This window comes from Suncus etruscus, chromosome 1, assembly GCF_024139225.1.
Source record: "Suncus etruscus isolate mSunEtr1 chromosome 1, mSunEtr1.pri.cur, whole genome shotgun sequence".
In the NCBI taxonomy this organism is placed as follows: Eukaryota; Metazoa; Chordata; class Mammalia; order Eulipotyphla; family Soricidae; genus Suncus; species Suncus etruscus.
The window spans coordinates 174,522,182-174,666,360 of record NC_064848.1 but is presented as its reverse complement, the minus strand read 5'-3'; the positions used below and the strand labels follow the sequence as shown (position 1 = coordinate 174,666,360).

The following is a 144,179-nucleotide window of genomic DNA, read 5'->3' as shown; positions in this document are numbered from 1 at the left end:
GATGGGAATGCTGTTTCTGAGTTGAGTGATCACAAATGGCTCATGGACTTAGCTTTTCTTGTTGACATCACACATAAGCCGAATGTACTAAACAAGATGTTACAAGGCCTGGGACAGCTTATCAGTGCTGCCTATGACAACGTGAGAGCATTCTCCACAAAACTTGTGTTATGAAAATCCCAGCTCTCTCGGACAAACCTTTGCTATTTCCCAGCATGCAAGGAACTTGTGGATGCAGGCATACCATTCAGTGGTCAGAAATATGTTGATGCTTTTTTAAGCTAGAGAAGGAATTTGATCACAGATTTGCAGACTTCAAAAAGCACAGAGCCACTTTCAAATTTTTCTGGACCTCCTGTGCTTCAAATGGAGCTCATTGACCTGCAATGCAACTCTGATCTTAAAGCCAAGTTCAGGGAGATTAGTGGAAAACCAGACATGCATGGGCGATTTTTGAGAGAATTGCCCTCTAGCTTTCCTGAGCTTTCCCGAATGTTCAAGCACACCATGTGCCTTTTTGGGAGTACATATTTGTGTGAAAAGTTATTCTCCACATTGAACTTCAATAAGTCAAAGTACAGGTCTAGACTTAATGATGATCATCTTCAAGCCATACTGAGGGCCTCAACTGCTTCCTCTCTAAAGCCAAATGTGGTTCAGATTTGTGAGAAGAAGCACTGTCAAGTCTCTGGCAGCAAGGAATAGGCAAAAGATGCCATGTTCAGAAGAACTGTTCATGATCTTCACTCAATGTTCTATTCATGTTCAGAAGAAATAATTAAAACTGTTAATAATGACGTTTGAAGCCTTTTTTTTTGGTGAAATCCCTTATGTGGCCCTGCCTCACCCTGACTTTGCCTCCTGCAGCCCCCAGGTAAATTGAATTTGAGACCCCTGCTTTAAATAAAAATACAGGGGACAAGAGTGGTGGTACAGCAGTAAGGCATTTACCTTGCATGCGTCTGACCTAGGACAGACCACACGGTTCAATCCCCCATCGTCCCATGTGGTCCCCAAAGCCAGGAACAATTTCTGAGCATATAGCCAGGAATAACTGCTGAGCGTCACAGGGTATGGCTCCCAAAATCAAAAACAAACAAACAAACAAAAATATAGTTTATCACTGGATTACAATACTATAAAATGTGAATTACTGTTTTATCTCGTATGTGTATGTCTGATCACACCTAACTCAAAGTTCCAGTGATATCCTACTACTATATGGCACAGTTTACGCCTGATGCTTCCCTTTTCCCTTTTGTAACCATGATGGATCTCAAAGAGCTTAAGAGTTGTTTTTCAAATAGGACTATATTAAACTGAGAAGCTTCTGCACCTCAAAGGAAATAGTGACTAAGATACAAAGGTCACCCACAGAACGGAAGAAACTATTCACCCAATATCCATCAGATAAGGGACTAATATCTAAGATGTACAGGGTACTGACAGAACTTAACAAGAAAAAGACATCTAACCCCATCAAAAAAAATGAGAAGAAATGAACAGACACTTCCTCAAAGAAGAAATACAAATGGCCAAAAGGCACATGAAAAGTTCCATATCACTAATCATCAGGGAAATGCAAATCGAAACAAGGATGAGTTACCATCTCACGCCACAGAGACAGGCACATAAAGAACAAGAACAATCAGTGTTGATGGGGATGTGGAAAGAAAGGAATTCTTATTCACTGTTGGTGGGAATGCTGTCTAGTCCACCTTTATGGAAAACAATATGGAGATTCCTCAAAAAACTGGAAATTGAGCTCCTATATGATCCAGCTATACCACTCCTAGGGACATACCATAGGAACAAAAGACACAATACAAAAATGCCTTCCTCCCACCTATATTCATTGCAGTGCTATTTACAATAGTCAGAATCTGGAAACAACCCAGATGCCTGACAACAGATGAGTGACTAAAGAAACTGTGGTACAGATACACAGTGGAATACTATGTAGCCATTAGAAAGAATGAAGTCATGAAACTTTCCTATACATGGATGGACATGGAAACCATTATGCTGAGTGAAATAAGTCAGAGGTAGAGAGACACACATAGAATTGTCTCACTCTATTGGATTTAAGAAAGACATTATTGTAATAATGCCCAGAGACAATAGAGATGAGGGCTAGAAGGACCGGCCCACAGTATGAAGCTTACCACAAAGAGTGGTAAGTGCAGTTAGAGAAATAACTATACTAACAACTATATGACAATGGTAGTGAGTGAGCGAAATAGAATGTCTTGAATACAGGCAGGGAGTGGGGGAGGAGGGAGATGGGGGCATTGGTGGTGGGAAGGTGGCACTGGTGAAGGGGCTGTTCTTTATTATAACTGAAACCCAACTGCAAACATGTTTGTAATTATGGTACTTATAAAGATATTATTGTTTTAAAAAATAGAGTAGTTGTTAAGTGTCAGAGCAATAGTATTGGGGACAGACATAGCCTTGCATGGGGCCAATCTGGGTATGATTCCTGATACCATATAGTCCCCTGAGTTCTGGTAGAAGTGATCCCTGACAACAAAGTAAGGAACAAGCCATAAGCACCTTCAGATGTAGCCCCTAGTCCCCCTCCAGTTATATTTATTGTGTTTTTGATCTGTCTGTGTAGGTTATTTATATTTTTCATATGAATAAAATATAGCCATTTAAATAATTTAAAACAACTTCCTGGGGACAGAGGGATAGGATGGTATAGGAGGTGAGGCACTTTTGCTTTACATGCAGTTGCTGCCACTGTGATCATAGTTCAAATCTCCAGCACCACGTATAATAATCTCCTGAGCAAGGTCCAGGATGCCGCTGAGCACTCCTGGGTATAGACTCTCCTCAAATAAACAAATAAATAATAAAATCACTGCCTTGCTTTTTTATTTTTTAAACTTAGCACAGTCACCTCTCATTTCAGCCATAATGAAAAAGTACAATTTCATCTTTTTAAATATTTTTTTTGGGGGGGGGCATATTCAGTGGTGCTCAGGGGTTACTCCTGGTGGTGCTTGGGGGATCATATGGGATGCCGGGGATAGAACCTGGGTCAGCTATGTGCAAGACAAATGTCCTACCTGCTGTGCTATCACTCTGGCCCCTCATCTTTTTTTTAAACACTTTTTTAATGTTCCCTATTGGAATATGTATATCACAACTTTTTTATCCAGTAATCCATCGATGGGTCTTGCATTGATTTCATGTTTTGGTTACTGTAAATAATGCTTCTTTGAATATTAAAGTGAAAATATACTTTCACATATTAGTCTTTTAATATCCTTTGGGCAAATACTACCTCGGACTGATATTGCTGGATCATATGGACTTTGTGATTTTAGTTTTGTATGGAAATTTCCTGCTGTTTTGAATAGACTACTAATGTACTAATGTGCATTTCTATCACCAGTGTACCTTGTTCTCTACTCCCTGCCAACTCTTGCTTCCAGTCTCTTTTATATAGAACTTGGGGGGAATCATATGGGGTACTGGGGATTCAAGCACCCTACCAGCTGTATTATCCCTCTGGACCCCTTGATTTGCCTTTTTTGGTTTTGATTTTGGGCCACACCTGGTGGCACTCAGGGCTCTGCACTACTTCTGGCTCTACACTCAGAAATTGCTCCTGGCAGCCTCGGGAAACCATTTGGGTTGCTGGGAATCAAACCGAGGTCTGTTGGGGTTGGCTGCGTGTAACGCAAATGCCCTACTGCTGTGCTATCACTCCGGTCCTTTGATTTGCATTTTTTTGTTTTTGTTTTTGGGTCACACCCAGCAGCACTCAGGAGTTCCTCCTGGCTCTACTCCCAGAAATCACTCCTGGCAGGCTCGGGGACCATATGGGATGCTGGCATTCAAACCACCTACCTTCTGCATGCAAAGCAAATGCCTTACCTCCATGCTATCTCTCCAGTCCCTGATTTGCATTTTTAATACAATGTTTTTCCTTTCTTAATTTTTTCCCCTCCTCTTCTTTCCTTCCCCTCCCCAGCATCATTTTTGCAGTGCAGGGATCGGGTCAAGGCTTGCCACATATCAGGCTTCCATTCCACCATTGCATACTGTACTTGGACGAGTTAAGTACGGTTCCACTGGACTTAAAAACTGGTGACTAATGATACATTACTCCCTTTTCCACTACTATCCAACATACAATAAGATGGAACCTTCCAGTTCCAAAAAGGAGAAAAACAAGAGGCACTTTAAGTTCTCCATAGCAATTATCATTTTATGCTTTCTCCCTGTGTGATTTATTCCATACCCACAATTTTATTTTATATGTTTTTTCATGCACACACTTTAAATACCTATCTAGATATTCATGATCATTAAATTTTCTAGCATATCTGAGCCTCTCCACTAGAAAATCTAATTAATCACATGATACCTCCAGTGGCATATTCGTATTTCCAGCTTACCTCATGCTTCCAACTTTTCAATTCAAGTGAGCAAAATAGAAATGCTCATTTGAACTTTTTTATTTTACCCCTTTTCTCCACAGACCTGTTTTTCTCCAACTTTCTTCACCTAATTGTTTGAACTAAAACCCAGAGGTAATTCTTTTTCTCTCTTTCACCTCTATATTCAGTTATCAGCAATTTTATTATTTTTTTTAACCATACTTGGTGATGTTTGGGGATTACTTCTGGTTCTGCACTTAGGAATTATTCCTGGCAGTGTCTGGGGACCATACGGGATCTTGGAGATCAGATTCAGTTACAAGGCAAATTCTCATACAAGGCAAACATCCTACCCACTGTCTTAGCTCTCTGGCCCAGCAACTTCTATATTTCCTTTCTCCAAAATATACATTTATTTTGGTTTGGGGGTTACCTCTGATGGTACTCAGAGTTTACGCCTAGGTCTCAGTAACCACTCCTGGAAGTGCTCCGGGGACCCAATGGGGTGTCAGGAATTGAATGTAGGTTGGCTGCATGCATGCAAGGAAAGTGTCTTATCCACTATACTATCTCTTGGCCCCCCAAAATACTTTAAAAAACTCACTAGGATTACAGTTCATAACCTTATTATATGCCATCCTCCAATCTTTGTTTTGGGATTTTTGTTTGTTTGTTTTATGCCACACTGGCGATACTCCTGCATCAGAGCTCAGGAATTATTCCTGGTGGTGCTTGGGGGGCCCTATGGGATGCTGGTGCTCAAAATCAGGTTGGCTGCATACAAGGCAAGCACCCTACCTCCTGTATTGTCTTTCTAGCCCCAGGTTAATAGTGGTAAATGTATTATTTCAGAATTCTTGCTGAAAATGGGCTTTTGGTTTTTCTCTTTCAGTAATTGCCCTTCCTTTTTGGCTGCTGCTTTAGCTAGAGCCACATCAGACGAAGTTCTTCAGAGTGATCTGTCTGCTCATTACATCTCAAAAGAAACAGATGGCACAGAAGGAACTGTGGGTGCGTACCTCTCTACGTTACTTGTTCAATATAAAAATCATCTTCTATAGGGACCCCCAGAAAATGCCTGAAAAACCATTAATTTTAATTACTATTTGCCCACTGGTCAATTGAATAGGGGATAACAAGACAACAGTGCAATAAAAACTTAAACCAATATAAGAAAAAAAGAGAGAAAAACTACATGTAAATTTAGGAAACATAAAAGGGTATGGAGTAGGATATGTCCTGATATGTCATAACAGGACATTAATATAAATAAGATCTAGCTAAATGAAAAGAGGAAAGTGAGGGGCTGGAGAGATAGCATGGAGGTAAGGCATTTGCCTTTCATACAGAAAGTCAGTGGTTCGAATCCTGGCATCCCATATGGTCCCCTGAGCCTGCCGGGGGCGATTTCTGAGCATAGAGCCAGGAGTAACCCCTGAGCGCTGCTGGGTGTACCCAAAAATCAAAAAAAGAATAAAAGAAAAAAAAAAGAAAAGAGGAAAGTGAGAAGTGAGAAGAAAGAAATGGTGAGTGAAGAAAGGGAGTATTTCAGCATGAAACTACTTAAAATTCTTAGCTAGGGGACTAAAGCAATAATTCAGCAGGTAAGACATTTGCCTTGCATATGGGCAACCCAAGTTCTACCCACAGAATTCCATATGATCCCCTGAGCACAGCCAGGAATGACAGAACTAGAAGTAACCCCCGAGCATGGCTGGGTATGGCTCAACCTCATCCTATCCCAATAAACAAAAAAAAAACCAAACAAATAAATCACTTCTTAGCTTGGCTCATTAGTAGAGCTCAGACTTTGTATGTGTGAAGCCCTGAGTTTGGTCTCTTAACACTGCAAAGAAAGAAAGAAAAAAAAACCTCTTTTAATTTAGCTTAAAAATTCAAGCAGGCTGGGGAATGGGCTTGAGCACTTAGAGTACGGGAGGCCAGAGTTGAAGACCTGTCACCCACGGTCCTATCTTTCCCTGATAGTCCAGCTGCTATCCCCGAGCACTGCTAAGTGTGACCTCCTAAACAAAACCAGAACATTCTGTCATTTGTAACAAAATGATCTCATTAATTATATGATATTTATGCCAGCCAAGAGTTAAAAACCTTTTAGAATTAATTGCATGGGTCACAATGCTTCTTATTTCTAGGCCAATTGTGAGACTTTTATTAATGAAGTAATATCCATTCCTGCACCAGGCTTTCCATATTTGACAATATTTAAAGAAATGCTGATTCTTGTAAAAAAAAAAAAAAAAAGCCGGGCATTGTTCCTCAAAATTAAGGAAGTTCAATATCTAGATTAAGCTTTTGCCTTTAAACTCGGTGCATAAGGAGCAAAAGCATCTCTTAATGAATCTGAGTAGCTAGGTTTCCCAGAATGTGTGACAGATACAAGCAAATAGCCTTGTTCTTCCATTATTTTGCTCGGCCATTTTGACAGAAAATTGGCAAGGAAGCAATTCCTCTGCTTGTTTTTAGCGAGAGTAATTGATTCCCTTGGAACAAAATTGTCCCAGAGTCCAGTTGGCTGAATCCTCCTCCAAATCACTTATCCTCCCTGTGGTGCTCCAGCCTGCTGGCAAAGCCCTGGGAGGAGAGCAGGAGGGCGGTGATGTGTGCTTCGTGCAGCCAGGGCAGCGTGGCGGTGGCTGAGTCAGCTTGCAGCTCACTACAGTGACATTAACGACTGATGAGTCACTTACAGCTGTGAGGGGGCGGACTGTTACCTTAGGACAATTTTCTTCTCCTCCTTTTTCAATTTTATTTTTCCTTTTCAAGCAGCAATTCTTGATGTGTTTGTGTTCTATCCCTCACCCTGCAGAAGACTACTTAACCAAGCAGAGTTGAAGTGTGGCCCAGCACATGGGCTTTGCAAGAATTTCTGACTTCCAATAAGCTAGTAGACATGAAACATAGGGTATCTCTTTTCTTTCTTGATATCTGGGGGCCATACGCAGCAATGCTGGAGCTGGAGTTGAAGCTCTCCCAGCCAGGGTATGCATGGGGTGAGGCATCAGTGAGGTGCCAGGAATGGGACTCAGGGACTTCAGATACTGGGCAAGTGCTCAGTCCTGATGGGTTCTTTTTCTGGTGGATGTTGTTGTTCATCTTGACTTTATATTTTTCTAAGTTTGCCTAAGAGTGTGTTTGACTCTTTGCCATTGCTGTGGATTAGAAAGATCTGTTATAACTATCAGCCATTTATAAGGCCCTAATCTGTTTTACTCAATCAATGTGAAATGCGCAAGGAATCTCAGGGCATGTTGTGTTAGCCAGAGTGGGCTGAGCACACTGAATAAAGCAGTTGTCACTGCTTAAAGGCACCCAAGTTGCCCCCAAAGTGGTTTTTATTTCTTCTCTTAATTGTTTCCTAAGTCAAACTTTAAAAAATTTCAGGGGCCAGAGCAATAGTACAGCAGGTAAGGCACTAGCCTTGCATGTGGCCAACCTGGATTTGATCCTTGGTATCCCATATGGTTTCCTGAGCAGTGTCAGGAGTGATTCCTGAGTATAGAGTTGGGAATAAGCCCTAAGCTTATTCCAGGAGTGCCCCACAAACTAGCAGAAATTCCAAACTTAGCATTCCTTTGATGTTTACAGCATCTCTAACACAATGTTTGCAAAATGACCTCATTTACTAGGACATATTTAATGTATCAGATATAACTCCTGTCCAGATGATTTGAAATCCAATTTGAAATATCCCAATATAAAATGAAAAACAAGGGGCTGGAGCAATAACACAGTGGTAAGGCATTTGCCTTGCATATGCCAACCATGGACAGACCACAGTTCGATTCCCAGCATCCCATATGGTTCCCTGCCAGAAACGATTTCTGAATGCCTCCAGGTGTGACCCAAAAACAAACAAATAAAATAAAAACCAAACAAAAATAAAAGGGGAAAATAATCACTAAAATAGTGAAAATAATTAGGAAAGTTTTGTGTAAATGAGTTAAAAAACCTGGATAACTTCCTTCCTTCCTTCCTTCCTTCCTTCCTTCCTTCCTTCCTTCCTTCCTTCCTTCCTTCCTTCCTTCTTCCCTCCCTCCCTCCCTCCTCCCTCCCTTCCTTCTTCCCTCCCTCCCTCCTCCCTCCCTCCCCCCTCCCTCCTTCCTTTCTTCCTTCCTTCCTTCCTTCCTTCCTTCCTTCCTTCCTTCCTTCCTTCCTTCCTTCCTTCCTTCCTTCCTTCCTTCCTTCCTTCCTTCCTTCCTTCCTTCCTTCCTTCCTTCCTTCCTTCCTTCCTTCCTTCCTTCCTTCCTTCCTTCCTTCCTTCCTTCCTTCCTTCCTTCCTTCCTTCCATCCAAGTTTTTGGGCCATACCTGGTGATGTTCAGGGGTTACTCCTTGCTCTGCACTCAGTTCATTCATGGCAGTGCTCAGGGGACCATATGGGATGTCAGAGATTGAACTTGGGTCACCCACATGCAAGTCAAACACACTAGCCTTTGTGCTATCGTTCCAACCCTGAAAACCTGGATATTTTCTAGAAAAATATAAATTAAAAAACTTTACCTGAGAAGAAGAAAGAGATTGAGGAAATTGTCAAGGAGCCATCTTCTCAAAAAGAAAAGGAGAGATAATTCCACAAGTGAACAATCAAAAATTGAACGTTCCAGTGCCTTTTAAGATGAATTTCTTCTTGTAGCCAGAGAAATAGTACAATGAGCTGGGCACTTGCCTTGCATATGGGTGACCTGGTTTCAATCCCAGCAATTCATATGCCCTTTTTCCCACCCAGTACCATCAGCAGTGATCTACGAACACAAACCTCAAAGTTAGCCCTGTGCACTTCCAGGAATGCTCCCACCCCCCAAATAAAATGAATCACCAAGTTATATAGAAAGAAGGGAATTCTGCATTGTATTATTACTAAAACACTACTAAAAATTGAAGTGAATATTAAATGTAGAAACATCTTTTTGTGTGTTTGTGCGGGAGGTGAGTGATTGAGAGAGGAGAGAGAAGGGAGACACCCACACCCGCACGCGCACACACACACACACACACACACACACACACACACACACACACACACAAAAGAGATTATCCCTGGCAATTCTCAGCCAATTAGATGTGCAGTTCAGTACTAAGGCCCAAGATAAGATTCTGTGGATGTGCTCAGGAGCCAAGAGATGCTGGAGATCAAATCAGGGTTGATCCTAGACTTTCTCCCTGGCTACTATATAAAAATCTTTTGTGAAATAATTGTAAATCAAATGAAATGGTCAGTTTATTTTATTCGATGAGTATTTTTTTAGGACCTGCCATATCCTTAGGCCTGTGACAAGGAAACACAATAGAAAAATAATTATTGGAAAGTTTATCAGCATAATTTGTGTAAGATCAAAGACCAAAAGAGAGCAAAATTTTCCAAAAAAAATGCATTTGGTAACTATAGTTCCCACCTCTAGTTTTAAAACTATAGGGGTTGGAGCGAGAGCACAGCAGGTAGGACACTTACCTTACATGCAGCAGACCCAGGGTTCGATCACTGGCATCCATTATGGTCCCCTGAGCATGTCAGGGGTGATTCCTGAGTACAGAGCTAGGAGTATCCCCTGAGCATCATCGGGTGTGGCTCAAAGACACCTCCCCCCAAAAAGTATATTTTAAAAAGTAGAACTAGCTGGATCTTTCCTAGTCTTTGAAGGACGTTTGTCTCAAACCAAAATCTTGCATTTATACTTAAATGTATGTATGCTCAGGATTTCTAGCTGTAAGTGAGCACAAACACAACTCAGTGGCTTCAGCAAAAGAGAATTTATTGACTGCTTTTTAAGGTAAGGGCTTCTTCCTGTGATGTCATGTGACTCTTGACTCTGTATGCCATTAAGAGTATGGCATTTCTCCCATCTCTCATTTATACTCTCATTCTGATTTATTTTCAGGCTCCATGTGTTGGCAAGATGACTTCTAGGAGCACCAGGTCTTCAGCTGCCCAGGTTCAAATCAAGCAGGAAAACGAGCAACTTTACTCAGTTGCTCTTATGCAAGTCACAGGAGTCAGTTGAATCAGCTCAGCTCGTTTTATCCCATTCCTGAACCAATTGCTGTGACCAGAGGAATGTGATTCTCTAATTGCTTAGACACGAATCACATGTTTTACACCTACCTAGATGTATAAAGACTAAGTATAAAGAAGGGAATATTCTTTGCTAGATAAGGAGTTATTTGGTAGATGGCAAACAACAGGTTAAGACAAAGTTCTGACTCAAATAGGAAAAAAAGAAAAGACAAAATATGGGGCCGGAGGATAGGGCATTTGCCTTGCACTCAGCAGACCTGGGATGGGCCTAGGTTCATCCCCAGCATCCCATATGATCCCCCAAGCCTGCCAGGAATGATTTCTGAGCACAGAGCCAGGAGTAACCAACCCCTGAGTGCCATCAGGTGTGGCCCAAAAACTTAAAAAAAAAAAAAGATAAAATAATTAGGAGTAAATAAAGAGAAAGGAAAGACCCAGGTTAAAAATGTTGAACATATAAACATATATAAAGTATTTATATATATATAAAGTATATAAACATATAAAGTATTTAAATTAATGAAAAAATTTAAATTGTTCCTGGATAAGCCTCCTTAGGGAAAAAACTGTATCCCCCCAAAAAATAATCTATAAATTAATAGTCTTCACAACATAATGACAACAAACTCTCACCTTCCACTCAGTTAGGCAAGGTAACTGTACAGGTTCATCTGGAACCACAACAACAATCAAAAAACACTTGTCAAAGAATCTACCTTCCCTTTCTTTTCCTTTCCTTTTTCTTTTCCTTTACTTTCATTTTTGGGCCACATTTGGTCATGGTCAGGGCTTATTCCTGGCTGTATGCTAAGAAATCACTCCTTTCAATGCTTGGGGGATTATATGGGATGTCAAGGATTGAACCTGAGTTGGCAATCAACATGCAAAGCAAGAGAAAATACCCCGTAGCGTTTTCATTTTTGCCAGGGGCTCACACATGCTAGATATGTGTTCTTCCAGTGAGCCACATCTCTGGCTCCTAATGTTTTAGAACTAGATAGGAAAACTAGTTGCCCTGCATGTTACAAATTATAATAATTATAATAATTTAACAAGAACTGTAGCATTATTATAAAAATATATTAGCAAACAGACTAAACAACCAAGCTTATAAACATTTTAATAATTTTGTGGATATTTAATTCATCTAATAGCTTTCATATTCATTGATTTTTAAACATCAGTTAAGTCCCCTCTGTCTTCCAGAAGCTGTAGTATGACTAAACAAAACATTTAAGAGACAGTATTACAGTCTAAAACATGAAAAACATGGATCGTTGTATCAGACCTGGGATTCAGATGTTTTGCTTTCTTTCTGGAACATTTTAAAGACAGAATATTGTAACTATCCAGTATGCTTTATTTATTGAAGGGTTAGGGATAGTTGTAATATTTTTAAAAGTTCTTCATTGTTGAGCCTCATAGCTCTGCAGGCTGCCTGATCTCATCTCTGGCCTCTCAGGGTTCCCCAGATCTCATGAGCCATCCTCCAAAAAGAAAAGTTATTATTACAAAATGTGAAGTGGTATAAGAATAGATGACAGAGTATAGTGGGAGCAGAAGTGCAGGAACAGAGGCCTGGGGGAAAGTAAGTACAGCAGGTAGGGTATTCACTTTGCATGTGGCTGTTTTGGTAGGTTCGATCCCCAGCATCTTTTATGGATGCTTAAGTACTGCCAGGAGTAAGCCTGGAGTATCACCGGATATAGCCCAGAACCAAAAGAAAATAGAAAGGAGTAGGAACAACTGGGAGGAATTTAGTTGTTGCTGCCACCAGTCCATTTCATATGTTCTCTCCCTATGTTATCAAATCTAGTAGCCACTAGCCACATATAGTTAATGAGCTCTGAAATTGCTAATCTGACCAAAAAGCAGAATTGTATATTAATTTCAATTAAATTTAAATAGCTACATGTATCTGGTAAGCAACTTTACTGGTCAATATCAGTCTATATAAGACTAATATTAAAAAAAAAGACTAATATTCAAATCAAAGAATGATTTTTGGTGGTTTGCATAATTATCTGGGACTATCCTGATAATTTTTGTTTGTTTCTGGCATCCAACATGGGATGCCGGGGTTTGAAACTGGCCAAGACAAACATCCAACTCACTCTACTGTATCTTTGCTCCCTCTTTTTTTTTTTTTTTTTTTTTTGCCACACCTAGCAGTAAGTTCAGGGCTTACTCCTATCTTGATCATTATTATTTATTTGTTTCATTCTACCCTACTGTTCTTCAAACTTTCTTTTGAATGCACTTAATGGTCTCTTAAGCCTTTGTTAGATAAAGTTAAAAGTAAACCCCAAATCAGAAACCAGATGGTTGGGAAAGGTACAGATAGGTAACTGCTGGCTGAAAGAGCCTTGGCAAACTCTAATTTCGAAAAGATGAGGTGGCTGCATGCCAGAGCCACAGCTCAACAGTGGAGCACTTGCCCTACATGTATGAGGCTCTGTTTTGATTCTCAGTACCGGTGGGAGGGGGTGGTGGGGAGGGGGGAGTTATTCAGCACACTCAAACTGTTCGATTTTCTGTTGACCTCAGCTCCCCTCTTTATACTCCTCCTCCTGTTGTATTGGCTCAATTTTTCTCTTTCAAATATACCCTTGGTTTTTCAATTACAGAAAAATATTAAGGGAACGAAGTTCCAAATCGGGGTTTATTACTTTGTATTAATAATAAAAAAAAGTACAAAAAGTACAAACCATGAGCTAGCTAATAAATGAAAAGGGTTTTTTTTTTCCCCTCCAGAGTTTTGAGTAAGAAAATAGATATGTGTAATCTCAGACTATAAAGACAGACAGAGCTAGAAATTCAAAAAAGGAAAATCTAAATTCCAGGCTGTTCCTGAACATCAAGTCTCTCTGAACTGGAATTTGTGTTCTCGGTTACAGGAGGCATGCATAGCCATGGCCCGTCTGGCACACGCTTTCTCATGCTGCTACAAACTGTATCTGAGTTAGTAATGGAAAAAAAAAAAAGATTTTAATGTAGGAGGAATCCCTAAAATACTAACCTTAGGAAGTCTAACTGCCCAGATTATCTCAATAGTTGCTTCTCAAAAGGGAACTACTTAAAATAATGTGAAGGACCAGAGAGAGCACCTAAGAGGCTGAGCTCTTGCACTGCATACAGGAAGCATGCATTTGATCCCTGAATGTGGCCCCAAACAAAAAGATAAGTGAACAGATGAACATAAATCTGTAATTCCATTCAGTTCAATTAACAGATTAACTATCCGTCCCATGGGGGATGTAAATTAGGTTCAGAAGTCAAATAGTCTTACTTCACTTGTTTAGTTATGTAGCAGATAGTAAAGAATCCTCTCTTGTTTTTGTTCCTCATGTGGTGGTCTCTGTGTGAGTTCTCCTGTTTGAGATCCTACAAGGTGCCAGGGATCAAACCTGGACTTCTACATGCAAAGCATGAGCTCAAGCCCTTTGAGACATCTTTCCAACATTCTTTTTCTGGTTTTTGGGTCGCACCTGGCAGTGTTTAGAGGCTACCTCTGCTCAGCTCCTGGAGGTTTCAGGGCTTGGAGGTCACTTCTGACAGTGTTCAGGGAACTATGCATGCAGTAGCAATGCTGGAGGTTAAACCCAGACCTCCTGCATGTAAAGCATGCACTCCAACCTCTTCAGCTGTCTCTCCTTGCCTTTTATTCTTTATAGGGTCAAACAAAGGGGCAAAATTTCAGTTCTTTTTTCCTTAAAGGTATATAAAATTTGATTCAACATTTGATAACCTAGTAATGAAATTCTTTAAATGATTGGCTAATTGTTTAATTAAAGATACATTGGGAACACAGAGATAGTACAATGGGTAGTACACTTGCCTTGCATGGTACCAACCAAAGTTTAATCCCTGGCATCCCATATGGTCTTTTAAGCTCTCGAAGAGTGATTTCCTTTTGTTTGTTTGTTTTTGGGCCACACCTGGTGACACTCATGGGTTACTCCTGGCTCTGCACTCAGAAATTGCTCCTGGCTCGGGGACCACATAGGACACTAAGGGATCAAACCGAAATCCGTCCTAGGTCAGCTTCATGAGGCAAACGCCTTACTGCTGCACTATACCGCTTCAGCCCCACGAGGAGTGATTTCTGAGTGCAGAGCCAGGAATAACCCCTGAGCTATGCTGGGCATGCCCCCCCCCCCAAAAAAAAAAAAAAAAACAAGAAAAAGAAAAATAACAGATCCAGAGGTAATCCTTGAGCACCATGAAGTGTGGTACCCAAATAAAAACAAAACATAAACATACTGGGCCAGAAAGATCATACAGCAAATAGGATGCTTGCTTTGCATGCAGCTGATCCAACATGTTGATCCCCCAACATCCCATATGCACCCCCTGAGCAGCACCAGGAGTAAATTCCTGAGCTCAGAATTAGGAGCTCAGACCCTGAGCTCAAACTAAAGACAAACAAGTGGCCCCCAAACTGAAAAACAACAAGAACAACAACAACAACTACTACATATATAATATATATAATAAAATATATCATTTAGTCTGAATTAGGATCAAATACAGGAGAGAAAAGTTAGGGAATCTAGTTGGGTGGTAACTAAAGAAAGAGGTCAGAAAAGAGCATACAGACAAATGGTAATCAAGGTAAATTCTTAATCTTGTAGTCTGTAAATATATCATGTTTTCATAGTTCTTTCATATTCTAATTAGCTCAGCTGCTATTCCTTTTTCAGTCATTCTGCTGTAGGTATTTGGGGGCTTCTCTCCAGGTGGTACCACAGCAGCCAGCTCAAAGGGAACCCGGGCTCTCAACCAGGTAGCATCTCACAGCCTGGAAGAAATCCTGCTTAGAACCAGATCCAGCCCTGGCCAGAGGTTTTTCTTCCCTGACAAGGAGATCTCAGTGGCAGCTGCTATCTGATGAGTTTCTTCAGAGAACTTGTCATTTTCTCTCTTGAGCAGCAATGTTTCATTTCTCTTAAGGAGGGACTTCATCTATTAAGAGGAGTTTGACTAAGGTGACCCACTTCTGTCTTTCCCAAACAGGCAAGTGAAAAGCAGTTTTGTCAGACACTTCATGGGGGGTTTCTGTGTTTCTTTCACAGAGATTGAGACAGTGAAATTGGCCCGCTCTGTCTTCAGCAAACTGCATGAGATTTGCTGCAGCTGGGTGAAAGACTTCCCTCTCCGCAGGAGACCCCAGCTTTATTATGAGACATCAATCCATGCCATCAAAAACATGCGCAGGAAAATGGAGGACAAACATGTCTGCATTCCTGATTTTAATATGCTCTTCAACCTAGAGGTAAAGGGCACTTTGAGTTAATGAGATTTAAAAAACAAAGCAGTTGCCTTCATGGTTCTGTTTGAAAAGGAAACTTCTAAATATATCTCAAATAATAGTATATCCAAGAAGCTGGAGGGAGAACTAAAGGCAAAGGGCATACATTTAATTAACAGGAAAGCAACTCTTAGCATATAAATAATATCTTTTAAAAATAAACATATAATATAAAATGTATTTCAAAATAATAGGAAAAACCTATTATTTTGAATAGATAGATAATGTAGCCACATGGTTCAAGACTGGAAAATAGAGTTCCTCTTTTCCTGGTCTTACAGGTGCTCAGTTCCCCGTTCCCCTCCATTATAGGGAAGTGAAGGAATAAGTGTCTTGTGTAACTTTACAGAGCTTTTTTTTTTATAAACATCTAATTAAAAAAACATGCCCAAAGGAAGCCGACCTTGGCATAGCTTAATAAACTGGGTTGTTTTTGTTGTTTTGGGGACACACCCAGTGGTCCAACCCACTATGTTATCACTCCAACTCCAATCAAACTGTTTTCTAAAGGCAACTCTCTATATAAGCAAATGGTATTTATTTAGTTCCCATATTACTATGTTGCTAAGGCAACACAGTACACAAACAAAAGAATCGAAAACATGAAAAAGAGTTTTAATTTCATGTCATTTTCATTTTTTAAAACTTGATTTTTGAGACAGGAAACTAACTGGATTATATTTCATGCATCTCTAGGAAAGACAAATTATATCATAGGAGCCTTGTCAACTTTTATTGTTTTGTTTTGGAACCATACCCAGCTACGCATGGGTCTGACTTGTGGCTCTGTGCTCAGGAATCAATCCTAGTGGAACTTGAAGGGACCATATGGGGTGCCAGAAATTGAGCCCAAATACTAGCTTTCTGGCCCCTTAAGCCTTACTGACTTGTAATCATTTTCTTTTTTTTTTTTTTTTTTTTTTTGGTTTTTGGGCCACACCCGGTAACGCTCAGGGGTTACTCCTGGCTATGCGCTCAGAAGTCGCTCCTGGCTTGGGGGACCATATGGGACGCCGGGGGATCGAACCGCGGTCCGTCTCCTAGGCTAGCGCAGATAAGGCAGGCACCTTACCTCCAGCGCCACCGCCCGGCCCCTGTAATCATTTTCTTGTTCTTTTCTCTTTTCTGTTTAATACAGGCAGGGGTAGGTTTGTTTTCTTTGCCTGTCACTGGCCTCTTTTCTTTGCTTACGTCCATAGTTAAAAGTTACAATGCATAAGTAACTATGTAGAAAACCCCATATTTCCTTTTCTTTTAGCAACTCTATTTAAATTTTAGCTACAAAGTCAGGTGGGCAGTGAGGATGGATTGGGACCTGGTAGCTCTTTTATTTGAGGGAGAATTACTGATGGCTTTGCATTCACTTGCTATCAGGCCTATACAAGGCAACCAAAAATGTGGCTATTGTGTGATATGCAATTCTGATGATAAAACTCTGACATGAGGACATTATTACTGTTTGTTGACTTGATTTGCTTTTCATTTTGCCTCAAAAACAAACTAATAGCCTCAGGAAACAAATGTATGTTTTATACATTTTTTTTTTTTGTGGTGCTGGGTATCCACGTCTCATGCATGTCCTTTCCCAATGACCTACACGTTTAGTGCTTAATTACATTTTGACTAAAGTAAACATTTTACATATTATCATTCTATAATAAAGTATTGGAAATAATCCAAGTTTCATGAATTCAGCTTTCCGCTTTTTTTTTTAATTATTTTTTTTGGGGGGGGGCACACCCAGCAATGCTCAGAGGTTACTCCTGGCTGTCTGCTCAGAAATAGCTCCTGGCAGGCACGGGGGACCATATTGAACACCGGGATTCAAACCAACCACCTTAGGTCCTGGATCGGCTGCTTGCAAGGCAAACGCCGCTGTGCTATCTCTCCGGGCCCAGCTTTCCGCTTGTTATGTGTATAACCCACACCATACCCACCAAAGTTCTAGTGCTATTCACTACTATCAGACTGACCACCGATCTTCTCTCACCTCTCCACACCCTGCTACTTCCTGCATGGCAACTTTTTTTTTCTATTCCCAGCAGATAGTGATTAGTGTGAATCAAACACAGGGCCTTGCATGTATATGCAGAACTTGTAGTCTGTCACTTAAGCTTGGCCCCTTGCAACCACCGTTTTTTAGGTTTTAGGGCCATGCTTGGTAGCTTTTTTGTTCTGGCTCTTTGTTCAGTGATCACTCCTGGTAGAGCTGGGGGCACCATATGTAGTTCCAGGGATTGAACTTGGTTCTGACACACACACAAAGCAAGGGCCCTAGGTGCTTTGTTATCTTTCTGTCTTGCTACCTCTGGCCTCGCTACCATTTCTGTTTGGGTTGTTTGCATGATATCCAACTGTACTCAAAGTACCTTACCTATTGTACTATCTCTCCATCCCTTCAACCCCATAAAAAAGGAAAGATCCAATGGATTATTTTCTCTTTTGATGCTATTATTGTTTAATAATCTTCCTATTGATCTGTTTTTACCAGTTGTTTAAAGTTAAAATCTTCATCTACCCAGAGAGTGATTATTGCCTCCTCTCTCTCTCTTTTTGTAATGAATATGACCTAACTTATTTATAAACTGCTTGGATATGCTGATTTAAAATTTTATCTTTATCCTGAAAATAGTTTAGAAACAAATTCTATATAGTCGTACTCATTGTACCTGTTAGGAAGGAATTCTACATCAGAATGTTTTTCTAGGTAATTGTGATTAATCAGTTAATCCAAAGGCATTAAAGATGGTTTTGGTGAAACTGCTAAATTAGCTAAACTGCCTATTTTACATATAATCCATATTATAAATATATATCTGTATAAATAGATGTATTTCAGAATTGTGGATGTAAGATTCCATATATGAGATTTGGGTTCAATCCCCAATTAACACCCTCCCCCAAAATACATATTTTTACTAACTGAATACAATCATCATTCTATAGAAATTTAGATCGGATACTTTTGTAACTGTATTACATTCTTTAAAATAACTTTTAGGGGGCTGGAGTTATAGTGGGTAAAGTGCATAAGGCTGACCCAGGTTTGATCCCTGGCACCAGCCAGATATAGTCCACTAAGCATTATTAGGAGCCCTGAAGAGAGTCAGGAGTGAGCCCTGAGCACTGCTACGTGTAGTTCAAACTCCACCCCTCACTCCACCCCCCGCACACCACCACCAATTTAAGCTCAGGAGATAAAAATCCAACCCTACCTAATAGATCAGAAAACGAGTACCAGTAAATTACATTATGTACTTGGGATTCAGTGACAAGTCCTGAACTTACCTTAGCGCTTAAAGACTAAAGAAGTCAGACTTGCCATGACAATGACAATCCTGACAATAGTAAAGGAAGCACAGGACCCTCAGAGATTGAGTAAATTATGGGTCTCCAAAAGGATAACATCTTCCCATACTAAGAAAGTCTGGGGAAGAACAAACTACTTAATAGCATAAGTGTAGCTTATGCTTCAAGAAGTCCATACACGTATCGACTAACCTCTGACCATTATTGCCCTAGTGCTTCAGACTATAAGTGGCCAAGTAAAAAGTGTGATGCTGAATCTTGGGTCATGGGACAAGGCAAAGTTGTCACTGAGCATTTCAACATCTAAAGTAGAGCAAATCTGGCTAATCAGTTTGGGCACTGTATTTATGGTGAGAATTCAGTATGATAGCAAATTATTTCAAGGAGATTTCATGGTTTAGAAGCATTGTATACTTTAAACTGTGACATAAGAGTCTTGTGTTGGAAGGCTGATTATTTACTGCTGTTCTGTTTCTAATTTTATTGCTAAAATACTTTCAGTTTGAGGAGGGAACCCTTAATCCTGAACAGGTTTTGCTTAATTCTTCCTCACACCTTGCTCTTCTCCCACCCCATGCTTGTTAACAGTTTGTAAGCAATATACGTAGGTGGTTTCCATGGTAGAGGACAACTTTCACAGAGCTGAACTAATTTAGTGTGGCATGTTGTAGTGTGCTGGCATGTTAGCACAGGTGCCACAAAGTTACAGATATTTCTGCAGTTGATCACACATGTTGGAAAGGGGAGGAGGAGGAAAAGGAGAGGCCACAGGTGCTTGGGCTGAGCTACTGTTCATGCTACATCTAATCCTCTGAATGGTTTCTGTGTTTCCGTTGACAGGACCAGGAAGAGCAAGCTTACTTTGCAGTGTTTGATGGCCATGGGGGAGTGGATGCCGCCATTTATGCGTCCATTCATCTGCATGTTAACTTGGTGCGCCAAGAAATGTTCCCCCATGACCCCGCCGAGGCACTGTGCCGAGCCTTCCGTGTCACTGATGAACGCTTTGTGCAGAAAGCTGCCAGGGAGGTAGGTTGTGAGTTTATCAGTCCCAGTCATGAATGCCCACAAACATACACAAGCTGAGTTTACCTTAGTCTGTGATTAAAAGGTTAATTTGGGAGTATTTGGCTGGGGACAGGGGAGGCTGATGGTGTTCTGTGGCCACTTGGTCAACCACTGGGCAGAATGAATCATTGGTCAGAACTAGTGATGTTGCTGACTGGCCTAGTGGAACCGGGACCCACCAGGTTACCTGGAAAGACTTAGGGGCCTCCAGGATCGTGCAAACAGGGTCTTGGAGTAACCACAGATTTAACTGGGACCTTGTAAATGCAAGGTCTGCTTGTACCCTTAAGTATGACTTATGCTCCATCCCCACTTTTTTTTTCAGTCCTGGAGACCAAATCCAGCATCTCATACCTAAGACAATGTACCCACTGAATCACTTCTTCCATCTAACTCGTGTTCTTTCTCTCTCTCTCCTCTCTCTCTCTCTCTCTCTCTCTCTCTCTCTCTCTCTCTCTCTCTCTCTCTCTCTCTCTCTCTAATTTTGTCCTTTCATTTGGGCCATACCCAGCTCTGATTAGGATTACATCTGGCTCTATCTTTTGGGATCACTCCGGTGGTCTTTGGCAGATCATGATCTGGTGCAAGGGATTGAACTCAAATCTGCTGCTTGCAAGGCAAGCTCTTTACCCCCTGCCACTCAAAAATTGTGTTCTCAATCAACAGTATTAAATAAATTCAGGAATCATTAGTAAGGATGTTATGATACACAGAATATTTGTGATAATATATAGAAACTCAAGCTATTATTTTTGTTAGTTTCATTTGGGGCCACATGCTCAAGGCTTACTCATCGCTCTGTGTTCAGGAATCACTCCTGGTGGTGCAGAAAATCAAACCCCAGTCAGCCACATGCCAGGCAAGTGCCCTGCCTGCTGTACTTTTTCTCTGGCTCCTTAAGCTCAGCAAGGTCTGTATTCAGGGTTCATTCCTGACTCTGTTCAGTGATCACTCTTGGAATTTCACTATATTAGTGGAGAGATTGGTGCTGGACCAATTTATGCTTAAAACTCAACTATAAATAACTTTGTAAATCATGGTGCTTTAATAAAAATTAAAAAATAGATTATCAGGGCCCTTACGAAAGATGACATGCAAATTTGTGCAGTGTTCATGAAAAGGGGAGTAATAGCCAATCCATTGATAGTGTTTTCTCTTTTTTTAATTCACCAATGTGTATCAGGTTCACCCAAAGACTGTTGCTCTGAGCAGACTTTGGCTGACAAGATCTGGGTATGGTGATTAAAACAATGATCTAAAAAAGAAACATAAGCTGGGAATACTTCCATACATTTGGTTCTAAGTGGGCTGGTAGTGTTTTGCTGTTTTTCTCTTGAAAGGAAATTTGCTTGGAGAGAGTGAATCCTTAGATGATCCTAGTACTGATTTTCTCTAAACAGACAGAAAAGTCAGAGCCTATACCCTATTTTGGTAAGGTTAATCTGACCTAAAGTTTTTCTTTGAATGACAGGGCCTCTGTATTAAGGGCAATAAGTTGTTGCATTTGAGTCACACCCAGAATCGCTCCTGGTAGTGCTCTGGGGATTGAACCAGGGTTGCCCATGTGCAAGGGTATAGCTCAGGCTCTTCTGTGAGTTTTTTTATTCTTTATTTATTTTTGTTATTGGGTCACACCCAGTGGACTCCTGGCTCTGTACTCAGAAATCACCCCTGGCAGTCTCAGGGGACCATACGGGATGCCGGGATTTGAGCGGCCTGTGTTGGTGTGTACAAGGCAAACTTCTTACTGCTGCGCTATAGCTCCGGCCCCATGTGGTTTTTTTTGGTTTTGTTTCTGTTTTTTTTTTGTTTGTTTGTTTGTTTTTGTTTCTGGGCCACATCTGGTGACGCTCAGGGGTTGCTCCTGGCTATGCTCTCAGAATCACCCCTGGCTTGGGGGACCATATGGGATGCCAGGGGATCTAATCATGGTCCATCCTAGGCTTGTGCACGCAAGGCAGACAGACGCCTTATACCCTGTGCCACCGCTCCATCCCCTGTGTTTTTTATTTTTAAAGAATAATTTTGTGGCATTAATTTATAGTCAGCAATAATAATTATATAGAACTATATAAGAGTTTCTAAAGCAGTAGTTTCTTTCTCTCTGTCTCCCTAAATTTGCAGACCATATCTACTATTCTCAGTATATATTCTGCTTGGTTCTTGGGGGATCATGCACTGTCAGGTATCCAAGTGGGGTCAGAGAGTTATTTTTTGGGGAGACTTGTCCAGCTGTGCTCAGAGTTTACTTCTGACTGTTCAGTGATCACTCTTATAAGTGCTTGGGGACCATAGGGGTACCGGAATCAAACCTGGGTTAGCTATGTGCATGGCAAGCACCTTGCCACCAGAACTGTCTCTTCAACCCTCAAATAATTTTTAAGTTTTTAGAGGCCGGAGCAATAGCACAGCAGTAAGGCATTTGCCTTGCATACGGCTGACCTGAAACGGACCCGGGTTTGAATCTCAGCATCCCACATGGATCCCCCAAGCCTGCCAGGAGTGATTTCTGAGCACAGAGCCAGGAGTAACCCCTGGGTGCTGCCAGGTGTGACCCAAAAACAAACAAAAAAAATTTTTTTTTAAGTTTTTATATCAAGGGTTTGACAGATGAGACAGTACAATGAGTAGGGCTCTTATCTTGCATGCAGTTGCACCTGGGTTCAACCCTCAGCACCTATTATGGTCTCTTGAGCTCTGGCTCAAGATAAGCGCAGTCAGGTGTAAGCCCTAAGCACAGCTGGTTGTGGCCCTAAAACAAACAACCCCCTGCAAAAATCAAATTAAAATGACTCCCAGCTCTAGGACTCTAACATTAATTCTCTGAAATGGACATGGAGCAAATAGGATAATCATTTAATCCATTTCTTTGATCTCATAACTATGGTACCTAGCAATATTGGGGCATGGAACTAATGAAGCAGGAAATGAGAATTGTGTGGTATTAAGCAGGGAAATGTTCTCCATCTCTTTAACCCAGGTTTGTATTAATATGCAAATACATCAAGGTCCACTATCAAAGCAGTTCTGAAAACCAAAATGCAGTTTTGTGTTTGTGTGTGTGTGTGTATGAGAGAGAGTGTGTGTGAGTGAGAGAGAGAGAGAGAAAGAGAGAGAGACAGAGACAGAGAGACAGAGACAGAGAGACAGAGAAAGAGAGACAGAGAGACAGAGCAAGAGAGAGAGAGAGAAGGGGAGAGGAGAGAGGAGAGAGGAGAGAGAAGAGAGGAGAGGAGAGAAGAAAGGAGAGAGAGAGAGAGGATGCACGAAACACAGTTAAGAGTTATTCCTGGTTCTGTGCTCAGGAGTTACCTCTGGGTGGTGCTTGGGGCACCATAGGTGGTGACAAAGATTCAACCAGGATAGGCCACTTGCAAGTCAAGCACCTTAATTCCTGTACTATCTCTCCCAAAATGCAATTCTTGACCTCAGAGACCTTCGGTTCTGGACCAGCACTGCCCATCTCGTCTTTGGCGTTGCTGGCTGTCTTCAGTCTGACGAAGGACAGAGTTGGCCCCTGAGAGATGACCTGCAATGACCTACATGAAACTAAGTCACTTGTGTTTTCCCCACTCTGTTCAATGCTACTTCCTGTGTCCTCAAAAAAGATTTTTATTTTCCCTAGCCAGGTTCACCCCACTTGCTTTGCCAAAGATCCTGGTGTCTTTTATTTCTGCCAATAGTTCTCCTCAATAATTTAGGTCTGTCTCAGCAGTTTCTTTCCCCCTTCTTGTGCTTCCATGTGTTGCTAACTGCTGGGAAGAAAGTAGCTATTCCTGTTGTGAAACAGCCCTGCCTCCTGTTCTCTCCGGGGCATAAGCACTGAAGTGTCATTATCATGTGTTCTAGGGGGCTGAGTTTTTGAACATTCTGTGTGGGAAGACATTTTATTGGTGGGTGAGGATTTATAACAAACTTTCCCTATATAGGGAAAATAAGAAGTTGTTTTTCTGATTGGATATAAGGGGCCTTTTAACACCCTTGACGCATTGGTTCTAATTTAGGCCAAGTCCTTAGTAACAGAAAGTCAGGCTCATTTGGTGGTGACTCATGTCAAATGAATGTCATTTTAGTATAGTAGTATCAAGAGCATGAGCTTTAAGTGCATTGGGACTGAACTATCACGGTGAAGCTCCAGGCTTTTTTTTTTTTTTTTTTTTTTTATTGCAAAGTTTCAAAAGCAAAGATTCCCTAACTATTGTAGAGAACATTTTGTGGGGATTAGGGAGAGAGGAAGGCCCCACACTTTGCAATGCTCAGAAACTATTACTGGCTTAGTGTTCAGGGGACTAGTAGTGGTGTTGAGGATCTTAGCCAAATATTCTTAGCCTATTAAGTTTTTCTCTATGGCCTGAAATATAATGTGTATTTTTTTTTTAATCTAAGCATTTTAACACTTGGTCCTTGTCTTTCTTTTTTTTTGGAGGGGGGGGGGTCCACACCTGGCAGCGCTCAGAAATCGCTCCTGGCAGGCTCGGGGACCATATGGGATGCTGGGATTCGAACCACTGACCTTCTGCATGCAAGACAAACACCCTACCTCCATGCTATCTCTCTGGCCCTGGCCCTTGTCTTAATATCAGGGTATGGGAGAATTTCTTAGGTAGCAAACAGATGCTTTGCATATTTTTTTGTTTTGTATTTTTGGCCATATCAGTGGTACTCAGGGATTACTCCTGACTCTGCACTCAGGAATCACTCCTGGCAGGCTTGGGCAACAACACCGAATGCCAGGGATCCAACCTGATTGGTTTCATGCAAGGCAAACACCTTATCTACCATACTATCTCTCCAGCCCCAGATGCTTTATAAACTGAACTCTTGAACACAGGATAGAAGATCACTGACAGGGCCCGGAGAGATAGCACAGCGGCGTTTGCCTTGCAAGCAGCCGATCCAGGACCAAAGGTGGTTGGTTCGAATCCCGGTGTCCCATATGGTCCCCCGTGCCTGCCAGGAGCTATTTCTAAGCAGCCAGCCAGGAGTAACCCCTGAGCACCGCCAGGTGTGGCCCAAAAAAAAACAAAAACAAAAACAAAAACAAACAAAAAAGATCACTGACAAAATTGAGACTAGGATATAGAAAGCAGAACCCTAAGGATTAATATAGCAGATTTGGCACTGGTCTAGAAGTACAAACATTTCAGATTTTTAAATTTTTATTATTTAATTTGGTCACACCTAGTGCTTTGGGTCTTATTCCTTACTCTGTGCTCATGGATAACTACTGGCAGGTTTTGGCCAGGTAGTTACATGGGGTGCCTGGGATCAAACCCAGATTGACGGCATGAAAAACATGCTCCTTGCCTCCTGTACTGTCTTTTTAGCTCCATATTTTATTTGAAAACTGATCAACTTGATTCCCTCTTGGAGGCCAGAGAATTGTATAACAGGTAAGGTCCTTGCCTTGCACATGGCCAAAACTGGGTTCAATTCCTGCCACTCAGTCTGATCCTTTGAGTCCTGCCAGGAATATCCCCTAAGCACTGCCAGGTGTAGTCCAAAATAACAAAAAAAAGGTGAAACAACTTGATTCCCTCTTGGTCGAGTTGCATAATTAGCTATAATTTAATTGCATATAAAATAGTATTAATAGTCAACCCTACCTTGAATATTACAGATCAAATTTATGTGTAATATAAATACATGATATAAGGGGCTGGAGAGATAGCATGGAGGTAAAAGTGTTTGCCTTGCATGCAGAAGAACAGTGGTTTGAATACCAGCATCCCATATGGTCCCCCAAGCCTGCCAGAAGCGATTTCTGAGCGTAGAGCCCAGGAGTAATCTCTGAGTGCTGCCGGGTGTGATCCAAAAACAAAAAACAACAACAAAAAATGATATAAAATACATTGAGAAAAACGGAGTTGTTAAAAATGCAATTAAGTTATTAATTAAACTCCCAATTGAGAAGTTTGTACTGACTATAAACTACCTACAATGAGAATATAAAGTCGGACAGGAGCGATAGCACAGCGGTAGGGCATTTACTTTGCAAGCAACCGACCTGGGACCAATCTGGGTTCAATTCCCGGTATTCCATATGGTTCTCTGAGCTTGCCAGGAGTGATTTCGGAGCACAGTGCCAGGCATAACTCATAACTCCTGAGCGCCACTAAGTGTGGCCCAAAAACCAACAGAGAAAGATGTCATTTACACAATGGAATACTATGCAGCTGTTAGGAAAAATGAAATAATGAAATATGCTTATTCATGGATGGATATAGACACTCTTATACTGAGTGAACTGAGTCAGAGAGAGAGAAAAACACAGAATAGTCTCACTCATCTCTGGGATTTAAGAAAAATAAGACAGGGGCCAGAGAGATAGCATGGAGGTAGGGCATTCACCTTGCATGCAAAAGGACAGTGGTTTGAATCCCTGCATCCTATATGGTCCCCAGAGCCTGCCAGGAGTAACCCCTGAGTGCTGCCAGATGTGACCCAAAAAAATTAAGAAAGAAAAATAAAAGACAGTATAGTAATAATACCCAGAGACAATAGAGGTTAGGGCCAGAAGGAACAGCCCATGATAAGAAGCTTACCACAGAGTGGTGAGCGAAGTTAAGGAAATAACTACACTAACAACTACCATGACAGTGATAGAGAAACAATGCTTGTCCCCAAGATAGGCTGGGGATGGGGAGGATGGAAATGGGGGACAATGGTGGTAGGAAAGTTGCACTGGTGAACAGGGGTGTACATTTTATGACCGAAACTCAACTACGAATGTGTTTGTAACCACAGTGCTTAAAGGAATTATTTATTAAAAAAAAAAAAGAGAGAGATAATATGTCAATTTCTTTTTACTGACCCATCTTGTTGAAATCATTTTCAGAGCTTAAGATGCGGGACCACAGGTGTGGTGACCTTCATCAGAGGCAACATGCTCCATGTGGCCTGGGTGGGCGATTCCCAGGTGATGCTTGTCAGAAAGGGCCAAGCTGTTGAACTGATGAAGCCACACAAACCGGACAGAGAGGTAAGTAAGCTCCTTCTCTTAAGATACATGCTGCAGGTGGGACCGGAGAGAGAGCATGGAGGTAGGGTGTTTGCTTTGCATGCAGAAGGATGGTGGTTCGAATCCCGGCATCCCATATAGTCCCCCGAGCCTGCCAGGAGCGATTTCTGAGCATAGAACCAGGAGTAACGGGGCCGGGCGGTGGCGCTGGAGGTAAGGTGCCTGCCTTGCCTGCGCTAGCCTAGGACGGACCGCGGTTCGATCCCCCGGCGTCCCATATGGTCCCCCAAGAAGCCAGGAGCAACTTCTGAGTGCATAGCCAGGAGTAACCCCTGAGCGTCACAGGGTGTGGCCTAAAAAACCAAAAAAAAAAAAAAAAAAAAGAACCAGGAGTAACCCGAGTGCTGCCGGGTGTGACCCAAAGAGAACCCCCCAAAATAAACAAACAAAAAGATACATGCTGCAGAGGGGCAGTTTTCTAGTTAATGAATCAAGATTCACTTAATTTATTATAACTATGGCCATGGCCACCATTAACAGAAAAGAGCCATACAGGGAAACTGATGAATAATAAATCTGTGGTCTTTGTCAAGTTTCTTTTTGTTGCATTGCTGTTTAGGATGAAAAGCAGCGGATTGAGGCCCTTGGAGGCTGTGTGGTCTGGTTTGGTGCCTGGAGAGTGAATGGAAGTCTGTCGGTCTCCAGAGCAATTGGTAGGAAAAAAATCAATTATTTTTATTTCTCCAGTCTTCTAGTCTACTGTGTTGTCTTACATTAACTCAGCTATGTGGGAACCAGAGATGTTTCATTTATATTATTATCCAGGTGCTTATTATTGTTTAAAATAATAACTGGATAATGCACCTTTTGATGATTTAGCATATTCATTTATATACTTAAATTCTGTTATTAAAAGGGATCTCTATTAAGACATACTCACTTTACAAGTTTTTTTTTCCTTAATGGAAACTTTTGGGGAGACTGAGATAGTATAGCAGGCAGGGCACTTGCCCTGCATATGGCTGACTGGAGTTCAATTTCTGGCACCCATATGACTCAGCTATGTGGTAACTAGAGATGATAGTTTATATTATTCCATATAGGAAACCTGTACAATTCCCCAAGAACGATCAGGAGCGATTCTGAAGTACAGAAGCAGGAATAAGCCCTGAGCATCGCAGGGCATGGTGCAAACCCCCAAATAGAAACACAACAACTGGTAGGGGGTTTACCAGTGATATGCTTTTCTAAAACTTGTGGGGTAACAATTAAGTTGAATGGGCTAAAATTAGTAAGGGTATAAACTCATAGAATTGCATTACAGTTCTCTGCAAATACCCTCCCACCCCAGGAACTTGGGTTTACTATTTTATTAGACTTCATGGTTTTAGGTTTATTTTTTATTTAGAAAAGAGTAAACCATTTGTCTCTTGAGGGTGATATAAGCATATAACGCAGTAAGTTACTGCCACCTAAAGCAATGAAGTACTCTGAGATAGGAATACAAATAACTGGAATACTCATGTACTCCCAAAATTTCGTGTATCATTCCCAAAACATTCCAGAAAAATTAAAATCTCAAAGTATTCCGGTTTACACTGATGTAAGCTCCTCCCACTCTTTGTGAAGGTGCTGGCCAGCTGTGAAATGGCCCAAATGTCAGCATCAAAAATTCTGCAAATCTCTTGGGGAAAATCTGAGGTGGTTTTGACTGAAGGAGTTATTTGCAGCTTTGGAATAAGACCCAAAGAGGGGACTTCTCATTTTTAACACAGACCCCTAAATATAGCTATTTTTGACAATTTTCACCCAAGACCTCTTCTTGATCATGCTCTTTGTCAGAGTAGTAGTTGTATCTTTAATGTGTTATAGAACAAACTTTGCTAAAGAAACTTGCTTTTTCTTCTAAAAATACACGAGGGGAAACGAAAGCAGGGCAAGAATGTACTTGAATAAGAACTGTCAGAGGTGAGGCTGATTAATGTTGGCCCTGACTTTCAAGTTGCATGCTGGAGGATACTTAGGAAGGAGATCCCATACAATTCAGGAAAGTTCAGGTTCCTGGCATCAGTCTGAAAGGGCATGCATGTCATGACTCACGAATAACAATAAGGACACTTACAAACTAGGGTAAAAAAAGGTGAAATTGGCACCAGTTTGTGCAAGAGTTTACAGCTACACATTTAGTGGGAGGGGGAAGCAAGTGAGAGAGCAGGGAAAGGTGGGGTGGGAAAGATGCTGGGGAAGAGAATCTGGAGTAAGGAAGGGACAATTGCTGCTGAAGTCAAGTAAGATGCAGGCAGGGGCAGGAGCGATAGCACAGTGGTAGGGTGTTTACCTTGCAGGTGGCTGGACCTTGGTTTGATCCCTGGTGTTCCATATGGTCCCCTGAGCCTGCCAGGAGCGATTTCTGAGCACATAGCCAGGAGTAACCGCTGAATGCCACTGTTGTGGCCCCAAAACAAAAACAAACAAAAAACCCCTCCCCCCCAAAAAACAAATAAGTCACGTAAGATGCAGGTTAAAACAAAACTACAGGGGCTGGAGAGATAGCATGGAGTTAAGGCCTTTCATGCAGAAGGTCAGTGGTTTGAATCCCAGCATCCCATATGGTCCCCCAAGCCTGCCAGGAGCGATTTCTGAGTGTGGAGCCAGGAGTAACTCCTGAGCGCTGCTGGTTGTGACCAAAAACAAAAACAAAACAAAACTAAAACTAAAAAAAAAAAAAAAAAAACCTACAAAAACCATGGGGCAAACCTAAAAGTTGAGAACGACAAGAAAAAACATGGAAGGCAGAGCTGTGACTCAGTAGTAGCACTCATTAGGGCCCTCAGTTTGATCCCCAGCACTGCAAAAAACAAAACAATACCCCCCACCCCCCAAATCACCAAAATCTGAAAACAGAAAATACTTGGTAACATCTGAAAGAAATTATTTTGGATTAGTAAGTGGAAAATCAGAAGACAACCAATTGAGGGAAAATGAGTAATAACAGAGGGAGCCTATAAATTTGACTGAGTGAAAATCTGGTTTGAGAAAGGGTTGATTTAATTTTTTGTTGTAAAGCTGAGATTTAGATCATATTATTTGTAGGATCAGAGAGCAACCAGGGGCCTGAAAGATATAGTACAGTGGGTAGGGCACTTGCTTTACACACAGCTAACTTTGGTTCAATCCCTGGCACCCTATATGTTCTTTGAGCCTTCCAAGAGTGATCCTTGAGTGCAGAACCAGGAATAAGCCCTGAACACCACCAACTGTGTCCCCAAACCCGCCACCTCATTCGTCACAACTGAATTTGGGAAGGAGATTAAATAGCAGGGCACTGAGGTTCTTATGGGGGAAGAGACCTAGGGTAGGTTGGTGGGGATCCTTTGTGAGGAATATGGGATTGGAATGGGAAACTATTACTAACTATAGTAAATCACAGAACCTCAGTTTAAAAAGAAGTGTCAAAAAATCCTCCTTCAAAAGAACAATTAGAAGCAAAACTGGAGTTCTAAGACAGTACTAATACAGCCTTCAGAAGGGGCCTCCCGCTCTGAGCAGGCAAAGGGAAATTTCCGTAGAATAAAAAGGGTAGGGAGGGGCTGGAGATAGCATTGTGGGTAGGACGCTTGCCTTGCACGCAGCTGACCTGGGTTCTATCCCCGAAATCCCATATGATCCTCTAGTATGCCAGGAGTAATCCGAGTGCCGCGGGATGTGCCCCCCCCAAAAAAAGGGGGTAGGGAGATATTGCATATTGAGTGTCTTCATGCCTTGTAAACATTATTAGTTTGCCTTTTTTGGGCCATACATATGGGTGCTTAGTGCTTGCTTCAAGTTCTGCATTCAGGGATCATGCCTGGTGGTGCTGTGGGGGATCATGTTGGGTACTGTGGATCAAACCCAATATCAGCTGCATGCCTGGCAAAAAGTCCCACTACTCACTGTATTATCTCTGGCCCGAATTCTGGCCTGAATTCAGGTAGATTTGATTTTCTTTGATGTAGGAAATTAGGTTAAACTTACGTAGTTGAAGTGGAAAATGAAGAACATGAGAATTTGGAAAAGTCATGAAGTGAAATGGGACTTAATAAGGATAAGAAAAAGGACTTTTTGAGTTTTTTGGGGCCACCTAATAAGTGTTCAGAGTTTACTGTTGTTGCTTAGGGGACCATCTGGGACCACAGGGGATCAAACCTGGATTGGCCCGTGTGCAAGGCAAAACCCTACAAGTGCTTTTTGTTGTTGTTTTTGTTTGTTTTTGGACCACACCTGGTGATATTCGGGTTACTCCTGGCTCTTTTTGCTTAGGAAATACATCCTAGCAGGCTGGAGGACCAGATGGAATGCCAGGAATTGAACCCAGGTCAGCTGCATGCAAAGCAAATGCACTATCCACTGTGCCTTTGCTCCAGCCACCGAAAAGGGCTCTTAAGCAGAGTTTAAGTTTACTTAGAAAACAGACGATACTTAAAGCTTTAACAATAAAAAGCTTTTCAACTGTTTCTCTCTATGAGCTCTTCAGATTTATGATCCCAATTGACACAGAAAGACATGTTTCCTAAAAGCATATGGAGAGAGGAGGATGAAGACAAAAGGATGTTGCCATTTCTACCATGGAATGGAAAATCATGCCCTCCTACCAAGTTTGGGGGCGAAATGTCATGAATTTGACATCCAACAGTAGAGCAGGTGAAAAGCCAGAATTTTGGCAGCATTTTCTCTGCAAATCTTTGTATGTTCTGTTCCAAACTAACAGTTGCAGTAGCCTTTTAATTGAAGCACTAAAACAAGATTTTTGGGAACAGTGTGACTCAGATCACATTTATTTTTAGCACTGGGATTCAGAAAATAATGATGATAATAGTATAGTCAGGTGGGACAAGATGGGGAAATTTAGTAAAATGGATTGGTGGAGGGTTCTGAATCCCATGATGGGAAGTTTTCACTAGTTTAACCGGGTATTGGGAAAATTCATGGTAAAGAAGTGAAGTTGAAATCAGAAGCATGCTGGTGGTGCTTAGTCTTTATTTCTGGCTCTGTGCTCAGAAATCACTCCTGGCAGGCTCGGGGAACCATATGGACGCCTGCTATTGTACCTAGGTTGGCCATGTGCAAGGCAAATGCCTGACCAGTACTATTACTCCGGTCCCTTAAATTTTTAATCTTCATCTCCTAACTGAAAAGTTGTTTCATATACAGTGAAAATAATTGACAAGGTCATGTATAACAAATGCTAGATTTTTTGAGCCTGTGCAGTCTGATACCCATGCTGGCATACCTGACCAGGAAACTAAATACTGCTACTTTACAATTGAAAAAGCACTTTATAAATTTTTAATAACTATTCTATGGGGCTTGAGCGATAGAACAGCAGGTAGGGTATTTGTCTTGCATGTAAGCAACCTGGGTTCAATCCTTGGTATCCCATACCCCTTGGTCCAACCAGGAGTAAGTCTTGAGTGCAGAGCCAGGAATAACCCTGAACACTGCCGGGTGTGACCCTAAAACAAAATAGAATTGTGATACCATAATCCTAGAATTATTACTCAGTATTGTTCTATGTAAAAGAAATAAGCTAATTAAATAAATCTGAAGAGGCCCAGAGACCCTTTCTGTGTGGCTTTCTCCATGCAGAAACAGTGAATGTGGACAATGAACATGCTCTGGATCTGGCAGTTTGAAAACATGACATTGATGATTATCTCAGGCTGATGATGGAAATACAGCTTAGTATGGACCTCAGCCCTCTCCAGTTTCTCTCCATAATATAAGTGCCTACATTCTGCTACACACGACTTCTTAGCAGTTCATCCTGTTAGATTTTGCTAATGCTGTTCCATCATATGAGGGCTTTTTCTGCTTGGGATAATTAACTTATCCTTTGAAGCCCAGTTCAAATGTCATTCTTTAAGTGAATGAGCTAATAAGGAGAGAAGCAAAATAAAGACCCTACAGTATATTCATTCCCAACAGTGGCTCATAAGTGGGGCGTAAACAGCAATGAAGAATGGCAATTACCCCGAAGATGGCGTAGTCATATATAAAAAGTTAGAAGTAAAGCAGCATTAAAAAATTGAAAGTGGGGCTGGGGAGATGACTCAAAAGTTTGGAGCACATACTTTGCATGCAAAAGCCCTGGCTTACCCCAGCAGCACATGGTCCCTGAACACTCCTGGGAGCACCGTCCAATGGAGCCAGGAATAGACACCAAGCACTGCTGAGCCCCAAATCAAAAATTTTTTGAAATAAAAAATAACTTGGGTGGGAATAGAGATTGACATCCTACTTTGAAACTTTGTGTGACTAGATGACTTTGCTTGAAGAATCAAAATTTGGCTTTATTTTTTAATAGTCTCATTGCTCAAAATGTGCTTGTAGCATGCTACAAATGAGTTTGTTTTTTTTTTAAAGTTTGTTTGGGGTTCATGCTCAACAGTGCTGGGGATTGAACTGTGGTCTGCTGTGTGCAAGGCAAATGCCATATCCAATAAACTATGACTTCAACCCCAAACAACTGAATTTTAAATTGACACAATGATATTGTTTATGAAGAATGGTCAGAATTTTATTTGGTTTTTGGGCTGCAGTGATGGTGCTCAGATCTTACTCCTGGTGATGTTTGGGAGAACCACATATGGTGCCAGGAACTGAACCCAAGTTGGTACATAAAACACAAGTACCCTATTAGCTACTCTATCTCTACTATACCAGAACTTTTTTTTTTATCAGTACAGACTTATTCTTGAAATTCAAACTTAGATCAAACCTAACTACAATTTAAAAGTTTTATTAAATCAAAGTTTTCTTCATAAAACTGACTTTTTTCATACAGCAATAAATTTAGATTTGACATTTGTTGTTTTGCTCAGTTAAGCATAAATCATAGCTAGAGGCACATGATTTATATAGTCTTAAGCTAGACTTAAAAAATTCCCAGTTCCCTGTCTCTCACCAACCCCTCAATTAATCCCAAAGAATGACAGTTCTTAAACGAGGACTACAGGAGTGAACACCATCTTATTATCAGAATACAAGTATTTTATCTAAACTGAGCTTGAGTGATTCAGATCACAGTAATAATTGTGATCACAGTAATAATGACACTGGACATATCCTTGCCTACAATAAAGCAAAAATCAGACCTGTTTTCTACTTCCCACAGGAGATGCTGAACATAAGCCATATATTTGTGGGGAGGCCGATTCTGCCTCTACTGTTTTGGATGGAACTGAAGACTACCTCATTCTGGCCTGTGATGGCTTCTATGACACCGTGAACCCCGATGAGGCAGTAAAAGTCGTATCTGACCACTTGAAGGAGAATAATGGAGACAGCAGCATGGTTGCCCACAAATTAGTGGCATCAGCTCGTGATGCTGGGTCAAGTGATAACATCACTGTTATTGTGGTATTCCTGAGGGACATGAACAAAGCTGTAAATGTTAGTGAGGAATCAGATTGGACAGAGAACTCTTTTCAAGGAGGGCAAGAAGATGGTGGGGATGATAAGGAAAATCATGGAGAGTGCAAACGCCCTTGGCCTCAGCACCAGTGCTCAGCCCCAGCCGATCTAGGCTATGATGGGCGCGTGGATTCGTTCACTGATAGAACTAGCCTGAGCCCAGGGTCCCAAATCAACGTGCTGGAACACCCGGGCTACCTAGATCTCACACAAATAGAAGCAAACCAATCTCACAGTGCCCAGTCTTGGCCACCAGTTGAAATGTTTGGTCCTGGTGCACCAAAGAAAGTCACTCTTATTAATGAGATAATAATGGAGGAAAACTCAGTTCAATCATCATTGCCTGAACGGAGTGGTGTTGGAGAATTCCCCTCTTCATTTAATGTGGGTTCCAAAGGGCAGCAGATATACAGAATGGAGACCTTCTCTCCTGTCTATTCTAAGCTGGAAAATGAACAGTTTATGTTGCTGGGAAAGAGGGCGTCTAGATTGTTTCATTTACGCTACCACTATTCCAAGAGGCGAAATGGATTCAGGTTTAACTCAAAATTGTATTCATTTCTCTCTGTTCAAGAGTCTTCTCATAAAACAGGCACCAGCCTGTCCTCACTTACTCAAGGTAGGAAGAGAAATAGGGTGTTAAGAAGTTCTATACCATGGAAACAAAATAGTTGGACAGGGTATAGTGAAAGCATGAAGAAATTTAGGAAGAGTGACATGCCATACCCAGATCTCCCCTGGAGCTACAAAATATAGTATTTTAAAAGTAGAAGTTAGTTAGCTCTTCCCCAATTAACAAATCACTATCAGTAGAAACACGGTAGACATTTTTGAAATATGTGCTTCATTATGAAACCATGGATGGCAATTCTTAAATGTACATAGATCTCTAGGAAACTCAAAATCACAGTGTTTTCAACCTAAAAAAAAGTATTGGCAGTTTCACTAGTGAAATTCTGCAGCTGGTCCCTGTGGTGTGTGTCCACACATACAATCCCCACCCTTTCAATGTCACTAGTAGAAGCTTATTAGTTTATCAAATCAGGATATAGTATTGAAATCTCAATCAGATGAAATCTGGTCTGATGTGCCTAATATTATCTACGGAAACAATGAAGAATTAGCTTCAGATGGGAATGCTCCTCTAAAAAATGGGACTATGAAGGAAATCTTTAATGCCCAATCGAGACAGGGAGAGTTTAGGTAAAAAGAGTAAAAAGCCATAAGAGTTTTAGCTGGTAATATTTAAAATAGGAAAAAAGAATGTCATATTCACAGACAAGTGAGGTGGTTTATGTATATATACACATACATACATATATATAAAATACATTTTCTTCTATATAACATAAGAAGGCTGAAATTTTCTTTTTAATTAAAAAGTATTTCCTGGGGATGTAGCTATTGAGTTTCAAAACCTGTTATGGTGCTTTTGGTGGAATTTTTATTCTTTGTCATTTTAGAAGACTGCTATCAACTGGTTTTAATCTATGATGCTTAATGTGTTTTTCACTGTACCTTCATCTCAGGAATAAAACTGGCTTAATGGAGATGATGTCAGGTACAAATCTATAATCAGGTGACCATTTCAAAACAGTATCAAGTAGTATTTCCACTTTCTCCATTCAAGTTATACAGAGCAAAAGGCATACTAGCATCAAGATGTTGTTGAAGACTACTACTAGTCTTGGGGCCTGAGCAAATATTACAGTCCGTTCAGGTGCTTGCTTTGCACGAGGCTGACCTAGGTTCAACCCCTGCACACCCTATGAGGGTTTCCTAAGTCACAAAAGGAGTAAGCCCTGAGCACTGCCAGGTATGGCCCCACATCAGAAAATAAAACAAAGATACTAGTCTTAATTTCTCTAAAATGGTTTCCTCTAAGGGAATGAGTAATTGGGACATTGGTATGCAAGAGATTAAAATGACTGCCTTAAGTGAACCAACCTAGTGGCCAAATACAAAGGAGAATCTAAATCCTGACATTGAGTTCTGTTTAGCTATAGGTGGAAGAACACATAGAGACCGTGCTACATGCCACTTCACACTGCAGATATATGACACGTTTTCCACTTCAGCATCTATATTTGATATTTAACTGTCTTTTTGCCATTTCTGCAGTTTCAAGCTAGAAGCTTACCCTTAACTAAAACAGCAAATAATCAGATTAATTCAGTGAAGCCTCAGATTCTTGAGATCACAAATGTCTCCACTTGACATACTACCTTCTTCCACCGTCAATCATGGACCAGTCTTGCCAATGGACAGGAGGCTGCCTGCTGTAGTGCACGTTCTCCCTCAAACTGGTAGCAGGCAACTAAATGCATCTTTTTGAAAAAGGTCCCATCTAACTATTTTTATATACTACAATTACTTTCTGTTCCTCAGGCCCATAACAGAGAAGTAAAGTTCCTAGATTTTAAAAACAGAACTGACTTAGCATATCTTGGGTGCCAGAATATCGGTATCAAATAAATATAAAAACAGCTTTACTTTATCAATGGTCAGATTGCTATTATACAGATTTTATTTTTTAAAATAGGATGTAAAGTAGAAATTTTCAGTATTTGTTTCCTCTTGATATTTGAAGTCTTTTATCAAGTCTTGTGACACATGGTTGAAAGAAAAGAGTAAATATGGGTCCAACTATAGTACCACAATCTCTTCATCACTCATCATACATGGACCTCACATTTGTCATTTTCTGAAGCCTAGATCTTGTTAACAACCCAGCAGGTGCAATTTGTCAGTTTCAAATCAAATTATCTAAAGAAACAAGAAAACAGAAGCAGAATTATAACAGACTATATAAACATTGTAAGTTCAAAGCACTTGATTTAAGAAAAAAAATTTTATTTTATGTAATCATTGGAACAATGATTCCAATTAGAGTGAAAGGGAAGGGGAAAAAGGTACAAAGGATCGGTCTATACAATAGGCGTAATTACTATGGGAAAGAATTGGAATGAAATGAAGACCACAAGTTTTAAAGGTAGATCTGACTACAAAACAGTGTTGAATCCATTTCTCATATCAGTAGCCCTCTAGAAAATAAAGCAAAGTAGTTCTAGTATGGTCAAGTTATAAACCAATATTGTAAAAAAAAATTAGCAACTATCCATTTGTTCAAGACATTTATAGAGTAGATAGGTGCCATTTGTTAAGTCCTTTAAAATCCTCTGATATTCAATTAGTGGTTATTGGTTTGACATATGCTGCTCTTGATTCTTTCTATAAACTAGATAAAAAGCAGTGCTTTGTGAAATGCAGTGTTATGTCTTAATGCCACTGGTGATAGAAAGTAGTTCCCTTCAGTTTAATTCCTGTACCCTATTTGCTGCTTGCTAAAGTAAGCAATAAGTATATCCCTCTAATGGTATCCACACATTTCTGTAACTTGTATTTAATGATGGTGTATCTGGTGATTGTAAAAACATTAGACAGATCTAAAAGTATATAATATATAAACTGTTAATGCTGAGGTATAGTCTGTGAATTATGTGTTTTGTACTTTTATTCATTGTGTAATTTAGTGGTGGTGAAAGTTTTACACTCAATCCTTAAGAGTGGCAATCTCCCTATTTCAATTTCATACAATCTATCTTTTTTTTGCCTGCTAAACAAGTTATGATTTATTTTAGAATAGGAAATAATAAAAATATAAACAAGAAAGTATAGTATTGATTAGGGAAACAGACTTCAAGTCATCAACTGAAGTCACATTACAAACTCTCTGTACATTCACTGTGAGTTTCAAAGGGAGTCAGTCCCTAATTTAAAAGTTTCCTTTGTCATTTTCTGGATGTGTACTTTAGGAGGAATATCTGAGATTAAGCAACATTGCAGCACCAAACACTGGGGCTATTAATCTCATGAGGAGGGTGTGTATGAGAGAAGGCAGTGGAAACACATGTGTATATACCTTTACCTAGAAGTGCCATCCATTGTCCTGGAATTAATATTCAAGTTTCTGTTGCACTTAGAAGACTCCTTGAAAGTAATAACTTTTCCAAGGACAATGTCCACAATGTCTGTCAATACTGAGTCTGACCACATTTACAGTGTAACGTCAACACTGCATCCTCATGACAACCACACTCCATCGTTGGAACACTGTGCCAGTAAAAAGTGCAATATCCAATGGGCAGATGAAAATGATACTTAAAAAAAAAAGTTAAGTGTTGCTATGGTTCAAGTACTTCCTTTGCCATCAAAGGCATGCTGAGATTTTGTGAGCGACCATAGCTATTATTTTGATATTGAAACATATGTGTTCACTCAGAAAACTTTCCCACCCTAGACACATAAAACGGGATACTATATAGTCTTGTTCACACCACCATAATCGGGAACATTATTTTTCCTGTGGATCAGGAATTAGCAAAAGAAACAATATACTTTTAAAATCAAGTGATGTTAAAAATGACATATCCATGCTTATCTGTTCTGACCTGTGGATAACATCTAATTTTTTAAAAAAAAATTATTTTTGTTTTTGGGTCACACCCCAGCAGCGCTCAGGGGTTACTCCTGGCTCTACTCAGAAATCCCTCCTGGCAGGCTCGGGGGACCATATGGGATGCCGGAATTCGAACCACCGACGTTCTGCATGCAAGGCAAAAGCCTTACCTCCATGCTATCTCTCCGGCCCAACATCTAATTTTTTTCTCCTGAAGTTAGATACCACAAGTTAAGACCTTACTATTTTCCAACTGTTCTGTATTGAAATATAATTAATTCCTCTAGCAACATTGTATCTTCTATTTTGAAGACTATTGTGCTAACTTAAAATAAAAAAAGAAACACGAAATGATAGGGAATTCCAGACTGTCGCAGAGTTGGTCTGGAACTGTTCTTATTAAAACTTTGATGTACTCTTAGTCCATCAATCCATAGATACATCATTGTTAACTCTAGGTGCTCTTTGGTGAGAGGCAGGCGTTGTTCTCCTGTTCCTGATATTTCTCTGCAAACTATTCTCTATGGAGTGAAACGAATGAAGTGAATCATTTCTTACCAAGTAAATTTATCAATTTACAAATCTGCTCTACAGCTCACTTTTGAGTTTAGTTGTAACCATGAGTGCTCCTTCATATCTTATTAAAACTGTTCATTCAGGTAAGAAGTATGTTGAAATTTTGCCAATATCTTAATAAAACCCAGCAATTTAAAACCATTAGTCATTTGCCTTTTCTTTTAAAGATAAAAATGTTCTTTACTGACATTCTCTAGTAGAGAGATTTTATACCTTTTAAAGTGAATTTTCTTAGTCACTAAAATGGTTTCATCATGTCTTCTGTTATGTGGTTTTTTTGTTTTTTTTTTTTGTTTTTGGGTCACACCCAACGTTGCTCAGGGGTTACTTCTGGCTGTCTGCTCAGAAATAGCTCCTGGCAGGCACGGGGGACCATATGGGACACCGGGATTCGAACCAACCACCTTTGGTCCTGGATCGGCTGCTTGCAAGGCAAACGCCGCTGTGCTATCTCTCCGGGCCCGTTATTTGTTTTTAAGTTACAACCAGCGGTGTTTTGGGACACTTCTGGGGTGCTCAGGGGTACTCAGAATTGGTCTGGGCCAGTGGTGTGCAAGGCAAGTTCCCCACCCATGGTATTATCTCTCCCTCTTCCCCCTATGGTATTATTTCTACAGCCTCATCATGTGTTTTTATTCAAAGGAAAGATAAGCTGTTTAGTACTAGCTCAGATTTAGGCTGATGCCCTTAGAATCTAAAATAAAATTCTGAGGTGGTAGCTTTCTTCAAATCTTGCTTTTTCAAGTCTATGGACTGGCTGGCTGTTTCTGTCTCTGTCTCTTCCTTCCTCTCCCTTCTTCCTCTCTCCCTCCCTTCTCCCCCCTCTATTTTTCCTCTTTCCACTCTGGAGAAGCCCATGCACTCTCCTGAACACTTATTTCCTCTTATTCTATCCCTATATCTTTTTTTTTTTTTTTTTTTTTTTTGATTTTTGGGTCACACCCGGCAACGCTCAGGGGTCACTCCTGGCTCTACGCTCAGAAATCGCCCCTGGCAGGCACGGGGGATCATAGGGGATGCCGGGATTCGAACCACTGTCTTTCTGCAAGTAAGGCAAATGCCTTACCTCCTATATCTTTAAAGTTAAACATAATAAAAATTTTAAATAGAAATACTTTCCCCCATGGGGCTGGAGCAGTGGTTCAGGCAGTAAGACATCTCTGCCTTAAACATAATAAAAATTTTAAATAGAAATACTTTCCCCCATGGGGCTGTAAGACATCTCTGCCTTGCGTGCACTAGCCTAGGACAGACTGTGGTTCTATCTCCGGCGTCCCATGTGGTCCCCAAAGCCAGGAGTGTTGTCTGAGCGCATAGCCAGGAGTAACCCCTGAGTGTCACCCAAAACCAAAACAAAACAAAAAAAAAACCCCAACCCCCCTCCATATTTTTGTTTGGGGCCACAAAGGGCTCAAGGTACCATCTGGGTTGCTGAGATCAAACCTGAAAGGTTAGTGCTTTACAACTGCTGTAGTATGTCTCAGGCCCCAGAAGTCAGAATTCTTTTTTTGTTTGTTTTGGGGCCAATCTGGTGATGATGATGCTTATGCATTACTCCTAGCTCTGCACTAATCTAGTCAACCAGGATGGCTGCAAGCTAGGCAAGCACCTTCTATCCAGCCCCAAAATACTACAGTTTTGTTAACCTCCTCTACCCATAATTAAATGCTAGAAAATTAATTTCATACAGTTATAGCAATCAAATTCCCAATTCCCTGAATTAATTTCGTTTTAGTATGATTTTATATGAAACTGAAGGAAATCAGGATTGTACCCATCTTGTACTGTAATGTCTCATAGAGGATGCATGTTTTACATGCAAAAAGCTCTGTCTCAGTTGTTGGCACTGCATTATCCCTGAGCACCATTAGGAATAAATGAACTAGGAGCAGCAAGCTCCTCCCTCTACCCGCCTCAGTTCCATCATAGCAAATCCCAGATACCACTCCTGGGTTGGGAAAATATTCCTTTTATAATTACAGGTCTTCCCACCTTATTTAATATTTGATTTTGAGCCATACCCAGCAATGCTCAGGCTTACCCCAAGCTCTGCATTCAGGAATCACTCCTGGTGGTGCTTGGTAGTGCTTGGGGGACCAGATAGGGTCAGAGTGTGGCAGATCAAACCTAGGTCAGCCACGTGCAAGGACTTTTTAAAATGTTCTTTTATTTAATTATTATTATTATTTTATTATTTTTGGCTTTGAGTTACTCCTGGCTCTCTGCTCAGCAATGGCCTCAGGACCATATAGCATGCTGGGGATTTTGAACCTGGGTCCACTGTGTGCAAAGCAAGCACCCTAACTATTGTACTCTCTGGCTCTAATCTCCCCTTTCATTTTAATAGTAACAAATAACAGCTTTATGGAGTCAGGAAGATAGTTTAAGACTAGCAACCTCCAAGATGCATGCCATTTTCCCAGCTAAGAGTCGTCTTCTGGCATCCTGAGCACTGCTACCAGTGATCCTTATTGAGAATATAAACATAGCACATGTGCTCCCTGGGTACATGATGCCTGAACCTATGTTGCCTGCATCTCCCCTCTTGAAATGCGGCTTTCATGATTGGTTGTCTCTCTCTACCTCTCATTACTCTCTCATTTTCTCCTCCCCCTTCCTCGGTGTTTCCAAAAAAAAAAAAAAAAAAAAAAAAAAATATATATATATATATATATATATATATATATATATATAATGTTTTTACTTCGACAAATATAATATATATAATATATAAATATAAAATAATCTTTTTTGAACTTTAGAAAAACTCCCTTTGAATTAGAGCAGATCATTCCTTGTTTATATTCCAAGCCTGTTTCTTTTCTTTTACCTGAAACTGTATGTGCTGACAACTAAGAAAACGCCATTGGCACATGTCAAAAAGTCTGGAAAAAGGCCAGTGTTGGTGGCGTTGTTTGGTTCAGCCTCTATGGAAAGCAATATGGTGATCTATCAAAAAATAAGTTACATACAACCCAGTGATACTACTTCTTGGCATCTATTCCTCAAAAAAATTAATACAAAAAAGGATATGGAAGTATATCTTATATCTATATAAGCATACTTATGTTCATTGTCACACAATAGTCAAAATATGGACCAAAATGCCCAATTATGGGTGAATGGATCAAGAAGCTGTGGTATACAATGTGGCATATATATAGTAGAATACTTACGTAGCTCTAATAATTTGCAGCAATATGTAACTAGAGTTTATGTTGTATGAAGTTAGAATAGTTAAAAATGCTCTTTTATGTGGGACTTAAAAGATACACAGCAAGATACCAACAAAAGTCCAATATAATGGGTGAACACGCAATTCAGTTGGTGATATGTGTGTACGGGCATTGGAGTTCTTGGAGGGAGGAGGGTACACTGGTAATGGGAGTGGGGTTGGAATTATGTGCATGATAAACCATTATAAACAAAATTGTAAACCAAAGATTCTCAGTTAAAAAAATTTTAGGGGGCTGAAGTGATAGCACAGCGGTAGGACGTTTGTCTTGCACACAGACAACCTGGGGCAGACCTGGGTTCGCTACCCAGCATCCCATATGGTCCCCAGGGCAACTTCTCAGGAGCAATTTCTGAGCACAGAACCAGGACCGAGTGCCACTGGGTGTGGCCCAAAAACAAAATTTTTTTTGTTTTGTTTTTGGGTCACACCCGGTGGCGCTCAGGGGTTACTCCTGGCTCTACACTCAGAAATCGCTCCTGGCAGGCTCGGGAGACCATAGGGGATGCCGGGATTTGAACTACTGTCCTTCTGCATGCAAGGCAATCAATCACCTTACCCTCCATGCTATCTGTCTGGCCCCAAAACAAAAACTGTTTAAAAGAAAATGCTACTGAGCCAAATAGAGAACCTGCCTTGAAAGTACTATCCCAGTTTCTTTCTTTTTTTTTTTTTTTTGGTTTTTGGGCCACACCCAGCGGTGTTCAGGGGTTACTCCTGGCTGTCTGCTTAGAAATAGCTCCTGGCAGGCACAGGGGACCATATGGGACACCGGGATTCGAACCAACCACCTTTGGTCCTGGATCGGCTGCTTGCAAGGCAAACGCCACTGTGCTATTTCTCCGGGCCCTATCCCAGTTTCAATTCCTAATACTACATATGATCACCAAAGCACAGCCCTGGAGACTCCCCAAGCACTGCAGGACCCCACCAACACTTTATTCTCAAGTCCTTGCACTGAACCACAGACCCAGGTGGCTTAAAATTGCTGGGCATGGCCTAGAGGCCACCTAGCACCACTTAGACCCCACCCAAAAGAAACACTCTTGTCTTGGGTTAGCAGTTCTGTCAAGCTAAATTGTCAGATGTTATCTAAGACCCAACTCAGGACACATCCGAATGAGATGTGTTTTGCTTCATGGTATAAGCATGAGCCCCTCACACACAGGTACTATCTGATTTTTCTGACTCTACTTCCCCTAGGATAAGGAAAACATTAAACATACAAAACTGTCAGGTCCCAGGTAGTATATAGCAATGATAAGGTGCAGTGACCCTGGTTTGATCCCCAACTCCACATACGGTTTCCTAAGCACCACCACAAAAAGCACTGTTGGGTATGACCCAAAAATCAAAAATACAAAAGGAGTAATATTACCAATGATTACTCCTAAGCTTTCCCTAGGCAGAATTTTTAATATTGGTCAATATGGGGGGAAAATATCATCATAAAAACAGGAAAATAAAAAAACCAAAATAGCTCTTAAAAGTTCCAATTATGCAACTTTCTTTTTTTTTTTTTTTTTTTTTGTGGTTTTTGGGTCACACCCGGCAGTGCTCAGGGGTTATTTCTGGCTCCACGCTCAGAAATTGCTCCTGGCAGGCACAGAGGACCATATGGGGCGCCGGGATTCGAACTGATGACCTCCTGCATGAAAGGCAAACGCCTTACCTCCATGCTATCTCTCCGGACCCAATTATGCAACTTTCTATAATCTTTACAAATCCTCGGATAGAAAGCAATGCAGGATTTTTTCTGAATTGTGATCTTAAATTAATTGCACTTTATGTTTAAATTGTATTAAAATTTCGAAGTTCAAAAAAAAAGCCCAATATTTTTAGATAGCAGTACTTTGATTTCTACTCTGAGATGTAGAGATCAATTTGCTTTGTGCCAGGAAGGAACTCCTGTTCTGCAGCCTTAGTACTACAGGGTTGTCCGTACCCTCAGCAACACCAGGAGTGGCCTCCAAACACTGTACACCCTTAAAAGGCCAAATTTAATTTCAAATTCAGGAGCTGGAGAGATAGCATGAAGGTAGAGCATTTACCTTGCATGCAGAAGGATGGTGGTTCGAATCCTGGCATCCCATATGGTCCCCTTCGCCTGCCAGGTGCAATTTCTGAGTGCAGAGCCAGGAGTAACCCCTGAGCGCTGCCGGGTGTGACCCCAAAACAAACAAACAATAATAAACTTCAAATTCAGACATGTTTTTCAAACCCATTCAATAGATAGCTGAAGTTGCAGACTAAGTAACTAGCCCTGTGCCAGTCTTTCCAGAATATAAGTGTTAAGTGAAGCAAAGCAACAACAAATTTCAAGCCAAACACAACTCCTAATAAGATAAAGTTTGTAATAAAGGTCTAGTTAGTCAGAAAGAATTGTCTCCCCCACCCCATTAAACAAATAAAACCCAGGGTCTCACATGTTCAAGAGTTCTAATGCTGAGCTACATTCCCGGATTCAAAGTTGCCAAAGTTGCCCATATTTTTTAGGCAGAAAAAAAAAAGTATTCACCAAATGATCTACTGTTTCACAGGACTGTGTTGCTTTCAACAAAAACATAGACATAAAAAAGCAAGAAAGCCTTCTGAAGAGTGAAACAATTATCAGACAAGTCACAACAAAAATTCTGGAACTGACAATTTGGAATTAACAATGGCTATTAAGTTAGGGAAATGATGAATGAACAGTACACAAAATTGTATGGGTGATTTCAACAAAGAGATGGAAACTAGAATTATACTAGAGAAGATGAATGTCTTTGGTTGGATAATCGAATTCTACTATTGAGGCAACAATACACTTAAAAGGCCAGGCCGGGGATGTTTGGGATTAAGGATACAGTTGGGTGGTAGAGCAGTTAGTTGGTTGCATGTGTGAGGAATTGAATCTGGATTCAATTTTGAGTACATAAGGAGGGAGCAGAGCAAAAAAGAGAAATTGGCTGGGGATGTAGCTCTGTCTTATGATGCTGGGCACACACACACACACCCAGCAAAAGCACACACACCCCAGACACATATACAAACAGCAAAAGATAATAGGATAAAATAGATATTTTAAAACATAATGAATATATACACACACACACCACAAGATAATAGGGTAAAATAGATACTTTACAGCATAATGAATGTCTGGGGACCAGAGCAATAGCATAGCAGGTAGGGCATTTGCTTTGCATGTGGCTGACTGGGTTTGATCCCCAGCATCCCATATGAAACCCCCAGACTACCAGGAGTAATTTCTGAGTGCAGAGCAAGGAGTAACCCAAAGTCTCCAGGTGTAGGCCAAAAAGCAAACAAAAACAAAAAGTTGTTAGCATTAATCTGATACTAAACTATATAAAATAAGAACAACATAACTATACACAATATATTCATAAATATAGCCACAAGGGACCCAAAAGAGTGAGTGCACATAGGGTGTTTGCCTTGCATGCATCCATCCTGAATGATACCCATACCATATATGGTTCCCTGAGCCCTGCCAGGAGTGATCCCTGAGCACCGTTGGGTGCAGCCCAAATAAACTGTAAAAATCCCAGCAAATTACTAGCAAAATGAGTACCAGTATTAACTGCTAAGAATGGCTGAGATTCAAAATAACTGACAGTACCAAGTGTTTCTGGAATATGACTCTATTTGTTGCCGGGAATACATAATTGCAGTTCTCACTTCTAGAAATTTTTTTACCATTTCTTATAAAATTATGCAATAAGTTCTGATGCCAATTAGCTGAAGTTAAGCTAAATTTCAGAGGGGGCAAAGTCTGACCCAGGTGTTACAAGACCACCTCATTTCTGACCAGTTGGTTAAAACTGGAAGTTTCCACTAAGCTTCCCTTTTTCCCAACACTACCTCCCTCCCTTCCTTGTTTTTAGGTACACCCAGCAGCGCTAAAGTGTTACTCCTGGCAGGCTTGGGGGACCATATGGGATGCCAGGGATTGAACCCAGGTCAGTTGTGTGTTAGGAATACACCCTTTCTGCTGTGCTTTAACTTTGGTCCAAATTATTAGTTTTCTTACAGAAAACTAAATGCAGGCATAGAGAAACATAAGATGATTCCAATGTGAAGATTCCTCTGTGGTCAGGCATTATTCTCCAAATATACTAATTTATGACAATATGGAATAATATAAACAAACAAGTGAAGTTAATCTGAGATTCAGTGTCTAGGGCTTTTATTGGGGTATCATTATTACTGAATCACATGCAGTAAGGTTAAGCTGTTCAATCGGCTGTGTGAGTCAGAGTCCCAACCCTCTAACCACAGGGTTAGTTTCTGACATACCATTAGTGTGAGCTACTGGGGCCTACCACAGAAATACTATCATTCTGAAAATTCCACTGACTCAGAAACTAGATCTCAGGAGACAGAGGACAAAGGCCAGCCAAATCTTTGTTACAGATCTAGCCATCTCATCCCAAAGCCTCCATTCTCATCTGAGGATGGAAATTTGTACACACACAAACACACACATACACAAATACTTAAAATTCATAATCACCTTAAACTAGACCAGTAATGAAGCTCAATGGTACAGCTCATGCCTTTGCACTGCTCCCCCAAGCTCCAAAGTCACCCTAAATTGGAAAGTATCTGAGTGTTTTGGTCTGGTCTTTGTTTGGTTTTGATCTGGGGGTACATGTGTGTTTAGGGTCTATTCCCTGCTCTGTGCGCAGGGGTTACTCTTGGCAGTGCTCGGGGACTAGGGGAATCAGGAATTGAACCCAGTTTCTCTCTGACATGCTTTCATGCCCTCAGATCATGCCTCCAGACTAATAGATGGGAATTATTTCTTTGGCGGGGGTGGAGGGAGTGGGGATTACACATCCAGTGCTCAGGGATCACTTCTAGCAGTGCTTGGCGGAATATATGGGAGGCTGCAGAGCAAAGTCAGTTGACTGCATGCAAGGCAAGCCCTACCCACTGGACTACCTCTCAGGCCCTTTATCAAATGTTTTGGTTGGTAAATTAATAAATGAGTATATTTATAAAATGAAATAACTTAGCAATAAAAAGGAGTGAAATACTGATTCTCAGAAGATGGCTGAAACCAATGACACTTTTACAAATATAAAGCTACACAGTATAAGTTTATCTACAGGCATTATTAAAAGAGGAAAAATTGGGCTGGAGAGATAGCACAGCAGTGTTTGCCTTGCAAGCAGCCGATCCAGGACCTAAGGTGGTTGGTTCGAATCCCGGCGTCCCATATGGTCCCCCGTGCCTGCCAGGAACTATTTCTGAGCAGATAGCCAGGAGTAACCCCTGAGCACCACCAGGTGTGGGCCAAAAACCAAAACAAAATGGGGGGAGGGAATCAAAACAGACAAAATTTCAGATGGGGGATTCACATATAAAGGATCCACACAAGGGATCCTTGTGGGGGCATGGCTAAATTGTTTTAAACAGCAAGATGGTGGCAGATATATAACTCTATACACCTATAGGAATCCTGAATCTTAAAGTATGTAAAAGAAAAAAAGAAAAAGAAAAACAACACTGTGTAGAGGAGGAAAGAATGCAGACTAGCAGCCTATAGTAATGAATCACATAATTACCCTGAAGAGAATAGGAAAGAAATTAGTATAATTTTGTTTTAGGATTCAAACCATTTTGGAATAGTTTGATGTGACACCAAATGTCTAAAACCAGAAAACCTGTATAGAAGTGCCATACTATAGGTGATAAAATCTGTTTCTCACTAGGGTCTGCACTTCTGAAATTACTTGGCTTGAATATTAGAGCTAAGTAAGTTACTATATCATAGAGTCAGACTGAGCTGGAGGGAGTTAAATGGTAGGAGCATAAGCTTTGCCTGTGGCAAGCTTGGGTTCAATCCGCTTCACTGCATTATCCACCAGCACTGTCTCTAAGGAATGAGCCAGGCTCATGAGCATTGCCGGCTGCAAGCCAAAAACCGAAGACAAAAGACAGACTTCTCATTATTAGAGAAAGACATACTACGTAACAGGAAAGGCTCAAATAATTGTGGAGCTAGTGCTGTAGCTATCCATGGTTTTCTTTAAAAATAACTGGGAACCTTGGATGCTGAGAGGTGCTTGATTCCTAGGGCAGGGCAAACAGAACATCAGCATGGAACACCATGTGGCATTAGAAAGGAAGGGGGGGCAGCGAGATAGCATGGAGGTAAGGCGTTTCCCTTCCATGCAGGACAGTGGTTCAAATCCTGGCATCCCATATGGTCCCCCATGCCTGCCAGGGGCAATTTCTGATATAGAGACAGGAGTAACCCCTGAGCGCTACCGGGTGTGACCCAAAAACCAAAAAAAAAAAAAAAAAAGAAGAAAGAGAGAGAGAAAGAAAGAAAGAAAGAAAGAAAGAAAGAAAGAAAGAAAGAAAGAAAGAAAGAAAGAAAGAAAGAAAGAAAGAAAGAAAGAAAGAAAGAAAGAAAGAAAGAAAGAGGGTTGTTTTGTTTGTTTGCTTGCTTGTTTTGGTGTGGGTATGGAGTTTGGGCATTTTTGGTAGAATTCAGGGGCCATTCCTAGCTTTGGACACAGGGATCACTACTTCACTACTGGTGGTATGCGAGATACCAAGAATTGAACAATTGTCAATCCTATCCAAGGCAAACACCTTACTATCTGCACTGACTTTTTTTTTTTGAAAGGCAACTACTTTTGAAGAAAGAAAATATGAAAGACTAAAGGACTAGAAAGAGTATTGGGGGGGGGGGGGAGATAGCAGAGTGGTAGTGTTTGTCTTGCACGCATCTCTCCAGGGGCAGACCCGGGTTCAATTCCTGGCATCCCATATGATCCCCCAAGCCTGCCAGGAGTGATTTCTGTGAGCAGAGCCAGGGATAACCGGAGCGGGTGTGGTCCCAAAACAAAACAAAACAAAAAAGATAGTACAGGGGTTAAGGCATTTGCCTTGGGTGGGACACACCCATACTACACATGGTCCCCTGAGCACCACCAGGGATCATTCCTGAGCAGAGCCAGGTCCTTGAACATAGCTGGGTGGAGTCTACACCCTTCCTCCCACAAAGACAAAGGAAAAAAAAAAAGATTAGAATATAAAAGGACACCCAGAGAGATAGCACAGTGGTGTTTGCCTTGCAAGCAGCCAATACAGGACCAAAGGTGGTTGGTTCAAATCCCGGTGTCCCATATGGTCCCCTGTGCCTGCCAGGAGCTATTTCTGAGCAGACAGCCAGGAGTAACCCCTGAGCATCGCCAGGTGTGGCCCAAAAACCAAAAAAAAAAAAAAAAAAAAAAAATATATAAAAGGACAGGGGCTGGGAAGGTGGTGCTAGAGGTAAGGTGTCTGCCTTGCAAGTGCTAGCGTAGGAAGGACCGTGGCTCGATTCCCCAGCGTCCCATATGGTCCCCCCCAAGCCAGGGATGATTTCTGAGTGCATAGCCAGGAGTAACCCCTGAGCATCAAACGGGTGTGGCCCAAAAACCAAAAAAAAAAAAAAAAAAAAAAAGAATATAAAAGGACAGAGTAGACAATCTCAAAGGTCAAAACTAGGGCAAACTGAACCATAAAATTTAATACTGGATCATAACTTTGACTAATTTTTGAAAATTAACATACATTAGTCCATAAAATAAAAATAAGTATGAAATGAAAACTTAACTAGGGAAAGAAACACAGTGTATTTGAGGATAGCTGAGTGGTACTTTGTAGGTGTGAGGCCACAATCCTGAGCTTAAAATCACGAGTCTATGTGATGGCAGCCTGTAGTGCTACCATGAGCATCCCTGGTGCCACAACCAAGAGTGTGAGCACTAAAGGAATGTGCATGATCCTGTCATTACAGAAATCTCAACTTTAATTCCAAAGCAAAAGAATGAGGGGGGGGGATTTTTTTTATTAATTAAAGAATGGTATAACTTTCTTTTTGGGGGGGCACACCAGTGACACTCAGGGGTTACTCCTGACTCTGAGCTCAGAAATCACTCCTGGTTCGGGGACCATATGGGATGTCAGGGGATAGAACCTCTCAGTCCGTCTAGGTTAGCTGCATGCAAAGGCAAAAACACCCTACCGCTGCGTCACTGCTTGGGCCCAAGAATGGTATGACTTTCTATAAAAAATTATCAAGTGAACAAATGTGGAACAACTTTTCCTCACTGGATTCTAAAAATTACAATGTGACAATAATTTGACAATAATTTCCATAGGCAGGATTCAGTATTGGGTATTTTACTGGATTAGGAGGCCAGAGCGATAGCACAGTGGTAAGGTGTTTGCCTTGCATACGTCCAAACCCAGATGGACCCTCGTTCGATTCCCAGCATCCCATATGATCCCCTGAGCCTGCCACGAGAGATTTCTAAGTACAGAGGCAAGAGTAACCCAAATGCTGCTGGGTGTGGCCCAAATGCCCCCCCCCCGCCCCCCCGCCCAAGAAAGAAACATGGAGGAGCCAGAGCAATAGCATATTGAAGAGCACATTGCTGATTGGGTTCTATCCCTGGCATCCCAAAAACTCAAACAAAAAAACCAAAACAATAAAATTAGTGGATTAATGCAGAAAAGCCCTCTACATTTCCATGCTTATCACAGCACTATTTACAATAGCCAGAATCTGAAAACAACTCAAATGTCTGAGAACAGTTGAGTGATTAAAGAAACTGTGGTACATCTAAACAATGGAACACTAAGCAACTGTTCAGAAAAATTAAGTCATGAAATTTGTTTATACATAGGTGGATATAGAGATTATTATGCTCAGTGAAATTAATCAGAGGGAGAGGAATATACATAGAATAATCTCACTCATTTGTGGGCTATAAGAAAAATAAAGACAGTATGATATTAATTTCTAGAGACAAGATGAAGGACAGGAGGACCAGTCCATGATAGGAAGCTTGCCACAAAGAACGGTGAGTGCAGCTAGGGTGGAGAAGGAACCACTGTGACAATGATAGCTGGAACTGATCACTCTGGACAAGAACTGGGTGCTGAGAGAAGATAAAGTGATATGCATGTACCCCTTCATTAACAATAGTGCAAAACTAGTGTCAAAAGGAAAAGAGGGGAGAAGGAGAAGAGAGAGACAGACAGACAGACAGACAGACAGATAGACAAGAGAGAGAAGTAAAATGTCTGGGGGTAGGGTAGGAATGAAGGAAATTAGGGACATTGGAACTTGGAGGGAAATGTGCCTTGATGAAGAGGGTGGTATATGTTCTATGGCTGAAGCTCAATCATGAAAATTTTGTATTCATGGTACTTAAATAAAGTAGTAAGAAAAAGAATTGGATTATGAACAACCCTCTAACCAGGTTTTTATAAAGTAATTAATTAAAAAATTAGTTGGGGCTGGCCAGAGCAATAGCACAGCAGGTAAGGTATTTGTCTTGCAGGTGACAGACACAGGTTCGATCCTGACATCCCATATAGTCCCCCTGAGCCTGTCAGAAGTAATTTCTGAGTGTAGAGCCAGGAGTAACCCCTGAACACTGTAGAATGTGCTTCCCATTAAAAACATCAGTAGGCAAGCAGAAGAAAAAGTTACATAAACTCAAAGTATCTGCCCCAGAAATATTATTATTTTGTTTTCTGGGTCACACCCAGTGATGCTCAGGGGTTTCTCTTGGTAGGACTTGGGGGACTATATATGATTCTGGGAATTTAACCTGGTTTAGTCACATGTAAAGCAAGCATCCTATTTGCTCTATCCCTGCCCAAATATTTAGTAATTACAAAGGAAAAAATAGTAAGGAGCTCTGGCAGATACTACCTTAACCAAGGAATCAAGGTCAACATCACCAATTATTATTATAGCACATCACTAGTCACATCATGACTTACCACATTACTGTGGTAAGCTTAACAGTAATTTTTACTCTATCAAATATGAGAAAATATCAGACATACCCAAATAGAAGAACATTCTACAATTATAGGTCCTCTTCAAAAGTATCAAGGTTATGAAAGATAAAGGAATTGTCAGAATAGAGGATGCCTGACTAACTCAATGGGATTGTGCTACAGAAAAAGGAAATAAATAAGATAACTGATGAAATCTGAATAAATTTTGTACTTAGCAGTACAGTAAATAAGATTAATTTTAGTTTTGATCACTTTCACGGTTATGTAAGAAGTTAACAAAAGAAGCAGCTAGTTTATGAGATGTAAAGACTCTCAAGACCTTTGCATGCATCTCTTTTGTAAATCTAAAATTATCTCAAAATAAAAAAGTTAAATAATAGGACCATCTGTAGTTGTTTAATTATAAGGTATCAGAATGCTTTTGTTTGGTTCTAGTGTGATGAACTGGAAAAAGCATTAGACCAGCAATTCAGCCTATCCTTGCTAGTGAAATTGAGCCTTGACAGAATCACGCAGCTTCCCTGAACCTCATTCTCCTGTGGCAACTTGATGTCCTCAGTTTAAAGATTCAAAGGCACATCCGGAAAAACTGTCAAGAAACAATATCCTTGTTTCTAAACAAGATTACTGTTTGTTTTTTATTATTGGGCCTACACTCAGCAGCACTCAGGGCTTATCACCACTCTTGGTGATGCCAGGGTTCTAACATGGGTTGGCTGCATGCAAGGTAAGTGTACTGCCTGTTGTACTATTGTTCCAACCCCAAGAATTTCTGTTTGTTATGAGGAAACACTATGGAAGGAGAACCTTTCCAGGAATCAACTTAAAATAAAAATACTGGAGCCAGAGAAATAGTATAACAGGTAAGGCACTCCTTATATATCCTTAAATATTGCTCCTAGATTCAGGAGGTGGATCACTGGCCGAACATACACCTTGCATGTGAGAGGCCCTATTTCAAACCCCAGTATCACTAAGATAAGAGAGAAAGGAAGGGCGTGAAAGTGAGAAAACTAAAGGAAGGCAGAGGGGAAGAGGGAGGGAGAAAAGAAAATCTTCCTTCTGTGTCTCTTCCCTCTTTCACTGCTGCCTACAACCTAGCAGAATGCAGGCATGTATATTACCTCAAAGAAAAGAAAAAACCCATGTTCCCTTACCCCATAAAGAACTGGGTAGACATGTACATAGCATGGAAGGGAGACAGAAAACGACCTTTTTGGGACCTCACTACATGGAAAAAATATGAAGTTTCCAACAATGTCAACAACAGAATAAAAGGCAATAAATTTTATCTGTAACAAATGAGAGTAAATAATCGAGGATGTGGACTTTAGATTTCTTTAGCAAATCTCAAGTCTGCCTTTGTAGCATAAAAGCAGCCACTCACAATCAATAAACAAAAGCATGACAGTGCTTTTGTACTTTACAAACATAGGGAAAGATTCAGTCAAAGGATAGTTTGTCTACTCTTAGAGACACTTCTGGGTAGATGCTTTATTATTATTATTTTTTTTGGCCACACCTGGTGATACCCAGGGGTTACTCCTGGCTATGCACTCAGAAATCGCTCCTGGCCAGGGGGACCACCTGGGAAGCTGGGGAATCGAACCACAGTCTGTCCTAGGTTAGCTCGTGCAAGGAAAACACTCCACTGCTTGCACTACTGCTCCGGCCCCTAGATAGATGCTTATTAATCGGACTGGGTACTTATGTATGACATATTTTTTATTATTTTAAAATTCACAAACATGGTGCTGGAGCAGTGGGACAAGCGGTAGGGCTTTCAAATGCCATACACAAAAATCGAGTAAAATGAATTACAGAGTTGGATATCAGACCTGAATCCATAGGCAGAATTCTTCATGACATTGAAATTAAAGGCATCTTCATGGATGAAACAACATTGACCAAACAAACAAGTGGAAGCAAATATAAACAAATGGGACTACATTTAATAAAGAAACTTCTACACCTCAAAGGAAATGATGACCAGGATACAAAGGCTGCTCATGGTCTAAGAGAGATCATATGACAAAGGGTTAATATCCAAGATATATAAGGCACTGGCAGAACTTGACAAGAAAAAAAAACTAACCCCATCAAAAAAAATGGTGAAAGAGACTTTCTCAAAATAGAAATATAAACAGCCAAAAGTACATGAAAAATTGTTCTACAAAACAACAATTGAGATATTATCTCACACAACAGAGAATGATACACATCAAAAACAAGAACAGCTAGTGCTGGTGGGGATGTGGGGAGAGATTAATTCACTGCTGGTGGGAATGTCGAGTGGCCCAGTCTTTTTGGAAAATATTTCTCAAAAAACTAGAAACTGAGTTGCCATTTGACCCAGTAATGTTGCTCATGGAAATATACCCGAGACCAAAAAACACAATGCAGAAAAGGAATCTAAACTCCTATGTTCATTGTAGTACTATTCACAGTAGACATAATCTGGAAACAACCCAAGAGCCCAAGAACAAATGAGTAAAGAAACTGTGGTTATGATAATGAAGTCATAAAATTTGCTTATACCTGGTATAGACTATAGAGTATCATGCTGAGTGAAATAAGTCAGAGGGACAGAAACAGAATGATGACATTCAGATGCAGGGGAAAAACAAACAACATAGTTTGAAAATAATATCCAGACAATAGAAATGAGGACCAGGAAGAGACTGGTCCATGGTAGGAAGCTTGCCACAACTGAGTGCAGTTATGAGAGAGAAGGGACTATTATGAGAATGATAGGTGGAAATGATAGGTGGAAAGGAGGTAAGAGTGCTATACATAATACCCTTTCAGTAACAGTACTGCAAACTACAGTGCAGGAAATGGGGCAAGTATCTGCCACAGAGGCAGGTGGGAAACTGGGGACTTTCATGACAGGATATGAACACTGATGAAGGAATGCGAGTTGGAACATTGCATGACTGAAGCTCAATCATCAATAACTTTTTAACTATCTCACAGTGATTCAGTTTAAAAGAGAAAAATAAGACTACCAACAAAAGGGATACCTCAAAATGCTAATACACCAAATCAAGAGAATTTCATGGTGAAAACAAACAGAGCCGCCAACCTATTTTTCCTCCCTTGGGTATTGGGGCAACACTCAGTTGATTATTCCTAGCTCTTTGCTCATGAAATACTCCTTATGGTGCTTGGGGACCTATATGGGATGTCAGGGATCAAACCTGGGTTGGCTGTGTGAAAGGCAAATGCCTTACCTACTGTCTCTCTGGCCCCCGTTAAACATACCTTTTATGATTATAATTCCCCACTCCAAATTAATAACCTATTTGTAGGTTTTTCTTAAGTTAACAGCCATACATTGCTTCTCTTTTGCATAGGCACATTAAAATGGGGAAATAATACATATGCAAACAATTTCTTATCTAATAGAGATGGGGACACAAATTTGGTAATGTAATTAGGCCTTTTACCCTGAACATTGGCATAATGATTTGGCTCAGGCCTCAGAAGAATGGACATCGCCCATACACACCTGAACAATGGATACCATCTATGGAAACAACCACAATTGTCTTTAACATTACCAGGATCCAAGCCTCTACCAGGGAAGACCTACCACTGCTTTGGCAGTGACTTACTCCAAAGAGTGCTCCCAACACCCAGACGACTCAGCAACAGTCTGCATGCAGGGCAGATCGCCCTGCATTTAATCGTATGCTGAAACTAGAGGATGCTCCACATCAGCCTGACATCGATGAAAGTCTTTAAATATAAGAATCTGATACCAACAACAGCTAAAATGTGAAAAAGTTTCACCGGATCCTTGAGAATAACTGGAGTTGGACGGACTGGTTTGCCTTGAACCCAGAGTCTGTCTTATGGCAATAAACTGAGGTGAGGCCTTTTTAGTAATCAGGTCAAGGATTTTTTTCCATTTTCCCCATTTTTCTGGACCTATGCAAACAACGGCGATTGCTACTATCACACCTTTACTTTTTTTTTTTTACTTTTTTCCTTTAAGGAAAAAAAAATACAACTTACTGAACTTAAAAACAATTGTAGTAGAATGCCTGTCTCGAATACAGGCAGGGGATGGAAAGGGGGAAGGGGGTAATGTTAGACTGGTGAATGGGGGTGTTCTGGTTATGACTGTAACCCAAATATGATGTTACTTAAAAAATATATTAAAAAAAAAAGAATGAATGAAGGGACTGGAAAACCTGTCTAGAGTACAGGTGGGGGGTGGGGGTTATGGAGGGAGATTTGGGACATTGGTGGTGGGAATGGTGCACTGGAGATAGGAGGTGTTATTTACATGACTGAAACCTAATCACAATCATATTTGTAATCAAGATGTTCAAATAAATAAAAATATTAAAAAAAAGTTAACAGCCATAAGTAATTTCCCATATTTTGAAAAGTAAGAATTTTAAAGGCATAAGACAAAGTACTTGGCTGTTATGAAATAATAGGCAAAAAGGCAGCTAATGAAATTCAAAGTAGAGATTCAAAGTGGAGTAAAACACACTCGTGTTTATACGCTCTGAAGCCCATTAAAAATCTACCAACTTTGGAGGAAGTGGGGACACAGGCTATTCTCACCAGATCTTAGGAGCCATTCAAGGGTGTGGACCAAACAAAGGACCTCATAGATGCCATACATCTGTTCTACCACTTGAGTCATAGTCCCGCTCACCTCCCACAAATTATTACAATGTATTTATTTATTTAGTATTGCTCGCAAACTAAAGGTGAAATCTGTTTACATTAGAGATAAGAGAAACAGCTTAAAAATACAACTATAGGGGCCAGCGAGGTGGCGCTAGAGGTAAGGTGTGTCTGCCTTGCAAGCGCTAGCCAAAGAAAGATCGTGACCGTGGTTTGATCCCCTGGCGTCCCATATGGTCCCCCCCAAGCCAGGGGCAATTTCTGAGCGCTTAGCCAGGAGTAACCCCTGAGCATCAAATGGGTGTGGCCTGAAAAAAAAAAAAAAAAACAACTATAGGGGCTGGAGAGATAGCATGGAGGTAAGGCGTTTGCCTTGCATGCAGGATGGCGGTTTGAATCCGGCATCCCATGTGGTTCCCCCAAGCCTGCCAGGACGAATTTCTGGGCGTAGAGCCAGGAGGGACCCCAGAGCGCTGCCGGGTGTGACCCCCCCCCCAAAAAAATACAACTATATATAAATAAATGATTATGAATACAGCTGCAACTAACAGAAACATCAAGTTAAAAAACACTTGATATTTTAACTACCTAATAACCATATCAATATGTTAGTCAACAAATGCTAAGTTTATGCTTCTAAATTATAGTACATAAAGATTTTCAAATAACTTTCAAGCAAAAGAGCATATATATATATATATATATATATTATAGAGATTATTAGGAAGTCTAACTTCACAATGGATTTAATTGGTCTTAGTTCAACAACCTCTTTATACATAGGCACTGAGCAGGGAAAACAGGGCCCCACTTTTAATAAACTGCAGAGGCAGAATATTTTCTCAAGTTCATTTTATTAACAAAATGTGCAAACTATTTTGAACAAAAGGAAACCGTAAATCACAACATTCAGCAAGACATTAGATGTGGAAACATAACCTAAAGTCATTAAATAAAATATAAGGAGTTGAGATGTCTGTCTCTCATGTATATTCATGTTTTCTTCAATAGTCTGTCAACTTTATAATTTTCACAAACAAAAAAAGTATAGTGGCTCAAACACAAATACAACAAAACACAATGACAAAGTTTGGCGATTACTCTGGGGCAACTGAAGTAAACCTTATACCACAGGTCCATTAGTCACTGCAAAATTCGTAGAAATCTTTAAATATATCAACAGTGAAGTCAACATCTGACTATTGAAAATAAAGGAGGGTTTTTGGTTGTTAATACATTTATAGCACTGTAGTACAGTAGGAGGCAGGAAACACGTAAGTCATTTAAAATGATATTACATGTGTTCCAAAGACTATGAACTGGTCCACATTAATCTAATTCACGTAAATTACAACTGTCAGAGTCACACAAAAGAAAGACTATGTGCCACTAATCAGTGTCTGCAACTTGAACAAGAAAACCTTAGTCAGTCAGCAAACCCTAAAGAGAAGAATCGACCGAAGAGATTCGGCCTCACATTACTTCAGTTACCTTACGTGGTACAGAGTCGACTCCTAAGTGTTCTGTACACTAATATATAAGCATCAATGAAGTGCTAGATTGGTATGATTAAAAACCCAAAATATATCATTTAAATACAACTGAATGTTTAGTTAAGGACAGCAGAGTACCTATGCTGAGCAAATTACTGAAAGCATGCACTGTCTCTAGGAACATTTTCTGGCAACATCTGTCCTGTTCTAGTAGATAAAACTGTTTTTTTGGTGAATATACTAATTTACTCAATTAGCTGAGAACTATACTTATTTCATTACATGACACAAGATTCTCCTCACACCATTTGTCTTTCCTATATAGGAATGTTATATATTGGGGTTGTACTACTTTCTAATAGCTACTTTTGGACAATCATTACCACAGTAGAAGATGTTGAAAAAGATTAGGCCAAATCTGACTATTTGTTGACAGATTTGGGCCAACAAATTTCAGGGTCCAGGTAGTTAGCAAGTCAGTTCTTGTGATCTCAAAATTACCTTCCACTGTTTTCATCAGTAGTGAAGCTGAGATCTTCAGGGCCTATTTGTTCACCACCAGAAAAACTGGAATGTGTATCTAAGGTGAAAAAAAAGTGGACATTTTAGTGGATTTATAACACTTGGCTTATAAGTTCTTGGTTTACATCTAATGGTGCTCAGGAATCACTCCTAATGGGCACAGGGAAACATATAGGATGCTGGGATCAAACCCAGGTCAGCCATGTACAAGGCAAGCACCTTACCCACTGTACTATCGCTCCAGTTCTGAAAGTGGACATTTTAAAAGTAGTATTTTCTTTCCCATGTCTTTAATAGTCTAACCAATTTAAGTAATAAGGATATTCTATATGCTAGGTTGTGGGAAAAAAAAAATCTCCTTAAGAGAATCTGTGAAGTGAAGGAATAAAGTAAAATAAAGAAAAAAAAATCCAGAAAGTAGGTACTAGATAACCACACTCTGATGATGAAAGAACTGCCTGCCTCATTCTGTCCTCCTGGGGACACTGTGGGTAGCCGGGGGAGGGAAGAGAAACAGATGGCTTGTTTATAAAGTACACTCTAAAGACTGACTTTGTAACAAAAATGGTTTCGAAACTGCACTTTCAAATATAAGCACAAAAACCTAATCAACACACAAATTAAGTTACCTAAAACTGAGCTTTTAAGAGCAAAGAAATTTACTAAAGTTTTTTACTACTTGAATCATCAACTATGTTTAAATCTCTGTTTAAAAAAAGGAAACTAGAATGAGTCTTGGAAACATAAAATAAAATGGAAAACTGACAATTAGCATATACTACCAGAGTAGTCAACACAAGAAATTGGGCAAAGAAACGTTTCTATTGAGGTCTCTGAATTCAGAACATGTGATAGATGTTAACTGAACATATCTATATGTTCACAATAAAAATATACAAAATCATTATGCTGACTATGTAAAGCAACACAAAAATACAAATGGTGGATTTGTGTGGTATATTTTTCCCCCCTTGGACTTTTTCTACAAGATGGAATAAAATAATTCCTGGATTGGTGAGATAGTTAAGCACATAAGGCACTCTCCTGGCACATGGCTAACCTAAGTTTGATCCCTGGCATCCCATATGGTCCTCTCTGAGTAATGCCAAAAGTGATTCCTGAGTGTAGAGCCAGAAGCAACCCCTTAGCACGTCAGGTGTGGCCCCGACACAAACAAACAAAAATCCTGATCATTTCTGGGGTTGGCACGTGGCCAACAAAAATCCAATCTCTGACACTCCCAATGGTTCCTCGAGCCTTGACAGGAGTTATCCCTGAGCACAGAGAAAGGAGTAAGCCCTGAACACTGCTGTGTATGATTCTCCCAAACAAACAAAACCTGGTAATTCTTAATTTGCACACACATATACATATACATAATTGGCATTTAAGAAAGGCTGTTTTAAAAAATTACCCTTTATACTATACTATACTCTGAAAAGAAAATACTAATGATCTTAAACTTCCCCTGGAGTTGACTTTTTGTGGGGAAAGAGAGCAAGCCACATTGGTGGTACTCTGGGGCACACTCCTGGCTCTGCAATCAGGTACTACTCCTAGCTGTGCTTGGGTGACCATCTGGGATGTGAGAGATTGAACCTGTTAGACAGCATGCAAGGCAAACACCCTACCGCTGTACTGCAACTCTCGCCCCCAACAACCATTTTCTATAAAGGAACAAGAAATATTCAGGTACTATAAGGCCATAAAAGGTCCCTATAGAAAATTCTTAAGGTTTCTGACAGGCTTTTTTTTTTTTTTTTGGTTTTTGGGCCACACCCGGCAATGCTCAGGGGTTACTCCTGGCTGTCTGCTCAGAAATAGCTCCTGGCAGGCATGGGGGATCATATGGGACACCGGGATTTGAACCAACCACCTTTAGTCCTGAATCGGCTGCTTGCAAGGCAAACGCCGCTGTGCTATCTCTCCCAGCCCTGACAGACTTTTTTTTTCTCACTTAAAAACTCCTTTCAGTATAAAAGTTATTAGATCTCATGACAGACAAAAGTGGGTGTTGATCCTGTCCCATCCATTAGCTGTAGCCATGTATTTTCTACCAATTTTTCTGTGTAATGTAGTTCATCCCATAGAACATTTTCTCACAAACATTAATAATCAAAAAAAGAAAAAGGGCTGGAGGGACCAGAGTGATAGCACAGTGGTAGGCCGTTTGCCTTGCACAAGGCCGACCTGGGATGAACCCAGGTTCAATTTCCATATAGTCCCCATAGCCTGCCAGAAGCAATTTTTTTTCTTCTTTTTTTTTTGGGGGGGGGGGGTCACACTCAGTGACGCTCAGGGATTACTCCTGGCTATGCGCTCAGAAATCGCCCTTGGCTTGGGGGAACATATGGGAAGCCAGGGAATTGAACTGAGGTGTCCTAGGATAGGGTATGCAAGGCAAAGACCCCAGCCAGGAGCGATTTCTGAGCGCAGAATCAGGAGTAAACCCTGAGTGCCACAAGGCACTTGCCTTCACTCTGCAAACCTGGGTTAGATCCCAGCACCCCATATGGTCTCCCGAGCACTACCAAGAGTGATCTCTGAGCACAGGACCATGAATAAAGCCAGAGCACTGCTGGGTGCAGCCCCAAAACAAAATAAAACAGTAGAAGCAGAAATCAAGGTAAAAGCTGTAGCAGTAACCAAAGGGATGGTTTTATTCATCTCGGTGAAATGACACTGTTTATTGTACCTTCATCTGGTGGCTGTGCCATGAAAGTGTCCTTAAACCCGCTCATGCTGGTGGTGTGCTCTTCCTGCTCTTCATTTTCAGTGTCACATTCAATATCACTATCGCTGCTCATTCCTGGCAGAAAAGGTAAGAACACAGTTCTGAAAAGAAACCACTGGAAGTAGAAAAAATAGGAAATTTCCTTACCTACTAAATGAAGATTTCTATTAAATTCACATTAAATATCAAGATTAATATAAGGTACAAATAAAACGAACACCACACACAACCTCAGCACTCATTCAGAATAGTGCTTTCTTTTAACTCTCAAAGATTAAAATTGTTTTGTTCACAGTACCTGGAAATTTTAATTTAAAACTAGTAACAATTTAATGACACCAAGGAAAATTCTCAAAGCAAAAACAATGATCTTTTTTTTCTGGACTCAGAAGATAACAGAAGCTATTTAAATCTTGAGTGTGTTATAATTTCTAGCTAAAATATGTATCATAGAAGTATATTATGCAAATACATATAAACTTATATTTTGTATATATGTGAAAAAATTACAATACTAGCAATTTATTACTATCTAATTTGGGCTTCTAATTTTGTTTTTAGGTCTAAAATTGATTTTTTTTCCTTGCCATTCAGGGGTTATTCCTGGCTCTGTACTCAGAATTACTCAAGAAGGCTCATAGGACTATATGGAATGCCGGGGATCAAACTCTAGGCAAGGCAAATTCCCTATCTGCTGTGCTATTACTCTAGTTCCCTGTCAACTGATCTAAAAATTGTACATAAAATATTTCTATTTCAACAAGATATTGATTGATAAGATCTGAAAGCCTACCTATACAAATCCTCATAAATCACTTGATAAAATATAAAAAAAAAATTATTTTTTGTTTGTTTCCAGGTAACATCGAATGGTGCTTAGGAGTTATTCTTGACTCTACAGTCAGGAATCACTCCTGGTAGGTTCAAGGGACTATATGGGATAACAATTGAATCTGTGTGCATGGCAAGCACCTACCAGCTTTAATACCTTTCTAATTTAAAATTTAGATCCCTAGATTTAGTTATTTAATACCCTAGGATTTAAAGTTATTTAAAGCCAAATTTATTTATTTTAATCTTTATTTAAATACCATGATTCCAAGCATGATTGTTGTTGGGTTTCAGTCATAAACAGAACACCCCCCCACCAGTGCCACATTCCCACAAATGCCCTCCCTAACCCCTCCCCTGTCTATATTCGAAACAGGCATTCTACTTCTCTCACTCATTAAGACTGTTGAGGCCAGAGAGATAGCATGGAGGTAGGGCATTTGCCTTGCATGCAGAAGGACTGATTCGAATCCCGACATCCCATTTGGTTTCCCGAGCCTGCCAGGAGCGATTTCTAGTGCAGAGCCAGAAATAACCCCTGAGCCCTGCTGAGTGTGACCCAAAAACAAAACAAAACAAAAAGATTGTCATGATAGATGTTAGTGTAGTTATTCCCTAACTGCACTCACCATCCTTTGTGGTGAGCTTCATATTGTGAGCGGGTCCTTCTGGCCCTTAACTCTATTGTCTCTGGGCATTATTCCAATGTTTTAATTTTTTCTTAAAACTCATAGATGAGTGGCTGGAGCGGGGTGCAGTGGTAGAGCATTTGCCTTGCATGCAGCTAACCTAGAACAAACCGTGTTTCAATCCCCCGACATCCCATATGGTCTCCCAAGCAAGGAGTAATTTCTGAGCACAGAGCCAGGAGCAATGCCTGAGCGTCACCAGGTGTGGCCCAGAAACAAACAAAAAAGCCAACACCCATAGATGAGTGAGACTATTCTGTGTCTCTCTCCCTCTTGACTTATTTCACTCAACACAATAGATTCCATGTACATCCATGTATAGGAAAATTCCATGACTTCATCTCTCCTGATGGCTGCATAATATTCGATTGTGTATATGCACCACTATTTCTTTAGCCATTAATCTGTTGAAGGGCATATTGGTTGTTTCCAGAGTCTGGCTATTGTTTTTTTTTGCTTTGTTTTGTTTTGGCCACTCCCGGCTGTGCTCAGGGGTTACTCCTGGCTGTCTGCTCAGAAATAGCTCCTGGCAGGCACGGGGGACCATATGGGACACCGGGATTCGAACCAACCACCTTTGGTCCTGGATTGGCTGCTTGCAAGGCAAACGCCTCTGTGCTATCACTCCGGGCCCAAGTCTGGCTATTGTAAATAGTACTACAATGAATATGGGTGCGAGGAAGGGAGTTTTGAATTGTTCTTTTGTGTTCCTAGGGTATATCCCTAGGAGTGGTATAGCTGGATCATATGGGAGCTCAATTTTCAGTCTTTTGAGCAATCTCCATATTGTTTTCTATAAAGGCTGGATGGACTAGAACAACATTCCCACCAGTAGTGAATAGGAGTTCCTTTCTCTCCACATTCCCACCAGCATTGATTGTTCTTGTTTTTTGTGATATGTGCCAGTCTCTGTGGCATGAGATGGTAACTCACTGTTTTGATTTGCATCTCCCTGATGATTAGTGATGTAGATAGAGCTTTTTTTCATGTGTCTTTTGGCCATCTGTATTTTCTTTAAGGAAGTGTCTGTTCATTTCTTCTTCCCATTTTTTGATGGGATGTTTTTTTCTTGTTAAGTTGTCAGTACCTTGTTTATTTTTGATATTAGCCCCTTATATGATAGGTATTGGGTGAATAGTTTTTCCCATTCTGTGGGTAGCTTTTGTACCCTAGGCACTATTTCTTTTAGGTGTAGAAGCTTCTCAGATTAATATATTCCCATCTTTTTATCTCTGCTTCCACTTATTTGGAAAGTGCTGTTTCCTTCTTGAAGATGCCTTTAGTCGCAATGTCATGGAGTGTTTTACCTATGTGTTGTTCTGTATACCTTATGATTTCAGGCCTGATATCAAGGTCTTTAATCCATTTGGATTTGACCTTTGTGCACAGTGTCAGATGGGGGTCTGAGTTCGCATTTTTGCAAGTGGTAAAGCTGAGTTTAAAATAAAAATACAAGTGCCAGAATAACAAAGAGATAAGGAAAATTAGTGGGATTAATGCTCTGGCTGCACTGGAAAGCTGATAGGACGGTGTTTCAACATTCTCTTGAAGGTATTTCCCCTGTCCTACCCTTTCTTGTGATGTCCAAGGATCTTGGATGTATACACTGGAGATCATATGCTTGTGATGTCTGGGATACTACTTGGGCATGTGCTGGAGCTCAAACTCACAGCCTCAAGCCAGCAAAGTGATATACTCTGATCCCTGGATCCAAAACCAATATATATATATTGGTTTTGGGGCCACACCCGGCAGTGCTCAGGGATTACTCCTGGCTATCTGCTCAGAAATAGCTCCTGGCAGGCACAGGGGACCATATGGGACGCCGGGATTCGAACCAATCACCTTAGGTCCTGGGTCAGCTCCTTGCAAGGCAAACACCGCTGTGCTATCTCTCCGGCCCCCCAAATCACATTTTAAATGACCTAGATAAATTAGAAAATTCCTTCAAAGAACAGAAAAATATATAAATTAGAAAATTCCTTCAAAGAACAGAAAAATATCAACAAACATGAAAGCTGAGGTAACTGACATTAAGGTGACCTAATGAAAGACTTGATTTAAAACAGATATGGAAATGTTTGCAAATGCTCTTGCAAAAATAAAACCTCTTTGGTAACAAACTTTTACAATCTAGTAAAATAAGAATTCTCACAGGATAAAAAATAAATTCTTACAGGTGGAAAAATATAAGTTCCACACAAAATTTACAAATCAAGATAGCTTGCAGAAATACAAATGTAAGATCATGAATTATTCATAAGATAAAAACCTGCAAGAATTCTGTTAAACTTGGAAATGGAAAGATTTTTCTTATTAAATGTTATTTATTTGGGGGCAACCTCATCAAGTAGTGCTTAGGAACTACTCCCAGCTCTGTACTATAGCATTGCTCCTGGCAGTGCTCAGGCAACCATGTGGTGCTAGGGACCATATTCCTACATGCGAAGTATGCACTCAGTCCACTGTGCTGGCTTTTTGGCCCAAATTTTGTTTTTTGTTTTCAGAATAAGGCCCAGAAACATGGTTAAGTGGTAGAGTGCCTCCCTTGCATGCATGCATGCATGAGACCCTGAATTTGATCTCTGGAGCCACAAGTCTGATCCCCAGCATACCACAACTTAGTGTGTGAGCAACCAAGAGAACAAGCAATGTGAAAGAGACTACTGACATGACAACAAAAACAAAGCCCAACAAACTTACCAGAAATAAAAAATATAGTTATTAAGACAAAATATTAAAAAGGGGCTGGAGAAATAGTACAGAGGCAGGACACTTGCCTTACATACGACTGACCAGGTTTGATCCCTGGCAACACATATGGTCCCACAAGTACACTTAGGAGTAATCCCTGAGCATAGAGCCAGGAGTAAGCCTTGAGCACAGCTGGGTATGCCTCCTCACACACAAAAAAAGGGGAAGGAAAGAAAAGAAAAGAAACTATCAAGGGGGAGATGTCCACAAATGCACTAGCCATGTTCACACTGAGTCAGCTCCATAGACTCACTTTTTTCTCGAAAGAGATATAAACTAAGCTTTGAAAAATCATGATTACACCAGCCACACAGCAGAAAACAGACAATCTCAGGAGGAGAGGGTGGACCAAGCCCCCACTGTGCCAAAGCCACTCTTGCTGCATCCATCACTTAGAATCACCATTTTGCTTTTGATTCTGTCTCACCACTCCTCTATGAGGACACCACCAAACTTCAGGTAGGCATTACATTTGGGCTATCACCAGGACTTTTGGAGTGAGTGTGGGCACCTCTCCTCCCTTCTTCTAGGAGGACTAAAGGTTGAGAACAACTTCTAAAAGCTGTAGCATCAGTAACAGTGCTTTGAATTTCTGAACAACTTCATTTGTTTGATCTTGTCATCCCTATAGGAACACACCAGCTAAATCCTCTGCCACTGTATTATTGACTTCACTGGAGATACAATAATTTTCACAAATGGGCTTGCTACTGCACTTCTTTTTCTTTTTAATTTTTTCTTTCTATTCTTTTTAACATAACTTTGATCTCACTTATTTGGAAACAAATGTATAGTTGACTAACTATATGATGCATTTTCTTTTTTTGTTTTTGTTTTTTGGGTCACACCCGGCAGCGTACAGAGGTTACTCCTGGCTCTACGCTCCAAAATCACTCCTGGCAGGCTCGTGGATCATATGGGATGCCGGGATTCGAACCACCGTCCTTCTGCATGCAAGGCGAACACCTTACCTCCCTGCTATCTCTCAGGCCCCATGATGCATTTCTTTAAATAAAACATATATGTAGATATACATGCACAAAAAGAAATTAGCAGGGGGAAAATAATACAATTAAGTTACTTGAAAAGATCATTAACACTGGCACATTTCTAGGCCAATGGGAGTATACAAAAATAGTGTGTTCATATCAAGAAGAGGGCAGTATGCAAGATTCTACAACATAATAGAAAATCATGAGTGGATTATCAACTCATGCATGTTTGAGTCACTGAGTTAAGAGGCATCCCAAAAGAACAGAGTGATATTGGAATAAGTATATAAACACTTGTGCTCACAAAATGAAGAAAACATCCATGTATAGGTAAATTTCATGACTTCATTTTTCCTAACAGCTATATATATTCCATTGTAAAGATGTTCCAGTTTCTTTAGCCAACATCTGTTGTTGGGCACCTGGGTTGTTCCAATTCTAGCCATTGTAAATAGCACTGCAATGAACAAAGGCATGCAGAGGGCATTTTTGTATTGCGTTTATGTGTTCCTAGGGTATACCTCTAGAAGTGGTACTGCTGAATCATACAAGAGCTCAATTTCCATTTTTTTGAGGAATATCCATATTGTTTTCAGAAAGGTTGGGCTACACAGCATTCCCACGAGCAGTGGATGCAAGTTCCTTTCTCCCCATATCCCTGATCATATCACAGCACTGATAGTTCTTATTCTTTATGACGTGTGCCAGTCCCTGTGGCATGAGATATCTTATTGTTGCTTTGATTTACATCTCCTTTATTAGTGTGTGGAACATTTTTTCATGGAACTTTTGGTCATCTGTATTTCTTTTTTTTTTTTTTTGGTTTTTCGGTCCACACCCGTTTGATGCTCAGGGGTTACTCCTGGCTAAACGCTCAGAAATCGCCCCTGGCTTGGAGGGATCATATGGGACGCCAGGGGATTGAACCGCACTCGCGATCTTTCCTTGGCTAGTGCTTGCAAGGCAGACACCTTACCTCTAGTGCCACCTCGCCGGCCCCTCATCTGTATTTCTTCTTGGAGAAAATGTCTATTTCTTCTCCCCACTTTTTGATGGGGTTAAAAGTTTTTTTCTTGTTAAGTTCTGTCAGTATCTTGTATATCTGAGATATTCTCCCTTATCAGATGGGTACTGGTGACTTAAATTTTCAGAAACGCATCTACAGTATTATTTATCCCATAAATATATATGACATAGTAAGTCAAATGTATGGACGTTTCTGAAATCCTGAAGTTCAACAAAGAAACTTCTTAATGCTCTAAAGCAGGGGTCTCAAACTCAATTTACCTAGGGGCCGCAGGAGGCAAAGTCGGGGTGATCCTTGAGTGCAAAGTCAGTTGGGGGGTGTGACCCAAACAACTAAAACAAAACAAAACAAAAAAAGATACCCCTAGGGCAGGGCCACAAAATGTTGTATGGAGGGCTGCGAGTTTGAGACCCCTGCAAAGAGTAACAACTTTTCACAGACCAAATTCAGCTGCTGCCATGAGGAGCAAACTCCACCTTGTGGCTTTTCATGGAACTGTAGGTGCAACACAAACCACTGACTGGAGTCAAATTCCAGGCACAGAGGTCAGAGTAATAGTAGAAGATAGGGTATTATATTATCTTTTAGGTTAAAAGTTAAAGTAAAGGAGTCCAAGTTATCGCTCATTCTAAATGAAATAAGCCTGCTTCTTACCCTAGAGTTTCTTTTATACTCTTAAATTCCATTCTCTACATACAGCTAAAATATGAAATTTAATTTTAACGTCTTTCTTCTTGCTCAGGTCCCATTCGAAGGATATAATTCAAAGAACCCAAAATCTAGTTAGGAGATTCTTCATATTACCATTCTTTGCACTTGGATGCCATCTGTCTGATAGTCCTCACCTCCCTAACTCCTAACTTATTCCTTTAATGATCTTTCCAAGAGTAAACTAGGCTAGGGAAGGGATAATTAAGAATGCTGCTGAGTTCAAAAAACCTGAAAATGTCACCACCCACACACCCTCTCAGAGTTGCCAAAAGTAAATAGATGCTGGCACTTGTATGTATGCTTTTAGTTCAATTCATCAACCATTGTAATTCAAATGCGTACAGAGGTGGAGGTGGCAATTTCAATGAGAAATTTAAAAAAACAAAGCAAAATAAAAAAACAAAAAATTAAAGATCAGGTCAGAGCTATAGTGCAGTAGGTAGGCTCAATCCTTGGCACTCCATATGGTCCCAAGTCTGCCAGAATTCCTGAGCGTAGAGACAAGAGTGCCTGAGAATCTCCAGATGTGGCCCCAAAACAAGTAAATAAACTAAAAAAGAAAGGTAACATGGGCTATTTGCTCCTTTGGATAAGCCCATATCCTCACTAGAACACAGTATCTCCCCCCCCCATCACATTTCTCTATTCTCTCTATAAAATTATATTGTTTCATTAAAATAAAAATGTCATGTTATTTTGCAAGTATAGAAAACACACATAAGGGAAATACACATAAGCATCATTAGTCAAAGGGTTTTCTAAGCTTGGGGCCAGAGCGATAACACAGTGATAACACAGTGGTAGGGCATTTGCTTTGCACATGGCTGATCCAGGACAGACCTGGGTACGAAACCCAGTGTCCCATATGGTCCCTCAGAAGCAATTTCTGAGCTTATAGCCAGATATTTACTGGGTGTGGCCCAAAAACCAAGCCCCTCCAAAAATAAAGTTTTCTAAGTTGTTCAATAAAGAATAATAAACCCGGAAGAACATACAGAACTTCTAGACATGTAACGAAATGATTTTATATAGTTGAAATAAGATTATCATAAAAGGCTTTTTTTAATGGTTAAAACTTGAAATATAGCTACAACTGCAATATAGAAACAATGAGTCAGAGGCTAAAGTCATAGTACAGCAGGTAGCATATGGCTGACCAGATACAATCCCGGCATACTATATAGTCCCCCTCAGCCCATCTGGAGTGATTCCTTAGTTCAGAGCCAGGAATAAGCCCCTAAGCACCACTGGGTAGAACCCAAAGAGAAAAACAAAAACCCAATGAGCAAGACTGACTTTAAAAGATAATACTTAGGGGCCAGAGCAATAGCACAGCAGCAGGGCATTTGCCTTTCACATGGCTGACCCTGGATGAACCCGGGTTTGATCCCTGGCATTCCACATGGTCCTGAGCCTGCCAGGAGTGATTTCTGAGCACAGAGCCAGGAGTAACCCGAGTGCTGCTGGGTATGGCCCCCAAACCAAAATAAATAAATCTTTATTAAAAAAGACAATACTTAATATTTATGTTTAATACTTATTTAATACTTGTGTTTCTAATTAGTTGTCTGAAGCATTTTGCACCACTCTCCATACCTAATCTGTCTTTGCATATCCAGCTAAACTGTGCTGGGCATGTAGGTAGGTAGTATAATACTTGTTCAGTAAGCACACAAACTATCTGACACACACTCTCACCAAATGCCCCTTCTTATAGGACATGTCCTTTTATGTAGTTATTTATCCACTTTACTGCCCTCTGCTTACTAAATCTAACTCTGCAGTACAATGAATCCTGTATTCAGATCAAGCACTTCACATAACCTTGTTTCAATAACCTCTCCAAAACTTACAATATCACCACTAAAAAATAGTATTGTCTTCTGCCTAATTATAATTTTTCATTTCTTACCTTCCTCAGGGGCAGCTGCAGCTCCTTCAGGTAGTACAGGCTGCAATTCTCCAGTTTCAGAATTATTTTCCAAATCAGTCATTTGCAGTCCTTCCAGATGACCTCCTTTACCATTAGTCCTCAAAGAGGAAGAAAACAACCTGATTTTTTAATATAGAAAGTAATTTTAATACATACTTATTATATATAAAGTGATTAATAGGGGCCAGAGAGATAGCACAGCGGTGGGGCGTTTGTCTTGCATACGGCCAACCCAGGAGGGACCTGGTTCGATTCCTGGCATCCCATATGGGCCCCCAGCCTGGCAGGGGTGATTTCTGAGTGCGGAGCCAGGAATAACCCCTGAGCACGGCTGGGTGTGGCCCCAAAAAACAATCAATCAATCAAGTTAAAAAAAAAAAGTGATTAGGGGCCGGTAAGGTGGCACTAGAGGTAAGGTGTTTGCCTTGCAAGCGCTAGCCAAGTGAAGATCGCGACTGCGGTTCGATCCCCTGGCGTCCCATATGGTCCCCCACGCCAGGGGCAATTTCTGAGTGCTTAGCCAGGAGTAACCCCTGAGCATCAAACGGGTGTGGCCCAAAAAACCAAAAAAAAAAAAAAAGTTAATAATAATTTATATGTATTTTTTCCTTGTCCTGAAACGAAGTATCAAACCTTATAGGGTGCATAGCACTAGAGTTTTGTTTGGTTTAGTGTGGGGGACTGTCATGTGGAGCTGAAGATTCAGCTCAGGGAATTGTATTGGACCTCTCATGTTTCTTTTTTTAAATAGTCATTATAAGATTCACAATGAAAGGTGACTCTTTCACCTTTCATTCACAATAAAAGTGGACTAAGGCTGGAGAGGTAGCACAGCGGTAGGGCATTTGCCTTGCACACAGCCAACCCAGGACAGAGGATGGTTCGAATTCCGGCATCCCATATGGTCCCCCGTGCCTGCCAGGAGCGATTTCTGAGCACAGAGCCAGGAGTAACCCCTGAGCGCTGTCGGGTGTGACCCAAAAACCAAAAAAAAAAAAAAAGTGGACTGTATTAAATTCAGTATCTTTTTTTGGGGGGGAGGTGGCACACCTAGTGACACTCAGAGATTACTCCTGGCTCAGCATTCAGAAATCGCTCCTGGCTTAGGTACCATATGGGACACTGGGGATCAAACGAAAGTCCATCCTGGATTGCTGCATGCAAGGCAAACGCCCTACTGCTGTGTTCTCTCCAGCTCCTAAATTTAGTATCTTGATTTAGATGTTGTACTATAGTTTATAATATCTTTAGAAATTTCTGGGTAATGTACACAAAGTTTTTTTCTTTTATTGGCTCATGAGTTTCAGTAAAAACTTGAATATTTAGGGGCCGGAGAGATTCCATGGAGGTAGGGCGTTTGTCTTGCATGCAGGTCAGTGGTTTGAAACCCGGCATCCCATATGGTCCCCAGAGCCTGCCAGGAGCAATTTCTGAGCATAGAGCCAGGAGTAACCCCTGGGCGCTGCCGGGTATGACCCAAAAACAAAACAAAAAAACCTTGAATATTTAAATCACTAGAGAACTAGGGATGTAGCTCAGTGACAGATCAGGTATTATGAAGCCCTGAATTCAACCCCCAATACCCTTTACCCATACCCACTCATACCCACTCCAAATTAAAATCTAAAAAGTCATCAAAACTAACGTGGTCTTACTAATATAAAAAAATGCTTACAGACATGTTATTGACTACAAAAATAAGGTACTCCTTTAATAAAAAGCTATAGTCACAGTGATTAATTTGCATAAAAACAGAAGATAGCATAAAATTATGCAAGAATATGTGTGGGTAGATATTTGGAAATCTTCACATATGGGAGGTTTAAATGTCTAACTTCCACTTAATGGTTGTATTTCCATTTTTGAATCACTTTGAATTTTTTGCTTATACCATTTTAAATGGGCAAGTGGAAAAAAACAAGCTGAAAAATAATGAGTCAAGATGATGCTACAATAAGGGTCAGAGGAATACTACTCAGCTGCAGAGAAAATATCATGCAATTTGCTGCTATGTAGATTTGGAGCTTATGAGGTTGAGGGAAGTTAAGAGGGAGAGGGACAAACACAGATGATAGTTCTCATATGTAGGACAATAACAAACATAACAAGGGAATAATGAATGCCTAAAGGCAGAGCAGAAACTAAGAATTGGTCCTAGTAAAGAGCTTATCATAATAGGGTAAGGAGGAAGGGAGAGGGGCGGAGACAGTACTGGGGGACATTGGGATACTGGGAAGAAAGCGGACACTCTGGTGGAGGATATGGTACTAGAATAATTTATATAAGAAACCCTATCATTTTTTTGGGGGGGCTAAGGTCTCTTTAATGTCTCTGCTCTCTAGAGAAAGGGGCGGAGCAACCAGCCCTAGGGACACACTGGCTGCTGGGTCTTAAGCTTCTGGTAAACCTGGCTCTGGTCTCCAGGGAGAAACCCTACCATTCAAAGTATATACATGTGGGCTGGAGAGATAGCATGGAGGTAAGTAGAAGGTCATTGGTTCGAATCCCAGCATCCCATATGGTCCCCCGAGCCTGTCAGGATGATTTCTGAGTGTGGAGCCAGGAGTAACCCCTGAGCACTGCTGGATGTGACCCAAAAACCAAAAAAAAAAAAAAAAAAAAGTATATACATGTATAAACCATGATGTCTACATAAAACCTAAAAATAAACTATCAACATTTTATTACTTAAAAAGTCAGAGGGGGGCCGGAGAGATAGCATGGAGGTAAGGCATTTGCCTTGCATGCAGGACAGTGATTCAAATCTCGGCATCCCATTTGGGCCCTCAAGCCTGCCAGGAGCAATTTCTGAGCATAGAGCCAGGAGTAACTCCTGAGCACTGCTAGATGTGAGCCCCCCCCACCCCCAAATGTAGAGGGTAAAATCTGTAGACCTCTGTAAAGGAATTTCATCTGCTTAAGTCTGTTTAGGAGCTAGAGATATAGGGTTAAGAGGCTTGTTCGACATGTAGACAACTCTGGTTCAGTTCTCAGCACTGCATATGTCCTCCAAGCATTGCTCTGAGTAACCCTCTAGCACCCGAGTCAGTAAACCCTGTAGAGGTACATGAAAAAAAAAAAACAATAAAGTCTGACATCATGCATTTAATCTTTATAATTAAAGGCAGATATAACTATCTCCATAACATGGGGCCAGAGCGATAGTAGAGTGGGTAATGTGCCTTGACACAACCAGCCCAGGTTTGATGCCCAGCATCCCATATGAGCCTGCCAGGAGTAATTTCTGAGTGTCAATGGGCGTGGACATCAAAACAAAAAAAAAAATTCAAACAAAACTATCTCCAAAATAATTCAAAAGACAGTTGCAATTTTAACTTAAAAGAAATGTGAATAAAATTAGGCAAGGGAAAAACATTCAATGATCATAATTCCTCAGTTGAAATAGAATAAAAAACCAAAACCAACAACACCTGTCCTTTTAGATTTGGTAATTATCCAGATCTTAGAATTGGACAGAATTTAGGGTCATAGAAGGCAAACCATATATGTATATGTATATGCTCTGCATATAGGCTGCCTGGGTTCACTGAGCATTGAACCAGAGGCCCTCTCACCCCAGCACCACCAGATGAAACATAAAAAAAAAAAACAACAACAAAAGATGGTATAGAATTAAATTAACTTAAAGGATGATATTTCTCTAAAGCTGACTCTTTTCAAACTCTAAGGCTCAACTCTTTATTCAGCAGTACTGGGGCATATTCATGATTCAGTGATTAGTTTTCACTCCCAGTGCACATGCTTAGAAGATCATGTGATTCAGGAAATTGAACACAATAATTTTTGGAGGTGGACATACTTGGCTGTACTCAAGGGATCAGATATAGTATCAAGAACAAACCCAAGTCACTCACATGCAGGTTAAGTATTATGTTTTTGTATGATATTTTGGCCCCACAGGTACCTTTCAAAGGTGTGGTAAGAAATGTGGGGAAGGGAGCTACACACACCAAAACTTCACAATGTAGAGCAAGATTATAATTACAAGTAACTAACTTCAGCAAAACTGAGCCAACAAAGTTAAGCTGAATTTCTTGTACTATCCTATTTCAACAATAGTAGTAAAATAGGCTTCCCTTCCCCCCCCTCAGGTTTTTGGGCCACACCCAGCGATGCTCAGGGGTTACTCCTGGCTCTGTGCTCAAATATTGCATCTGGCAGGCTTGGGGGACCATAGGGGTTGCAGGGAATCTAATCTGCCCTGGGTTGGCCATGTGCAAGGAAAATACCCTACCACTGTGCTATCTCTCTGGCCCCTAAAATAAGATTTCTGATACATGAAAAGTTATATCTCAATACAATTAAAATTTCTAATTGGCTAGTAAATTAGTAAGGTAGAAATTAATTTTATCTTAATGTAAAATTAAAGTGCCAAACAGCACTATTAACTACTATCTATTAGATAAATAATTCAATTTACCCCAAGGCGATCATTTTCCTCCTTTTCTCAACAGTAGGCAGGCCATTGAAAACTGCGACCACAACAGTATCTGAATCCAAAGCCTCACTCTGCCGATCTTCAGATTTAGGCAGAATGTCACTGATACTGCCGTGTGCCAAGGTTCGGGGAGAACTGTGCCTGCTCCCTGTTTCAGAAACTCCTGGAGAGCCTTCAAAAAAAAAGAAGGGGGATTAAGAAAGAAACCTCCTCTTGCTAGCTTTTTATTGTTGTTGTTGCCAGAGGGAATAGGCTTTTATTTTTTTTAACAATTTTTATTGTGAACAAAAGTGAACTACAAATCTTTCACAGTAATATTTAAGATACATAGTAACAGTGTCCTCTTTCTAGTTTTTTAAAGTAGTTTTGGGGCTACATTCAGCGATGCTTAGGAGTTAGTTATTCCAGGCTCTGCAGTCACTCTTCATGGGTTCAAGGAACCATTTAGAATACTAGGGATTGAACCCAGTTCAGCTTTGTGCAAGGTTAGCAATTTACCTACTGTATCATCTCTTGAGCCCTCCTAGTTTTTATTTAGAAAATCATACTCATTTTCAAATGTTTAAAAACTAAAACACTAATTAAAAAATTTTAAAAATGACTTAAAAATAAATCTGTGTGTTTTAATACCTGCTCAGAAGAAGGGTTAGAAAGAGTATAGAGGGAAAGACACTTGCCTTGTATGTGGCTGGGTTTGACACCAGGAGTAATTTCTGAGTGCAGAGCCAGGAGTAATCCCTGAGATCACTTGGCAAAGCAAAACAAAACAAAAACATAGCTTTATCTGCTGTATCTGCTAACTATTGTGAGAATAAGCTTCAGCATCTCAGGTGCTAAAAGATCCTTCTAAGTAAGACTATCGACCCACTGAAATGACATTTTGATCTCTCCAAATTTACCTTCAGACAGAGTTTGACAGTCTCCTTTCAAGCGGCTGTTTTCCCCAGAGTCTACTGTTCTTCGAAGTGACAGACTACCGGCTAGACTGGACCGAATTGGTTTGGGTGAATTACTCTTCTTTGTGGCTGTAAAGACAAATAAAAACATTTCTGAACACAATTACCAGAAAATTTACTACCTCCTGCATGGAAGGTGTTTTATTTACTAAAAAAAAAAAATCCTTATGTAGGGCTGGAGTGATAGCACAGTGGTAGAGCGTTTCCTTGCACATGGCTGACGCAGGATGGAGCTCGGTTCGATCCCCAGCGCCCCATATGGTCCCCCAAGTCAGGAGCGATTTCTGAGCCCATAGCCCCCCTGAGCGTCACCGTGTGAGACCCAAAAACAAACAAACAAAAAATCCTTATGTAGGGTTGAGGAGACATTATAGAGGACTGGAATGTATGCAGTGCATTAGGGAGGCCCATGTCTGATCCACAAGATAGCTAATGAGAAATAAAGGGGTTAAGATCCTTGCTAGACATTATTCTAACAATCCCAATTCAAATCCCCCCCACCACATAAGATCCCTTAAGCACAAACATGGACCACTTCTGATACAGAGGTAGGAATAGCCTCTAAGCATCATTAGTTATGGTGAAAAAAAATTTTTTAATTGGGGGCTGGAATAGAGCACTTGCCTTGTACATGGAGGACCCAGATATAATCCCCAGCATTCTATAATGTCCAGGAATATATTTCTTACCGCAGAGCCAGAAGTAAGCCCAGAGTATGCTATGTCCCCAAATCTAAAACAAAATAGGCTTCCTGATTTACTGATTTACTATATGATCCAGCAATTCAAATTATCGAGAATTATACAAAACAATTAAATGCAGGGCCAGAATGACAGTCAGCAGGTAGGATGTTTGCTTTGCATGTGACCAACATGGGCTTCATCCCCAGCATTCCATATGGTCCCCCCAAGTCTGCAATGAGGAAGCCCTGAGCACCACTGGGTATACTCCTATCTAACCCCCAAATTGAAAGCAGGATCTCAAAAGATGAATATCAGTGTTCATATCTTCATTATTCACAAAAATAAAGATAGGTACGGATGGACTAGAATATTACAGTGAGTAGGGTGTTGGCCTCACACACAGTTGACCTAGTTTTGATCCCTGGTAAACTGAATCCTGCCAAGAATGATCCCTGGGCAGCGCCAGGAAAATGCTCTGAATATTGCAAAGTATGGCCCAAATACAACAAATGAAAAAACAAGAGATACAGGGTAAACAGTGGGCACACCCTTAGCACTGTCTAGAGTGATCCTGGAGTATGTTCAAAAAACAAACAAAATGTTCAAAGGATAAGTAATCTGGTGTATTTACCAGATTCGGATCTATTGGTCTTGTTCTGAATCTTCAAATAGATACTTTACCAGTGAGTTGTATTTTCAGTTCTATTTTCTGTAATACTGCTTCTCTCCCAGACCTTTATATGACCTCAACATTCAGGTCTCAGGCCAAAAGTTGCCTCCACAGTATAATCTTGGAAAAATAGTAAAATCATCTGCCTTCATCCCAATATATCATTTACTTCACAGGAATGATAATTTTTACCAATTAAGATTATCGTTACTTACCTACTCATTTAGATGATCAAGACCCACCCATATGCATACAGAAATGTAAGATACTTGAGGTTTAAGGTTTTGCCTGGTTTACTATCAAGTACATAATAAGCAATCAAGAAAAGGAGAGGGCCAGGCACATAAAGTGCATGTCTTGCATGCGTAAAGTTGATCTCTCGTGCCACAAAATGGGGGGAAGCTGTAATAAGTTATAATAAAGTTATAAAAATTATAACAGAAAATACAAAGTGAAAAAAGAGAAAATATAGACAAATTTTAGGTAAAAGAATTTAGTTGTAATAAAGATGTTTATTATTCTGAAAATAGCCCATCCTTTAGTTTCCCAAAGGCACAGGAAGAAATGACATTAACAGTAACTTTTTCACTTACAGTTTCTTATGTAACAACTGGTGACTGGTGATTTTGTCAAGAGTTGCAATCCTATATCCTGAACTCTGGTGGAGTTTTCAGTTCCACAAGCAGCCAGAGATGGCTGGTCAGCAGAAAACAGGCTACCCTGCATGTCTCCAGCAGCAGCACTGGTGCTTTTTATCTCTGAAAGTGTATTCCTTACATCAGTTTTCATACATCGAACTTCAGCCATTTGAGTTTTGAGTCTTTTCAGCATCTTTAAATCAGAAGGAACTCGCCACATTGCCTGTTGTTTCCTTTGATCTTTATCTTTACGTGAATAAGATGCTTCAGAGAGAAAGTAACAAGCTTTGTTACCATGGATTTTAATGTTCACAAATCATTTTGCATCATAATTATGCAGATTTATACAGACATCTTCCCAAGAGAACCAAGTCAAGGTCTACAATTTTATTCAACTACAAAAAAACATGCAGATTTGATGTATAGTAAAGCTCAGGTGCGTTAGGTGGCATCAGCAATAGAGGCATACATCAGGCCAGGGCAATAGTGCAGCAGGTAAGGTATTTACCCACTACCAACCTGAGTCCTATTCCCTACATCCCATATGGTCCTGAGCCCACCAGGAGTGATTCCCAAGTGATTAGAATAACCACTGGGGCCAGAGAGATGGCATGGAGGTAGCACGTTTGCCTTGCATACAGAAGGACGATGGTTCGAATCCCGGCATCCCATATAGTCCCCCGAGCCTGCCAGGAGTGATTTCAGAGCGTAGAGCTAGGAGTAACCCCTGAGAGCTGCCGGGTGTGGCCCCCAAAAAACAAAACAAGAATAACCCCTCAGGGGCCGGGCAGTGGGGCTAGAGATAAGGTGCCTGCCTTGCCTGCGCTAGCCTTGGACCAACCGAGGTTCGATCCCCCAGCGTCCCATATGGTCCCCCAAGCCAGGAGCAACTTCTGAGCGCATAGCCAGGAGTAACCCGAGTGTTACTGGGTGTGGCCCAAAAACCAAAAATAAATAAATAAATAAAATAACCCCTGAGCACAATTGGGTGTGGCTAAAAACAACAAAGAAAAACAGAAACAGAAAACCCCCAACAACAGAAATATACATGAAATTCCTCTACAAAGGCAGATAACCTAACTTTATTAATACTTTCAAAATTAGGAGCAGACCACATAATTATTCAAATTGAATAACTTTAAAAGCTTAAAAGCAGCTCTAGTCCCTTTGTTTCTGTTACTCCACTTTTCTCAAATTTTCTAGAGATTTGATTATGTTTATAATTGGGGGAAGAAAAAGGTCCTAGAAATAAAATACATCTAAAATACATATCTTGGGGCTGGAGCAATATTGCAGTAGGTAGGGTGCTTGCCTTCACAAAGCTGACCTAGATTCAATCCCCTGAGCCTCACCAGAAGTGATCCCTGAGCACAGAGCCAAGAGTAAGCCTAAGTATGGCTGGGATGGCCCAAAACCAAACCAAAACAAAAATGTATCTAAATTTTAAAATCTGATTTATGCATAACAACCAAAGCCACATGGGTTCAATCACTTACACCAGTTATGTAGTCCTTGAGACAAGTTAAAAGTTTAGATAAGGCAGAGAGTTAACTCAGAAATAAAACCAAAGTTAGTGCCCTCCAGGAATAAGGAACTAGGGTTTAGGTGAGCATGGAATGTTCTATCTGAAAAGGCTCCGTGGACTAGCAAAGTTTGAATCAGAGTATCCTTTAACAGCTAGTGTTCAAATCAGAGTATCCCTCGACAACCAAGATTCAAATCAGAGTACCCCTAGACAACCAAAGTTGAGCCAGAAATATCAGTGATTAAGACATTCATACAATGAAATGATTATATTTTTACTGCTTGTGATTTCTATATAGATTTCTTGAAGATTTGACCCAGGGTCCTTGACAAGAATCCCTTAGTTGGATGAAGTAGGACCTTGGTTAGCCGAATAAACTCCCTTTTTGCATCTTGCATTATTGGAGGTGGCCTCTGACTCTCAGCACCGTTTCAGGTGTCAACTCAGACCCTAAAAAACTATTATAGTAGCTAAAGCTATTAAGTACTATGGAACACTGTAAAATATAATTTCCTTTCGATGAATCTTTGTTGTTCCCAAGTAACAATGTTTTCTATTTTCTCAGAAAAAGTATTTGAAATTTTGTTCTGCTTTATTTTTTGTTTTGGAGCCAAACCTACTGTGATGAGGGGTTTCTCCTGGCTCTGCAACTAAGAAATCATTCCTGGTGGTGCTAGGGAGACAGCAGGGATCAAACTGTGGTTGACCATGTACAAGGCAAGCACCTTACCTGCTGTACTATTTTCTCTGCCCCCCTTTGAGTGTTTTTTGCCAATCCAAATATATTTTTTTAAAAAAGGGTACAAGAGGGGCCAGAGAGATAGCATGTAGGTAAGGAGTTTGTTTGCCTTTCATACAGAGTTCACTGGTTCGAATCCCAGCATCCCATGTTATGCCCCAAGCCTGCCAGGAGTAATTTCTGAGCATAGAGCCAGGAGTAACCCCTGAGCACTGCCGGGTGCGACCCAAAAACCAAAAAAAAAAAAAAAAAAAAAAAAAAAAAAAAAAAAAAAAAGAATCAAAAAGGGGTACAAGAAAATACATAACTATCACAGGAAGGGGAAAGGAAGTAAAGTGCGCCCGAAGTAGACAAAGAATAAGTTATTAGCAGGAAAGAGTTGAAGCTGTTAAAAACAGCGTAACAACTGTGAGCCATGAAAGAGGAAGCTCAGTGAAATGAGGCTTTATTCCGTGTTCAACTACCAATCCTATACTTGTAATTTTTTTAATTTATTTTTGGTTTTTGGGTCACACCCGGTAGTGCTCAAGGGTTACTCCTAGCTCAGTGCTCAGAAATCACTCCTGACAGGCTCAAGGGACCATATGGGATGTCGAGATTCGAACCAGGATCTGTCCTGTGTTGGCCACGTGCAAGGCAAATGCCTTACCACTGTGCATCGCTCTGGCCCCCAGACTCATACTTAGAATAGGATCTAGACGGTGTTCAGGAGGCAAGCAGGCAATAAGAAGTCAGGTTCTGGGGCCAAAGAGATAGCATGGAGGTAGCACATTTGCCTTGTATGCATAAGGACCGTGGTTTGAATCACAGCATCCCATATGGTCTCCCGAGCCTGCAAGGGCGATTTCTGAGCATAGAGTGTCAGGAGTAACCCCTGAGCGCTGCCAGGTGTGACCCAAAAACCAAAAAAAAGAAAAAGTCAAGTTCCTCCTTCAAACCTAGGGACCTGGGTAGAAGGCTATACTCTTAAGTTCATTCCTCTTTGATGGTGTTTAGTGTATGCATGCAACCACTCAGGCGGTGGTTGGGGAAAGTCTGAGTATTATCGGAAAAGATTTTCTACTCATGCTTTTTTAACAAACATCTGTAAAAAACAGATTGTGTCTGATATATTAAATTAAAGTCTGATATATTAAAATGAAGCCATTTAATCTTCTCATATCAATCCTCTCAGTAAGCAGTATTTTTATTTCCATTTTATAAATGAGAAAAGATACAGAAGTTACTTAAAGAAGTAAGGGAGCTGGAGCAATAGCTCAGTGGGTAGGGTGTTTGCACTGCACACATTTGACCTGGGTTCGATCCCCGGCATCCTAAATGGTCTCCTGAGCCTGCTAGGAGTGATTTCTGAGCAGAGTGAGGAATAACCCATGAGCCAGATGTCCCTCAAAACTCAAAAAAAATAAAAATCAAAAACCCCAAAAGATAATGAACAGAAAATCTTAGAATCAATCCTTAGAATCAAACCTAGAAGTTTTCTTCCAAGGTTAGTGTGATCTTTAGCATTAATAAACTTTTTTTTTACCAGTTGCAGGGTTTGTTTGTTTTGATTTGGAGCCATATCTAGCAGTACTCAAGGGTTACTCCTGGCTCTTCGCTCAGAAATTGCTCCTGGCAGGCTTGGGGGACTGGAATATGGGATGCCTGGGATCAAACCTGGGTTCATCCTGGGTCGGCCTTGCATGCAAGGCAAATGCCCTACAGCTGTGCTATCACTCCAGCCCCAAATTATTTTTTTTAAATTGGCTTTTGAGCCACACTCCATTGCTCAGGGCTTATTTCTGGCACTGTACTCAGAGATCATTTTTGGCAAATTGAGGGGATCATATGGGATGATGAAGATGGAACCAGGTCAACTGCATGCAAGGCAAGTGCCCTACCTGATGTACTATTTCTCCCAGCCCCTCCAAAGTATTTTCTGCCCAACCCTTTTCTTTTCCTCTCTGATAGTAACTCTTCCTATGAATAAACGGTATCTGAGCAGTGGCAGTTAACTTTTGGTAGGTGTGTAAAGAGGGTCTGGGTCACACCCAGGCACTCAAGGTTTACTTCTAGCTCTGTTCTCAAGGGCCACTCTTGGCAGAATGGTGTCAGGTATCAAACTAGAGTCAGTCAGCACCTGGTCTCCAGCACCATCACTCTGGCCACTGGCAATTTACTTCTTTATCATGAGAAAAGAAGCAAGAACAATGTAAGACCTTCTTTAAGTAACTGATGAACCTGAAAAATAAGTTGGGGTGGTGGTGGGCCACACTCGGTGATATTCAGGGGTTACTCCTGGCTCTGTGCTTAGAAATTACTCCTGAGTGACTTGGGGGATCATATGGGATCATACCTAGGTCAACTACATGCAAAGCAAATGCCCTACCTGCTGTGCTATACTCTGGCCTCAATTCCAAAACTTTAAAAAACACCAAAATCACTGCTCTAAACCAACATTACTAATATGGGGCCCTCTGGCCCCTGTGGAACCTAGGATGATAGTCCAAGGGAGCCACAGGTGACAATCACATAGAGTTCACATCCTAAGACTAGGTGGCCAATTAATAGGGAAGAATTAACTAACAAAAAGGAACAAGGTCAGTGGGGGCATAGCAGAAAAAAAAGGTTAAAAAATACTGTTCTATGCTGTGGATGAGAACCATGTAAATTACTGTAGAATGAAAGGCAGAGAAATACTCATTAGTATTTCAGAAAATTTACATTATAAAAGTTTTGCAACGTGCAATGTAGTCAGGATATAAAAAATAGTATAGCAACTTCTTTGAATGCAAAAGGTCCTGAGTCCACTTGTTGGCATCAGAACAAATAAAATACAGAATTTAGCTATTCAAAACGACAATGCCTGAGTTTGATTATATTAAGCACATATGTATATTTTATATCTTATTTATATAATAAATTTATATTTAATTTATATATATAATTTATATATAAGTATATAAATTTTATATTTTATATCTTATTTATATAATAATGTATCTAACTTCTCTAACAACCATTACACACTGCTGCTGCTAAAATTTTGACCACTGATTATCTTTTTCTATCCACAATACACATTCCTCATTACAGAAGTTAAGGAATTCATGAGGCCTGAAATAAACTAAGTCCATAAAGAGAACTGTATAACATCAAAAACTATTAGACACAATCTAAATAGAAAATTATATAAAAATTTTGACACATGGGGTCAGAACGATAGTCTAACAGACCTACTCCAGTTTGATCCTCAGCAACCCATGTCCCTCAAGCACTGCTAGGAGTAAATCTTAAATGCAGAGCCAGGTGAAACCCCTGATCATCACTAAGTATGGGCATTCCCACCACCCATTTTTTGGAGGGTGAGCACACCTGGCAGTGCTCAGGCGTCCTGGCAAGCTGAGGGACCATATAGGTTGCCGGAGATCAAACCCAGGTCAGATGCAGGCATGGCTAGTGCCCTACCACTGTGCCATGGCTCAAGCCTCCCTCCCCCCAACTAATTTTTTTAAAAGACACTTTACATTGCTTTCACCAACATACAATTTGATTGGATATCATTTGGGGGCCACACCCAGCAGTCTCTCAAAGTACTATGCAATATGAAGAATTAAACCCAGTAAATCCACGTGGAAGTCCTTTGAGCTCTCTCTTTAGCTTATCCCTTGGAAAAGTGAGAAATTGGGGCCAGCGAGGTGGCACTAGAGGTAAGGTGTTTGCCTTGCAAGCGCTAGCCAAGGAAAGGACTGCAGTTCCATCCCCCGGTACCCCATATGATCCCCCCCAAGCCAGGGGCGATTTCTGGCTAAGCACTAGCCAGGAGTAACCCGAGCCTCAAATGGGTGTGGCGTGAAAAACCAAAAAAAAAGAAGAAAAAAAAGTGAGAAATCAATTTGCTAGGCCAGAGATACAGATACAGTGTAGATTTTGTCTGCAAGAGGCCTGAATTCAATCCTCAGATTCACATGGTCCCCAAACACCATGAAAAGCAGCTCTAATAGGGCCGGAGAGCTAGCACAGTGGTAGGATGTTTGCCTTGCATGTGACCAACCTGGAACAGACCCCAGGTTCGATTCCTGGCCTCCCATAAAGTTGCTGAGCCTGCCAGAGCGATTTCTGAGCGCAGTCAGGAGTAACCCGAGCGCTGCTGGGTGTGGTCCAAAAACAAAAACAAACAAAAACGAAAAGTAGCTCTAAGTGTATCAGAGGATATGATACCAAAAGAAAAAGCAAATCCCAGGACCCCTTGAGAAGTGGGCACTAAATTCTATCAAGTCATCAGAAGCCCTGAACATGATCAGGTACAACTTCAATGTTTAAATAAAATCAATCTCCTGGGGCCGGCGAGGTGGCGCTAGAGGTTAAGGTGTCTGCCTTGCAAACACTAGCCAAGGAAGGACTGCGGTTTGATCCCCCAGTGTCCCATATGTTTTCCCCCAAGCCAGGGGCAATTTCTGAGCGCTTAGCCAGGAGTAATCCCTGAGCATGAAATGGGTGTGGCCAAAAAAAACCAAAAAAAAAAAAAGAAATGAAATAAAATCAATCTCTTACAGAAATGTACCATGTCCCAACACTTAGTTAAAATACCTGAATTAAAGTTCAAGAGACCTTTTAGAGAAAGAAATACAGAAAAAAGGGCCGGAGTGGGTAGAGCACTTGCCTTGCACATGGCAACCCAGGTTCAATCTCCAGCATTCCCCATAGTCCCCTGGGCTTGCCAGGGACAGAATAATTTCTGAGCAGAGCCAGTAGTAATCTCTTGAGCACCACTGGGTGTGGCCCCACCTCAAAAAAAAAAAGATGGTTAGTATTTTACCTGGAGGTTGCAAAAGTGAAGTAGGTGGGCGAGGTGGTAAACCCCACAAATTCTCCATACCACTCCAATCCTTAAGGTCCAATAAGTGCATTAAAATTAAAGGATCAATGTCTAATAAACTACTGGTAGCAGTTGAACATAAATGTGCTCTTCTTGACATTCTGCTACCAGCACCCACATAGCCATGGTTACTACCTACAAAAGAAATAGAGATATATAATATGTATGTTTTTAATTTGCAAATTTCTCAGTATACTAAAAAAGCAAAGAGGTGGTTAAAGTTGTCTGAATACTTTCCATGAACTTAAATTCCTATGAGTTGGTGATATTTATATAGGAAAAGCAAAGTTTGAGTCTCCTATTTCTCACTGCTCTTCCAAGCCATTACTTATTTGATAAAGAAAAGTTCCTTTATTTTATGGTTTTAGTCCTTTGGTCGCTTCTCCCTCTCACCCTCCTCTTCAACAATCATACTCACCCACAGGCACCAGACTTTAGCATCTATACCAATTCCTCTCTCAGAGCCAAATTTATCATGCTGGGTCTATGTGAGAATAGATGTCCGTCTCACACATAAATTGATCAGTCTAATAAATATTCACTAAGTACTGACAACCAGACTCCCACAGATTCCTAAGGAAGTTGCTTACTATCTTTATTCTCCACAACCTAGCCTGTACTATATTGCTCCAGTCCCAAGAAAATATTTTAATTTTTTAATTTCCAAGTAACTTGAGTTTTTCCCCATCTCTGTTTGTGACTAGTTTCCTTTTTCATTTCTCTTTGTGTAGGGTGCTTGCCTTCACTGCTTAAGCATGATCCTGAGCACAGAGCTAGAAGTAAGCCCTAAGCACCACCAGGTACGGCCCAAAAACCAAAAAAGCAAAACAATTCCACATGAAAATTAACCTGAGATAAACATTTTGAATACCTTACTATAAAGTAAATTTGTTCTAGAACTGCTATGTTTTAATTCTCAAATTAAAAATGTTTCCTTGCAGTGGCACAAGCAGTAGGGCATTTGCCTTGCATATGCTAATCTAGGACAGACCAAGGTTCGATCCCGCAGTGTCCCATGTGGTCTCCCAACTCAGGAGCAATTTCTGAGCACATAGCCAGGAGTAACCCCTGAGCGTTACCGGGTGTGGCCCAAAAAAGCAAAAATAAAGAGTTTCCTATGGGCCTGAGCTCACAGCACAGTGGGCAAGCAGTTTGCCTTTCATGTGGCTGACCTAGGTTCTAACCCTGGCATCCCATATAGTCCCAAGCTTGCCAGGAGTAACTTCTGAGCACTGCCGGGTGTGGTCCAAAAACAAAAACAGAAACAAAAAAGTGACAGGGGGGTCACAGAAATAGTACAGCTAGTAGGGTGCCAGCCTTACAGGCAACTGACCTATGTTCAATCCCTGGCATTCTATATGGTTCTCCAGCCTCTGCCAGGAGTGATCCCTGAGTGCAGAACCAGGCATAAGACCTGAGAACAGTGGGCATGATTCAGAAATAATAAAAAAAAATGATACAATCAGATAAGAGCAAACACATTGACACACCCTGGTGTGTCAGTCTTTCTGTACCTGGAGGTCCTGCAGCAGCAGCATCTTCCATAAGTTCTCCCTCTTCCAATTCCATGTTGTTATATTCCACATCATTTTCTCCAGACCTAAGACCATACAAAATTCATCATTCCTCTGTGGTAACTACAATTATTATTTGTCACACCTCAAGAAATTTTGTAACAAAAGTAAATTGCTGTTTGCCAGGAGCTATTTTTAAACTTTACTAATTGATTGGTTTTGAGGCCACACCCAGTGGTGCTCAGGAGTTACTTTACACTCAGCAATCACCCATAGCAGACTGGGGGACCATATGCACCACCAATGTGTTATGTCTCCGGCCCCAGGAGCTATTTTTAAATTAAAAAATAAAAAAGATGAATCAAGACTTCTAGTCTTCTGCCAATACAGCAATACAGAAATTTTTTATTTTGGGGGAGAAGGGAGGTTGGGAATGTTCCTGGCAATGTTCAAGGCTTACTCTTGGCTCTGCACTCAGGTGACCATATGAGGAGCTGGGGACTAAAGCCAGGTCAACAACACACAAGGCAAGTGCCTTACCTGCTGCACTATTTCGCTGGCCCCAATAACAGAATGTAGTCAATTTCACAGTGCTATCACCACCCCAGCTCACAACGGACACTCTCACAAAAGAAAAATTGTCAGCCATTTCTCATTCTGCTCCATTGCTTGTTGAGGTTACCATCTTTTTAGCCAGTGGGGATTCCATTCTTCTACCAATATTAACTCCTGTACTCAAGAAACAAAGGTTCCCCACTGTTGCATAGATGCGACATGTTGTTATTACCAGGGATTAAGATCACCTCCAGGGCCCGAAGAGATAGCACAGCGGTGTTTGCCTTGCAAGCAGCCGATACAGGACCAAAGGTGTTTGGTTCAAATCCCGGTGTCCCATATGGTCCCCCGTGCCTGCCAGGAGCTATTTCTGAGCAGACAGCCAGGAGTAACCCCTGAGCACTGCCAGGTGTGGCCCAAAAACAAAAACAAAAAAAAGATCACCTCCAATTTCTCCGGAAAGCAGAAGTCCCAAGAATGAGAAGGAAGAAGACAACATCTAGGAGGTGATCCATTAAAGCCCCTCCAACTCTATTACTAACACTGCTTTAGTTTTTAAAATTGGGAGAAATTAAGAGGCTAGATCAATAATAAAGCAGGTAGGGTGCACGCCTTGTAAGTGGCCAACCTGGGTTCAATCCCAAGCCTCTCACACAGTTCCCTGAGCATCATCAGTCCTGAGAGCAAGGCCAGGAGTAATTCCTGAGCATCATTAGCTGCGGCCGAAAAAAAAAAATCAAATCAAAAGAATGGGAGCAATAAACACACCAAGCACACCTTTGTCTTCAGTCCTGCTTCACAGCACTGGCTCCATCCTTTTGACTTAGGGGAGAAGCTGACTATAAACACAGCCATAAATGGTCCCTGATCATCTCAATGTGTGGTCTACCTGTAACCCCCAACCCCTTACCTCAGCCAGTAAAAGAAAAACTGCTGAATATTCAGATTTGTAGGCTTTAGATATGTCAGTTAATATACGTCTATTAGCACTTATAGTGGACCAGAGAGATAGCACAGTGGGTTGTCTGTTTGCCTTACATGTGTCTGACCTGGGTTCGATCCCCAGCATCTCAAATGGCCCCCAAGCCTGCCAAGAGTCATTTTTTCTTTTTTTTAAGTGATTTTTGAGCACAGAGCCAGGAGTAACCACTGAGAGCCACTGAGTATGACCCAAAAACAAACAAATGATATTTTGTAGTTGTAAAGCTAATGTCCAGGCACTCACATAGTTTCCTCATCAATGTCATTTTCTTCTGTGTTACTTGTTGCTGTGGAGCTGGCAGAAGAGCTGCTGCCATCAAGGTGATTTACTTCATCTTCACCAACCAGATCTAGATCCAGATCTCCATCTGAGAGTTCATGCTAGATCAGTAAACACAAACATAATCAGTTTCATTAATGTTTCTATTCTCTTGAGCATCACCCATATCTATGATCCAAAATGCCAATTGGGGCTAGGGTGCTAGTCTTGCACATGAATGACTCAGATTTAATCCCCAGCATCACATATTGTCCCCCTCAGCCTTGCCACTCTGCCTCTCCCGAGTGCAGAGCCTACAGTAAGACCTGAGCACTGATTGTATGGACACCCCTTCCCCAAAACAAAATAAAACCAATCATTAAAATTCAGTTCCTTGGGGCCGGAGCGGTGGCACAAGCGGTACTGCTTTTGCTAACCTAGGACGGACCACGGTTCGATCCCCCGGCATCCCACATATCCCAAGAGCGATTTCTGAGTGCATAATCAGAAACCCCTGAGCATCACCGGGTGCAGCTCAAAAAGAAAAAAAAATAAATAAATAAAATAAAATTCTGTTCCTTTGTCTAGCACAGTGGTCAGCAATCTGCAGCTCTTTACACTTTTAATTTGGTTCTTCTGTGTGCAGGGCAACCGCTCCAAGAGTCAGGACTCTGCTCCTAGCCTCTGTCAGTGCGCACCCTGTGTGGCTCTCAAAATAAATTTCAATCGTGGTTTTGGCGAGATTTGGCTCCGTTGAAAAAAAAAAAGGTTGCCAACCACTGGTCTAGACTACTGAGATCTGTGAAGAAAAAAAATAATACTGGGCCAGAGTGATAGTATAGTACAGTATTATCTAATAGTACAGTACCTACCTACTACTAAGGTAGTAAGTAGCATTTGCCTTGCATGGGCAAATCTGAGTCTGATCACTTGCAGCCAATATGGTCCCATATAAGCACCACCAGGAATAATCCTTGAAAAGAGCCAGGACTAAGTCCTAAGAACTGCCAGGTATGCTCCACAAATAACAAAACAAAACAAAATCACACCATTTTATTCATAGTCTCATATCACTAAATTATCGCTAAAAATTTTGAGTAGTCACTCAAAGTGACTGGAAATTCTTTATATGTTCCATGTAAGGTTTCACTATCATTTCTTAGAGTATCTCTCCTAACTTTTATAACCAAGAAGTTCACTATAAAACTCTTTCATTTATCTACACAGAAAATCATAACAGGCTAATAAGTTTAAATCTTAAATTTCAGTTGACCTAATGACAAACTCTTCCCTTCCTTCTAATCAACAACTGAAAGTTATATCATGTGAATGCTCCATTCTAATGCCCATTATTATTTCCTTATTTTCTATATACTCATTACCTTATTATCTTCATTCTCTCTCTCTTCCCCCAGTATCTCCATTACAGTAGAAGATACCTACAAATGTATACCCATCATGAAAGAGAACTACAAGATAACTACGAGGGCCTCGCCCCAGTCTGATTCCCAAGCCACTAAAAGTGACACTCCACACACAAAGAATCAAGAAGAGGGGCCGTCGAGGTGGCGCTAGAGGCAAGGTGTTTGCCTTGCAAGCGCTAGCCAAGGAAGGACTGCGTGGTTCGATCCCCTGGCGTCCCATATGGTCCCCCCAAGCTAGGGGCAATTTCTGAGCGCTTAGCCAGGAGTAACTACTAAATATCAAACGGGTGTGGACCGGAAAACAAACAAACAAACAAACAAAAAAATCAATCAAGAAGAGCCCTTGCACCTAAGTATGGCCCAAAAGCCCAATAATAAGTAAATTAATTAAAACAATTACCATAAAAACCTCCTATGCTTATCTTTGATCCAACCAACCCTAATAAATTAACGTTTACAGAAAGTCAAAAAAACTGGAAATTGAGCTCCTGTATGATCCAGCCATAGCACTCCTAAGGATATAGCTAAGAACACAAAAAATACAATATAAAAATTCCTTCCTCACATCTATATTCACTGTAGCGCTATTTACAATAGTCAGACTCTGGGAACAACCAAGATGCCCTTCAACAGATGGATGGCTAAAGAAACCGTGGTACATATACACAATGGAATATTAAGCAGCCATCAGGAGAGATGAAGTCATGAAATGTTCCTGAACATGAATGTACACGGAATCTATTATGCTGAGTGAAATAAATCAGAGGGAGAGAGATAGACATAGAATAGTCTCATGCATCTATGGGTTTTAAGAAAATAAAAGACATTATTGTAATAATGCCCAGCCAGAGACAATAGCGATAAGGGTTGGAAATACTGGCTCATGATATGAAGCTTACCACAAATAGTGAGTACAGTTAGAAAATAACTACACTGACAACTACGGTGACAATGTCAATGAGAGAAGTAGAATATGTCTGTCTCAAATACAGACTGGGGGGGGGGGAGGGAGAGTGGTAGTATTGGTGATGGGAATGTTGTATAGTTGAAGGGGGTGGTGTTCTTTATTTGACTGAAACCCAATTACAATCATGTCTGTAACCAAGGTGCTTAAATAAAGGTATTATTAAAAAATATTTATTTGGTCCAAGGGTTGTGTGTTATTGTTAAGCTGTTTAACATTGTCTCCTGCTCAAGTCCAAATTTGACTAACTGAAAAAAAAATATTTTCAGAAAGTCATACACTAATAATGAGAATAAGTAATATTTTCAGCACATTGGTTGTCCTATATTTAATCTAAGTGGGGTGTGTTGGGATCCAAACTCCTATCATTTCTCTTATCAAATACAGAATGAATTAAAAATAGCCCAGTTATTACATGATAATCTTCATTATGAATTTTCTCCTCATCTTCTTCATCCTCTTTGGCTTCTCTTACAGAAGCTGTAGTGGAACCATCCTGCAGAAGCATGTCTGTGCACGACCCAGATTTCTTTGTTCGAGTCTCAGGCATCTCATCATTTTGAGGGCTGAGATGATTGTCTGGTGGTGATAAATCTCTTGATTTCTGTGTTCGAGACAACTCTATAGTAAGTCTCTTTTAAAATGAGAACAGCACAAATAAACAAGAGTTATAACATGCTTAACCAAGACAGAAAAAAAATGCTTTACACATAAGAAACTTACCAAGATATTGCTACAATCATTTAACTATCAATCTCACTCCCTCTGCCTTTTGCTTATAAAAGAAGTCTGACAAAGAAAAACTGCTCAATCTTCGTATATCCAACCTAAGCTAAAGATATCATTATTTGGGGCCAGAGACATAGCGCAGTGCATGCAGCTGACTCAAATTCTATTCCTGATACCCCACATGATCCAGAGTCCACCGGGAGTGATCCTTGAGTGCAGAACCAGGAGGAAGACCTGGGCAGAGTCAGGTGTGGCTCAAAAAAATCAAAAGAATAGTATCGTTTAGGCTGCTAGTGCCCAAAGCACAGCAGTTAGCGCATTTGCCTTGCATATATGGCCTACCTGGGTTCGATCCCCAGCATCCCATATGGTCCTCTAAGCCCACCAGTATTGATCTCTGAGCACAGGGCCAAAAGAAACCACTGAACACTAGGTGTGGCCCAAAAACCAAAGGGGAAAAAAAGGTATCATATACAACATGAAAATCTGATAGTAAATATCTACACATATTTTCCTCTTTAAGTGAAAAATGCCCTCAACACTTCAAACTTCCAACTCTATTCCACTTTCCACCGATGGTAAGAATATCATTCAGTACGCAGGGCTAGAGTAGTTGAGTAGGTAAAGTGCTTGCTTGCACTTGGTGGACCTGGGTTCAATCCCTGGCATCCCAAATGATCCTCAGAGTAGCCAGGAGTAATCCCTGAGGGCAGACAGGAGTAACCCTTGAGCATTGCTGGGAGTAGCTCAAAACACACACTCACAATTATGTAATACATACATATACACACACATAATTCAGTACACATTTAGCTTACTGTTGTGAAATAAAAGATTCATTAATTGATACTCCCCAATGCTGAATGAAACAATATTTCAAGGTATTTCTATTGTTCTAAAGTTTAGAATTTTCTTAAATTCCCAGGCATGAAGAAATATCAAATTACCAAAAGAAATAAAAGATTTTCTATTTATTTGGATTTTGGGGTCACACCCGGCAGCACTCAGGGGTTACTCCTGGCTCTATGCTCAGAAATCACTCCCAGCAGGCTCGGGGGACTATAAAGGATGCCGGGATTCGAACTACTGTCCTTCTGCATGCAAAGCAAATACCTTACCTCCATGCTATCTCTCCAGCCCCATAAGAGTTTTTAACTTCTAACGAGCAGTATTCTCAGATTCAACTTTATGCAATGATGGAAATGTTCTACATCTGCACTATTCAACATAAGCACCTAAAAGGGGGTACTGCAAAAAAGGAACTAAACTGTAATTTTTAAAAAGTTAAATTTACATAGCCTTATGTGCTCTGGGGCAACTGAACTGGAGAGTAGAGTCAGAGGATCAAAAGTAGCAGGGATGGAGCATAATAAAAATCACTGAATTTTTCTAGAAAACTAAAAACCAAAAAACATCCAAAATATAAAAGGCCAAAATGGTAACAGAAAACATAATAGTCCAAATATAAGTAATTAGCTTACCTCTTTTAGGTTGTTTATTTGTTGAATATAACTAGTCTGTGCTGCTTCTAATTGACTGATATACCAGTGCTGGTCCCGGCATTTTTGAAAAAAGGTCGGTGAACGTACCTGAAACCTAAAAGAATGGTTGCCATAAGAAAATAATCTAAGCAGGGCTGGAGTGGTGGCACGGAGCGGTAAGGAGTCTGCCTTGCCAGCACTAGCCTAGGATGGACCATGGTTCAATCCCCCCATATCCCATATGGTTTCCAAAGCCAGGAGCAATTTCTGAGTGCATAGCCAGGAGTAACCCCTGAGCATCACCGGGTATGGCCCAAAACACAAAAAAAATCTAAGCAACAAAATACTATCTGGAGAAATAGCACCTCGAGTTAGGTACTTGCCTTGCACACAGTTAGCCCAAGTTTAATTCCCACACTATATATGGTCTCCACGCCCTGCCAGGAGTGGTTCCTGAGCAAAGAACATGGAGTAAGTTCTGAAATCACTGGGTGTGGCCCCAAAACAAAACCAAAAAATTGGTAAACAACTATCCTTCCTTTTCTATTTTGGAGGATGCAGGATTTTTAAAACAATGCTCAGGGGACACAGGAATATTTCTACCAATACTATACAGAACAAATTGGACAATTCTATACTCTAGCACAGTGGTCAGCAACCTGCAGCTCGCGAGCCACATGCGGCTCTTTACACTTTTAATTTGGCTCTTCTGTGTGCCGGGTGGCTGCTCCAGGAGTCAGGACTCTGCTCCTAGCCTCTGTCAGAGCCTGCCCTATGTGGCTCTCAAAATAAATTTCAATCACGGTTTTGGCGAGATTTGGCTCAGTTGTAAAAAAAGGTTGCCGATCACTGATCTAGCACATGGTCCTGTGGGGTGTGAAGCCATATGTGCACACCTGTAAGCAGCTGGAGACTTCATGAACTGTACCAAATGGTGTACTATCATATGTGCCTAGAATTAAACTCCGGACTCACACATGCAAAGCACATGCTCCAGTCCTTTGTTTTGTTTTGTTTTGTTTTTTTCGGGCCACACCCGTTAGATGCTCAGGGGTTACTCCTGGCTACGCGCTCAGAAATTGCCCCTGGCTTGGGGGGACCATATGGGACGCCGGGGGATCGAACCGTGGTCCTTTCCTTGGCTAGCGCTTGCAAGGCAGACACCTTACCTCTAGCGCCACCTCGCCGGCCCCTGCTCCAGTCCTTTGAGCTATCCCAATAACATATGGTACTTTTCTAAATAAAAGGTATTCTATATTGTGGCCAAGCTTCCAAATTAACCAACTAAAGTATATTTAACAATCCAGAGCAAATACAATGTGATTATGAGTTGTGAAAAACCATACATTGAAAGATGAAGATAATGTTTCCACTTTCTTGTCTAGGTAAGTAAAATAAGCAAAGTAACCTTTATTTTCCTCTTCCAATTCATATTCCAATTTTTCCTTCCTTTTCAGTTAAAAAAACTATCACTTAATAGTTGAACTGCCCTGAATAGTTCCCTAGTTCCCCCAAAAGTTGTATGTTCTGAGTAGCCTGTATTTTTCCAGAAAGGAATAAAAATATTTGTAAGCCAAAGCTTTTCAAATTCATACTATGTCATATTTCTGGTTTAAGAAAAGCAAGGGTCTGTATTAAAGCATATTTATTTATTTATTTATTTTTAAAGCATTTATTAAATGGATGTAAGTTATAAGCTCTTTTTTTTTTCTTTTGGTTTTTGGGCCACACCTGGCAGTGCTCAGGGATTACTCTTGGCTGTTTGCTCAGAAATAGCTCCTGGCAGGCATGGGGGACCATATGGGACACCGGGATTCGAACCACCACCTTTGGTCCTATATCGGCTGCTTGCAAGGCAAACACCACTGTGCTATCTCTCCGGGCTCTATAAGCTCTTTTTTAAAAGGTCTTTGGGCCACATTTGTGTCATTCAGGGGTTACTCCTGGCTCTGCACTGAGAAATCATTCCTGGCAGGCTGGGGGGACCATATGAGATGCCAGGGATTGAACCCAGGTTGGCAGTGTGTGAGGCAAATGCCCTACTTGCTGTAATACCCCTCCAGCTCTATATAGACTGTGTTAACGCTCCAACTTTTCTTACACACACAATAACCAGTATCGCTGCTTGTTTTCAATCAATTTTCATTTAATGTTGAATTTTTCATTTAATTTTAATTCTACTTTTAATAACCTCCTAGAGCAGGGGCCTCAAACTCGCGGCTGGCCTTCAAATATCGCAGTATTCGCAATTATTCGCTTACCAAATAATCGCAATAAAAATCGCACTAGTAAGAAAAAAAATTGCATTAAACATTCACATACCCCGAGCAGTTCCATTCGGGGTATGCGAATGTTTAATGCGATTTTTTGCTGTGAATATTCGGTAAGCGAAATCCTTTATGCGGCCCTGCCTCACCCCGACTTTGCCTCCTGTGGCCCCCAGGTAAATTGAGTTTGAGACCCCTGTCTAGAGAAATAGAATTCATTTATAAATTTATACTAAATTAATAATACACATAACAACATCAGAGGAAAAATTAAGTCACTGATCTCTATTTACCAAAGTTGAAGTTGCTAAATGTTCGATAAAAAATGGAGGGGAAGGGGCCGGAGAGGTGGCGCTAGAGGTAAGGTGTCTTCCTTATAAGCGCTAGCGTAGGACGGATGGCAGTTTGATCCCCCAGCGTCCCATATGATCCCCCGAAGCAAGGAATGATTTCTGAGCACATAGCCAGGAGTAACCCTTGAACATCAAATGGTTGTGGCCCCAAAAAGAAAAAAACAAAAACAAAAACAAAAAAAATGGAGGGGCACCAACTGGTAGCACAGCAGGTAGGGCACTTACCTTGTGAGCGACCCGAATTCAATATGAGGCTCCCCAGATGGTTCTCTAAGCCCACCAGAAGTGGCCAAAAACTAAAAATTTAAAAATGTTCTATAAAGAATGAATATTTTTTACTGAGTTAAAAAGTTTGATATTTTTGAAATTACTGATTAGATGTCCAACATTTTATTACATGTAATACCCACTGCACAGGATTCTTGAAATGTAATGATTTAAAAGTTATTAATAAGAGTTTCAATATTCATTTGTTAATAAATTTCTCATGAAATTCCCACAGGATAAGCACCATATAAAATGATCCTGTACCTTAAAATCACTGTGTCATTCTGTCGATTCAAGTATCCTTCATTTGCAAGTAAGTCCAAACGAAAAAACCTATTATAACCCCAGCATTCTCCAACTTCAAAGTCAGATGCAAATTCTCGAATGATATTTTTGGTAGGATCATTGCAGGACTGGTGGACCATCTCTACACGATATTCATATCTGGAGTTAAAAAATATACCATTAAGAGCTGAAGATATAGTATGGAGTTAAGGTGTTTGCCTTACACACAGCCAACCCTGTTTTGATCCCTGCCATCACATATGGTTGCTCCCATGCAGCACCAGGATTAAGTTATCCCTGAGCAGAGAACAAGAGAGGCGCCAAAACTATATAGTTAATATAGCATCAATGAGACATTTATTGAAAAATAAAGCTTAATAAGAAATTACCTGAGGAAAAAAGTTGTTATCTACAGTAATAAATCTTACAGAGTCATTTACAAAGATATCAGATAAGTCATACCACCATATGACTGGCTCTGAAAACTTTATTTCTGCTTAAAAATTCTAATTTCAGAGGCCAGACTGATAGTTCAGAGGGTAGGGCATTTAACCTGCAGGTAGTTGAGCAGGTACAATCCATGGCATCCCACAGGGTGCTCTAAAAATCTCCAGGAGTGATTCCTGAGCACAGAGCGAGGAGTAACTCTTCAGTATCATCTGGTATGGTCCAAAAACCAAACCAAAAAGAAAATCCTCATTTTTCTTAACAGAAATCAGAGTCCAAAGGGTGAATGCATGCTTTGCATGTGTAATGCCTAGGTTCAATTTCCAATTGCTCATAGTGACCTGAGTGAGCCCTGCTGGAAACAATCCCAGAGCACAGAAACAGATACAGGCCTCTGGCACTACCAGATATGTCCCCACCATCCCCTGCCAAAATGTTTAACAGGGAGCCATATGCTTGCTAGGCCTGAGATTAATCCCTGCACCATACAGCACTCCTTAACCCTAATGGCCTCCTGAATCTTAAATTCCCAGACCATGGCTGGGGAGGACTCTATTAAGAAAAACATTTAACAGGAATGAAGGCAAAATATATGGCTCAAATGGTAATATATATGGCTCTCCCTGGGTTTAATTCCTGCTTCTCCATGGTTCTCTTTAGACATAATTACTAAAAGAAATATAATTTAAATACACACTGAAGTCTATTTTTTGAGTATCTTACTTAGAAGTTTCAGGCAAGCCAGCTGAGAGTTCCAGAAATACAGATAAATAGTAACCACGAACAACTCCATTTCCATCCTTTAAAAAAAAAATCAAGTTATACAAACTCCAGATAAATTTAAATGTAAAAAATTAAGCCATAATGAATAAAACATGTTAATATCTGATGTTTGGATTGGAAATTTTTTCTATGCACAAAAACATTAAGATAGATAATAAAAAGGCCAATTCATTTTAGTTTAAAACCATTTGACATGGGGCCGGCGAGGTGGCGCTAGAGGTAAGGTGTCTGCCTTGCAAGCGCTAGCCAAGGATCAGGACCTTGGTTCAACCCCCCGGCGTCCCATATGGTCCCCCAAGCCGGGGCAATTTCTGAGCGCTTAGCCAGGAGTAACCCCTGAGCATCAAACGGGTGTGGCCCGAAAAACAAAAAAAAACAAAACAAACAAAAAAAACAACCATTTGACGTTTTTGTGAATGAGACTATTGAGGTATAAAATCTACAGAAAATATTAGCAACTAGAAAAAGAATTTTAACATATAATGAGTCAAAAAGATACTATAGCATATAAAATCTTACACTTTGGTTCAATACCCAGAATCCCATGTTTCTGAAGCCCACCAAATCTAATCCCTGAGTGAAGAGCTAGGACAAAACAATGACCCATAGAAATCAACTTGAGTATTTCATTCTGCTCAGTATTTTAGTGATTAGGGGCCAGAGCAATGGCGCATCGGGCAGGGTATTTGCCTTGCATATGGCTGATCCAGGTTCAATCCCCAGCATCCCATATGGTCCTGCCAAGCCTGCCAGAAGTGATTTCTGAGCGCAGAGCCAGGAGTAACCCCTGAACACTGCTGGGTATAGTCCAAAACCGCCACCAAAAAAAAAAAAAAAAAAAAATATATATATATATATATATATATATGTGGCGCTAGAGGTAAGGTGGCGCTAGAGGTAAGGTGCCTGCCTTCCTGCGCTAGCCTTGGATGGACCGAGGTTCGATCCCCCGGTGTCCCATATGGTCCCCCAAGCCAGGAGCGACTTCTGAGCGCATAGCCAGGAGTAACCCCTGAGCGTCACCGTGTGTGAAAAAAAGAAAAGCACTGGGAGGGGGCGAAGCAGTGGCGCAAGCGGTAAGGCAAGGCATTTGTTTTGCACATGGCTAACCTAGGACAGACCACCATTCGATCCCCTGGCATCCCTTATGGTCCCCCAAGTCAGGAGAGATTTCTTTTTTCTTTTTTTCTTCTTTTGTTTTTTGGTTTTTGGGCCACACCCGGTGACGCTCAGGGGTTACTCCTGGCTATGTGCTCAGAAGTCGCACCTGGCTTGGGGGACCATATGGGACACCGGGGGATCGAACCGCGGTCCGTTCTAGGCTAGCACTGGCAAGGCAGACACCTTACCTCTAGCGCCACCGCCTGGCCCCAGGAGAGATTTCTGAGCACATAGCCAGGGGTAGCCCAAGTGTCACCAGGTGTGGCCCAAAACCCAAAAAAAAAAAAAAAAAAGGAAGAAAAGTACTGGGGCCAAAGCAAGAGTACAGAGGGTAGGGCAAATTGCCTTGAACTCAGCCAACACAGGTGTGATCTGTGGCACCCTATATTGCTCCCCACTAGCCTGCCAAGACTGATCTCTGAGCACAAATCCAGAAATCAACCCTGAGCACACACATACTCTCACACACACACAGTATTTAAGTATGCAATAAAACATGTATGTGTTTTTGAATCAAAGTTTACTTTTTAAATCATTTTTAAATTTTCAAACTTATCTTCAAAATAAATATCTTTCAACAAATAAGGATTAAGATTTCTCAGTAATGTGGGGCCGGGAAGGTGGCGCTGGAGGTAAGGTGTCTGCCTTGCAAGCGCTAGCGTAGGACGGACCACGGTTCGATCCCCCCCCCACCTCCGCGTCCCATATGGTCCTCCCAAGCCAGGGGTGATTTCTGAGCGCATAGCCAGGAGTAACCCCTGAGTGTCAAATGGGTGTGGCCCAAAAACCAAAACCAAAAAAAAAAAAAAAAAAGATTTCTCAGTAATGTAAGGGAAATGTCATATGGGTAATAACTTAAACTCCCTGAGGCTTCTCCTGAGCACAAAGCCTGTAGCCCCTAAGCACCAACACTGGAAGTAGCCTATCCCTTTTCCCTCAAACTTGTCATTATACTAATAGCTATTCCACTAAAAAAAAAAGGGGGGGGGGGACCTAAAGTACAATGTAATGCTGAAAAGCTAGAACCTGATTTCAAAGTCTATTAAAATAAAAAAACTTACTGGGTAAACTTTTAACCTCCAACAAAGTCCTGAAACTTGAAGAGGTGGGCTATAAACAGGATCTGCTCTCTGGCGCAGAGTGCTAAAATAAAAGTCAATCAAATCCCAAGATCAAAACTACTATAAAATAGCAACAGCAAAACCCCAAGATAATGTTATTTTTTTCCTTATCTCATTCTTAAAATGTTAAAGATAACACTTGCACAAATGTAGATATATTTCATTACAACTTCAAGACTTCCACTCTATCTTTCCTCTACCCCTGTAGTATAATTATCTTTATTTTCAACATAGAAAAACAAAAGAATAATGTACTAAATTTTAAAATGCATAAGGAAATCCTTTGGTAATACATATATTATAGCTACGAAAATATTCCACAAGAAAAAAGAGTAGGATAAATTCTCCTATATGACCATATATTGATTTTTCTATTCAGTTTCTTTCCCCAATATAAGACTTTAGTTCCCTGTGTTCATATTGCCCTTTTCTTTTTTTCATTAAAAAATAAAAGTTGTCGGTCTCCTCCTTCCTTCCAGCCTTTTTTTTTTTTTGTGGGCCACTTCCAGGAGGCTACGATCCATTCCTGAGTGCCAGTACCTACTTTTCCCTTATTTCCCCGCTTCCAATACCCTAACCCCATTTCAAAAAAAAAAAAAAAACAGTCAAAACTCTTACCTGAAATTCTCTAAAACAAAAGTAGCTGAATCATAAGATGGTACTAATTCACTAAAAAAGAAATAAAAGGCAGAAAATTTTATTTAGGATTATGAAAATGAAATTCTGTTAAATTACAAAGCAAAGTTTTAGTAATATCTTAAAATCTTTATTAAACTATCAGCCAGAGTCATGATGCTAAGGGTAGGGCACTTGCCTGCACACAGCTGACCCAGATTTAATCCCCTGCATCCCATATGGTCCCCGGTGCCCAGCAGGAATAATACCTGAGCATCATAGGATGTGCCCCACCAATAAAACCTGAAAATTCCTAAGTATTTTAAAATCCTTATTATTAAAACTTCATGACTGGGGCCAGGGAAATAGCACAGCGGTAGGGCGTTTGCCTTGCAAGAGGCCGACCCAGGACCAATGGTTGTTTCAAACCCCAGCATCGCATATGGCCCCCCATGCCTGCCAGGAGCAATTTCTAAGCATAGAGCCAGGAGTAACCCTCTGAGCACCACTGAGTGTGGCCCAAAAACAAAACAAAGGGAGGGGCCGGGTAGGTGGCGCTGGAGGTAAGGTGTCTGCCTTGCAAGCGCTAGCCAAGGAAGGACCGAGGTTCGATCCCCCGGCGTCCCATATGGTCCCCCCAAGCCAGGGGCGATTTCTGAGCACATAGCCAGGAGTAACCCCTGAGTGTCAAACGGGTGTGGCCCAAAAACCAAAAAAAAAAAAAAAAAAAAAAAAAAAAACAAAGGGAAAACAAACAAACAAACAAACAAAAAAAACATGACTATCAAGAGTTGACATCAGGCCCGGAGAGATAGCACAGCGGTGTTTGCCTTGCAAGCAGCCGATCCAGAACCAAAGGTGGTTGGTTTGAATTCCGGTGTCCCATATGGTCCCCCGTGCCTGCCAGGAGCTATTTCTGAGCAGACAGCCAGGAGTAACCCCTGAGCACTGCCGGGTGTGACCCAAAAATCAAAAAAAAAAAAAAAAAAGAGTTGACATCAATTTTATGATTGAATTGAACATTCAATAAAAGACTAAGTATAAAAATAAGTACAGAGATGTTTCTAGTACATGATAATCATAAAAGTAAAATTGTATTATGGGCCAATGATGTGGCTAAGAGAAAGTTAAGAAGGCCCTGAAAAAATCATGGGTTCCTTATGGTAAAAAAAAAAAAAAAAAAAAAAGATAAAAGAGTACTTAAACTAAAAACAAAAAACAAAAGAGAGGCTGAAAAAATAGTACAGTGGTAGGGTGCTTGCCTTGCACGCAGTCAACTTGGGTTCAATTCTAATATCCCATATGGTCTAGCAAACACCACTAGAAGTAATTCCTGAGATCAGAACCAGGAGTAACCCTGGGCATTGCCAGAAGTGAACCTCAAGCCACCCTTCCTCCAAAACCCGAAAGAGAAAGATTTAAACATGAAAAGAGGGCAACAGTACAGCTGCATTGCAAGCTGCCAATCCAGGTTCAATCCTTGGCACCCCATTTGGTCCGGAGCCCATCAGGAGTGATTCCTGAGCATAGAGCCAGGAGTAATCCCTGAGTACCACTACTTGTGGCCCCAGAACCAAAGAATAACTAACTAATTAAATAAATAAAATATGAAAAGAAAGCCACTAATTCCTTAGAGAGCACAAGCCCTAAGAATCTTGCTTGCAGGACTAGATAGCACAACATTAAGGCATTGTGTGTGCCTTGCACACAGCCAACACAGGACGAACCCGGCTCAAATCCGGCACCCCATATGGTCCCCCAAGCCTGCCAGGAGCAACTCCTGAGCGCAGCCAAGTATAGACCCCTTCCCCAAAAAAGAATCTTTCCTTTTAATCCCTCATTGATTAAACTTCATTTGGGCACCTCATAATGGTCCCACAGGCCTACAAAGAGTTAACCAGAAGTGATCCTGGAGCACTGCTAAGTGAGGTCCAGAGGTAAACAAACAACAACAAAAACTTTAAACAACAGAAGATACAACATAAAATCTATATACTTCCTCTTTCTTCTTCAAAACAAATGAAGCATGTACCAGGTCCTCAAACTACGGCCTGCGGGCCACATATTGTATTTGTTCCCATTTTTTCTTCACTTAAAATAAGATATATTCAGGATGCATAGGAATTTGTTCATAAATCTTTTTTACTATATTCCGGCTCTTCAATGGTATGAGGGACAGTGAACTGGCCCCCTGTGTAAAAAGTTTGAGGACCCCTGATGTAGACAAATCTTAAATATTTTAAGATTGGGGCCGGGCGGTGGCGCTCGAGGTAAGGTGCCTGCCTTACCTGCGCTAGCCTAGGAGACGGACCGCGGTTCGATCCCCCGGCGTCCCATATGGTCCCCCAAGCCAGGAGCGACTTCTGAGCGCATAGCCAGGAGTAACCCCTGAGCGTCACCGGGTGTGGCCCAAAAACCAAAAAAAAAAAAAAAAAATATTTAAAAAAAAAAAAAAAATTTTAAGATTACTTATAAATAAACCTACTCATTTCTGTGGGATTACTATACCATCAAATCAGTAAGCAGAATGAACCAGCAACTAGATCCGCATTCCATATTCATTCTTTTTGTTTGTTTGTTTTGTTTTTTTCTTCTTCTTTTTTTGGGGGGGTCACACCCGGTGGTGCTCAGGGGTTAATCCTGGCTGTCTGCTCAGAAATAGCTCCTGGCAGGCACGAGGGACCATATGGGACACTGGGATTCGAACCAACCACCTTTGGTCCTGTATCGGCTGCTTGCAAGGCAAACACCACTGTGCTATCTCTCCGGGCCCCCATATTCATTCTTTACCAAAGAAAACTGAACTACAACCATAGAAGATAAACAAAGGCATAGCCCATTTGATCTAAACATCCTTAGATAATATGAATCACCTGTGGCACTATTAGACATAACATTTACTGAGTGCTATCTGAAAGACACTGGCAGCTGAGTTATTACACATAGGCATGGCCCCAAAGGGTCCAGATCTCTGGAGATTGCAAATTGGGGCAGACAAAGTCCCTATGTAAGTTGAGGCCGGAGCAACAGCACAGTAGGTAGGGCATTTACCTTGCATATAGCCAACCTGGGTTCAATCCCCAGTATCCCATATGATCCCCCCGAGCCAGGCAGAAGTCATTTCTGAGCACAAAGCCAGGAGTAAACCCTAACACTGCCAGGTGTGATGCAAAAGACAAACAAACAAAAAAACAGAAAAGTGTAAGTTTATGGGGGAAGAGATCTGCAATACCACATGGCTTTCTGAGCATCACTAAGCATAGCCCTGGAAGCTCCTCCACTTGTCCTATACCTCCCGACCTCCCAATATCCCAAGGTCCAAGCAGCACCATTCCCTTAAGGCCTAGCAGTGACCTACTGGCCTGTCCGACTGACAAAGAGTATAGCAGAAGTTAGTGCCAGAATTCCGAGTAATACTCAAGAAGCCTCTGAATTCCCTCTAGCAAATAGATAAACTAGGTTGCAAGAGATAATTCAGTGGGGAGAGTGCTTGCTTTGCACATGGCCAATCAGGTTTGATTCCTGGAACCTCATATGATTGCCTGACCCACAAGGAGTGATCTGAATGCAGAGCTAGGAGTAATCCCTGAGCATTGCCAGGTGTAAACCCCCCCCCAAAAAAAAAAACCAAAATAAAATAAAATAAAATAAATTGGTTTTGTATTTGGGCTATACCCGGTGACGCTCCAAGGTGACTCCTGGCTATGTGCTCAGAAATTGCTCCTGGCTCAAGGAACCATGTGACGTTGCCATATGTGACGCCGGGAATCAAACCAAGGGGATCAAACCAAGGTCCGTCCTAGATCAACTGTGTGCAAGGCAAATGCCCTACCGCTGTGCTATTGCTCGGCCCCTAAAATTTTTAAATTTTTAAAAGATGAGAATATAATCCTCTGAAATAGATGCATTTGTATGCAAATGCCAAAGAGAAATGAAACTGAAAATATATCATACCTTGTAAAGTCTGGTGGAACAGGAGTGGTAACAAATGATGCCATGGGTTTTCGATGAACTTGCTGAAACATCATGAGGATCTCTGAGCTCTTAGATATCAACTCACTCTTACTACAAGACCGCAACTATAAAGAAAAAAATTAGGAGCAAACATAATTACTATTTACAGAAATCTTATAATCCTTAATAAAGGAAAATTATTCTAGTCATGCAGCAAAAGAAATAAAATGAAAATATATATACATATATTTTGGTTTTTGGGTCACACCCGGCAGCGCTCAGGGGTTAATCTTGGCTCTATGCTCAGAAATCGCTCCTGGCAGGCACGGGGGACCATATGGGATGCCAGGATTCAAACCACCATCCTTCTGCATGCAAGGCAAACACTCTACCTCCATGCTATCTCTCCAGCCACATGAAACGGCTTTATATTTTTTATTTATAAATTATCTTTTTTTTTTGTTTGTTTTTGGGCCACACCCAGTGATGCTCAGGGGTTACTCCTGGCTACGCGCTCAGAAGTCGCTCCTGGCTTGGGGGACCATATGGGACACCGGGGGATCGAACCGCGGTCCGTCCAAGGCTAGCGCAGGCAAGGCACCACCCGCCCCATTTATAAATTATCTTTATTTAAATGCCCGGCCCCATTTATAAATTATCTTTATTTAAATGCCATGATTACAAATATAATTGTAGTTGTATGATTACAGTCATGTAAAGAACACCCCCCTTCACCAGTGCAGGATTCCCACCACCAATTTCCCAGATCTATCTACTCCCCACCCCACCCACACCTGTACTCGAGACAGGCTTTCTTTTTCCCTCATTCATTCATATTGTTATGATAGTTTTCAGTGTAGTTATTTCTCTAACTGCATTTATCACTCTATGTGGTGAGCTTCATGTCATGAGCTGCACCTACATGGGAAGATGGGGGGAAATAAGGGTTGGGACTAAGGCAGTAAAATATTAGAAATGAGATTTGTAGGGCAGTATCAAGGTCACAATACAAGATGGATGTTATGGATATATAAAATATATGCATACAATACTATCAATAGGAAAACAAGGAGAAAAAAATTCCAGTGACTGTCCCAACATAAACCAATACTAAAGGGGCCGGGAAGGTGGCGCTAGAGGTAAGGTGTCTGCCTTGCAAGTGCTAGCGTAGGACGGACCACGGTTCAATCCCCCGGCGTCCCATATGGTTCCCCCAAGCCAGGGGCGATTTCTGAGCACATAGCCAGGAGTAACCCCTGAGCGTCAAATGGGTGTGGCCCAAAAACAAAAACAAAAACCAACATTTGGCTTAAAAAATAAAATAAAATAAAAAAAAAATAAACCAGTACTAAAACAGCCCGCCCTCCTCCCAAAGTGCATTTCCATTAGTGTAGGGAGAGAGGTAGGGGGGAAACCTGAGGACCACTAAGAGTCCACCTGAACCCACTTCTGGCCATCTGAGCTGGCACCCAGGGAAGGCCTGGAGTCAAGGGAAAAGACAAGGACAGCTGGGGGCCTGCCAAGCCTCCCAGCACTCCCCAGGCCAGGGAGAAGGGCTCCGGTATGGGGCCTCCCCAAACCCCATACCTGGCAAAAGCTGGTCTCCAGAAATGGCTTTATATTTTTAAGCAGCTTTATTTGGGGGGTGAGGGGAATACTCCCAGTGGTGCTCAGTAGTTTATTCTTGGCTCTATGGTCAGGAATAAACCCTGATAATGCTCAGGGACCTGACTGAGATGCTGGAATCAAACTGGGGTCAGCAACACACAAGGCAAGTACCTTAACTTCTGTAGTATCTCTTTGATCCCCCCCCCAAAAGCATATTTTTAAGTGGCTTTTTAGAATTAAAATCTACAAGGAGGGGCTCGAGAGACAGTACTGTAGATAAGGTTCTTGCCTTGCTCACAACTGACTAGGCTCAATCCCCAGCATCCCATGTGGTCCCAGCACTGCCAGAAGGAGTGATTCCTAAATAGAGCCAGGAGTAACTCCTGAGCATTTCTGGGTGTAGCCCAAAATAAGCAAAAGCAAACAACAAAAAAGAATCTACAGTGAAGGACCAAGAATAGAACAGCAGCAAAAAGTGCTTGCCTTGAGGAACTGGAGCGACAGTACAGCAGGTAGGGCATCTCATATGGTCCCCAGAGCCTGCCAGAAGTAATTATTTTTGGTTTTTGGGTAACACCCAGTGATGATCAAGGGCTACTCCTGGCTATGCATTCAGAAATCGCTCCTGGCTTCGAGGACCATATGGGACGCGAGGATTGGACCCAGATCTGTACTGGGTCAGCCATGTGCAAGGCAAATGCCCTACCACTGTGCTATCACTCTGGCCCAGGAGTAATTTCTTACTGCAGAGCCAGGAGTAACCCCAGAGTGACCAAACAACTTCTCCCAAAAAGTGCCTGCTGTGACTCTGGGTACTAACTAGTGCCATACATGCCAATTAATGTCCTAGCAGCTCTGGTGCTTGGCTCCAAGATAACAATGATACATGTGATCTCCAGTGTACCATAACCAAGTCAGGGGTGAGCACAAATGAGTGAACCCTAGAGTAAGCAACACAGCCAAAGCCACAACAAAAGGGAAAATAAGGGGCCGGAGAGATATCATGGAGGTAAGGCGTTTACCTTTCATGCAGAAGGTCATCGGTTCGAATCCCGGCATCCCATATTGTCCCCTGTGCCTGCCAGGGACGGTTTCTGAGCATAGAGCCAGGAGTCACCCCTGAGCGCTGCCGGGTGTGACCCAAAACCCAAACCCCCCCCCAAAAAAAAGGGAAAATAAAAAAATATACAATGAATTTAGGCAGTTTTACTCTAACAATAAAGTCATTAAATATATTTATTTTAATATATTAGAACTAATACAATTTTAGCCATCTCAAACTGTATTTTAGATGATAACCACGAAACCATTCTACATATATTTCCCAAAGTAGGCAATATTCACTAGAAAAATTAAGTGTTAGCTGTAGCAGCTTTGATCAAGTCCAATTGGAACATACTTCTTTCATTTAAAGGTAAATTGGGGGAGAAAGGGAGAGGTACAGGCAGTGATTCTTTCCCTCCTGTAAACAGGGTGGTAGACCAATTAATCAGACCTTTGTTAATGAAAAAAAACCCTATAAATTTTAAACCACAGGTAGAAATTCTCAAATTGAATTTCTAGAAAAATAAAAAAATTAGTAAGATGTAACATTTACCCAAGAATGAACCTCTATAAATCTAGTGGAGTTGTGTTTTGTTTTTTAAATGTGGTATTTGGACCACATTTGGTGCAAAGGGCTTACTCCTAATTTTGAGCTCTAGGATCACTTGTAGAGGTGCTCATGGAGACAAACCCGAGTCGGCTGCCTACAGGACTTATCTAAATTTGGGAAACAAATTCTTAAGCTATACCAAAGGTACAGACTAAATAATCATATTTTTATAGGGGCAGTTATAAAATTAGTGATTTTAAACATAAAGACAACCAGTTTTAAGTCCTAGTTCTGCCACATATTACATGATTCAGGTATGTTTATCATTTATTCTAGCTGTTTTTATCTATAAAAACTATAGTAATTAGGGACTGAAGAGATAGCACAGCAATAGGGCATTTGCCTTGCAAGGGGCCCAACCCGGGAAAAACCCCAGTTGGATTCCCAGCATCCCCTATGTGGGGCCCCAGCCTGCCAGGGGTGCTTTCTGAGTGCAGGGCCAGGAGTAACCCCTGAGCACCATCAGGTGTGGCCCAAAAACCAACCAATCAATCAAGTTTAAAAAATAAAACTATAGTAATTATCCACCACTGTTTGCTTCATCACATTTAAGGATCACCAAGTTGGAGCCAGAAAGATAATACAGGGGCTGGAGAGATAGCATGGAGGTAAGGCGTTTGCCTTTCATGCAAGAGGTCATCGGTTCGAATCCCAGCGTCCCATATGGTCCCCCGTGCCTGCCAGGAGCAATTTCTGAGCATGGAGCCAGGAGTAACCCCTGAGCACTGCCGGGTGTGACCCAAAAACCACAAAAAAAAAAAAAAAAAAAAAAAGAAAAAAAGAAAGATAATACAGGGGACAGTTAGGCTTCCTCCTTTTTGCACATGGTGAATTTGCTTCTATTCCTAATACCACAGGTGGTCCCTGGGCACCACCAGGAGTGATTCCTGAGTGGAGGAAGATCTGAGCAAAGTAGGGTGTGGCCCCAAACCTCTGAAAGAATCGCAAGCTGAATGTGAAACAGCTTTGTAAACTATTCTGGATTAAACAGTGTCCTCTCCCCCAAATCATGCTTACATTCTCAAACTCCAGCACAGTACCGTGTAATATTTCGAGACAGGTATTTAAAAGACACAAAGCAAAGGGAATCATCTATAAACCAAAGACAAAGTGAACTGGTTTTGGGAACCAAAACATATTCTTAATTCCAGTCTTCAGACTAAAAAAAATCTATCCTTTAAACCAATGGTTCTCAACCTTTTCATACCTGTGAAAAAAAAAAACCAGTTCACAAAAAGGTGAAACTAGTAAAAGAAACAAAATAAAACAATGGGGGCCCAATGGCCACAGGAGAGATAACTCAGTGGTAGGGTGTATGCCTTGCACACACCTGACCCAGGACGGACCATGGTTCTAATCCCAGCATCCCATATGGTCCCCCGAGCCTGCCAGGAGTGATTTCTGAGCGCAAAGCTAAGTGTAATCCCTGAGCGCCACTGTCCCAAAAACTAAAAAACAATGGTTTAGGGGTCGGGGAGATAGCACAGTGGTAGCGTGTTTGCTTTGCAAGTGGCTGACCCACGACCAAAGATGGTTCGAAACCTGGCATCCCATATGGTTCCCCCATGCCTGCCAGGAGCAATTTCTGAGCAGATAGCCAGGAGTAACCCCTGAGCACAGGCGGGCATGGCCCAAAAAAAAAAAAAAAAAAAAATGGTTTAACCCTCTCGGTCTACTGTATTATATGGCAATTCTAGCAATCTAATATGCTATCAAATGCCATATTAATGATATTTATTACCACTGAGTTTCTATACTTTAATTATAACTGATTATACTTCACAAGCTTTTTTAAATATAAAGGAGTATAATAGCAATTTGTGGTTCATTGTTCTTTAAAATTAATGACAGGACTTCATCAAAACCTGTTGAATCTCAAACTAAAATATTGAACTGCATTTGTTGAATGACATTGAAAGAATACTTCTCTTATGTTACTGAATTTTCTCATAAAATTATCAAGAGTTCATAAAATAGGCCTTTGATATTAGACTTAGTCTTAGATAATATTATAATTAGATAATTTTCTGACACTAATAAAAACCTCAAATAAACTATGGCCTAGTCAACTGCTAAAACCTAACCCATTGCAAAGGTATATAGCAAAACATACATCTAAGAAACAATGAGGTATTTTTCTTCATTCAACTTTCTTTGGGAAAAGAAATAAATGAGGGGGCAGAAAGTGAGAACACCAAGAGAGAAGGGACAGAAAAAAGAATGAACCACTCTTGGGCTGGAGAGATAGCATGGAGGTAAAGCATTTGCCTTGCATGCAGAAAGTCAGTGGTTCGAATCCCGGCATCCCATATGGTTCCCTGAGCCTGCTGGGACGATTTCTGAGCCTAGAGCAAGGAGTAGCCCGAGTGCTGCCGGGTGTGACCCCAAAAAATAAAAAACAAAAACAAAAACAAGAAAAAGGATGAACCACTCCCCACCTAAAAACCACAAGGAAGAGTGAGAGTGGTAACTGACTGGGCACCGGAGCTACAGTATAGCAGGCACAAGACTTGCCTCATACTTAGCCAACCCAGGCTCAATGTCCCAGCACATACATGCCCCCAAGCTCTGAGAGGAACGAACCCTGAACACTTCTCGATGCCCAAAACCCCAAACCAAACAAAAGAAATTCAAGAAGCCTGCACAAGGAAGGTCAGAAGACAGTAGAAAAGTGTGCCTTGCACATAATCAGTATGATTTGATCCTTGGCACCAAATGATCTCTCAAGCAATAATAGAAGCATAGAGCAGGGGTCCTCCAACTGTGGCCCACCAAGGACATTTATCTGGCCTGCCTGATATTTTTGCCACCACAGCCTGTCCTGCTTATTAGCAGCTGACTAGTCCTGGGCCCGCAGTGCTCATGTGTGGGATGTGCACTGAACTCTCCAACTCCCCTCCTTCTCTCTGTCTTTCAACTCCACTTCTCAGTGTGCAGGGGTCCTCAAACTACAGCTTTCCAAAAGCAGGCCCTTAGGTCCTATAGAAATACTGGTTGTTCTTCATTTTAAATATTGTATTTGTTCCTTTCTTTACTTTAAAATGGGATACGTGTGTTGTGCATAGGAATTTGTTCATAGTATTCTTTAAAGTCCAGTCCTCCAATGGTTGAATAAAATGAACTGGCCCCCTGTTTAAAAAGTTAGAGGATGCTTGCCTTAGAGCCATCACCATAATTAACCAGAAAATTCTCAGCACAAGTGCTAGAGTGCTAGTCCGAGTACTAAAGCACTGTCCAGGCTAGCCAAGAATCACCAGGGGCCCTTGATATGCATAGCTTGGGAGGGCCACCCCAAAGTAAAATAAAAATTTAAATTAACCACTGTATCAGAATACTTTCATTCTTTGTAGATTCAGATACCCTGAAACCGTAGTGAAAATAATGCTACTCTAACAAAACATAATCTTATTTTATCTAGTTCTTTGAGAGGAATTAGCAAGTTTAAATTGCACAATTGTGTATAACACACAATACTCACAAATCTTTTCATTTTATATACATTAACTCAGTTCAAAATAATCTTTCAAGGCTGGAGAGATAAAGAGGTTGAGTGCCTAATTTGTATGCAGTAGACCTTGAATCAACCTCAGGTACCACCACACCACTAGTGGTCAGCCCAGAACAGAGCCAGGAGAAAATCCTGAGTACAAGTTGTGGCCCGAAAATCAAACCAAACCAAAACAAAAACTAAGATATATGAACAAAATAAAAATTTTATCTGAGTATTTCATCACCTGGTGTTCTACCTCCTGAAGTAAAGATTCCAAGAGCTCAGTTTCCTGTGTTAAAGATGTCTTCTGACCTGTTTGAAAATATTAAATACAAAAACATGCATTTTTAAAAAGCAGCAACAACAACCAAAGGGGAGGGAGCAAGTAAAAATCCACCACAAAAATTAACTTTTGCATGCAGAAGTTCCAAGCTCAATCTCCAGCATCATGTGATCCCCAGAACCACCACCAAAGTGTTCCTTTAGTTCTGGGCTAGGAGCAGCACCTGAACTCCACCAGGTACAACCCCCTTTCCACCTGACAAAAAAAAACAAAGAAAGGTGCTGGAGCAATAATACAATAGGTAGGGCATTTGCTTTGCACATGGCCAACCCAAGTTTGATCCCTGACATCCCATATGGTCCCCTGTGCAACTCTAGGGAGTGATTCCTGAGTGTGGAGTTACCCTTGAACACTGCAGGATGTGTGGTCCCAAAACAAAATAAAACAAGAAAACAAAGAAAAAAGAGGGTTGGAGAGATAATACAATAGGTAAGGGTCTTGTATGTAAGTTGACCCTGATTCAATCCCCAGCACTGCATACAGTCTTCCCAAGCTCAGTCAATGGTAATTCCTAAGCAGAGCCCGTAATAGCCCCTAAGCACAAGTAGGTGTGACCTCCAAAACAAAATACATAGATACATAAATGCATAAATTAACCAAAATTTAAAAAACAAGAAGCTGTTGTTACAGAGAATATAGAAAACACTGTTGGGGCCGGAGTGATAGCACAGTGGTAGGGCAATTGCCTTGCACGCAGCCGATCCAGGATGGACCTTGGTTTGATCCCTGGTGTCCCAGATGTCTCCCGAGTCAGAAGTGATTTCTAAGCATAAAGCCAATATTAACCCCTTAGTGTCACTGGGTGTGGCCCAAAAAGAAAAAAAAAAAGGAAAGAAAGAAAACACGTTAAGTTAGTTTTTTTGGTTTTATTTAAAGAAGAATGCTAATTGGGGGCTGGAGTAAGGCATTTTTTTCCTTGCTAACAGCTAACCTGGGTTCCATCCCCTGGTGTCCCATATGATCCCCATATTCTGGCAGGAGTATTTTCTGAGTGCAGAGCCAGGAGTAACTCCTGGGCACCAACGGGTGTGGCCCTCTCCCAAAAAGAAGATATGCTAAAGAGAATACTTGCCAATCAGAACATTTCCTTTAAAAATCACAAGTCTGAGGAAAGGAGACATTTAGAGGTGCTTGCATGCATGATTAAGAAATCTGGAATTGGACCCAGAGAGATAGCACAACGGCGTTTGCCTTGCAAGCAGCCGATCCAGGACCAAAGGTGGCTGGTTCGAATCCCGGTGTCCCATATGGTCCCCTGTGCCTGCCTAGTAGCTATTTCTGAGCAGACAGCCAGGAGTAACCCCTGAGCACCACTGGTTGTGGCCCAAAAACCAAAAAAAAAAAAAAAAAAAAGAAGAAGAAACCTGGGATCAATCCCCAGCATCCTATAGTGTGCCATGAGTGATTCTTGAGTGTAGAGCAACTAGTAAGCCTTGAACACGCTTGCCATGGCCCCCAAACCAAGTAAGAATAGTAAGTGGAATTTTTTTTTAAATATTTAGAGATTGGGGCAATAGAATAACATTAGGATGCTTGCCTTGTATGTAGCCATCCTGGGTTCAATATCTGACACTGGTTGGTGTGGGTCCCCCAAAATAAATTTTAATAAATAAAAATCACAAATTTAAGACAAATTCTATGAAGTTATAAGTTATATTAATTTGAGGAATGATACACAGAAGATTAGCATGGCCCCTGCGCAAGGATGACACACAAATTCATGAAGCGTTCCATATTAAAAAAAAGTTGTATTAATTTAGAATGCTACTTTATAGAGAAACACTTAAAAACTGTATTAAGGGGGGCCGGAGGGATAGCATAGAGATAGGGCATTTGCTTTGTATGCAAAAGGACAGTGGTTTGAATCCCATATAGTCCCCTGCACCTGCCAGGAGCGATTTCTGAGCGTAGAGTCAGGAGTAACCCCTGAGCGCTGCTGGGTGGGTGTGACCCAAAAACCAAAAACAAAACAAAAAAAAATCGTATTTAGTTTGTAATACCAAAATCAGAATCTATTTAACAACAGAAAAATACATAGAATTTCAAAAGTAAATGGGATAGATTAAAAATAGTAATTTTTGACATTGCTATATCACACAGTTAAAAGAAGACATTAGTGTATGTCTTCATACATAATTAAAATTAAAAATTAGTGGTTGGGGCTGGAAAGATAGCACAGTGGTAGGACGTTTGCCTTGTATTAGGCGAACCCAGGACAGTTGGTGGTTTGATTCCTGGCATCCCATATGGTCCCCCAACCTGCCAGGGACGATTTCTGAGCACAGAGCCAGGAATAATCCCTGAGCATTGCCGGGTATAACCTCCCCCCAAAAAAAAACAAACAAAAAAATTAGTTAGGAATTAATTAGGTAGGAAACAAAAATCTGTCATAATAGTAAGTACTTTTAGTATCCTATATACTCTAACACTGACAGTATTGTTTAATTATTTAAACCAATGTGGTACAAACCATTTTGGAGGCACCCACATCCATGTGAGGGAGTGAATTCCCTTCCTTTGACTTTATCAAACTCCACCTATGAAATTTTACATATATATGTAATATATATGTATTATATTACTATTATATTATATATTATAAAAATATATATATCTTGCCCATCAATGCTATTCTTTAAAATATAATTTTCCTTTTCTCTATTGGACCTTTCTGCTCAATTCTCCCTCCTCTCCCTCCCTCTCTCTTAGAATTAATTAGTTCTCTTGGGGCTATAGAGATACCACAGTGAACAGGGGCATTTGCCTTGCACACAGTCAACCCAGATTCAATCCCCAGTATTCCATATGGTCCCCCAAGCCTGCTAGGAGCAATTCTTGAACACAGAGCCAGGAGTAACCAACCCCTAATCACCACCAGGTGTGGCCCAAAAACCAAAAAAATAAAAAATGTAGTACTCTCTCCTCCGTCAATAAAAATATTTTGTAGGCCGGAGCAATAGCACAGCGGTAGGGTGTTTGCCTTGCACACAGCAAGCAACCCAGGAGGGACTCCAGTTCGATTCCCGGTATCCCATATGGACCCCTGAGCCTGCCAGGAGCGATTTCAGGAATGATCCTTAAGTGCTGCCATGTTCTCAGTAGGAATAAAAAAGGTACCCAATAATAAAAATCCATTGGCAATTATGAGGATTCACACAAATGGGAATAAAACTTCTCTTTTATCACTTGTAAATACAATCAGACATCTATCCAGATTGTAACCATAAAATTTTGAGAATTTTTCCTACCATTTACTGATAAATCAACTATTTATCTTCCTAAAAGAATATCTACGATGCTCAGAGAACAATGTACTCAAGCAGCATAAGGGACTCACCCATCAGTGTTATGAGCTTATTCTTCAGCTGTGTATCTAACCGAGCAATCATCATTTCTACAGCATTCCTAATTTCTCGAACACGCTCATCTTTTGCATTTCGTACAGCTTCTACATTTCTTTCCTAGAATAAAGGGCAACATTTTTTAATGGAAGATTTTAATAATACAACTAAGTAAGTTAATTGATGAGTTTTGTGTGTTTTTGGTTTTGTCTGGTCAGGGGCCACAATTATTTCTCAGGGATCACTCTCAGTAGGTGGGCTCAGTAGACCATTTGGAATGTCAGGAATTGAACCAGAGTCAGCCGTATGCAAAGAAAATGCTCTATCTGCTGTACTACTTCTCCAGACTTGAGAAATTCTCTAAAAATTGTAAGTAAGGAGTCAGAGATATAATACATAGGTGAAGTAAGGCACTTGCCTTTCTTTTTTTTTTTTTTTTTTTTTTTTTTTTTTTTTTGGTTTTTGGGTCACACCGGTGATGCTCAGGGGTTACTCCTGGCTATGCACTCAGAAGTCACTCCTGGCTTGGGGGACCATATGGGACGCCGGGGGATCGAACCATGGTCCATCATAGGCTAGCATTGGCAAGGCAGACACCTTACCTCTAGCGCCACCACCCAGCCCCGGCACTTGCCTTTCATAAGACCAACCAGTTTTGGATCCCCTCCCCCCCTTTTTTTCTTTTTTTAGGTGGTGGTGGTGAGTTTTGGATCCCTAACACTGCATATGATCCCCCTAAGCACTGCCAGCAGTACTCCCTGGTGCCAGGAGTAGGCCCTCAGCACCACTGGGTGTAGCCAAAAAATAAAAGTAAGAATAATGGATTTTGGGGCCAGAGTTATAGCACAGCGGTAGGGCATTTGCCTTGCATGCAGTCGACCTGGGTTTGGTTCTCAGCATCCCATATGATCCCCAGAGCCTGCCAGGAACAATTTCTGAGCACAGAGCCAGGAGTAACCCCATGAGTGCTGCAGGGTGTGACCCAACCCCCCCCCAAATAATGGATTTCTATATAAAACATACTCAAAATTTAGTAAGAAGACATTATTAAAAACAAAAAGTCAAGTAACTTAACATCTCCAAAACTTTAAAACAAAAGTAAAATCTTACCTTGTTGTTTTTGAGTCAGACCCAGCTGTGTTCAGGACTTGCTCAGTGCATTGCTCAGGAATCACCTCTTGTGGGCTTGGGAAGCATAGAGTTCTGGGGCTCAAACCCCAGTGAGTTGCTTACAGGACAAACACCTTTTCCACTGTACTATCTCTCCATCCCAACACAAGTAAAAAAAATTTAAGAACACTGCTTACAAAGTTTTTCTTTTTAACCAAAACCAAGCACAGGAAGCAAAACTTTTGAAATTTTTAAGACTGCCAAGTACATATAAACTTTCTATAGGCCATCTAAAAATTAAAAACAATCATATCATTTTTGTAAATATAAGCAGTAACATACAGAAACTATGAGATAGGGACTGGAGTGACAGCACAGCGGGCAGGATGTTTGCCTTGCATGTAGCTAACCTGGGTTCAATCCCAGGTCATATGGTCCCCCAAGCCTGTCAGGAGTGATTTCTGAGCACAAAACGAGGATTAAGCCCCGAGTACTGCTGGGTATGGCCCTAAAACAAAACAAACAAAAACCTCACAAAACTATGAGAAAAACTATTTTAAATAAAAAGCAAGGTCAGGACCCGGAGAGATAGCACAGCGGCGTTTGCCTTGCAAGCAGCCGATCCAGGACCTAAGTTGGTTGGTTCAAATCCCGGTGTCCCACATGGTCCCCTGTGCCTGCCAGTAGCTTTTTCTGAGCAGACAGCCAGGAGTAACCCCTGAGCACCGCCGGGTGTGGCCCAAAAACCAAAAAAAAAAAAAAAAAAAAAAAAAAAGGCAAGGTCAGCCAATAGACTTATTAAATTTACTTTAATTGTAATTAGAGATGATTCTGCTTCCAAATGCTTCTGTGTAAGCCCAGGTATTCAGACACAAATTCCTCAGCTCCTAAAAAACTTTATCAAATTTTCAAATCTTGATTTCAGTAAGACATATATATTATTCGATAATTTATACATTACATTACTTATACCTGGGGCTAGAGAGATAGTACAGGGATCACAAGCACACAGGGCACTTAAGTTTGCATGCAGCCAAACTGGGTCCAAATCCCTATGGTCCCCTGAGCCATCAGGAAAATTCCTGAGTGCAAAGTAAAGAGTAACCCCGGAGCACACTAACCCCTGTGGACCAAAAAGTAAACAAACAAACAAAAAAAACAACTCAACAAAACAAAGCATTATAGAATACAAACTATAAAAGAAATGATCTCTTAGTACAGTCTTACCACTTCTTGAACTAAGCTGATCAGCTCCATAAGACGGCGACGAAGCTTAGCTACTTCTTCATTCACTTTAGTAACATGCTGCTCATAGATTTCTGCCAAAGGTTTAAAGGTGTGTCCGCCATGCTATTTAAAGTATGAAGAGATGTGTCAGAACACTTTCACTTCGTTAGCACTACATTGACATGAATAAACTGGCAAATACTCTAAAATGAATTTTATTTGGACGCTTTCCTGTATCTTTTGTTAATGAATTTCAGAGCTTATTTAAAATCATTTGGCCCATGTAGGGCCTTTTTCAAGACTGCAAATAAAATGACAGTTGCTTACATTTATCAAAAAATCACCATCCATTAGAAAGAATCAAACATATAAACCATGGCTGAAACACCTAACTATAACCTGCCTTCCCAATCCTCTCAGTCTGCACTAGCTTTCTTCCATGCCATCAAATTTCTCTATACCTGATCTATGCAGAAAAACTTATTCAAAATCAATTCTTCATCACCACCACCTCGCCACAACTGTTCAGGCCAAGTCATCTTTTGAAGCTTATTTTAGGCTTAAGAATCAGGTTCCAAAGTTCTTTACGGCACCATATACTAATATGTATCACGATAGAAAATCAGAAAGTCCAAAGAAATGGAATAGATATCACATAAAATTCCCCCCAATGTACAAACCAAATAACACACAAAAACTTCATGCAATCTCCTTTACAAAAGAGGCTTCAGGGGCCGGGTAGGTGGCGCTGGAGGTAAGGTGTCTGCCTTGCAAGCGCTAGCCAAGGAAGGACCGAGGTTCGATCCCCCGGCGTCCCATATGGTCCCCCCAAGCCAGGGGCGATTTCTGAGCGCATAGCCAGGAGTAACCCCTGAGCGTCAAACGGGTGTGGCCCAAAAACCAAAAAAAAAAAAAAAAAAAAAGAGGCTTCAATATTCTGTAAATTTGCAGATGGGTGCAGGTAAATAAAAACAGCTTTAGATTTCTATCTTACTCATCACTAAAACAAGTCTTTAGCACAGTAGGAGATTAAAAGATAATGAAGAGGAAAGCCCAGGGCACAAATTAACATCATAAATGCTAGACTCTATTCTTCCAAGCTACAAACAGTAATCCTGGGACCACAGAAATAACAGCTAGTAAGGCACTAGATTGATCTGGGTTGATCCCTGGCACTAAAAATATCCTCAGAAGCAGGGCCTTCGAGATAGCACGGAGGTAAGGCGTTTGCCTTGCAAGCAGAAGGACAGTGGTTTGAATCCTGGCATCCCATATGGTCCCCTAAGCCTGCCATGAGCAATTTCTGAGCATACAGCCAGGAGTAAACCCCTGAGCGATGCTGGGTGTGACCCAAAAACAAAAACAAACAAAATATCCTCCTAAACTCTAAAAGCAAGCCCTGAGCATAGCCAGGTATGCCCTCACCAAGAGAGAAGGCCACAGAAAGCCCAAACAAATGAATCTTACAAATTCAGTTATAGTTTAAAAACATATATGGGGGAGGAGCGAAGTGAGAGCACAGCGGTAGGGTGTTTGCCTTGCATGTGGCCAACAAAGGATGGACCTGGGTTTGATTCCCAATTTCCCATATGGTCCCCCATGCCTGCCAGGAGCAATTTCTCAGCAGAGCTAGGAGTAACCTGAGTGCTGCCAGGTGTGACTCCCCCCAAAAATATATAATTTCATCAGATAAGTGTCATTAAAAGCCCCGAGCGCACACACACACACACACAAAGTGTAATTTCTTTTTTTTTTGGGGGGGGGGGTCACACCCGGCGGTGCTCAGGGGTTACTCCTGGCTGTCTGCTCAGAAATAGCTCCTGGCAGGCACGGGGGACCAAATGGGACACCGATATTCGAACCAACCACCTTTGGTCCTGGATCGGCTACTTGCAAGGCAAACGCCGCTGTGCTATCTCTCCCTATCTCTCCGGGCCCCTGTGTAATTTCTTAAAGGAGATGTAGTTCAGCAATAGCAGAGCAAATGCCTTGTATGTTTATGTCCCTGAGTTCAATCTCTAGCATGGAGAAGAAAAAAAGGGCAGGAAAGTTTTGTGACTGTCTTATTTAATAAAAGTCCCCAGCCATCAGGGTCAGAGATATAGTACTGTGGGTAGGATGTGCTTGCATGAGGCTGACTCGAATTCAATCCCAGCATCCCATATGATTCCCTGAGCAAGCAAGAAGTAATGCTTGAGCACAGATAGAATTAACCCCTGAGCAGTGCCAGATATAAAAAAAAAAAAAAATGAAAATTTTGTCCGTCTTAGGCTAGCGCTTGCAAAGCAGATGCCTTACCTCCTAGCACCAGCGCTCTAGCCCTAATTTTAAATAAATTTTTTTAAAAAATCTACTTTTGGAGATCAAAAATAACAGACCCAGTGAATATTATCCTTGCTGGAGGTCTGGTCTCAACACCTCGCACCACTTGGAAGTATCCTCCAAGGACCACCAGGTGTTGTTTAAAAATCAAAGAGCAAATAGATACTTTTAAAATAGACTGAGGGGGGGGTACCAGGGAGTTAGTTCAGTGACAGAGCATTTGACCTGCATGTATGAGGCAGTTCATCTCCAGCACTGAAAATAAAATTTAAAATATAAAGAGACGTACTCGCTTCGGCAGCACATATACTAAAATTGGAACGATACAGAGATTAGCATGGCCCCTGCACAGGGATGACACGCAAATTTGTGAAGTGTTCCATATTTTAAAAAAACAACAACAGAGACTATGAAAAGGGAAAAAAAAAACTTTATAAGCCAGAGATATGTTTGTATTTCATCTTATTCCACAAATGTCTAAAGTCGTTGCTTCAATTTGAAAAAACTAAAATTAAAAATCATTATAGGCAGAGGTCGAAGCGATAGTACAGCAGTAAGGCATTTGCTTTGCGTGCAACTGACAAATGCTGGACGAACCCAAGTTCAATCCCTAACATCCCATTGGCATCTCAAGCCTGCCAGGAGTGATTTTTCTCAGCGCAGAGCCAGGAGTAATCCCTGAGTGCCGATGGGTGTGAACCAAAAATAAAACAAACAAAAAAAACAATATAAGTAGAGCATATCAGATCGACTGGTTTTAATCAAAGACAAGACCTCAATCTTTTTTTTTTTTTTTTTTTTTTTTTGGGTCACACCCGGCGGTGCTCAGGGGTTACTCCTGACTGTCTGCTCAGAAATAGCTCCTGGCAGGCACAGGGGACCATATGGGACACCGGGATTCGAACCAACCACCTTTGGTCCTGGATCGGCTGCTTGCAAGGCAAACGCCGCTGTGCCATCTCTCTGGGCCCAAGACCTCAATCTTACAGCAAAATATTTGCAAATTAATGTCTTACAGGTTTCCAATTAAAATGTTTAAGGGCCAGGAATGTGGCTCACTGGTAAAGCACCTGCCTTGCATGTATGAGACTATGGATTTAATCCCTGAAACAGAAAGAAAAAAAAAAAAAACACATAAACTATATAATGAGATGAACTTCATATACTAAAATCTCCCACAGAAAAGTTCTACTAAAATATTGGAATATTTATATCTTTCTCTATAAAATTGATGCACAAAATTTTCATCTTATATTTCACTATTATTTTCTCTACAAATCAAACAACTATTATAGTTCATTCTAGTCACTAAGAAAGTTAAATTTTTTCTGCTCACCATTCCTCCCCAAAGTGCACACTGATGGCAGATACACTTCTTACAAGTCCAGCAAAACACACTAAGTTTTTCGTGGTGATTTTCACATCTAAAAATTATGGGGGGAAAGTTATTGATTAAAAAAATTAATCTTAATAAATTATTTGAGTAAACAGGCCAGTCATTTTAAATGATTACATCTTAGGTTAACATGGTATGCAACATATTCTATAACTTTTGTGAATTAAAAAGTTAGATGTGGACAGAATTTTTAAAGTATTGTTTTCATTCATGCAGTTTATGACAAAGAAAATGCAAATTATTCAATATAAACTGCAAATGTAAAATCATTCCTATCTCACATTAGTTACCAATTCTTATTTTTTTTTTTTTTTTTTTTTGGTTTTTGGGCCATACCCAGCGTTGCTCAGGGGTTACTCCTGGCAGGCATAGGGGACCATATGGGACACTGGGATTCGAACCAACCACCTTTGGTCCTGGATCGGCTGCTTGCAAGGCAAACACCGCTGTGCTATCTCTCCGGGCCCCAGTTACCAATTCTATCCTACTAAATTTTAAGGAAATCAAGAGTATTGAGTATAAGATCAAGTACTGCAGGCAACCTGCTCCAATCTCTGAAATTCTACAAGCAATTCCAGAGGCAGAGTAGGAGTAATGCATGAGTATTGTCCTGTGTGGCCCCCAAAACCAAAATCAACCCCGCCCCCAGAAAAATCCAGATATTCTACATCAAAGCATGAGCTCAGGGGCTGGAGCGATAGCACAGCGGTAAGATGTTTGCCTTGCACACAACCAACGGTTCGAATCCCAGCATTCCATATGGTTCCTCGAGCCAGAGCCAGGAGAAACCCTCGTGCTGCCAGGTAGAGACCCAAAAACAATACAAAACAAAACAAAGAACTTGAGCTCAGCCAATTCAGCTATCATCTGAGCTCTGTTTAGTTTTTAACTGTTCTATTTTCCCCCCTCTGTTGACATGGTGATGCTCGTGTGTTCAGTGATAGTGCTTATAGTGCTTATGTGCATTTTTGTTATGGTGGTCAAGAGATCACACTAAAAAACATTTTGCTAATAGATCTTTCTTTTCTTTTTTATGATTCATCACCATAATTTCTAAGATCACATTATGTAGGTAAAGAACTAGGTCTGGGGACACATGCAAGGTCGTACTAAAGCAAATGTTCAGTCTGTCCTGATTATTACAAAATTAGAATGGCAAAAATATTCATAACAGATCTCTATTTTTAAGTTCTGTTGCTAATGGGGGGTCAAACCCTTTAATTATGTAGTTTGGCAAGAAATCATACGACAGCACTGAGGATTCCAGACAGTGGAATTCATGTTCAAAAATGAGATCTGAGGACCTGGAAAGACAGCACAATAAGATGTTTGCCTTGCATGCAGCCAACCTGGGCTGGACCCAGATTTGATTCCCACCATCCCATATGGTCCTTCAAACTTGCCAGGAGCGATTTCTGGGTGCAGAGCCAGAGCTAGGAGTAACTCCTGAGCATTGCTAGGTGTGACCCAAAAAACAAAAACAAATAAAAAAGAGATCTGCTGGGACTGGAGAGATAGCATGGACGTAGGGCGGTTACCTTGCATGCAGAAGGATGGTGGTTTGAGTCCTGGCATCCCATATGGTCCCCCGCCCTGCCAGGAGCAACCCCTGGGTGCTGCGAGGTGTGACCCAAAAACCGAAAAAAAAAAAAAAAGATCTTCTGAAACTGCACTCAATATATATATCTTCGGAAGCAAATTCAGAATCTCGTGCTTGCAAAGCAGTGAGTGTCTTTATCCCAGTCATTACCAGACTATCTCTCATATAAAAACATATCACTGCTTTTGTTTTCTCACTGAGCCTGGGGACAGCTCAACAGGCTCCCTGTATGCTTAGCATACAAGGCAGCAAAAATTTGATCCCCAGCACCATACAGTCCTCCAAGCACTGAACAAGGAGTTACCTCTCAATACAGCTATGTGTGGTCCAAAAAACCAAACGGGAAAACATTCTCACGGATTACTGAGCTAAAAAGATTATTTAAAACTTAAGAAGGGGGCCGGAGAGTTAGTACAGCGGTTAGGCATTGCCTGGCACAAAACCAATCCAGGACACAGTGGTTTGAATCCCAGCATCCTATATGGTCCCCCAAGCCTGCCAGGAGTGATTTCTGAACGCAGAGCCAGGAATAACCCCTGAGTACTGCCGGGTGTGACCCAAAAAACAAAAATAAATATAAGAGGCAGGAGAGATAGCACAATGAGAGCAGAGAGATAATGCAGCAAGGTAAGGCACTTGATTTACACACACACAACCTGGATTCAGTAAGTTCTCTGAGCCCACCTGGAGTGATCCCTGAGTATAGAGCCATGTGTGAACTTTGATTACTGGGTATGTCCTCCTATTACCTGTCTCCCCCCCTCCCCCCCAAAAAAATTCAACTGGCTAAGCACAGTAAAGCATGCTTTGCATTTGGGAGGCCCAAGTTCCAATTCCTAGAGCCACATGGTCCTTCTTGCCCAGCACCACTGGGAACAACCATCTAGTATGGCCAAATGTGGCCAAAAACAAACAAAAGAATGTCTTACCAAACAGCTATACTTAGACACAACAAAAAAATGCTTACATGTTCACTGACAAAACCAAAGGGTTTTGTATAAGACACTTTAATAAAGAAACTAAGGTCATACTTGTCCTTTTCATTTTCTTCATGTTTGGTAAGACTGCAAAGTTGAAGGGTGTCAAGTTGCTGTGTAACTTCTTCTGCCCAACGACAGTTTACTAGTTCCCGTAGCTGGAGTGGAGCTCTGGAGAGAGAAAACACATGCATATGTACATACAGAATACAATACAATTCCTGAATTCAAATTCAGGAATTTGAAATTACTTCCCAAAATAAATTCACTTCAAATGTTGGTCAGCTAATGATTATCTCTATTAATCTGATGGGGGTATCCTTCTATAGTATACATAAATTATGTTGTACTTTAAGTATCTTATAACTGGATTTGTTTTATCTCAAGATGAAGAAAAATAAATTATCAATTAAAAAAATTGATTACTCAAAATAGTATCATCATATTCACACCATATTATTAAAAAGTTAACAGACCAGGGATCAGAGACACAGTATAGTGGTTAAGGCACTTGTCTTACACATGACCAAACCAAATTCAATCCCTTGCACTACATATGTGCCCAGAACAATGCCAGGAGTGACGCTAAGTTCTGTCAGGAGGGGCCCGCAGAGATAGCACAGCGGTGTTTGCCTTGCAAGCGATCCAGGACCAAAGGTGGTTGGTTCGAATCCCGGTGTCCCATATGGTCTCCCGTGCCTGCCAGGAGCTATTTCTGAGCAGACAGCAGGAGTAAGCCCTGAGCAACGCTGGGTGTGGCCCAAAAACAAAACAAAACAAAAAAAAAAGTTCTGTCAGGAGCAGGTTCTGAGCACAGCTCCAAGAACTCCTGATTTTGGGAGATTTTTTTTTTTTTTGGCCAAAAAAAGTTTCCCCGTACCAGCCAGGAGTAACCCCTGAGCACCGCTGGGTGTGACCCCAAAAAAAAACAGTTTTACTTCAAAATAACCTACCATCAATAACTAAAATAACCAAAACTTGAAACAATCTAACTATCTTTTAATAAGGGCATAAATAAATCTGGTTTAAACAAATTAAGTCAGCTATATTATTCCTTAAGTAATTTTAGAGCAGTATCTTTTTACATATGCTACAGTTAAATATCTTATTTTTAGTAAAGCAAATAACAAAATATCACATATCACTTGTGCATTCTAGAAAAATTATATTTATACTTATCAATATATACAGAAGAATCTAAAATAGATCCCAAAAGCCTAAATTTTTTTTTAATTTATAGATTTCTTTTTTTAATATTTTTTATTTAAGTAACACGATTATAGTTGGATTACAGTCACAAACAGAACACCCCCTTTCACTAGTGTAACATTTCCCCCCTCTCTTTTTTTTTTTTTTTTTTTTGTGGTTTTTGGGTCACACCCGACAGTGCTCAGGGGTTACTCCTGGCTCCATGCTCAGAAATTGCTCCTGGCAGGCACGGGGGACCATATGGGACGCCGGGATTCGAACTGATGACCTTCTGCATGAAAGGCAAACGCCTTACCTCCATGCTATCTCTCCGGCCCTCCCCCCTCTCTAATACCCCCCCCCCCTGCCTTACCATCCCCTGCCTGTATTCGAGACAGGCATTCTACTACAGTTATTTCTAAAACATTTTTTTTTGTTTTTGTTTTTTGTTTTTTGGAGGGGGCCACACCCGTTTTGATGCTCAGGGGTTACTCCTGGCTAAGCGCTTGATAGTAACTCTAGTGCCACCTCTCCAGCCCCACTTAAAGGTATTATTTCATGAAGAGAGGCTGGGGAAATAAAAATCAAGACTTTTTGTGGGGGTAGAGAGATAGCACAGCAGTAGGGCGTCTGCCTTTCAAGCAGCCGACCCAGAACCGATGTTGGTTCGAATCATGGCATCCCTTATGGTTCCTCCTGCCTGTTATTTATGAGCACAGAGCCAAGAGTAACCCCTGTGCTCCACCGGATGTGGCCCCTCCTCAAAAAGAAATCAAGACTTTTTATTTTATTTTTATCAACATTCTCTTGAACATATTATAACACAAGTGGGTACCAATCATGAAATCCAGCTCCTCATATAATTTTTGTTTTGGGGCCACACCCAGCATTACTCCTGGCTCTGTGCTTAGAAATCATCCCTGGCAGGCTCAGGGAGATAAGGGATGTGGAGAATCAAATCAAGGTCTGTCCCAGGTCGGCCATGTGCAAGACAAATGCCCTACTGCTGTACTATCCCTCCGGCCCCCCTTACATAGTTTTTAGCTGTTTTATTTTTTGTTTGTTTGTTTTTTTGGGGGGGCCACACCCAGCGGTGCTCAGAGGTTACTCCTGGCTGTCCACTCAGAAATAACTCCTGGCAGGCACAGGGGACTATATGGGACACCGGGATTCGAACCAACCACCTTAGGTCCTGGATCGGCTGCTTGCAAGGCAAACGCCGCTGTGCTATCTCTCCGGGCCCTTTACATAGTTTTTAAAGCAGAGAGCATACTAATAAAAAGTAGCTCAAGAGGTTGGAGCAATACTACAGTGGGCAGAGCATTTCCCTTGCATGTGGCCAACCCAGGTAAATCCTCAGCATCCCATATGGTTGGTTCTCCAAGGCCACCAGGAGTGATTCCTCAACACAGAGCCCTAAGCACTTCCAGGTGTGGCCCAAAAACAAACAAACAAAAGTAATCTTTTAATAAAGATTCTTTTAATAAATCTTACATTATTTTTCTCTTTTGTTCATTTGTTTGGTTTTGTTCTGGGTTCACATCCAACAATGTTCAGGAGTTACTCCTGGCTCTGAACTCAGGAATTACTCTTAAGAGTGCTTGCGGAAACTATAAAGGATGCCGGAGATCAATCTGGGGGTCGGCTGCAAGCAAAGCAAGTAACCTACCCTACTAAAAATTAAGGACAGTAACTGAACCCAATCAGGCCTTCATATATACAAAGCATAAAATCTACCACTGTTACTTCCCCACCACTTCACATGATTTCCAAATTTAGGAAAGCAATGAAATTTATTTAACACAATGCTAGCCAGATAAATAAATCCTCAATTCTTTTTCATGAGATTGCTTTTTTTTTTTTTTAAACTAAATTTGTAAGAAAAATATGGAAGAGTAAAAGAAGAACTTTATGAACTAGGTAACAATCTAACCCTATCACGTAAATATTTTCTAAATTTAAGAAGTATTATAACAAAACACTTACCGGCAATGAGGACATTGAGCTCTCTGCTCTGTCAACCAACGCTACAAAGCAAAACATATTGTGATTGTACAGATAACATTAATTTTGTACATGTTCAATTATAAGTTATGCAACAAATTTAATGAGTTTAACCCTATAGTGCCTGTATTAATTATAAAGTTACTTACAGAAATAGAAGCAATCTACTTTCACTTACTTATCAAGGACAAACTTTCAAAGGGACAGAATTCAGACCAAAATAGTTAAAAAGCTCTCACAGGGCCAGAGGAAAAAAATATAAGGGTTGAACCCAGAGAGATAGCACAGAGGTGTTTGCCTTGCAAGCAGCCGATCCAGGACCAACGGTGGTTGATTCGAATCCCGGTGTCCCATATGGTCCCCCGTGCCTGCCAGGAGCTATTTCTGAGCAGACAGCCAGGAGTAACCCCTGAGTACTGCCGAGTGTGACCCAAAAACCAAAAAAAAAAAAATATATATATATATAAGGGTTAATGAACTTGTTTTGCATGCAGCCAACCCTGGTTCAATTCCCCACACTAACAGGAGTGATCCCTAAGAAGAGTCAGGATTAAGCCCTGAGCACAGCTAGTTATGGCACAAAAACAAAACCAATTTTCTTTCTTTTTTTTTTTTTTAGTTTTTTGGGCTACACACATTTGATGCTCAGGAGTTACTACTGGCTAAGCACTCAGAAATTGCCCCTGGCTCAGGGGATCGAACCTCGGTTCTTCGTTGGCTAGCATTTGCAAGGCAGACACCTTACCTCTAGCGCCACCTCGCCAGCCCCACAAAATCAATTTTCATAGGAAAGATAATGATCTGAATCTCACAGGACAAAGGTATAAATCTTTGGGCTGTTCAGTGTGGCCCAAAAACCAAAAAAACAAACAAAAAACTTAATTAGAAAAAAATCTTAAAAATCAGGGCCGGAGGGGCCGGGAAGGTGGCGCTAGAGGTAAGGTGTCTGCCTTGCAAGCGCTAGCGTAGGATGGACCGCGGTTCAATCCCCTGGTGTCCCATATGGTCCCCCCAAGCCAGGGGTGACTTCTGAGCGCATAGCCAGGAGTAACCTCTGAGCGTCAAACGGGTGTGGCCCAAAAACCAAAAAAAAAAAAATATATCAAGGCCGGAGAGATAGCATGGAGGTAAGGCATTTGCCTTGCATGCAGAAGGACGGTGGTTCAAATTCTGGCATTCCATATGGTCCCCCGAGCCTGCCAAGAGTAGCCCCTGAGTGATGCCAGGTGTGACCCCAAAACAAACAAAAACAAAATAAAACAAAAAAATCGGGGCTCGGGCCTGGAGAGATAGCACAGCGGTGTTTGCCTTGCAAGCAGCCGATCCAGGACCAAAGGTGGTTGGTTCGAATCCCAGTGTCCTATATGGTCCCCTGTGCCTGCCAGGAACTATTTCTGAGCAGATAGCCAGGAGTAACCCCTGAGCACCGCTAGGTGTGGCCCAAAAACCAAAAAAAAAAAAAAAAAAAAAAATCGGGGCTAGAGTGGTGACACAAGTGGTAGGGCGTTTGCCTTGCTATGCACTAACCGAGTCCATATAGTCCCCCAAGCCAGGAGTGATTTCTGAGCACATAGCCAGGAGTAATCCCTAAGCATCACCGGGTGTGCCCCAAAACAAAAAAATCTTATTAAAACTATCTTAAAAATAAATCGTGGGCCCGGAGAGATAGCACAGCAGTGTTTGACTTGCAAGCAGGACCTAAGGTGGTTGGTTCAAATCCTCATGCCTGCCAGGAGCTATTTCTGAGCAGACAGCCAGGAGTAACCCCGAGCACCACCAGGTGTGGCCCAAAAAACCAATATAAATAAGTAAGTAAATAAATAAATAAATCGTAAGAGGCCAGAGCAGTGGGGCAAGCTGTAAGGAATCTGCCTTGCGCACACTAGCCTAGGACAGACCGTGGTTCGATCCCCTCCCCCTGTCCCATATGGTTCCCCCAAGGCAGGAGTGATTTCTGAGCACATAGCCAGGAGTAACCCCTGAGCATCACCGGGTGTGGCCCAAAAACAAACAAAAAAATCTTTAAAAATGAAGTAATAACATTTCCCACTCCATTCTCAAAAATAAAAGACAGTAGACTTTTTTTTTTTTTGGTTTTAGGTTTTTTTGGGTCACACTGGGCAACACTCAGGGGTTACTCCTGGCTCCATGCTCAGAAATCACTCCTGGCAGGCTTGGGGGACCATATGGGATGCTGGATTCGAACCAATGACCTTCTTCATAAAAGGCAAACACCTTACCTCCATGCTATTTCTCCGGCCCCAACAGTAGACTTTTTTTTTTTTTTTTTGTGGTTTTTGGGTCACACCTGGCAGTGCTCAGGGGTTATTCCTGGCTCCATGCTAAGAAATTGCTCCTGGCAGGCACGGGGGACCATATGGGACGCCGGGATTCGAACCGATGACCTCCTGCATGAAGGGCAAATGCCTTACCTCCATGCTATCTCTCCGGCCCCAACAGTAGACTTCTAACTAATCTAACATAAAATCAAAAATGGGGATGGTGGTAAAAGCACATAAAAGAGCTTGCCCTGCACACAACAGAGCAGGCTCAATCCCAGCACTCATAATGTCCCCTGAGCCTGGCCAGGAGTGATCCCTGAGCCCAGAGCCAAGACTAAGTACTGAGTATTGGTGGCTGTAGTACAAAAACCCAAAATATAATAAAATCATAAATGGGGCCAAAGAGCTAGTACAAGAGTTAAGGCTTGCCAGATGTGGAGGTACAGCTCTGGAGGCCAATGAACCAACAGGATTGGCCCAAGTAATCACTTGAAGGGTCTGAGCAACATTGCATCCACAGGCCCTCAATGAAACTACCAGCCCCATTTTTCCAGTACTGCCAGAAGGGGCTTTTGAGAGGCATCCCACCAAGAAATACTAAATTAAGTCTAAGATACTGTTAAAATCCTTTTTATGAAAGCAAACTAATTTTAGGTAAATAAATATGTGTTATAAATTAAATATGAAATATTAAAATCTTTTCATTGGTCTAGAGACAGTACTGAGGGTAAAGTACTTGCCTTGCATATGACCAACCCCAATTCAATCCACAATAACCACTATGGTCACCTGAGCCTCACCCAAAGTAAACCCTGAGAACTGTAGGATATGGTACAAAAACAAAAACTTTTTTCTTTTCCCTTTTTTGGTTTGTGGGTTACACCCAGTGGCGCTCACAGCTTACTCCAAGCTCTGCACTCAGAAATTGCTCCTGGCAGGCATGGGGGACCATCTGGGAAACCGAGATTCAAACCACCATCTGTCCTGGGTTGGCTGTGTGCAAGGCAAATGCCCTACTACTGTGCTATCTCTCTGGCTCACAAAAACTTTTTTCATATCTTAAGAGTTCTATAGTTCAGGGGCTGGAGCAATAATACAGCAGTAGGGCATTTGCCTTGCACGTAACCAACCCAGGATAAACCCAGGTTCGATCCCTGGCATCCCATATGGTCCCCCAAGCCTGCCAGGAGCGATTTCTGAGAGCAGAGCCAGGAGTAACCCCTGAGCACCGCTGGCTGTGCCCCTACAACCTTGTAAAAAAGAATTCTGGGTCCGGAGAGATAGCATGGAGGTAAGGCGTTTGCCTTGCATGCAGAAGGACGGTAGTTCAAATTCTGGCATCCCATATGGTCCCCGAGCCTGTAGACCCTGAGCACTGCCGGGTGTGACCCAAAAGCCAAAAAAAGAAAGAATTCTATAATTCTGTTTTTCTGGAGATGGAGGGCAGGACCTGGGGCCACAACCAGCAATGATCAGAGGCTATTCCTAACTACATGTTTAGGAATAATGCCTGGAGGGGCCGGGCGGTGGCGCTAAAGGTAAGGTGCGCCTGCCTTGCCTGCGCTAGCCTTGGACGGACCGCGGTTCGATCCCCCGGTGCCCCATATGGTCCCCCAAGCCAGGAGCAACTTCTGAGCACATAGCCAGGAGTAACCCCTGAGCGTTACCGGGTGTGGCCCAAAAACCAAAAAAAAAAAAAAAAAAAAAAAAAAAAAGGAATAATGCCTGGCATTGTTAAAGAGACTACATACAGTGCCAGGGATCAAGCTGGGACAGTGAGATGCAAAAAGCAAGTGCCCTAATCCCTGTACTATCTCTCTGGCCCCTAGTTCAGTAAACATATATGTAACTTGGTTTATTAGTGAATAATAGAGCTACAGAATCTAAAATTCTAGCAATCATATACAGTAAATATATGATGAAGATACAAAGATTCTAGATACCGTTTCAAAAACAGTAGCTCTATGATTAAATGTTTTACTTTTTAGTTCTCTTGTGAATGGATCATAAGAAAATGATAATCCTATACAAATGTGTTCTCAGTGTCTGCTATTTATCACTTTCCATTTACATTTTAAAGATATAATTTACTTACTCAAATAATTAGGGGGAATTTTTCCAAAAAAAACTTAAAGGATGGGACCAGAATAATCACACAATGGAGGAGTTTGCCACAGCCAACCCAGGTTTGATCCCTGGTATCCCCAGGAGCAATTTCTGAGCATAGAGCTAGGAGTAACCCCTGAGCCCTGCTGGGTGTGACCCTACCCCCCAAAACAAAACAAAGATAAATATTATAGGAGCAGAATGGTGGCACAAGTGGTAAAGCGTCTCTGCCTTGTGCGCACTAGCCTAGGACCTAAGACAATCCGAGGTTCGATTCCCCAGCAAGCCAGGAGTAACCCCTGAGTGTCACCAGGTGTGGCCCAAACCCCCCCCCCCCCAAAAAGATAAATATGATAAAGACAAAAAGGAACTTTAGAGCAAATATAATGCTAGAAGGAAAAAGGAACAGAAAAGTGTCCCTTTTCAGGGCCAGAGAGATAGCACACCAGTAGGGCGTTTGCCTTGCATGAGGCCAACCCAGGAAAGACCCAGGTTTGATTCCCAGCATCTCATGGTCCCCCAGCCTGCCAGGAGCAATTTCTGAACGCAGAGCCAGGAGGAACCCCTGAGCGCAGCTGGATGGATGTGACCCAAAACAAAACAAACAAAAATCTCTTTTCTTATCCCTCTTCTTTATTCTCTCCCCAATTTTACTTTCTTACTTAATAACCTGAAATGTTATTTCCTTCATCAACAAAAGCAAGACCTGGATCAAATTTCTTCCTCCTAAACAGTGCAAATCATAGCTTCCATCCAGAAATGGTCTCAGTTCATGACTCTCTAGTTTCTTTTCTTTTTTTTTTTTTGGTTTTTGAGTCACACCCAACAGCACTCAGGGGTTACTCCTGACTCTACTCTCAGAAATCACTCCTGGCAGGTTTGGGGGAACGATATGGGATGCCAGGATTTGAACCACAATTTTTCTGCATGCAAGGCAAATGGCCTACCTCCATGTTATCTCTCTGGCCCCTCTAGTTTTATTTTCTATCTCACCTTAGAGGCCATGCAAACTTCAGTACAGAGATCAAGGGACTTAACTTCCAAGTGTGTGCTTTGAACAGCCCCAGCATCACATATGATACCCTAAGCACAGCCAGGGATGACTCCAAAACAAAGGAGGAAAATAAGTGGAGTCCAGAGCAGGAGAGATGGTACAGAGCCAAGGTCTTGGATATATCTGAAATGGTACAAAGAATCACAGGAGGGCCCGGATGGATAGCACAGCGGTGTTTGCCTTGCAAGCAGCCGATCCAGGACCAAAGGTGGTTGGTTCGAATCCCGGTGTCCCATATGGTCCCCTGTGCCTGCCAGGAGCTATTTCTGAGCTGACAGCCAGGAATAATCCCTGAGCAATGCCAGGTGTGGCCCAAAAACCAAAAAGAATCAGGATACAGCTCTTGAAGTCCTCAAGCATGGTGATGTAGCCCTGGAGCCCTCTCCCTCCTCTAAGAGCCACTAGAATGGCCCAGGTAATCACTACTATAGGCCCAAGCAGCAGAACATCCTCAGCTGCTCAGGCCCACACCAAGAATCTCAGAGGTCCCTTCACACTCCCCTGCATACAGTTTAGGAGACTCCACCTACCCTCCCCAAAAACGCTGAGTCCAGTTCCAAAATCAGCAGGGCTCAAGTGACAGTTCAGTGGGTAAGGAGCTTGTTTTTGACAGAGCTGACAGGTATTCAATCCCCTGTACCTAATTACAGTCCCCCCAAACTACAAGGAGTGACCCCTGAGTACAAAGCTGACATAAGCCCTGAGGACTGTCATGTGTGACCCCCAAACAAAATAAGCAACAAAACAAATTTTTTTTTGGCTTTTGGGTCACACCCGGCAAAACTCAGGGGTTACTCCTGGCTCTTCGCTCAGAAATCACCCCTGGCAGGAATGGGGGACCATATGGGATGCCGGGATTCGAACTACCGACCTCCTGCATGAGAGGCAAACGCCTTACCTCCATACTATATCTCTGGCCCCACAACAAAACAATTTAATTAATCAGAGATAGGGGCCGGGAAGGTGGCGCTAAAGGTAAGGTGTCTGCCTTGCAAGCGCTAGCATAGGACGGACCGCAGTTCGATCCCCCGGTGTCCCATATGGTCCCCCAAGCCAGGGGCGATTTCTGAGCGCATAGCCAGGAGTAATCCCTGAGCGACAAACGGGTGTGGCCCAAAAACCAAAAAAAAAATAAAATAAAAAAATTAACCAGAGATAATTTAATTTCTTTACCTTCAGAATGTATAAAACATAGTGATATACATTAGATGCTTTTTATTTCCTGGGCCACACCCTGTAGTGCTCAGGGGTTATTCCTGTTCTGCACTCAGAAATCACTCCTGGCAGGCCTGGGGGGCCATATGGGATGTCGGGGATTGAACTGGGTCTGTCCCAGGTCACCGCATGCAAAGCAAACCTCCCACCAATGAGTTAACACTCCAGCCCCATTCATTAGTTGCTATTTTTAATGCCACAACCTCCTATGACATCTTATTATCCACATTTTATAGCTGAGTGAATGAGACTAAGAAATACTGAGTTCCTTGGTTGAGTGTAAAGAATTAGCCTGGGATAAAAGTAAGGTCTTTAATTTATGGTATAGAGGCAAAGAACAAAAACTCTTTTTATTTTTGGGTCACACCCGGCAGCATTCAGGGGTTACTCCTGGCTCTACGCTCAGAAATCGCTCGTGGCAGGCTCAGGGGACCATATGGATGCTGGGATTTGAATCACTGTCCTTCTGCATGCAAGGCAAATGCCTTACCTCCATGCTATCTCTCTGGCCCATAGAACAAAAAATCTTAAACCAGATTTTCTGAAATAAAATTCAGCTCCATCATATGCTAGATGTGTGACTGGAAGGAAATTACCTAAGTGTTAAAGATAGTATTCTTGACAAAGGACTCATTTCTCTTTACAGAGAAATTTTGAGGTGAGAAATTATTAAATAGCTCTGATTTTTTTCTATAAAGAAAGCAATCTGGGCCCGGAGAGATAGCACAGCAGCGTTTGCCTTGCAAGCAGCCGATCCAGGACCAAAGGTGGTTGGATCGAATCCCGGTGTCCCATATGGTCCCCCGTGCCTGCCAGGAACTATTTCTGAGCAGACAGCCAGGAGAAACCCCTGAGCACCGCTAGGTGTGGCCCAAAAACCAAAAAAAAAAAAAAAAAAAAAAAAAAGCAATCTACATGGAGATAAGGCATTTGCCTTGCAATCAAAAGGTCGGTGGTTCAAATCCCAGCATCCCATATGGTCCCCTGAGCCCGCCAAGAGCTAAGCATAGAGCCAGGAGTAACACCTGAATGCTGCCTGATGTGACCCCCCACACACAAAAAAAAAACCGAAGCCTACTTTAAAAAAAAGAAAAAAAGGAATCAATCTACATAATAACAAGTGGGCAGGGAAGTTAAACTGTAGGTTAAAGATATGTGCCACGGAATCCCCGAGTCCATAATAACCAAACCAAGTTCTTCCGTTACACATTTCTAAACTATCTTTTTGTTTTTGTTTTGTGTTTTTGTTTCTGTGCCAAACCCAGTGACATTCAAGTTACTCCTGGAAGTCTTAGGGGACCATACGGGTCACCCTCCCCACTGTGCTATCACTCCAGCCCTATCTCCATATTCCCTATCAAACAAGTTTAGTTTTTATTTTCAACGACTTTTATAAGGACCATATCTAACGATGCTGAAAGCATATAATATTGGAGATCCAATCCAGCTAAAGCCATTTTTTATAGGTTTATTTGTTTATTAATTGATTGGTTTTTGGGCCACACTTGGCGATACTCGGGGGCTACTCTGCTCTATGCTCAGAAATCTCTCCTGGCAAGCTTGAGGACCATATGGAATGCCAGGAATCCAGGAATCCAATCAGTCCATCCCAGGTAGGTCCCATGCAAGGCAAATAAATGCTTTATGGCTGGGCTATCTCTCTGCCCCCCCTCCCCAGCTTGAGCCTATATGTGTACTACCAGATGAGCTCTGTCCCTGGCCCCAACATCAGTTTAAATTCTCAACATGCATCACAGAATCATAGTAGTTACCTCTTTACAACACTACATATTCTTCAATATATTCACAAAAGCCCTCCTTCCTCTGGGTTATATTCAATCTCTAAATGAAAGCTTTTTGTCATTACCTTAGTGTCCCTCAACCTGAAATATAATGTGTGCAAGCACTTTACAAACAGTTATTAAATTTAGGACTAAATACACTAACATACATGTATGCTAATTATCATTTGATGTTTATTCACCACTAGTGGTCTTGTTATCAAAGAACATTCAGTAGGTGGAAAATAAAAAAATCAAAAGGTTAGATTCAGGTTCGAAGAATCCTTCTTACCAGCAGGAGTAGCCATAGCTGGGGTAGTCCATAAGCAAATATACAAAAAAAAAAAATCCTTTAAAAGACAGTCTTAAAATGCTATATATAAACAGAAGGCTTTAGAAAAAATGGTTATTTTCTACAAATTATTCTAGATATACTAGATCATGTAAAATGAATTACACTTACCCTGATACAGCTGAAACAACAAAGCTTGGAGCAATGTGGGCATAGGCGTGCATCCCGCAACTTCTCCATACAAATGAAACATCTGAAAACTTCCGCAATGCTCTGAAAAAAAGATAAAAAGGCCACATTATGCCACTGAATCAGTAAGTAAAAACCATATTAAAAAAAAAAAATATATATATACATACACACACATATGTACATTTTGGGTTTAGGACCACACCCAGTGGTGCACAGGGGTTACTCCAGGCTCTGTGCTCAGAAATTCCTCCTGGCAGGCTTGGGTGGAGGGACTAATCATATGGAATGCTGGAACGGGTTGGTCCTAGGTCAGCTGAGTGCAAGGTGAACTCCTGTGAACTCCTCTGCCCCCTACTTAAAATAATAAATTTGAGGGCCAGAGCAATAGCACAGAGGTAAGGCATTTGCCTTGCACACTGCCAACACAGGACGAACTTCGGTTCAAATCCTGGCATCCCATATGGTCCCCCGAGCCTGCCAGCAGCGAATTTCTGAGCAGCAGCCGGGAGTAATCCTAGAATGGACGCAGGGGTGTGAACCAAAAACCAAAATAAATAAATTTGACAACTACACTCATTTTAAGCTCATAACATGTGCTTTAACTATATTTCGTAACAGGACTTGGTCAGACAACGTCCATAGCAATCGCCTGAAATAAGTGTTTCCTTTTCCTGAAGCTTCACAACAGTTTTATGATAAGGAATGGACAAAAAGCACAGGTTTTTGCTTTTTACTCAGAAATTACTCCTAATGATATACTGCAACCATATGGATGCCAGAGATCAAACCTGGGTCAGCTACCTTGGTACAAGGCAAGTGTTATACTCAGTGAACTATCTTCTCTCCCACCCTGATAATGCAGGTATGTTTTCATGAGTTATAATGACAACAATGTGGACAAGGCCAAAATGTACAAATACTAACTTATCCGTTAATAAGAGTAGGAATTCAGTTTTCAAATTTATGATACCTCAAATATGCTTCAGAAGTACAACAGAGGGCCAGAGAGATAGAACAGTGGGTAGGGTGTTTGCCTTGCACTCAGCCGACCCGGGTTCAATCCCTGGCAGCCCATATGGTGCCCAATGGTGCCCCCTCCCCCAGTCTGCCAGGAGTGATTTCTGAGTGCAGAGTCCGGAGTAATCCCTGAGAACCATCAGGTGTGGCCCAAAAACAAACAAAAAAGACAGTACAACAGAGAGCCAGAGCGATTGTACATTAGGTAGGGCATTCGCCTGGCATGGGGCCGACTCAAGTTCAATCCTCAGAATCCCGTAAGGTCCCTCGAGCCTGCCAGGAGTTATTTCAGAGTGCACAGCCAGGAGTAACCCCTGAACGCTGCTGGGTGTAACCCAAAAACCAAAAAAAAAAAAAACAAAAAAAAACAAAAGAAAGATAAAAGACAATCTAGATTGTAAGATAGGATCAGCAATATGAGCTGTTTCTTCCCCTACAATTTCTACAAAGGAGGAAATGATTTACAATATTTTTGCAATTAAAAAGAAATCCTGGGGCCGGGCGGTGGCGCTGGAGGTAAGGTGCCTGCCTTGCCTGCGCTAGCCTAGGACGGACCACGGTTCGATCCCCCGGCGTCCCATATGGTCCCCCAAGAGCCAGGAGCAACTTCTGAGCGCATAGCCAGGAGTAACCCCTGAGCCTCACAGGGTGTGGCCCAAAAACCAAAAAAAAAAAAAAAAAAAAAAAAGAAATCCTTAGGGGCCAGACTGGTAGTACAGCCAGTAGGGCAGCTGTCCTGCAGGCACCTGACCTGGGTTTGATCCCTGACACCCCAGATGGTCTCCCCAAATCCAAGAGCAATCTCTAAGGGCCAGGAATAAGTCCTGGGGCATTGCAGTGAGTAATCACCCCCCAAATTTTACACAAATAAAAAAAATCTTTTTTAAAAGATGCATGTCCTAATGTCAGAGTCCAGAAACATACATTTCTGCCTTGAAATCAAACCCTAATTTGAACCTCAGAATCTTTTCTGGGCGATTGATAATTTTGGTGCTAACACTATAAAAATGGGGGAAAAAATAAATATGCAAACTAGAAAAAGGGCAAAAGTATTTGCCTTTGCAAACCGCAGGTCCGTCAATAAGGCAAATAAGAGTCAACATAAAATCATTCTTCAATATTTTTGCAGTCCCAATATTGACTTCCACTGAGTTGCAAGTAAAATGAAACTCTCCTCAAAACCAAGAAAAAAAAGTCACCTCTGTGATACTTTCCAATGGAGGCAATCAAGGTGAAAAATGACAAATTTGATCCTTAAAAAAAAAAAAAAAAAAAGCTGTAGAGAGGGTCAGTTAACGTTTAAACCGTTGACTGGATTGGAAAAAACTAAAACCTGACATTATCGTCGGATGAATTTTGATGTGTATTTAGGGTCCCGAGTCTTGTAAAATCTCCCAGCCATTTGCAAGCACAGCCTTTGAGCTAGAAAATAATAACAATCATTATTATTAATTAATTATGCTGAATAACATTACATCCGTCAACCTGACACCCAGCAAGTGAGCCAAACTGCGGTGGGGGCGACCCCATTCGCATCATCATCATTATTATTATTATTATTATTGCATCCGCCAACCTTCAAAGCATCAAGCCCCCAAAAGTGGCCCAAACGGGGGAGACCCCCCAGGCCCATGCGGGGCTGGGCTAGGCGAGGCCCCGCGAGGGCGGGCGGGCGCGGGTGCGGGTGCGGGAACGCCGGCGTCTGCAGCCGCCCGCAGCCCCAGAGGACCGCAGAGGCGGCCACCCGGCGGGCCAGCTCTTCCTCCACGGCGGCGGGGCGGGGCGGGGCGGGTGGGGTAGGGTAGGACCGGACCGGGCCAGACCCGACCGGAGGGCTCCGACCTGCGCCGGACCAGACCGGACGGGGCCGGGGCCGCGGAGGGGGCGGGGCGAGCGACCTCCCCCTCCCTCCCCCGCCCCCCCTCACCTCCACGCTCAGCTCATCCATCGCCTCAGGCTCTCGGCGGGGCGGCCCTCGGCGCCCCCCGCGGTCCGTCGCCGCCGCCGCCGCCGGACGCCCGCCCGAGCTCGCCAGGTCCGAGCGCCGCGTCCCCGACGCACGCACGGCGGCCCCCACGGGCCTCGTCAGGGGGCTCCCACGACGCCCGGCCCACCTGCGCGCCCCATCGCTCCCGGCGCTAGCGCCGCTTCGCCATGTTCCTTCCGCGCGCGACGGAGCGAGGGAGCGGGGCGACGAAGGGAGGGGGAGGGCGAGCGGCGTGCGGGCGGGGCGGCCGGGCGGCTCAGTGGGCCGGCGCGTGCGGCCACCGCCGGCTCGCCCGCCTCTGCCTAGCGCCGCGAGGCAGCCGCGGCCCACGTGACGCGGACGCGCTCTCGAGCGCAGGAGGTGCGGCGGGAACGAACTACCTCGCCAACCGACACCCTCGGTAACCAGGGGCGCGCGCGCGGCACGCATGCGCGCGGGGCCCGGCGGGGCTTCGGCAGCCGCGCGAGGGGCGGGGCACGCACGAGCCTGGCTCCCTCGCTCCCGTTGCTCGCTGGCTGGCGCAGAGCTGCGCAAGGCGCCTTGGGCCCCAGGCTCGCCGCGCAGTGGGCGGCCGGGTTGGCGCGTTCCTCTCCGGCGGCCCGCCCACCGCTCGCCGGCTCGCGCGCGCGCGAAATATGGATCCGCCCGGGTGCCTGCGCCCAGCGCGCTGCTGCCACACCCCTGGATTTTTCCGCCTTCTTTCCTAGCGTCGGGGAGCTGAGCTGGAAGCCCGTCATCTCCCAGGGGGCTGGGATCGCGATGATGGGGAAGTCGCGAACTTCCAAGGTTCACCTTTGGTGTTGATGTCCGCCACAGTCAAAGCCCGCCTGTGACTGCCAGCCTACATTTATCTCTCCCCCAATTCCACCTCCCCCCGCCTCGCGTTTAGTTTTGCAAGCCAAGGGCTTTTGTCTTTCGATACTGTCAATTCCCTAGTTTTGGTTCTCGTTGTGCTGCAGGTGAGATCGTGGTATGTATGTCTTTTTCTCCCTTTATCTTAACCCGATCACCTCCAGTTCCATCTAAGTGGCAGCAAATTGCATGACTTCCTTCCTCCAAAGAGCATAGTATTCCACTTTATATATTTCTCTTCTTTTCGTTTTGGAATCTTGAACACCTTGGGGTGCACAGGATCTATGCTATTCCCCAAAGTGCTCAAGGGCCCACATGTGGTGCCAGAGAGGAACGTGGGTCCTGCATGCAGGCCAAGCGCCTTGATCAACAATCAACTCTGGCCCACATCATAAAATTTTTCCGCAGCCAAAGTCAATGGTATTCTGGGGGACTGTATGAGTTACTGAGATTGAACTGGAGTAGACCACGTGCACGGACAGCAAGTGTCTCAAACCTTGGTACTCTCTCCAGCTCTTTAAAGATATTCAGTAATCTGCAGGTTTGGCAATTATTTTTTTGGGGGGGGGCCACACCCGGCAGTGCTCAGGAGTTACTCCTGGCTGTCTGCTCAGAAATAGCTCCTGGCAGGCACGGGGGACCATGTGGGACACCGGGATTCGAACCAACCACCTTTGGTCCTGGATCGGCTCGCCGCTGTGCTATCTCTCCGGGCCCAGGTTTGGCAATTAAGGCAGTTTGTCCTAGTCTTTTCAGTGCATTCTAAGTTCTGTGTATATAAGTATCATTTATTAAAGGATTGCTTACTAAATGCCAAATATACTTTACATTTTCATTATACCATTTCATTTATACCATTTATACATTTATACATTTCACTATACCAGGGGCTGGTATAATACAAGTTAGAGCCCTTGCCTTATACGCAAGCCAACACAGATTCAATCCGGGGCATCGCATATGGTTATAAAGTACCACTAGGAGTGACTCATGACTGCAGAGCCAGGAGTAACCAGAACATCACCAGGTGTGACCCCCAAAACAAAATATGGTTGTTTCCATAATGTCTGAAGCACTTAAGTAGTTTACACAAGGTCACAAGGGAATTTTTATTGTTTTATTTCGGAAATGAGTCGCATAAGCAGCACAGGCTGGAATATAGGGATTCACAATAAATCTGTGTATCCCGCAAATGTGACCCCAAGAACAATCTTTTTTGTTGTTTGGAAAATTGGAGCCTTGGGCTACATCTATCTGGCTTAGTAGTCAAGGATCATTCCTGGTGAGGTTTAGGAGACCAAATTTTCCGTACCATCTCTGGATATGGGTAACTTGACCTCTTAGTGTATAGATACTAGTCAAATAACTTTCCTATAAGCCTATTAGTTGGTTGTTGTGAATGTACTATTGTAAATAATCCTGTGATTAACTTTTTTGTTTTGTTTTTGGGCCACACCAGTGATGCTAGGGTTAATCCTGGCTATGCACTCAGAAATCACTCCTGGCTTGAGGGACCATCTGGGACGCTGGGGGATAGAACCCTGGTTCATCCTAGGCTGGCGCAGGCAAGGCAGATGCCTTACCACTTGCACCACCACTCCAGCCCCTGTAATTAACATCTTTGAATCAAAATTTGGCCCTACTTTGGACAATGACTTTGAGTTATTTGAAAATAGAAGTACACATTATATGTTATATAAAACTGGCTAGTAGTTGCCAGTACATTTTTGTATATCTGTACTATATATATATGTATATATGTATATATATATATATATATATATATATATATATATAGTTATTCAGGTTAACAAAATAAGGAAGAACAACCTAAAACAGGATAAAGAGAAGAGTTCATGATCGTAAACATTAGTTAAGTGAAATATTGGAGGGGGAATGTGTCACAGATAAGCAAGTTTTATTAGAAATGTGATCATATCTGCAATTAAAATTAACATCCAAAATTAATTTTTATTTTTTCATAACCATTAATTTCCAAGGCACATTCTTATATGATATATATGAAAATCTTTTTTTTCTTTTTGAGCCACACCCAGTGACGCTCAGGGGTTACTCCTGGCTATGTGCTCAGTAATCAATCGCTCCTGGCTTGGGGGACCACATGGGACACCAAAGAATCGAACCGTGATCCGTCTTAGGTTAGCGCATGCAAGGCAAATGCCCTACCACTTGCACCACCTCTCCGGCTCTAATACATATGAATTTTTTAAAAACATCATCCCAGTCATACAAGAACAAATGCAGTATAATGTTGAGTCTTCTTTATGTAAAATGACAAAATTTAATTGTGTATGCAAAAATTAAATTGTGGAGTTGGAACCACAGCTGTGCTCAGACTTACTCTTGCTCTCTACTCAGGAATGACTCCTGTCAGTGCTTGAGGAAACATATATGTTGTCAGGGGTCAAACATGAAACAGATGCAGGCACCTTATCTGTTATAGAATCTCTCCTGCACAACATATAGTTTTTTGGGTTTGGGGCCACACCAAGCAGTACTCAGTGCTTACTCTTAGCTCTGCACTCAAGGATCACTTCTAGCAGTGCTCAGAGAACCACCCGGGGTGCCCTACCCACTATACTACCACTTGGGTCCAACATGATGTTTTTGGTTTTGTTTTAATTTTTTTATTTTGGGTCACATCTGGCAGCGCTCTAGGGTTACTCCTAGCTCTGCTCTCAGAAATTGCATCTGGCAAGCTCAGGGACAATATGGGATGCCAGAGACCGAACCCAGGTCATCCTGGATCAGCCCACATGCAAGACAAACGCCTACCACTGTGTTATAGCTCCGGCCCCAAACACGATGTTTTTAATTCCTTTATTCCTATCCCGTTTTTTTCGCTAAGCATGGTTTATGTCCTTATTATTCCCTCGGTTGTAAGGGCATCATTTTCATGTCACAGGAGCCCAGTCCTCATAATCCTTCCACCTCTAAAAAGATGCTAACACGACAGCATTGGAATTGATCTCTTTCCATTAGAATCTTCTTTTATAAGTCAGTTTCTTCGTAAATCTGACATGGAAGATTTTAAGTGTTCTGCTGCGGCTTTCTCTTCTTCAGTCAGTGGTGACAACTAGAAAATTAAAAATAAAATGTCAAAAATCTTTGACAAGGGTTTAATTTAATTTAATTTAGTATTCTTCTGCTTCCTGTACCAGTAAATATTTTCATAAACTTAAAAGGCATGTGCTTGAAAATTCAGGAGGGAAGGGAGAAAACAAATAGTATACTCCATTCAAAGTATTTTAATGTTTGAACATCTAAAGAACTTTCAATCAGGGGCCAGAGAGATGGCATGGAGGTATGACATTTGCCTTGCATGCAGAAGGAACGTAGTTTGAATCCTGGCATCCCATATGGTCCCTCAAGCCTGCCAGGAGTGATTTCTGAGTATAGAGCCAGGAGTAGCACCTGAGCACTGCCAGGTATGACCCAAAAACCAAAAAAAAAAAAAAGAACTTTCAATTAACTTTAAAAAACAAGACTAGGGGGGCTGGTGAGGTGGTGCTAGAGGTAAGGTGTCTGCCTTGCAAGCTCTAGCCAAGGAAGGACCACAGTTCGATCCCCGGCCGTCCCATATGGTCCCCCCAAGCCAGGGCCAGTTTCTGAGCACTTAGCCAGTAGTAACCCCTGAGCATCAAACGGATGTGGCCTTAAAATAAATAAATAAAACAAGACTAGGGGCCAAAGAGAAAAAAAAACAAATGGGGCCGGAAAGATAGCATGGAGGTAAGGCATTGGCCTTTCATGCAGACATAGGTTCAAACCCGGCATCCCATATGGTCCCAGGAGCAATTTCTGAGTATAGAGCCAGGAGTAACCCCTGGAGCGCTGCACCGTGTGACCCAAAAACCCAAAAACAAAACAAAACAACGAACAAATGAAAGGATAATGACATACAAAGTGAAGTTAAATGTTGTATGAACTAACTAGAAAAGGACTACCATATTTGCTGGCGTATAAGACGACTGGGTGTATAAGACGACCCCCTACTTTTGCAATTAAAACATAGGTTTAGGCCTATATTCGCTGTATCAGACAGAACGTTCCTGTGCTGCAACTGTATGTACCACAGTGAGCCAATCACAACAAGCAAAGGTCCAAAGGGTATACTGTAATAGACTTCCTCTCTGACTCTGGCCAATCTGAGCAGGCTTTTTACAGTGTAGATTCGGGTCCAGAACATTGTCTAATTTGCATGCATAAAAAGCCTGCTTGGGGGCCCGGAGAGATAGCACAGCGGCGTTTGCCTTGCAAGCAGCCGATCCAGGACCAAAGGTGGTTGGTTCAAATCCCGGTGTCCCATATGGTCCCCCGTGCCTGCCAGGAGCTATTTCTGAGCAGACAGCCAGGAGCACCGCCGGGTGTGACCCAAAAACCAAAAAAAAAAAAAAAAAGCCTGCTTGGATTGGCTGAGTCAGAGAGGCGGTCTGAGCAGCCTTGCAGTGATTGGTGCAGGATCGAGTTGGAAGATTC

At 41.5% G+C, this 144,179-nt stretch overlaps 3 protein-coding genes and 3 non-coding genes across 6 annotated transcripts in view; 3 read left to right on the top strand and 3 right to left on the bottom strand.

The window, feature by feature from the left end:
- PPM1E (protein phosphatase, Mg2+/Mn2+ dependent 1E) overlaps positions 1-38,009 on the top strand; it is a 173,757-nt gene extending 135,748 nt beyond the window's left edge. Inside the window, exons 2-7 of the mRNA XM_049764679.1 lie at positions 5,287-5,405; positions 15,503-15,702; positions 19,888-20,076; positions 26,954-27,097; positions 27,696-27,789; positions 34,230-38,009. Coding sequence (XP_049620636.1) covers positions 5,287-5,405; positions 15,503-15,702; positions 19,888-20,076; positions 26,954-27,097; positions 27,696-27,789; positions 34,230-35,284 — 1,801 coding nt within the window. The 3' untranslated portion in view covers positions 35,285-38,009. The remainder of the gene's footprint in view (positions 1-5,286; positions 5,406-15,502; positions 15,703-19,887; positions 20,077-26,953; positions 27,098-27,695; positions 27,790-34,229) is intronic.
- A 21,152-nt stretch (positions 38,010-59,161) lies between these two features.
- TRIM37 (tripartite motif containing 37) lies at positions 59,162-138,896 on the bottom strand. Its single transcript, XM_049772772.1, has 24 exons — positions 138,768-138,896; positions 135,803-135,904; positions 126,884-126,924; positions 123,764-123,880; positions 121,073-121,160; positions 117,415-117,537; positions 115,074-115,197; positions 111,638-111,705; positions 104,642-104,766; positions 100,691-100,741; positions 100,013-100,094; positions 97,731-97,807; positions 96,540-96,719; positions 93,389-93,503; positions 91,594-91,812; positions 88,776-88,912; positions 86,996-87,081; positions 85,422-85,616; positions 78,315-78,623; positions 76,312-76,437; positions 75,395-75,584; positions 70,933-71,051; positions 61,978-62,091; positions 59,162-59,340 (listed from the first exon to the last, which is right to left on the bottom strand). The coding sequence occupies exons 1-24, from the start codon at positions 138,786-138,788 to the stop codon at positions 59,258-59,260; spliced, it is 2,892 nt and encodes a 963-aa protein (XP_049628729.1). The 5' UTR covers positions 138,789-138,896; the 3' UTR covers positions 59,162-59,257.
- Positions 113,371-113,476, top strand: LOC126028557 (U6 spliceosomal RNA). Its single transcript, XR_007502445.1, has one exon. It is a non-coding gene; the product is annotated as a U6 spliceosomal RNA (small nuclear RNA).
- LOC126027394 (U6 spliceosomal RNA) lies at positions 120,022-120,125 on the top strand. The gene has a single exon (XR_007502258.1). It is a non-coding gene; the product is annotated as a U6 spliceosomal RNA (small nuclear RNA).
- On the bottom strand, positions 122,169-122,303 carry LOC126030324 (small nucleolar RNA SNORA72). Its single transcript, XR_007503104.1, has one exon. It is a non-coding gene; the product is annotated as a small nucleolar RNA SNORA72 (small nucleolar RNA).
- A 3,522-nt stretch (positions 138,897-142,418) lies between the features above and the next one.
- The window catches only part of SKA2 (spindle and kinetochore associated complex subunit 2), a 20,154-nt gene continuing 18,393 nt past the window's right edge, over positions 142,419-144,179 (bottom strand). Inside the window, exon 4 of the mRNA XM_049772751.1 lies at positions 142,419-142,776. Within this exon, the coding sequence (XP_049628708.1) occupies positions 142,699-142,776 (78 nt within the window). The 3' untranslated portion in view covers positions 142,419-142,698. The remainder of the gene's footprint in view (positions 142,777-144,179) is intronic.

Coding starts and splice junctions, on each gene's coding strand:
- TRIM37 (XM_049772772.1), bottom strand. CDS start 138,788: ATGGATGAGCTGAGCGTGGAG. Junction 111,706..115,073: donor TAAGCTCATAACACTGATGG/GTGAGTCCCTTA, acceptor ATTTTCAAACAG/GTCAGAAGACATCTTTAACA. Junction 96,720..97,730: donor GGCTTGCCTGAAACTTCTAA/GTAAGATACTCA, acceptor TTTTAACTCCAG/ATATGAATATCGTGTAGAGA.